This window comes from Ptychodera flava, chromosome 11 (assembly GCF_041260155.1).
Source record: "Ptychodera flava strain L36383 chromosome 11, AS_Pfla_20210202, whole genome shotgun sequence".
Taxonomy (NCBI): Eukaryota; Metazoa; Hemichordata; class Enteropneusta; family Ptychoderidae; genus Ptychodera; species Ptychodera flava.
The window spans coordinates 9,856,156-9,980,612 of record NC_091938.1 but is presented as its reverse complement, the minus strand read 5'-3'; the positions used below and the strand labels follow the sequence as shown (position 1 = coordinate 9,980,612).

General features: G+C 38.0%; 4 protein-coding genes across 4 annotated transcripts in view; all 4 read right to left on the bottom strand.

Moving 5' to 3' along the window:
- Positions 1 to 4,385: 4,385 nt before the first annotated feature.
- LOC139143485 (uncharacterized) lies at positions 4,386 to 59,646 on the bottom strand. Its single transcript, XM_070713843.1, has 10 exons — positions 59,459 to 59,646; positions 42,391 to 43,224; positions 41,715 to 42,050; positions 41,125 to 41,207; positions 40,514 to 40,645; positions 39,819 to 39,956; positions 37,162 to 37,448; positions 35,924 to 36,080; positions 35,118 to 35,263; positions 4,386 to 5,763 (listed from the first exon to the last, which is right to left on the bottom strand). The coding sequence occupies exons 1-10, from the start codon at positions 59,538 to 59,540 to the stop codon at positions 4,707 to 4,709; spliced, it is 3,252 nt and encodes a 1,083-aa protein (XP_070569944.1). The 5' UTR covers positions 59,541 to 59,646; the 3' UTR covers positions 4,386 to 4,706.
- Positions 59,647 to 60,142: 496 nt separating this feature from the next.
- Positions 60,143 to 74,277, bottom strand: LOC139144330 (uncharacterized). The gene is made up of 4 exons (XM_070715031.1): positions 73,796 to 74,277; positions 71,486 to 71,641; positions 61,338 to 62,095; positions 60,143 to 60,166 (listed from the first exon to the last, which is right to left on the bottom strand). The coding sequence occupies exons 1-4, from the start codon at positions 74,004 to 74,006 to the stop codon at positions 60,143 to 60,145; spliced, it is 1,149 nt and encodes a 382-aa protein (XP_070571132.1). The 5' UTR covers positions 74,007 to 74,277.
- Positions 74,278 to 108,366: 34,089 nt separating this feature from the next.
- Positions 108,367 to 118,853, bottom strand: LOC139143484 (uncharacterized). The gene is made up of 6 exons (XM_070713842.1): positions 118,726 to 118,853; positions 116,748 to 116,872; positions 116,004 to 116,266; positions 111,985 to 113,557; positions 111,384 to 111,521; positions 108,367 to 109,748 (listed from the first exon to the last, which is right to left on the bottom strand). Exons 1-6 carry the CDS (start codon positions 118,778 to 118,780, stop codon positions 109,701 to 109,703), a joined length of 2,202 nt encoding a protein of 733 aa, XP_070569943.1. The 5' UTR covers positions 118,781 to 118,853; the 3' UTR covers positions 108,367 to 109,700.
- Positions 118,854 to 119,547: 694 nt separating this feature from the next.
- The window catches only part of LOC139144329 (uncharacterized), a 5,462-nt gene continuing 552 nt past the window's right edge, over positions 119,548 to 124,457 (bottom strand). The window contains exons 2-5 of the mRNA XM_070715030.1: positions 124,096 to 124,175; positions 122,941 to 123,038; positions 120,397 to 120,475; positions 119,548 to 119,638 (exon numbers count right to left, since the gene is read on the bottom strand). Of these exons, the coding sequence (XP_070571131.1) occupies positions 119,548 to 119,638; positions 120,397 to 120,475; positions 122,941 to 123,038; positions 124,096 to 124,175 (348 nt within the window). The remainder of the gene's footprint in view (positions 119,639 to 120,396; positions 120,476 to 122,940; positions 123,039 to 124,095; positions 124,176 to 124,457) is intronic.

Below are 124,457 nucleotides of genomic sequence, written 5' to 3'. Positions count from 1 at the left end.
TATCGGGTTGATTTACTACGTTATCGGTAAATTTTTAAAACGTTATCGGGTTTGATACGTTATCGGTTAGTTACTACGTTATCGGTTGTAACAGCGCCTCGTGCCCCCAATATTTTGCAACAAAAATTGATGACCACCTTTAAGATGACAAACTTTTCATGAACTCCCCCCTTTGCTTGAGTAAAGCTGCATTTACAAACAACTATTAGAAGGCAAAATGTGGCTGATATAGTGCTTTGTCCTAAAATATCAAATCCCAACACATGGGATTCTATTTGGGAAACCATTAGCATTTATTCCGGAAAACAAGCTATGTATGTACTTTTAAATATGGTTGATGATTCATGTAAATGTTTTTTGCTTGATGTGGAAGGTAAAAAGTGCATGTGTATACAAAAAATGATTTTGGATTTCTTTGATAATGTTGATTCACTATACATGGTAGTCTATGAGAAAACTGTGAATTTTTTTTAATATAAAACTAGCAATAATCGTGCACCTACAGATACTAAAGAGGTTATTACCCAATATCACCTATTCCTGTGTCGTATCAGCATGAGTATTACTTGCGCTTCGTCAGACACGAGACGAAGTCGAGTGTGTGACGCAGCACAAATGACACGAATGCTCATGCGACACAAGGAACAGGCGATATTGGGTAATAACCGATTTATCATAGACCCGTGCCCATTATTTTACTAATAGTACAAAAAACCTCAAATTTTGAGGCTTTACTTTAGTACGCCTAGCGCATAAATATTAGAATATTAATGTGAACAGGCTTGAAGTCATTCATAAAGTATACGACAAAATCAACATCAACAACAAGTCCTCCATATCTCAATGAACCCCAAGAAGTAAGACACCGGGATTCAAAAATCGGCATACAGGAGGAACATTTTAAGGTGCAATATGCTATTACAATAGTAACCGATCAAAAACTTCAAATCTATCCTGATTTTGATCGCGCTCGATCGTCGTGCGGCACGGAGCTCGCGCGAAGACAGGCCGCCATTTTGTTTGTTTACCCTGAGAGTTGCCATGTCAACTGTCGTCGCGCTCGCGGCATCGCTGTCACGCCACGCGCTCACTTCCTGTTCGGGGGTAAACCATGCACAGTGCCGGCGCCGTGCGAATGGCAGAATGTTTGCAAGAGGTTGACCAAAAAATACGACACCTTTAAGGTAGAACGCACCTCGGGGACAAACATTCGGACTCTCAAACTTTTACAATTCTCTTCTGATATACCACATGTGGGGGTTTATTTTAAAGCTCTCGGTGACAGAAAAGTTTTCTATGGCTTAGTTTTCCGAAATTTGAATTTTTTTTTTCTCCATAGAGTTAACACTGGGATGGCGGCCATTTTGAATTTCTAATATCTGTAAATCTTGGGTAATTTGTTTCTCTAGTATCAAAATTTGCACGGTGACCCCCTATTGTTATTTTTGATTTTGAAAGAGAATGATTGAAAGATTCCTTGAGGAAAGTTAGAGCAAAAGTTTAAGTCTTTCATTTTCGAGGTCCATACTACCTTAACAGGAAAACCATGGAAAAACATTCCAAGACTCAACATGTTATTTCCGCTTTTGACAACCAGAAATACCTGTGTTCCTCGAAGCCATTCTTTAAATTTTTTTTACGTCGGCGACATCGCTTCGCAGGCCGGGAGCGGCAGCAATTATGTTTCTTTACGTTGTTTACGAACAAACTGCCAATGTAGTTCGGGAAAACTCCAAAACCGATGACGTTTATCTTGCATATCTCGACGTTTACCGTGAAATATCACCGCTGCTATTTTACGGTGAACGTCTCTAGGATGAAGCAATATGGGCATGGGTATATGATAATGGGTAATAAAGGGGCGATTGCAACTTGTGTGTGTACAAGAAATTTGATTTTGGAATTTCACTGAAAAAGTTCATCCACTATACATGGGAGTCTATGAAAAAACTATAAGTAATTATTTTCCAATGTAAAACTTGCTAATATTGTACATATACTGACGTTGGATAATTGACATAATTGTATTTGATTAGAATAGGGCGATTACAACTCGAGTGTACAAGAAATTTGATTTTTGGAATTTAACTGAAAGTGTTCATCCAATATACTTCGGAGTCTATGACAAAACTGTGAAAAATATTATACTTTGCTTGAAGTGGAAGGTAAAAAGTTCATGAGTATACAAAAATGACTTTTGGATTTCATTGATAATGTTGATTAAGTATACATGGGAGTCTATGACAAAACTATGATTTTTTTTTCAATGTAAACCTTGCTACACTTGTGCACATATAGATGTTCGATAATTAACGTAATTGTACTTGATTATAATAGGGCGGTTACAACTCCTATGTGTGCAACAAATTTGATTTTGGAATTAAAATGAAAATGTTCGTCTAATATACGAGGGACTCTATGACAAAACTGTGAATACTTTTTTTCAGTGCAAACCTTGTTATACATGTGCATATATAGATGTTGGATAACTGACATGATTATTGTACTTGGTTTGAATAAGGTGGGTGGTTACAAGTGCATATTTGTGTAAAGTAAATTTGATTTTTGAATTTCACCGAATAATTCTTTTTCAATACTTAATCTGTGCTTTTATAAGTGGTTGACAATGGGTACAAATATATTTGATTCAAGTAGGGTGTTTGAAAGTTAAGATGTTGATAAAAATTATGTAGGAATTTCACGTAAGAGTGTTATTTCACTTCTCATGGTAGTCTACAGGTAAATTATTAAATATTTTCCCTGACAAAACTTGCTATATCTCTAATATGTAAGTAATTGGAATTGTTTATTGCCCTCAGCGTGCTCGATTTACAAAAAGACAAGCCTGTATAGAGTTGCCAAGGCAAGATGTTCATGTGACAGATGAGTGTACTTTTAATCAGATTTACAGTTAAATGACTTCAGATAAAATAAATAAAAATGACTTCGGATACTGTCCTGTCCTGTTTCGTATTGTCAAAGCATAGGGTATTTTAAACTTATATTAAATTTGTGGCGGCAACTATAAAGTAAATATTATTTGCATATAAAACAATTCATCCAATCATATTTATCGATACAGCACTTTATGTACAATATACATGCCACAATTGATGTTTATAATTTTTTCAATAATTCATAATTTTCTCGAAACAAATTTCTTTTGTCCCTCCCATTTGGGCAAACGATATGTTTTCTTTAAACGGCCAACAACTATTGAATTTCAAAACTCCTCAAGCTCCCCCCAAGAAATCGAATGGTCAACCCCTCAAGTACTTTCATGAGGAAATTATTTCACCTTAGCTCATAACCATACTACATACTCCCAATACCTACCTCTCAATTGTCATAAAAATCGATCCACTTATACTTGAAAATGGAAGAAATCAATCTTTAGAGGATTATAATAAAAACTTATTAGACTGTTTCAGTGTAATATATTGTCCACTTATTTTAATATATAAATTTGAAGAGTACTTATTCATGCTTAGATACATCTAACATGTTTCGTCCCCTTGGTCACTACTTGTCTGACCAGCATTTGCGTAAGAACTCTCACATTCACTGTCAAATGCGGATGATTCTTCTGGGTTTTCTAGAGTCAAAGTCGACTCTGTGTCTTCTTGTTTCGATGAACGCAAGCAAAGTGGGACATGTTGGTTGCCATCAGCTCAACATCGATCTCTGACTGTTGAACTGTTGATGATTTCGATTCCCCGTTCTCCGTATGTGATACACCGTGTGTGTCTCCCTTCATCAAAGCAGTGTAAGATGTTGGATCAGCAGTAAAATTAGGACATTCATAATCACTATGGTCTCTGTCCGTTTGCATTTCTTGCGGTATCTCTCTAACCTTAGCACGAGGTGGTACCTTTTGTTTTAGATTTTTGGGCTTTGTGGTATTTTCGGTTTTTCTGGTGGTCTTACTTCAGGTATCTCAGGTACCTCATATATGTAATCCATAGCGTCTGTAGAAGATGGTGGCTTGCTATATCTCTAATATGTAAGTAATTGGAATTGGTTATTGCCCTCAGCGTGCTCGATTTACAAAAAGACAAGCCTGTATAGAGTTGCCAAGGCAAGATGTTCATGTGACAGATGAGTGTACTTTTCAGATTTACAGTTAAATGACTTCAGATAAAATAAATAAAAATGACTTCGGATACTGTCTTGTCCTGTTTCGTATTGTCAAATCATGGGGTATTTTAAACTTATATTAAATTTGTGGCGGCAACTAAAAGTAAATATTATTTGCATATAAAACAATTCATCCAATCATGTACATCGATACAGGACTTTATGTACAATATACATACCACAATTGATGTTTATAATTTTTTCAATAATTCATAATTTTCTCGAAACAATTTCTTTTGTCCCTCCAATTTGGGCAAACGATATGTTTCCTTAAATGGCCAACAACTATTTAATTTCAAAATTCCTCAAGCTCCCCCCAAGAAATCGAATGGTCAACCCCTCAAGTACTTTCATGAGGAAATTATTTCACCTTAGCTCATAACCATACTACATACTCCCAATACCTACCTCTCAATTGTCATAAAAATCGATCCACTTATACTTGAAAATGGAAGAAATCAATCTTTAGAGGATTATAATAAAAACTTATTAGACTGTTTCAGTGTAATATATTGTCCACTTATTTTAATATATAAATTTGAAGAGTACTTATTCATGCTTAGATACATCTAACATGTTTCGTCCCCTTGGTCACTACTTGTCTGACCAGCATTTGCGTAAGAACTCTCACATTCACTGTCAAATGCGGATGATTCTTCTGGGTTTTCTAGAGTCAAAGTCGACTCTGTGTCTTCTTGTTCCGATGAATGTAAGCAAAGTGGGACACGTTGGTTGCCATCAGCCTCAACATCGATCTCTGGCTGTTGAACTGTTGATGATTTCGATTCCCCGTTCTCCGTATGTGATACACCGTGTGTGTCTCCCTTCATCAAAGCAGTGTAAGATGTTGGATCAGCAGTAAAATTAAGACATTCATAATCATTATGGTCTCTGTCCGTTTGCATTTCTCGCGGTATCTCTTTAACCTTAGCACGAGGTGGTACCTTTTGTTTTAGATTTTTGGGCTTTGGTGGTATTTTCGGTTTTTCTGGTGGTCTTACTTCAGATATCTCAGGTACCTCATATATGTAATCCATAGCGTCTGTAGAAGATGGTGGCTTAAAGGGAATTTCGGGTAGTCTTTCAGTGGGAGGTTTCTTTGGACTTGATATCTCGGATGATCTGAGAGGATAAGAGCTGGGGCTCGGACCAATCATCGACCGATGTTTCACTTTGACGGATAAAGATGTTGATGATTCTACTCCGGAGTCATGGGGAAATTCCTGTTTGGAATTTTGATGTTCTTCTTTGGCAGACTTCGAACGTGAGCTGCGCAGGCGGAATACATTGGGCAAAACATTTCTCATTGAACGCTTCTTATTACCTCTTCTTGCACTTGGAGAAAAAGTCTCATCGATCTTGACTGGGGGCTCCATATCGATTGGTCGGCAATACACTTTTCCTGATTGCACATCTGTATACTTTGTTGAATGGACTATTCTACTCACGTCACCATACTGAAAACCATGGGCGATTTGCTGCCGTTTTGTTCCTCTCTCGAAATAATTATTTTGTTGTTCATCATCGTATTGAAGTCTTTTGCGTATTTGACTGTGGTAATGAGACCCCTTTCCTAGCAAGTGTGTCGGTTGTGTCTCCAATTCTTGCTTTAATGGTTGCAGAGACCTGTCGTGAGAAGTAACATTTCACTATGCCGTTCATCAAGTGATAGATATTTATAACAATATTTGGGTAAAAGTATGGTCATTAAGTGGTAAGATGAGGGCGGGGTTTCATCTTCTGTGTTTTTGAATGTTTAACGCCATATAGTCAGCATGCACATCCACGGATAAAGCATTGATTTACAAATCTAAATTGCAATACTGAACGTATCATCAATTGATTAACGGAAAGCAAACCAACTTGCATCTTGTTGCGATATGATTAATACGATTCATACTTTCGTACTGAACAGCCTCGGTAATTTTGTATCAACGTGAGCGCGGCGTAGCTGTGTAGCGGTTATTTGTTTTTAGTGTGCCTGAAATGAAGATAGATGTAAGCAACGAACGACTTAGCTGATCTGCACTTACATATTTTGACAAGCATAATTACCTTAAAGAGGCACCCACTGTAGGCGAGCGGCAGACTCACCTATTTTTCACACTTAATGTACCCACCTTACATATGGCCAGATCATACGTCATTTGAAAGCTTATTATCTCTACTTCAATAAAAATGACGATGTGGAGTTGTCAAGTAGGGCCATACCCCCTAATTTGCATAATTCACACGGGTATCCAATTTGTATAAATGCGATATAAAATTAGAAATGTCATTGTTAACTACTCTAAACATACTTTTAAACTATCGAGTGATATATCAAATGATAGGTATTTGCATGTAGAATACAACATGGATATTCAAAGAGATATTAGAATTCATTAAACTGAAAAATTTCCATATTTATTGTGAAATAATTTGTTTCCCCTTTTGAAAAACAATATTTTAAAATGTTAACACATGCAGCCACATCATACAGCCACATCATACGTCATTTAAAAGCTTATATCTGTACTTCATGAAATGGACAATATTGAGCTGACAAGTACGGCCATAGCCCCTAATTTGCATAGTTTATACGGGTACCCAATTTGCATAAATGCGATGTAAAATAAGAAATTTACTGTTACCTACTCTAAACATACTTTTAAAACTATCGAGTGATATATCAAATGAAAGGTATTTGCACGTAGAATGCAATTTTGATATCTAAAGAGATATTTAAATTATTTCACTAGGATATTTTCATATTTATATTGAAATTTTTTTTCAGCTTTTGAATAACAATATTTTAAAAAAATTAATACATACAGCCACATCATACAGCAACATCGTGCGTCATTTGAAAGTTTATTATCTCTACCTCAAGAAAATTGACAATATTGAGCTGTCAAGTACGGCCCTAGCTCCTAATTTGCATAATTCACAGTGGTACGCAAATTACAGAAATGTGACATAACATTAGGAATTTATTATCTACTCGAAGCATACTTTAAACTAACGAGTGATATATCAAATGAAAGGTATTTGCATATAGAATACAAAATAGATACCCAAAGAGATATTAAAATGATTTTATTGAATTTTTTTATAATAGTATCGAAAAATATATTTTCCCCTTTTTGAATAACGATATTTTAATAATTTTGACACATACAACTACATCATACAGCCACATTATACGTCACTTGAAAGCCTATTACCTCTGCTTCACGAAAATTGACGATATACAGCTGCCAAATAGAGCCGTAATTCTTTAATTTGCAAAATGCACACGGGTACCTAATTTGCATGAGTCCGATATAAAATTATAACAAAATCCATTGTTATGTACTCTTCACTTGCTTTTAACTATCGAGTGATATATTAAATGAAAGGTATTGGCATGTAGAATAGAACTATGAATTCCAAACATGTATCTAAAATATTCTTATTGAATATTTTTATTTAAATCGCGAATATCTTGACTTATTTTTAATATTCATAAAATTGTGCAGTAAATACGGATAATGCCCACACTATGCAAAATAAAAATAAAATACATACAAAATAAGAATAATTGAGCAACACACAGAACAAATATCGCTCTGACTGAGATTCAGAGACAGTGTATGATTTTCATTGGAACCCAACACGAGCTTAATAAATTCATATCAAACATAAAAAATGCATCCTACTCTGAAATTTTCGAAAGCTCTTCTCAAAAAATCAAATCTTTAGACCTCATTATCTGTGAAGGTCATCGATGTACAAATTAACATTCTCGACTTAAGAACACACACTCAAAACCTACAGATACCAGATTCCAGTTCATGCAATCAAACGGTAATATTACGATACATTAGAAAATTATGCCCCAACAATACGGTACAAAATACAAAATTTTTTCGAGATAAAAGTAATGAAGTAAAAATAAAAAGTAAAAGTAATTTTAGATCTTGTTTGATTATTACAAACTATAGAACAATCGGATGACATTTAATTGTCATTCGATTTTCATTTAATTACCTTCGTAACCTTGGAATCGCAAAAAGTAAAAGCGAACAAAAATATTTTCAGGTCCCCATAGGCAGATCAAAACTTTCAAGTGCTCCTCTACTATCCCTCAAAATTTCGATTACACCCCAAATTCCTCCGCCCTTGATCACTATTATTTGTGAACGTAGCCTAATCACATACATATGAAACAGAAATATAAGCGTTACACCCATGCCAAACAAAACCTACAACAGCTCGATCTCCGATTCATATGAGCATACATAACACAACCAGACCAAAACGGTAGACATTCTAGCTACCTTACTTGAACAAACTTAACTTCGTGAAACAACGTGGCCAAGAAGTGCACACGTTTCACCATTTTAAGCAACTGATGAAGACAACTCTATTAACGAAAGGTAGCATCAAAGGATCGCACTGTCTTTCCACTCCAGTGCGGGTTCAGGGCAGGATAACAGATTAGTGGTACGTCTCGCCATGGCAAATCAACACTTTACACAAAACAGCCAAACATAACATACACAAAATTCAAACAAATATAAGATATGAACTATGTGTGGAGTTGCTTTCTGTTATTACATGTCACCAGTTGTGTCTTCTGTCAAATTAATCCTCCATGCACAGGCAGCTATAACTGTGGCAACCCTTTTACTCATGACAAAACTGTTTAAGAAGAGGATGATGAATTTGTAGAATTACTAGATGTACGGGAAGGAAATGCATGACACTGTATCGCTATGAATGACTTGGATCATGAATCATGCCATAACTTTGACTACAGCTTACCCTCACACATTGTTTCGGCTACATAGTTACTTTTCAACAACTACAATAGTGTCGTTCATGGGTATCTTTCTTTAGTTTGGACTTAATAGTAATTCGTGATATTTTCCCAACACATCTTTAAGAAAAAATGTCGGCGTTCAAATCATAAACCATATATGTTAAAAATAAATATATATATATATATATATATAATATATATATATATATATATATATATATATATGCTGTTGCCTTGGTTACAATTCATATGCTGTGAATGGGTATATTATACTCCATACAAAGGCATTTATGGAGAAACGCTCTCTGACCTATAAAAACTAGACATCGGTATTGGATAATAATGCAGACAAGAAGAGCTATTCATATGTTTTGAAACATACATTAAACAAATAAAATATTCATTTCCAGACCTCATTTCAGCTGTTTGTTCTCAGTGTTCTATGCACTTTTTGCACATGATAATGCACGTGGTTGCATTGATACAGCTGTTAAAATTTTTAAAATACCGTTATTCAAAGGGGAAAATAACGTTTTTCACTACAAATATGAAAATATTTCAGTAAAACAACTTTGTATATCTCTTTGGATGTCAATTTTGTTTTTTACATGCAAATACTTTTCATTTGATATATCACTCGATAGTTTAGAAGTATGTTTAGAATAGTTAATGAATTTTCTAATTTTATATTGCATTTATGCAAATTGCTTACCTGTTTAAATTATGCAAATTTAGGGATACGGCCTTACTTGATAGTTCAACATTGTCAATTTTCTTGAATTAGAGATAATAAGCTTTAAAATGACGTATGATGTGGCTATATGATGAAATATTTATTATATTGTTATTCAAAAGGGGCAAATATTTTTTTCAATATAAATATGAAAATATTTCAGTGACACCAATTTAAATCTCTTTCGATATCCATTTCGTATTCTACATGCAAATACCTCTCGTTTGATATATCATTCGATAGTTTAAAGTATGTTTGGAGTAGTGAACAATGAATTTCTAATTTTATATTGCATTTATGCATTTGGATACCCTTGTAAATTATGCAAATTAGGGGCTATGGCCATACTTGACAGTTCAACATTGTCAATTTTCTTGTAGTAGAGATAATAAGCTTTCAAATGATGTATGATGTAGCTGTATGTTTTAGCTGTATGTGTTAAAATTTTTAAAATATTGTTATTCAAGAGAGGAAAATATTATTTTCAATATAAATAAGAAAATATTTCATTATAATCAATTTAAATATGTCTTTGGATATCAAAGTTGTATTCTAAATGCAAATACCTTTTATTTGATATATCACTCGATAGTTTAGAAGTATGTTTATAATAGTTAACAGTGAAATTTATAATTTTATATCACACTTATGCAAATTGGGTACCCATGTTAATTATGCAAATTAGGGGGCTATGGCCCTACTTGGCAGCTCAACATTGTCAATATTCTTAAAGTAGAGATAATAAGCTTTCAAATGACGTATGATATGGCCGTATGTAAGGTGTGTACATTAAACTCCTAAAATAAGGCCCTTGTTGTGGATTCGCAGCTCGCCTACTGGGCATAATTTTTAAAACACATTTTTTTCATGCCAACGGTCGATATTTGACGTGGCGACTGCGCGCGGATCGCGAGATATCGATAAAAACATGTCATTTCCCGAGCGTATTTTTCACATCCCGAAGTTTTACTGTCGTTTCGGATTTGACCCGAAATCCCCCGAAGGTTGGTTGTTGTGCTGATTGACGATATTTTTGGGAGTCTACAATAAGTTCGAACGACACATTCATTTACTTTCCACTGAAAAGACTTTATATACAGCATTATGCCTTTACCTCGGGTAAGTTTTTTAAAACTTCTCCATAGTTTTTTGTTTTCATTATTCTAAATCAGTTGTATTATATTTTTACACAATACCAAATAAACATCAGTTTTTACGTGTTAAATATTAGCCGCCTCCGATGACTACATTTGTCGTCTGCCACACAGTACGTGTGATTCGCCACACGCGTGGTATGCGTCTATGCATACCGCGTGGCGGCCGCTATGTATCAACTGTACGTAACTGTGCTAGTCACCTATGCGAATTCTGGTGGAATCAGCAAAAATTGTTTTTTTCTTTTTTTTCGGCAAGTTAAAGCGCAGTGGTCGTTGCGCTGCGCGTGCGCGATTTTTTTGTTGATAAACATAAATGTTTTGTAAACATTAGTCTTCTCAACTTCAATCGGAGTGAGATAGGAGCGGTCCCTCACTTTGTTAACGCTTTTGTAAGACTCAACATCATGCAATAGTAAAATATTAAAGGGCCATTATTTGTAACTTTTGACCATTTTTACCTCGGAAAATTCCGTGTTGGAGGGTCATATTTGTTGCAAAATTTTGTTTTACGAAGAAACAAACATGATTAGTGATGTTATAGCCACATAAAACTGCTAATTTTTGTTCAAACGTGTTGCTCTTCCGAGCTCGTTTGTTGACGTCTGGCATGCAGATATGGTGTCGCCGCGATCACGCGAGATGTACAAGTTCACGTTTATTGTGGGATCAAAACAACATTGCGTCGTGGATTGCCAGACATCTGGCTACGCAACGTGCTCGGACAACGGATTACGACGTAAGTACCGGGCATAAGTAATGAATATTTATTTGAAATTGCTGTAAATGGCTCGCGCAGGTGCAGAAGAATGCCTATACGTTGCAATCCGCGTGTCAACAGAGTTGGTATTTCTGTCCGGACAAAAATTGAAATTTTCGTTGTAAAATCGCATGTTATTTAGTTGTAGGGCACGTAATGTTTCCGAATAATATGCGATTCTCTGTTATTTGACAGGCTATTCAACATGAGCTAGTGATCGTTTCAATCAAAACTAACGGAAAAATCGCCAGAAGATACAGCTAATGGAACTTTAAGATCGGAAACAAACTTCAGTGGTGTATATCTATCTATAAACTCATGTAAGGTTACGAACATTGAGACACTACACTCGGCACATTATTGCACGGCTACACACAAGTGAACAAATGGGTTTGATCGCGCGTGGTCACGCTGGTTGTACACAATGCTATATACAGAACAGTAAAAATACATTACTAAAATGATCAACATTGTATGTATATATATATATATATATATATATATATATATATATATATATATATATATATATATATATATATATATATATATGTGTGTGTGTGTGTGTGTGTGTGTGTGTGTGTGTGTGTGTGTGTGTAGACCAGCAACAAGCACAATGCCTAACACAAAAATTACACTCAAGACCATGATCGGCAAGCCAGAGCAGGGCACGGGACACAGGAGATGCTGTTGCTTCGATAAGGGAGAAGGTCACCGCGTTGACGTACACGGATATAAGAGAATCCGGTCCCACAACGTACCGGCCCCGCGACGACTTGGCCCACGACCCACTGTTGATCACCGTTTCTTACCTCTTCTAGTAATACGTGGCAAGAAATAGTCAAATGACAGGACACAATAGACAAAACGAGCGGGTTTTCGCGGCATTTGGCAGGAAAATTGCACGGCTACACAATGCCGCAGTAGGGACGTATTGAGAGATGCTGTGCACGGTCATGGCAGCGATCCAACGGCAAGCTAGTGTCGGCCCACCGGTGCCACGTAAACTTCGTTGTTGTACCTCCTGATTGCCGGGTAGGTCTGAATCCTCTTTCAAATGAGATAACCCCCACATAACAAGAAGACTTATGAAAGGTCCTTCGCTTGACTTGATACCTGTACTCGGAATTCTCGTTTGCACCCCAACACGGTAAACTTCGTAGTGGAGTTGGATTCTCCAAAGCAGAGTGTAGCGCGCCATATACCCGGTTCTCTTGACACCGACGTTCATGCAGACCGCGGAACAGATGCTTCTTGCTGCAGTGGGCTTTGTTCTGCGAGCTGTAGATTTCTGCAGCTTATGTTTTTGTCAATTCTACTCCTGTTGGGCCTCTTGATAGAAAGTTCTCGTCCTTGCTAGCGATGTCGTAGACCAGAGCGCGCCCGGTCATTGATAGTCTGTTGGCATATACACGCGTACGGGTAAGTGTTCATGGCTCGAGCGAGCCCCATTCAACTGATTCAAGAAAATCATGATCAAATGTGATCTCAATCCAGCCTGTGATTACTGTTCAATATTCAGCAGATTAATTGACCTTTAATGGCTGTTAGGGCCTAGATTTGGTAAGTTGAGTATACTTGTGCTTACCATAATGAGGCGTACCCGAATAATACCCGGAAACACATACCCCTGGTGAACCTTGAGTAAACCTGAAATACACTTGAGACAGCACACTCCAGGTATACTTCAGGTCAACCTAAAACCATCCAGATTTGGCCACTCTAGGTTGTTCCAGGTACCAATTTTAGGTGTTTTTAGGGTTTATACCTAAAAGACGCCCACAAGAGCATACCAGAGGTACACTTCTGGTGCCCACACCAAAACCATCCAGAATTGGCCACTTTAGGTTTTTTAAGGTAGGATTTTAGGCGTCATTTGGGTGTACATACCAAAAAAGATACCCCTCAACAGCAGACCCAAGGTACAGGTTGAATTTACAACAACAGTATCAGACAATATGCCTCAAGCATTTACTTTTTGGGGCATTCTTAACTTCTATACATCTTACCAATGCATTACCAGTCCTTTATGCCAAAATTTAAATTGTAACTATTGCGTTTATTGTAAATTTGATCAATGTTCATTACTTGCTGCTACCAGTTCCTTTTCCAGATTTTCCCCAACAGCACGTGATTTTCAATAAGCTATGCCCACTATGAGCTGTTAAGGGTAAATTAAAAAGAAATTGAAATTAATGTGCTAAAAATAATGTGCTCTTCATTCATGCAAAACATATTGCTGTATAAGGAAGTGATGAGCTTACACGCTCTTGCATTTGCTGGAATGTTAAAGCTTCAACCATTAATAAACAAAATCTATCTTTCTATAATAATTAACTTAATAACAACTGAACTTGTACAATAATGTATTGACCACTTGAAAACCTTTTTGTAGCTTAAAAGAAGTACAATATTGAAAAAAACTATTCGAAAACAGGAAAAAAATGCATCAAATAAGGTAAATATGTATTTCAAATGCTTTAAAAGGGATGGGCAAGAAAGTGTGATTTATACCTCCCTTTGGCTGATTAACTATATAGAAGTAGTTTTGGCAAACCACAAAACTACAGGTCATGCCACAGGTCATGCGATTATGCTGAAAATCCAAGAAAACTGTTTCTGTTGGGCGCTTCATAGTTTCAGTGGGAGAAAAGCTCCAGACATGTAAATCAGCTGCTTGCTAACCCATCCTTTTAAAAAAAATCAATGTTTAATGCAATGTATATTGTTTCATTTGAATGACAGTATTGAAAGGTAAATACAATTACTATGACAAACAACGAGCAGAACAGATCTTTGTCGTATGAAATTGTGTAAATTAGCAGTACTTGTGTGAGGTAGGATGTTGTGGATTCTATGCTTCACATTAAAGAATTTTCGGTAAACCCTGTCAACTATTACATACTGAAACAATGACTGCAGATAAAAACCAACTATGCTTGATGCTTGTACTGAAAATTGTATAAATATAATTATTAGCAAGTAAATTGTGGTGTACATACATATTGCCCTAAAACTTAGTAAGAGGGGATGACCTCTCTGTCTTCTAAGAAAACTATTTGTATTCTGAAATAGCAAAGTTTCAAACTATTAAAACTATCACAGAATAGCACAGAAAGACACAAAAACCTAATCATTGCATTAAAAGCTATTATTATGCAAACTATAGTTAAACTGTTACTCTCCTTTAACCTTACCATATCACGCTGGCTCTGGTTTAAATATTGCTACACCAAAGGAATTCATAACACTATTTCCTCTCTGCTAAGCAAGAGTATGCCATGCATACACTCATCATACAAAGTTATTGCAGGTATGGTCAATAACCTTTGAGGAAGTTTCTTACCAACATGGGTATTTTTAAAGGAAACACTAAGCTGTACAACAATAGCAGTCACATATCTGAATGACACTATGTAATTTGCTATATAATTTGTACAGCTAGCTAAGAGACACACTGCCTGACTCAAAGCAAAATTCAGTTTCCATTTATGCTTTTATGTTGGTAACAAGACATTAAAATCACCTAGGATTTGATGTGTGAAACTGTTCAGGCTGTAATGACCTTACCCTACAGGATGACTGGCTTTGTGAAATTCTTGAACTGTCTAAAATTAATCTCCTTGATGTCCCTACCTATGCCTTGACGCACTTATCATGTTGCCAAGAGAATTATTAATATCCGCTTCTTTAACTTCTTTAGGCTGGCTGTGCATCTGCGTGAAAGCTGCAATGATAATATTTACGTATAAGAAAAATAAAGAACATCGTTACCTGAAATTTTTTTCAAAGGTTACTTATTAAATGGGATAAAGTGTACATATTATTGACATCTGTATGACCTTAAATCTTTGTACTTTTGCTGAAATAGATCTCTCAGTTTGGCAAACAAAAAATCTACAAAGACACAAAAATTGCTGTTGGACTTAATGAATCGTGTACTGAATTGATTGTAATTCCATTTTACCAAAGATTTTGAATACTGACAACCTCATACTACCAGAAGGTCGAGAGTGAGAGTCAAGTTGGGTCATAAAAATCTGTGTAAGGATTTTTTGCGAACTACAATGAAGCTCTCTCTCACATAGGATATGGCTTGCAGCAACTATGCCAACAATATCAAAAAAAAATCTGTAATACGACATTGCCATAAGTCTTTGGTACAATGTTATTAAATGACACAGAACACAACCTTGATATGGCCGCACATTCTTGTACATCTGGCCGTATGAGCTATGGTATACTTAAAAAGGGACTTTTTGTCCAAAAAGGACTCACAGTTGGAATTCAAATCAGAACTTGTTGACAACAGTTGCAATATAGCATTTTTGCTGAATGTTTAACCACTTTAAACTCCAAACAGAAATATGAAGAAATAGGGTCATGTGAAAAACATAAACATGTCTAATTATTACATACCTAAAATGGATGACAAGAATCAATGCCTTGTCTTTCATTTGATCCCTTGGCCTTTCACGTTGCGGGTAACCAATGCGTTATCGCAGTGTAAAACTGATGCAATTGGAACCTAACAAATGCTGTTGGTGACCGTTGTTTTGCTTTCGGAACTGCTCGAGTGAAGAATTTCGATGGGACATACACACAATCCCCAGGTGTCAGAGGGACACACTGCAAAGTTTTTAAAAATAGAGAAAATTAATACACCACATAGTAACATACCACTACCAGAATTTGACATATTATTATTCTATCGTGTCCACATTTGTATATTTGTGGAGTAATATGGTACCACGTCTTAAAGGGATCCCGGAGGGGTCAGCAAATGTGGTTTATACATAATTATCTCCTTTTGGGATGAATGACTAAGTAGATCTATTTTTGGTAGTTTACTGTAGTTTACTAAAATTGCGAGTGATTTAGAACTTCTTCCCCATCTGAATGTCACCCCAACCCCAATTTGGCAATGCTGCTTAAATTTTTTCCTCATTATTTTGACTCTTATTTTCTTTCACAGGTTTCGTTTTTGATTTTTTTTGTCACTGCTTCACTTTTTTCTGATTATTTTGACTTTCATTTTCCTTCACAGGTTTTGCTGTTGATTTTTTGTCGCATTGGAAGACCTCTGTGTCTCATGCCACTTTTTCCCATTGATGGCTTTCTCCAAATTACGCTTCAATTTTAAGAGATCTCCTTGTCACCTGCAATAAAGTCATTTTAGAGGAAATAGAAATCATGATAGATATACCAAGGAAAAAAAATATGTGACTCAAAATATTGGACAATGCTGAACCATCAAGGCCAAGAACAAGCTAAACTTTTGAAAACTACAGCAACGCTTTTACATGTATGCGCTAAGGGGAAAAATATACTTACAACTTTAATCTTGGACAAGACTTTGGTAGTACCTCTTGTCTGAAGGTCAAAAGGCTTCAATAGTGTCTCCGTCACTCCGAACCTCTTCATTTTAACAATCAACAGAGTATTATCTTCACAGAATTGTATGAGCTGAAATTCTAAATTAAAATCATGTTTTTATTGATATGTGATTGGTTAGTGACCATCACCTTCATAATCAGTATCACGAAAGGCTACAAGAAAATTATCAAGAAAACCGTCAGTATATCCATTGTTCAGTTTTATGGATTTTTAAAACGAAAAAGTCAAGATATCCTGCCATTTTACAGCCAAAGGTGGATTTCAACAGTCTTTTGAATCCGTACTATGGTGGATCTAAGTGCACCCTCTTACATCACATTGTTTGCCTCACAAAATTTTAGGGTAATTTCAATTTCAATTTATTTACCCAGGTACTGTTATACATGCTAGTACTAAGTTTTCATTATCCTCAAACACATCTTGATCTGTATATGTGTGACCGGGTAAATAATAGTGCAGCAGACATCAGTAAAGGTGAACGCCAACCTTTATTCGGTGAACATGACGTTACAAAAAAAACCCTGAACTACAATTGAAATAAATAAATCTCTCGCACATAGAACAAATATTTACCACTATCGGAAAGCTTACAAAAGAAAATACAGTTTTTTGAAAGGTTTCTTGAAAGTTCAACGTATACGAACAGTACATTGCAAATAGAATTTGACGGTGTGAACAAATACGGACGCCACAATGTCAAAATACGGACGCCACGATGTCAAGTACAAGTGACACGTCACCTTCGTCCTCACAATTTACCGACCGTGGAAAATATACAGGTGGAAATATTCTATGACAAAATTAGCGTCTTACCCCAAAAATAATTCATGCTGTACACCATGACAGTGTCAACAACAGTAGAGTAATAGACATATTCCAGTCTGTCATACCAACTCAACAAATCCAGCCCCGCAAAGACCAGGGATAGGTGATGCGACTCCACGACGGCAGCAAAGGTGTACTGCCGTAACGCTGTGTGGCAAGGTATTTATAGTGAAAGCTGTTGCATTGTGGGCGGAGCATCAGACGAGACATAACACGTGAAAAGACGTGATGATATCAAAAGTAATACACCCGTGGCCACTTTAGTGTTGATTAAGCCTGTCTGGTGCAAGCAGAAATTATGTTTGTATAAACGAAACAAAGTGGTGGTCGGTGTAGTAAATGTAAGGTTCACTATCGGCACCCCACTGTTAGGATTGAGATAACGTTCTACTAAAATGCCTCGCCTGCCCAATTCAAATCGATCACAACACTGCACTGTAGACAAGCTGTAAGTCTGCACTCCGACAATGAACATCAATAACAACGGTCGCGAATATCATAGGGGCAAATCCTTCAGTAAGGACGTGGGCAGCTTGATTTTTCAAAATATAAGAGATTGTGGTGGCAATTTGGCATCTAGCGAGGTACCACGAGGAGCTACAAAAAACAAGCAAGCGACCGTTTTAAGATAAGCGTGGAGGGAGCCAGAAAAGTTTGGAAGAGATATACATGTATCAGGACAGGTTCCCTTCAACCGGGATGAGAAAAGTGTCGTTCATGGTTACACACATGTGAATACATGTACATGTAAAACGCTACCCCGACTGTACTTTACTCTTACCTTTTCTCTCGTACCAAGTGAAATTGGAGTAAGTTTATTCACGGTTTGTAGGAAAGAAACATGGCTTAGTGCAAGTGAATGTTTATTTCGAAAGTTTTGCAGTCAAGACGGGCGATGTCTGTAATTTAATTGCTAACATTTTCAAAGTGGCATTTTCTCAATTCCCGCGTCTGAACAAAGTCTGAACACGACACTTACGATACACGCTATAGTATCGTTGGTATTCATTCACTGCAATATTGAAATCGGCACAAATGTGTGATGTTCTGTAACACTGACTGCATTTGAAACACATGAGTTTTACCTGAAACTAAATACTGATAGGGCAAATGCTGTGGTCAACATCATTTGTATACAGTGTATTTTATAATCACTCCGTAATTTCAGGCTAATCGGCGTGTCCATGGGGTTGATAGTAGGATTATTATCACCCTTCTGCAGACAGAATTTCTGTTTGCACCAGACAGGCTTGATCAACACTAAAGTGGCCACGGGTGTAACAATATCAGAAAGTTACAACTATAAGTTATCTAAGGTATTTCTGCTAGAATTATAATGGTATTTCTGAGCATTAAATTAATGTTTTGCAATCACGACACGTTTCACCGAAAGAGCGCCCTCAAGAGGTAAGTATAGGGCATGAGAGTTTTTTTTTTCTCACATATGCAAACATTTTAAGCCCCTCAACATAAATTAGTGCAGACATGTGTTGAATTCAGTTTGATCCGTAAAAAGCAGAAAAATATTTTGACTTGGTTGTGTGGATCTTAGTGAACCCGCTTATATCATATTGTTTGCCTCACAATGAGTGAATACATTGAAATAGGAATTACCCTAAATGATGCCATGGTGTGTTTAAAATGATTACATCACACCATGGATTTCCTCAAGTTCCACTCTTGTGCTTCCAAGAAACACATTTGTTATTTGATCCACGGGTAACTTTCAATGTAAGACATCCCATATACATGCAGTCAATGTTTTCTCAAGAAGAATGTAGTTGGAGAAATTTGTCTACTGTACACGAATACATGTTTTCAACTGGCTCTGATGTACATGTAGGGGCCTTATAGAGTGGCAAATATTGATTTCAACTGGCAGTGTTCTCCACAAATGAAAATTGAAGAGGCGTGTCTAATTGACATAATTTATAAACAATTCAAATACTACGTGCACACCATCACACACTCAGTGTTGTGCATTTTCGCTAAATTAATGACTGAAAACCAGCAAACCATCCTGAAAATTAGGTTCCCTTGTTATCTCAACTCTACAAAGTCATATTAGTGTTGCAGTTATTTACATCATGGAGGTAACTACCTCCATGTTTACATAATTGTGGATGTATTCTACTGTATACAGTATTATGCAGAAATGATGATGGACATCCAGTCTATGTAGTATGAATTCACTCGAGCTGAAGCAACGCCATACAACAGAACGTTTCTGGTGGCAAACGCACATGACCGAAAGCAAGACAAATAGAAACTCTTTGGTACAAGATCGTCAAGGCACAGGGCCCGAGGGGGTGGTCGGTTAACACAAATGCAAGACAAAAAATCAGTTATGTTAACCAGTCCCGACTGTGTTTGAACCATGGAGGTAGGAAGAGTCCTACCTCCATGGTTTGAACAAAGAAAGATATTGTTCAGAAAACACTGACAACTAATGTCTAAAAGGTTGGTCAGCGGAGTTCATAAAGTGGAAGGCAAGAAACGTCAGGTTGGCACCCTCTTATTAAAAAATCCAACGAAGAGAACACTGCACTGCAGATATCGAAAATCCTGGGCTACGTACATTGCAAATTCATACGATTTCAAATACTGTGAAAACGTGATGATACATGAAAAATTGAACATACCTTGTTCCTCGAAGTTTGTTGTCTGTGCTCTTTTACGTTTTGCAGACATCATGTACTCAGCTTCTGGTCAAAACTTGAAAATAACTGCACGAAGGCAATTCAAAGTCGCGTCTTTTTAACGCCGCGCCCAGTATAATGCTGGGTTTAACTTGGGCCGACCGTTGAAATGATAACGTCGAGATGTATCCTCATTGGGTGCACTTTGACCTTTTGTCCTCGTTCCATCATAGTAACAATAAGATTGTCGTCGCATCAAAGTCTTGCCGTAAAAACAGTACCGTAAAATCACACAAAATCCATCAGTTGTCGGTAATTTTAGTACATTTATAGAAAAATATTGAAGAATTTTGTGTATCTCTAAATATTTACCTGGGCGATCCATTTCCCAGCATGCTTTGTGGCGTTCGGCCATATTGTGTCTTGTTTGAAGTTGGATGTAGAAAATTTCGACTACATGGCAGGCACAAATAACGATAGCAACAACCGTGAGCGTACGCGCAAACGAGGTAACTACTTACCTACTTGAGCGACCCTTCGACGCCAATACTACCTTCAACCAGAAGAAGGTGGTCCTCAAGAGACGACGTCGAACAGAGTACAAGCGATATGACCGCGACCGATTGTAATTTCCAACACCACAGTCAAGTAGTTGAAGTTCAACGTTAGACAGCAAGTAGTAGTCAGGTCGATCCGAGATGTGATATTCAAAAAAACCAAAGTACAACTGCCAGTTCTCCCGACAATGTCGACGATTTGTCAGATGATGTCCCACAATTTTCCTTTTTTTGAAAGTGAAATCGAAAGTACGGACACGATAACAACGGAATGTACAGGTGAAACTGAAGACACTTCACTTGACGATTGAAGTTCAGACCTCGCTATCAAAAATGGGATAACTATTTCGACGACTACACTGCCGATTACGATGAACGTTATTCGGATTCCTGCCAATATAATTCAGATAATGCTGAACTTTCGAGCGAAAGCCAAGACACTGACAAAGGAGATAATCTGCTATATCCAGGTGAAATTCATCCTGTTGTCTTGTTGTGCAGATTCCAAAGTAGGAACAGAATATTTGCAAGCGTTTGGTTAGGATTCAACAAAACCAGATTGTGGCACGTTTCTGAAGCCGTTTGCTGTTTCATTTAAAGAAATGTATGACAAAGGTATGTCAGCTTGTTTTTTGAGTACAAGATCTTGGATTACATGCAAGGCTACACAAAGATAAACATTACTATCTGACATGTTGGCCATATGTTCATCCAAATTGTGTACACTGCTTCAAAAATCATGACTTAAACAAAAAAACATTGCCATAAAAAAATTTGAAAAGCTGTTCATTAAGTGGGTAATTTTTTTTGCTTTCCAGCCATATTATTTACACACATTAATTTTTGGAGGGCCAAATGAGTAATTATTGTTATAGCTGCTAGCGAATTTCTCTTTAGATTGGGCCATACATTTCAGTGTTCTCCCCAGGACCTTGTTGTAGATGATGGCTAATTTGCATACCAATAACTGACATTTTTATGGTAATGTATTTCTGTTGTTAATGAAAAATTTAAGAGTGGCAGCACCTACTCTATGGTTGATTGCTCTGTGGAGGACACAACATTCTGTTGTGCATTTCTTCGTGTTACTGTCAAAGGTTGGTAACATGTGATTTACAGAAAAGGGAGTTACATGTACAAGAAAAGTGATGGCAGTGAATTGTACTACTAATTGTAAGGATTATCCTGGAAAAAAAAATATAAGAAAATTAGTATGCACTGTGTGACTTTGCATGTATGCAAAATTTGAAAAACAAAAGGTAAAATGCCTCAAAAAAGTGATAAATAATACACTGGAAACTCACCTGGTTGCTTGGTGAGCAACGAATTTAATCACAGGACCCACATGTTGGTGATAACATGACAAAATGATAACTGCGTGTGGGAAACATACATTTTTTGTAAGCATATTGACTGCAGGGTAATCCTATAAAACCTATGGTACTTTTTATCAACAGGCTTGCTCTTGCAAGACCCAGTGAAGGAGGAGATTTTAACCGTCAAGCCATATTACTTAGTACTCTATTTGATGCTCTAGCTAGATGCATGTTTATGGAGTGTTATCAATTCAACGGTATGTTTAGATGCCCATATTGTTTGTCACCTGCTGTGAAACTGTTAAGACAAGTGCCCGTGGTCACACACGTGTCTACCCATTCAACATAGAAAATCCTGCAACTGGGCATGCCGAGGAAAGAACGCATGAGTCAACAATCAACTTTCATCGTCAAGCACATAACATGAGGAAAACTGGCAAGTCATCCGCAGTGATGGGTGTGATAAACATCAGTTGGTTTCTATTTGTCCCCAAATTTGATATCATAAATGGCATAGTATCTGATTACAGGCACTGTGTATGTTTAGGTATAATGAAAATGCTACTAACACTGTGGACTGATAAATCCCACAAAGAGTGAGGAGTCATGGTACATATGAAGCAAGCTACACATACTTAATAAAAATCTACTTAGTATAAAGCCGCCATACACAGTTCGTTGCCACTCTAAATTTGGAGGGTCGTTCGCGCAATCGCAGATTGTACGACCTCGTGAACTTTGATACGCGCATGCCTATTCAATCCCGATTACGTCACACAGATTACAGCGGGAATCAACTATTGAACTGTACTCACTCGGAAATGGACGGTGACCGGCCACAGTGCAGCCGGGCAAGTGGTAATAATGCTTTACCGATCACTTAGCGAAGATAAATAGGTTTTTTACACACCAATTTCAAGCTGATTTAGACCTCAAGTTTAGCTTTGCCGTACATTTTCCTCTGTGTTCATAACTGAGCGCCCATTCATTGGTGAATTCCCGGGGACAATTCATTGGTATTATCACTGTATGTACTAAATGGTGAAGTTTTGGAATGCGAATTAAGTTGAACTTGAAGGCAACGTGCAAAGTAACTGATTTTACTCCATGCCCAATGTGTCTAGGTCGGTTCTGAATGTGTGACATACACGTGTTTGACCAGTTACAGCAGTGTATCTGTATTAAAACATGTATCTCGAGCATGCTGAAGCTTCAACATATTATTACGATGTGTTATGTAGGTCATTTCCCCCACACTCATCATGACCTGAGTTCAATTAGTCTAGAACATTCTCAAGGTCACTGCCCTTGATGACCTCACAACCTTGAATTCAATTAGTCATGTTTGGAATGTTCTGGAAAGTTGATTAGTTGTGTAAGGGAGATAATTTTAGAACAGTAATTAGCATGTCAATAAAAGTTCTAGATTGTTCTTATATGCCTTTATAAAAGGGACGTGCTCAGCTTCCAGTCAGACTTTTGGGATCGTGTCTCTTGTGTGTTACTAAACTCCAGCAGTAGTCATTCTCAAGACTTTTCAAGACCTTCACTGCCAACGCTGGATTTATACTGTGGACTTTGTGCAGCTTCAAGCCTGCAAGCCAAAGGACTGTTCATTCATCCAACTGACTGTTACAACTCTGAGACTGGAGCTTTGCCGTCCCAGCTGAGATAAGTAGTCTGTACACTTTTAAAGCTTGTACTCTATCCCTGACTTAGCAATTAGTTTTATTTTCGTAATAAATTTTGTTTAAACGTTAACTGCTGAGTTCACCCTTTTGTTCGTTTTCTCTGCACGTAACAAAATTGGGGGCTCGTCCGGGAGACGAATATTTTGAGCCGTTTGACAACATTTTGACAGCCTTTTCAAAACTACTATATACTGTGAACTCAGCGAAATTTAATCATGGCGGAATTTAAGCCAGACGAATTTATGGATGACCTTGATCAGGACACATTTAATTCCCTCAGAAAAGACAACCTCATAGCACTGGCAAATTTCCTTAAAGTAGATGTCAAAAGATCTATGCGCAAGCGAGAAATTCAATTCAAGATTGCAAAACATTTAGTTAATTCTGGCCATTTTGAAGAGTCTGCCTTAAAAGATTATGAGCCTGAGTCTTCCTTCGAACTCAAAAAATTAGAATTAGAAATTCAGGCAGATTTGGAGCTTAAAAAATTGGCATTAGAAAAAGAAAAAATACAATGCAATTACAAATGAAAGAAAAAGAATTGCAAATGGAAGAAAGACAGAAAGAAAAAGAAAGGCAGGAAAGATTAGAAATGGAAGAAAGACAGAAAGAGAGGGAATTGGAAATGAAAGAAAAAGAATTGCAAATGGAAGAAAGACAAAGGGAGAAAGAAAGAGAGGAAAAAGAAAAGGAAAGAGAATTAGCTGAACACCGACTGCAGTTAGAAATGAGACGTTTAGAGCTTGGAAAGTCAGGAAAATTCTTCCCTTCAGACAATTTTGACATCACTAAGCATTTCAGGTTAGTTCCCCCTTTCCAAGAAAAGGATGTTGATAAATATTTTCTCCATTTAGAAAATTGCTCAGAGTCTGAATTGGCCTAAGGAGTCCTGGTCTATGCTTTTGCAGAGTGCTTTGGTGGGTAAAGCCAGAGAAATTTACATTCAGTTGTCAGTAGAGCAGGCTTCAGATTATGATTCTGTGAAGGAATTAATTCTCAAGGGCTATGAGTTGGTGCCTGAAGCTTACCGTCAGAAATTTAGGGATTGTGAGAAGGTGAAAGATCAAACTTACGTTGAATTTGCTCGAACAAAAGAACAACTGTTTGATCGTTGGTGTTCTTCGGAAAAGGTCAGTCAGAATTATGACAAATTACGACAACTTGTTTTGATTGAGGAATTTAAAAGGTGCATCCGGAGTGACATCAAGACGTTTATCAATGAACAAAAGGCAGATACATTAGAGGTTGCTGCACGTTTGGCCGATGATTATTCATTGACCCACAAATCTTCATTTCTCAGCAAACCATCCCAGTCCTTTTCTCTACAGAAACAATGCAGGTAAATTTAACTCCTCCTTTTCGTCCAAGAATTTTTCAAAGGACAGTAGAAAATCAAATGACAACAGTTCACAAAATTCAAGTAACACTCCCACATCATCAGATCCCAAGTCTCAATCTCCTTCTGACAAACAGTTCGGTACACTTTCTTGTAATTATTGTAAGAAAGACGGCCATTTAATGTCAGAGTGTTTCAAATTGAAAAGAAAACGTGAAGGTCAAAGTGGTCAAAGTGGATCTAAGCCCACCGGCTTTATTTCTTCATCAACTCAATTAGTGCAACACATTTTCTGAGGTTAAATCCCTCTCATCCCCAATTAATGAGGTCAAGGTCAATTCTTCTCAAGATAGCATTATGGGTATTTTCGAACCATTCATTCATGATGGTTTTATATCACTTTCTAGTGATTTCTCTTCCGCTACCCCTGTCAAAATTTTAAGAGATACCGGGGCGTCCCAGTCTCTTTTGTTGGCAGATACCCTGCCGTTTTCTGAAAAGTCATTTTCAGGTTCTAAAGTTCTTATTAAGGGGGTAGATTGTAATGACTACATTCCTGTTCCTCTCCATAATGTCTATTTGTCTTCGGACTTTGTTTCTGGACCTGTGACTTTAGGTATTAGGCCTTTTTTGCCTTTGAAGGGATTCACCTTCTTCTTGGAAACGACCTTGCTGGGGACAAGGTCATCACTAATCCACTTGTGACTGATAATCCTAGTTTAGATCAGGATCCAGAGCCATTGAACAAGAGATACCCGATTTATTTCCTTCATGTGCCATTACTCGAGCCATGTCAAAGAAAACTTCTGAGAATCAAATACTCTCAAAAATAATGTCACAGATGTTGACTTAAATGACACCTTTCTCAGTCAGGTGTTTGACACGGATCATTCCGTTATCCCTCGTGGATTTGAAACTTCCAGTAAAACTTCTGCTGACCAAAGTCAGACATTTTCTAGATCAAATCTCATTGCAGAACAACACAAAGACCCAGATATTTTGTCTTTGTTTGACAGGGTAGATGATGAAGGTAAAACTTCAGATAGCTCTGTTTCCTATTATACAAATCTGGTATTCTCATGCGTAAATGGAGACCTCCAGATGTCTTGGTTGATGACGATGGGCTATAAAACATCAAATTGTGGTTCCAAAGCCCTATCGTGCTGAAATATTGCGCCTGGCCCATGAAACGCCCTGGGCTGGTCATTTGGGAGTAAGGAAAACTTATCATCAAATTCTCAGTCACTTTTATTGGCCTAATCTCAGGCAGGATGTATCACATTTCTGTAAAACTTGTCACACATGTCAGATGGTAGGAAAGCCGAATCAGACCATTCCAAAGGCCCCTTTACAGCCAATTCCTGCATTTCAAGAACCATTTAGTAGGATTCTAATAGACTGTGTTGGGCCCTTACCAAAAACAAGATCAGGAAATGAGTACATGCTGACAATAATGTGTACATCAACTCGGTTCCCAGAAGCCATACCACTGAGAAATATAAAGACAAAGACTATAGTGAGAGCTTTAGTCAAATTTTTCACTTTATTTGGCCTCCCTAAATGTGTCCAGTCCGATCAAGGCTCCAACTTTATGTCTGGAATTTTTCAACAAGTAATGAATCAGCTAGGCATTAAACAGTATTGGTCATCTGCCTATCATCCAGAAAGTCAGGGTGCTCTTGAGCGATTTCATCAAACTTTGAAAAACATGATTAGGACCTACTGTTTTGACACAGAAAGGCAGTGGGATGAAGAGATTCATTTTCTGTTCTTTGCTGTTAGAGAGTCAATTCAAGAGTCTCCTGGTTTTAGCCCATTTGAGCTTGTATTTGGACATACAGTCCGTGGCCCACTTAAGCTCTTTAAAGAGAAATTCCTATCAGACGATGATGATTGTCTGAATATTTTGCAATATGTGTCAGATTTTCGTACAAAACTCTCTAAAGCATGTGAATTAGCCAGAGATAATCTTGAGTCATCTCAGCAGTCAATGAAAACCAAATATGATAAAAGCACTTCAAAACGGAAGTTTGAACCAGGTCAAAAGGTTCTTGTTCTACTTCCAATTCCTGGCAAACCACTCCATGCTCGTTACTTTGGGCCATATCTAATTGATAAGAAATTGAGTGATTTAAATTACATCATAATAACACCTGACAGGCGAAAACAAAAACAGCTATGTCACATAAATATGCTTAAGCCATATTTGGATAGGGATAATCCTACTATAACTCAGCCTGTCAGTGCAGTCAGTTCAAACCATTATGAAGATAGTGATACTGAAACTGACTTGAGTGAAAATACTCTAAACTCAAAGCTGGGCTCGGTCAAGCTTCAGAACTCAGAAATCCTGGAGAAGCTGGAGTCTACAAAGTTGGCACACCTCCAGCCAGAACAACAACAACAGGTGAAAGAACTGCTCCACGAATAAAACACCTGTTTCAAGATGTTCCAACGAGGACAAACGTCATCTATCACGACGTTGATGTTGGGGACAGTAAGCCTGTAAACAACTTCCATACAGACTGAATCCAACAAAAGCGAAATATCTCCAGGAAGAAGTCAAATACCTGCTGGACAATGACTTTATTGAACCCAGTAAAAGTAACTGGAGTTCGCCGTGCATACTTGTTCCCAAATCAGATCACAGTTATCGTATGTGCACGGACTTTAGGAAGGTCAACACTTTAACAAAGACAGACACTTTCCCAATCCCGAGGATTGATGACTGCATCGACCGAGTGGGAAAAGCCAAGTATGTGACGAAATTTGACCTACTGAAGGGATTTGGCAAGTCCCTTTGACGGATCGTGCTCGTGAAATATCCGCCTTTGTTACACCAGACGGATTGTTCCAGTACAAGGTGATGCCATTCGGAATGAAGAACTCTCCGGCAACGTTCCAACGGATGATCAACGACGTCATATCCGGGCTAGACGGGTGTGCAGCTTACGTTGACGACGTCGTCCTGTATAGTGACACCTGGGAGGAACACATCAAGCTCATGCGGAAGTTCTTTGAGAGACTGAGTAAAGCAATGTTGACTGTCAACCTTGCCAAATCTGAGTTTGGTTGGGCGAGGGTACTTACCTCGGACATACTGTAGGACAGGGTGAGGTAAACCTGTTGATGCCAAAATCAGTGCCATTTCAAGTTTTCCCATACCAAACTGCAAACGACAACTGATGCGCTTTCTCGGTATGGCTGGTTACTACAGAAAATTCTGTCCAAATTTCTCCACATTACTGAGCCTTTGACTAACTTACTTAAAAAGAAAGTAAAGTTTTTTTGGTCAGAGCAATGCCAACAGGCATTTGATACACTTAAAGCCATACTGCAAAGTGCTCCAGTGTTGTCTGCACCAGATTTCACTTTGCCATTCAAATTAGCTGTGGATGCTAGTGATACGGCTGCTGGTGCTGTTTTATTGCAAGAGGATAGTCATGGTGTAGATCATCCTGTTTGCTATTTTTCACGCAAATTTAACAAATCCCAGAGAAACTACTCTACAATTGAAAAAGAGTGTTTATCTTTGATATTAGCTTTACAGCATTTTGAAGTTTATGTTACTTCTTCAAATCAGCCAATAGTGGTTTATATTGATCACAACCCTCTTGTTTTTCTGCAGAAATTTAAAGGCAAAAATCAGAGATTGCTAAGATGGAGTTTAATGTTACAGGAGTTTAATCTTGACATTAGACATATCAAAGGCAGAGACAATTTAATTGCAGACTGTCTCTCTCGTATTTAGAGTTTATTGTTGTTCACTTTCAAGAAATTTTACTTTAGAGTAAAACAAATTTTGAGTACTTAAATCTTTTTCAAGATTACATTTGCAAAAGAAAGAATTTTCTTTGAAAAATTTTCTTTTTTTTGAAGAGGGGGTGTGTTATGTAGGTCATTTCCCCCACACTCATCATGACCTGAGTTCAATTAGTCTAGAACATTCTCAAGGTCACTGCCCTTGATGACCTCACAACCTTGAATTCAATTAGTCATGTTTGGAATGTTCTGGAAAGTTGATTAGTTGTGTAAGGGAGATAATTTTAGAACAGTAATTAGCATGTCAATAAAAGTTCTAGATTGTTCTTATATGCCTTTATAAAAGGGACGTGCTCAGCTTCCAGTCAGACTTTTGGGATCGTGTCTCTTGTGTGTTACTAAACTCCAGCAGTAGTCATTCTCAAGACTTTTCAAGACCTTCACTGCCAACGCTGGATTTATACTGTGGACTTTGTGCAGCTTCAAGCCTGCAAGCCAAAGGACTGTTCATTCATCCAACTGACTGTTACAACTCTGAGACTGGAGCTTTGCCGTCCCAGCTGAGATAAGTAGTCTGTACACTTTTAAAGCTTGTACTCTATCCCTGACTTAGCAATTAGTTTTATTTTCGTAATAAATTTTGTTTAAACGTTAACTGCTGAGTTCACCCTTTTGTTCGTTTTCTCTGCACGTAACAATGTGGTTTAACTACGGAACTCTTTTTCATGCCCTGGCCGAGAATAGATACTGGCCGAGAACAGGCGGAGGGAGTGTATAGGGACAGTGGAAAGTACGAAGTCAATGTCAGCCCCTACCCACGTACTACCCTAGTGTGGGGTATTTGGAAATAATCTTATTAAGTTTGTCAAATGCATCAACCACGGGAAAAACACTTTGAAACATTCAGTCGTTCATCAATTTCGCTGGCTTGACCAGGCTAAACGAATACAATTTGGAAGGGTAACCGATTTTCAAAAATGTCCCCCAACGTCCCCCGTCAACGTAGCTCAATGAAACTGCCATCCTTTGTTCATCTATATTTATCGATTGAATAACTCGAATGACATTGCTCACAAACACATATAAAGTACGCGAAAATGGGACTTTTTTTGAACCGCAGGTGCTTGACCTGTCACTGCCGATACTGAAAACATTGAGGTGACGATCGCACTACGTCAAACAGAAAGCTCGAAAAGTTGGCAAATTACTATTTACCATGCTCTCTTGCTGCCATGATGTTGTAGTGAGGTTAGTCACGAGGTTAACCATGACCGATTTTTTCCTAACTTGGCCTTGCATAGCGTTAAAACAAAGGCCGAAATTAGCCGGTGTCCCCAAAGCAAACACGAATTATTACCAAGAGTTTTTTCAGCATTATTGTTATTAGTTGAAGCCGTATATGTTTTACTCTACTCATCAGTTTCATCAGCTGACTTAACGAGGGCATCAGGTCTTTTGAAACATTGTTTATTCAAAATTGAAAGTCTGTACAATAAACTATACCAAACTTCCAATGTACGTATGCTTCTACACCTTGTTCAACGGGTAGTGTTTAGGATCCCTTTGGGCAATATCATGTTTTCCTATGACGATTGTAATGGGGAACTTAGAGATCTTTGTCATGGAACCCAGAGCTTTCAAGAACGAATAGTTACTGCTGTTTGCATTCAACAGCAAATCACTAGTTTTGAGAGATCATGAAGAAGTGGTTCTTCTGCAGAATTTTTTTATGAAAAACTTACCAGTGGGCGAAGAATCATAAAAAAAAACATGTGATATTGGAAATGATTGTCAGATTGTTTTGGCTATAGTTAAGGCACAAATATCACACTCTGAACGTTTGTGCATTGAAAGAAAACTGGGGCATGTGGAAAATGTCTTTAAAAGGGAAGTGTGATACATAGCAAAGAGTACAAGCCAGTAACGAGGAGAAATAGCTACATGTATACTGTACAGTTCATGAAACAGTCAGGGGAAGTGTCCTATGGCCAAGTAAGGTACTCTGCAAAATGTAACCTTGTGTGTCCTAAGGAATTATTGTGTACAGAAGCATGTTTTTGTCAGAAACCTGTATATATCGCCATGATAGACAAGTTCAAAGTCAGGCATGATCTAAAGGCATGTATAATACAAGATGATATCACAAATGCAACTTTGAAGCATATCATTCCTGTAGATAAAAATGAAAGACAACTTGTGTGCATAGACATTGGAAGTATAACCAAATGTTGCGTTTTTTTATTGCAAGAGAGCTGAATGTTTTTTGTTTGTCTGTTCCCCAACAGCGTAGAAAAGGATTAGGGGACTCAATTAATATGTGGACAGATTTCCTTTTTCCAAGCTTGCAAACACATTTTACAGAAATGTGAGTGAAATTTCACATTTTTTGTGCACTTGCTACAAATAAATCAATGCATTAGTGGGATGATATGGAAATGTAAAAGAATTTGTGAACACATAGCCATTTCATTACATGCAATAAAATGTTCAAGAGAATTGAATTTTGTCAATAATTGTGTGAATGTTTAATCTTAGCCATTATCAACATATAATGCTATCATTCAGTCTCTAATATGAATACTATCACAATTTCTATGATTTAAAAAAATATTCTTCGAAAATTATAAATTAAAAGTTGTGAGTAAATCTGAATGAAATCAAAAATATAAATATTTAGCTCACAATCGGTATAACAATGTGAGCTTATAGTATATGTCAGCAGCATTTGTCGTCTCGGGTGGAGGGACGGTGATGCATGTAATTGTATGTGTATGTGTGTCTATTTTTTTCTTTATTGCAACCCTTTTAAAGCAGGGAGCTCACTAAAAATAACAGGAGCAGCAAATTACGCAGGGAACTGGAAATGCAAGTAAAAATCATAGAACTAGCTGGAAAAAATATCAACCACACTACGCTGAAAAGGAAATAATAATGTATGCATGTATGTATGTGTGTGTGTGTGTGTGCTGGTGTATGTATGTACATATGTATGTATCTATGTATCTATCTGTATGTGTATTGTATGAACGTATGGAGATGTGGATTGATTGATGGATGGATGGATGTACATAACTTTCCACTGCTATAAAGTTAAAACCACTGCACATTTCAGCTTTGTATTTTGCGTGCAAATGCGGTCTTGGCTGTAGATGAGATTTTTTAGGGTTTCAAGACCACGGGTCCGAAAACCTCTAGTAATGGTTCTGTTTTTTATTATTATTGTTATTATTATAATTATTATTATTTTTCTTCTTCCATCCTCAAAATGCAACTGCCATGAGAAGACCGTTGTACCAAGAGACTTCAAATTTTGCACATGGGTAAAACTCCTCACAAGAAATTTTTTGATCATGTGACCATAAAAATGGTCACATAACCTGGCGGCCATTTTAATTTAAACTGTAAAATTAACTTCATTTTCATAAATATTGATAAATTTGGTTAAAGTCACTTTTTAGGCCATAGGGCTGTTCCTTCATGCAAAATATGAAGGTTATACTAAGACAATTTTGAGAAGAAGCTTTTCAAAGTATTATTTTTCTGATTTTTCTATGACCTTTGACCTTCCCTATAACTTTGCAGCTATGCTATGGCTTGGGATTATTCTGGCCAATGTAAGAACGCGAGAGGGCTAGTGTCTATTGAACAATGACCAGCAGCGGACTTAATTTCACACTAAAATTTGAGGGATGCCCCTTGACAAAATGTCACATGACCAACGACTTTCTTACCTCATTTATTATGCACATATCTAATTCTGGGCAAGCCAATAGAGCTAGAGGTCTGATTTTTGGTATAAAGGGATAACTATGGGATACAAATTTTTTGACAAAATATAACGCCACCTGGATGACCTTTGACCCCAAATATACATATATGTCTATGACTCAGTAACCACAAGGGCTACACCCTTCATATTTGGTATGATTTGAGACCTTATAATGCCACATCCCGTACCTTATTAATTATGTACATATCTAATTTGGGGCAAGCCAATAGAGCTGGAGATCTGATTTCTAGTATATAGGAATAACTGTTGGATACAATTTTTTTGACAAAATGTCTCATTACCTCAATGACCTTTGACCTCAAATATAAACATATTTGTCCATAACTCAGTAACCATTGGTGCTACACCCTTCATATTTGGTATGATGGGACACCTTATGACAGCACATCCTGTACCTCATTAATTATGCACATACCTAATTCTGGGTAAGCCAAAAGAGCTAGAGGTCTGATTTTTGGTATATAAGGATAACTATGGGATACAATTTTTTTTACAAAATATCATGTGACCTCGATGACCTTTGACCTCAAAGATACATATTTGTCCATAACTCGGTAACCTCAAGGGCTACACCCTTCATTTTTGGCATGATGGGAGACCTTATGGTGCCATATCCTGTGACTTATACAGTATTATGCATTTTGTGAAGACTGTTTATTTTCTAGGAATGAATTTTTTGTTTATGTTCTGCTTTCTTTATAATTTGTTCAATTATGACAAAATTACATTTAGGTTGAAATTTTTGACATTTTTTTGTCCAAAATTTCTCTGAAATTTTCTTTAGTCCAAATTGGTCGTGTTTTTGATTTGGTTATAATTGCCTCGAATTTCTCTGTCACACGCAGGTTTTTTTCGGGTGGCTATGATAATGCCTCAAAATTTTAGTTCAAAGCTGGTATGTTTAGGGCGGTTATGCTTATGCCTCAAAATTTCTTAGTTCAAAGCTGGTATGTTTAGGGCGGTTATGCTTATGCCTCAAAAAATTAGGGCGGTTATGCTTATGCCTCAAAATTTCTAAGTTCAAAGCTGGTATCTTTAGGGCGGTTATGCTTATGCCTCAAAAAATTAGGGCGGTTATGCTTATGCCTCAAAATTTCTAAGTTCAAAGCTGGTATCTTTAGGGCGGTTATGCTTATGCCTCAAAAAATTAGGGCGGTTATGCTTATGCCTCAAAATTCTAAGTTCAAAGCTGGTATGTTTAGGGCGGTTATGCTTATGCCTCAAAATTTCTCAGCAACAAGCTGGTATGTTCGGGGCGGTTATGATACAGCTTCAAAGCTTCTCAGTCTAAAGCAGGCGTCTTTTAGGTACGCCCAGATCATACCTTGCCATGGAGGTAGAAAGGGGTAGGACTGCTCACAAACCAACAACACACCAGTTTACACAGTGGTTTGTCTTAGGTTTGACAAGGGTGTGTTGTAATCTTTTTGGTGTTGTTCAGGTGCTGTATGGGTAGACCTTAGGCGTACCCCAGTGCCTCTGAATTTGGTAAGGGAGATCAGCCGCCATTTTAACAAGCGGCGATATCGTAAACATAATAATCAACAGGTAACCTCATGCGGCATTCTCGGATATGTTTTCAACAAGGGGGGGACCCCCTCAGGAGCATGTGCAGCGCGATGACCACTGCGCTTTAATATGACTCAGCTTTCTCCCATGGGGCATGACCGATCACCAACGCGAGTGGTACTGTGGGGTACAGCAGCGTAAGCGTAGACTCGTACCCCATAGTTACTTGACAATGGCCCAGTGCCGAACGTTCGATGTTCGGAAGTTGAATTTAGGTGGGCCACCGGAATTCAAACTTTTACTTTTTGAAGACATGTTTTTATCGACATCTCGCGATCCGCGCGCAGTCACCACGTCAATATCGACCGTTGGCATTAAAAATGTGCTTTAAATGTTACCCTGTGGGAGTGCCACTTTAATGCAAAATAATACATGACAGAAAAATGAGCGCCTTTAGTGGCCTGTATGCATGGTGGTTATCACGTACAAAGCTGGTGTATCCACATAACTTGCAAGTTTGACATAAAGAAGGTATTACTTTTGATATTTATAATCTTATTTTATGCTTATACTACTTCCTTGTTAAATTCTTTACACAGATTTTGATGCGTTAGCAGCAGAACATGAGTAAGAATGAGTGATCGTGTGCGTGTTACTGTTTCTATGTTTAAGCTGTTTTGTAACAACAGAGATATGTTTTTGAATGGTAAACAACTGCAACTTACTTGGCATCGAAACATCTGATTATCATGTCAAATGGTGGTCTTAAGCTACGCTCGCATAACCACATATACTTCATCAATTGGTATAACCAGTCGGGGCAACTCGTTGGTTGAAATTGATGATTTCGTTTCGTCAGTGACTCCTTGACCTAGGATAATTTAGCATTTACAATACATATAAAGCGCTCAGATTCATACTTCGAGATGACAAAACTTAAAAAGACATTCAACATTTTTAAAAATCTAGTTGGCTTTCGATTGTCAGTTATTGATTCTGGCAAATCCGTGCAGCAGTACTTCATGAAAATAATTTCTCCTAAAAATTCCGCATGGTTACTATGATAAAATTCACAAATGAACTTTGATTTCTGTACGAAATTTTGCGCGGCGTTTTGATCAGATGTCTAGGATAGTAACATGGCTCTTGTGAACGAATGGTTTAGCTCTTGTAGAGAAGCAACTGCTGACATGAATTATACTCATATGTACGCAATGACTCAAGCAAAATGTATACATTGGATTGAAAAAACTATGGACGCTATCTCGGTTAACATAATATTTGCAATGATACGCGAATAAGGGACACTGGTATTTAAACTAAAATCAATCCCATGTAAACATGGTATGTTACAGTTACTGATTGATTTTAATTGCCCTGTTCAGGCAGTTTTTTTAATTGATCTGCATCAGCATAAGTAAACGGCTTACATGTTTACATGTTTCAGAATCATATTTTCATGGGATTTGTGACCTGCGTGTAGTATATAAGTGACTCTTCAAAACAAACACAATTATGTAAAAGTACCTACCTGTTCGGCCGACTTGTTTGGGTACGGAAGGAAGCATTCTTCAGCGGAGTTGCTGTCAAAGGCCAAGGCATTGAAGGCTTCCCAACATACTTGGGCAAACATGAAAACATCACCCTTTTGGCTGAACATGCCGTAAAATATAACCTCAGGCGGTGCCCTAAAGATATAAGTTAATCAGCATAGTTGTCTAATAAACGTAGTAATCACCATCAACGACACCACTGCAACCACCATCATCGTGCTATCATCATCATTTCTTGCCCTAATCGAGTTTTAGCTTCTTAGTTAGGGTTTCGTGATCACGGGTCCGAAATCCTCTAGTAATCGTTGTGATTTTTATCATCATTAAGGTTTCAATAAGGTTTCGATAGAATAAAAAAAAATATCAGCTTTTTTCAAACGACCCCCTTACAAACTCATGAGGCGTTATGTTAAAATTTCCCCTTGTGACTCTTCTGGCTATGATTTGAAATTACCCCTCAAAGGGACAGTACAGAAATTGCAGGTGGATTGCAAATATTTTTGCACTAGCGCGTGTGTACAAGATTTTGATATTTGGATTGAATTGATTATCAGTTGTTGATGATGTTGATTCACTATACATGATAGTCTATGAGAAAACTATGTAATACTTTTTCACGACAAAATATCAATGAATTTATAGATATTTGATAATTGACATAAATGTACGTAATTGGAATAGGGTTGTTACAATTGATATGGAGACAAAAAATTGACTTTAAAATTTCACCAAAAAAGTTGAATGAACATTTTTGGTCATCCACTTTACATGGGAGTCTATGATGAAATTGTGAATAATTTTTTTTCAGATGAAAAACTTGCTTTACTTGTGCAGGTACAAATGTTGAATAATTAACATAATTGTACTTGATTAGAATATGATTGTTAAACGTGCATTTTATGTGTACAAGAAATCTGGTTTTGGAATTTCACTGAAAATGTTCATCCACTATAAATGGGAGTCTATGAGGAAACTGAATAATGTTTTTTTTTCAATATAAAAATAGGTAAATCTGTGTATTTATGTAGTTTCAATTATTAATATTAATGTACTTGATTAGACCAGGTTGGTAAGAAATGGATATGTTCTCCATAAATTGGATTTTGGAAGAAGACGCTTAGTTAAAATTTACTTTGGCGATAAGTTAAAACGTAAGCAATCATAAACAATACATTCCTTGTTTTAATGAGACATTCAAAAATTGAATGAGACTTACCACCGAAGAAGGTCTTGAGGCATCTCCTGAGTATGAATAGCGTCGTCTGATCCTTTGTCATATAAAAGCACTTCAGGACGAAATGCTCTACCCAATCGAGAAACTTTTGCTGCTCCTTCTCTGACCATGATGTATCGAGCCTTTAGACAAGCATGTATCCAACCTTGTCCATGAATGTAGGCCAAGGCTACAGCCGTGTCACGTAGGTACCCAAGCAGTTCATCCACACCGCAGTGTTTCTCAATGCACAATAGTAGAAGACCTTCCCCTCCATGGTTAACATATTCCTTTACCCAAAATAAAAAAAATCATGATCCCCAGTTCATGAAATGTTAACAACAAACTGACAGATATATTGCTAAGATATGGCCTGGGTGGAAACATCTTTTTGGAAGCTGTTGATCCCGGCTTTGATGGCTTGTAAAACTCCTTGACCGTGTTTGTGCAATCATCGTCAAGTTAAGTTATAGTTATGCGGTACATTTATATAAAGGCTGAGAACGTAAGAAATTTCACGTGACTCTCTACGTATTGGGTGAAAGTTCTATCTGTGAGTTTCTATCCGAGTTTATAATATTCTGTGACATACATGTCGGTGTCCATACACGTTTCCTGGCAGAGAAAAGAATGTTTACACTGTGGATTATGATTTTCGGGGTACACTCATTTCAGTTAAGGTAGCTAAATACCTTTTAGACACTTTCAGATTTTTATTTTTTTCTCAATTGAAACACGTCCCAAACCCCGATAAAGTATACATTTTCTGAAAGCCCTGATATAGAGCTATCCGACCAAGCACAGTACACGGTCATTATTTGCATAAGAGTCACGTGACAAGAGTTTTGCTGAACCTTCCAAAAACCGGTTTTTTCCCGCCTTATGCAAACACGCTGAAAGATTTCCGGTTGGAATTTCTTCATTGACAAGCCTTGACAATATCCTTCAAAACCGTGTCTGCGATTTTTTCCCGGAGGCTCCATTCAAATTATATGGCGTAATAATTAAAATTCCTTGAAAAGCACCTTCATCTAACACTTTTAAGAGCGCATTAAAAAAGACAAAGGCATATAAAGAAAATCCCAGACACGGTTTTGAAGGATATTGTCAAGGCTTGTCAATGAAGAAATTCCAACCGGAAATCTTGCAGCGTGTTCGCATAACCATAAGGCGGGAAAAACCAGTTTTTGGAAGGTTCAGCAAAACGCTTGTCACGTGACTCTTATGCAAATAATGACCGTGTACTGTGCTTGGTCGGATAGCTCTATATCAGGGCTTTCAGAAAATGTATGCTTTATTGGGGTTTGGGACGTGTTCAATTGAGAAAAAAATAAAAATCTGAAAGTGTCTAAAAGGTATGTAGCTACCTCAAGAAAAAGAGGTGTGACTCGATTCATTACACGTCTAAATGGGTCTTTACCAAAAGGCATCTTGTCTTAGCACAGAATGTGTAGGACAGCAAGATAGGTACATTAAGAGATATTATTCAGAGTGAGCATATTATATAGATAGAGGGAACAATGATGTCATCTTGAATCAATGTTTTGTAACGGTAACAGAATAAGACTTGTGACAAGGTTTGAAGGATAACGGTTCGGAACGCAGGATTGCTGGAATGCATCCAATGCGCTGGAATAAGATGGATAGACACATTTCACTATGAACTACCACAAACGCGTCAAGGATCCAATCCATGAACTGGTGCCATTAGAAACACTTCATGAACGAGTTTGTAATGTAAAACAGCCTTTCCTAAGTTTAGCACATATAACAAACTGTGTACTCATACTTTACCAAGTGGCTATGAAATAGGGGCTGTAAAAAGAACACAACTCTTCTTGGTATTTTATAGAAAAAGCCAGGCAGGTACACCTTAGTGAACGTAAAAAAATATCCATGATGTATTTCTGTGACCCCAAACACCTATAATGTGTCCTTTGATTTTAGGAGCATTGCAAATATTCCACAGAAGAGAAACTAGTTTGAATGTTTTAGGTTGCTACAGCTAACATTCTTTGTAAAAGAACATGTGGCATTTGGTGCCATACAATTACGACGCGCATTATTAAGTGATAATATGCACCTCATGATTAAAGCAAGGAATCTTGGCTATTAATTTATTCATACATTCATTCATTCATTCATTCATTCATTCATTCATTCATTCATTCATTCATTCATTGCTATTTATAGATTTTGAAATCAAAGTTTGGATGCCACAACCTAGTTTGAAGTTTTCCTCGTTCAACAGAAATGGAGAGACTTGTCACTGGGAATTTAATCCTTCCGTTGGACGAGTCAAAATAATGCAGATGTATAACTTTCCTAGTTGTTAGTTTTGTAAAAGTGTAATTATTGTGACAATTTAAAATTCGAAAATCTCAAATCAGAAGCTACCATCAGAAGTACAATCTGCTGTCTGGCATGTATTTTCTTTCATGGAAACGTACGTAAAAATCGATGAAAAGAGGGGAGATATTTCCCCCTAAAACATTAAGAGTGTGATATTCCCCTCGTGTCAATAGAAAGAAATTCAAATCTTAAAATCACCCTAATTATTGGAAGAGGTTATCGTAGCTGCAACATTCAAATTGAAGACAGATAATTCAACAATAATGTCCGCTGCAATACTTCTGGCAAAATATTTTGAATTTTACTACCTGGCATAGTATTCCCTCTTTGTCCTGGAATAAGTTAACGACTTGGCAAATATTGCTGTGCTTTGTGAGCAATTTTATTTCTTCGTTGTCGTCAGGATTTCTGTCGGATAACACTCGTTCATGGAAAAACCTTTTGTCCTAGAGATCGCCAATGAAGGTGGTAGCCGTCCGTCGATATATACCGTCGGTATATATATATATATATATATATATAGAGAGAGAGAGAGAGAGAGAGAGAGAGAGAGAGAGAGAGAGAGAGAGGAGAGAGAGGAGACAGACAGACAGACAGACAGACACAGGTTGAAAGTAAGGTGAGCAGTTAGGAGTATGTACTGTCTGCAGGGAGTTACGAAAGAATTAAGGGATCATAACATCTAGAATATTACATTGTTTCCTAGAAAGATGGAAAACGTATATCACAATATTCTTTGGCTAGAATTGTAATGTTTGGCAACGATTTTATGGTAATCGAAGGCAGAACGCCTACATTTGAATTATAGTAGTGCATAATTAATCGTATTCGACGATGTACATTCCATTTCTAATTGCGACCAAGAAAAGCGAAGTTATCAATGATAACGTTTTACAATAGGTTCTAAAATGATCTATAACTGCCTTATCAGCCAACGACGGAGATATTGCGGCAAATACTTTATATGTATGTGTTTTCGGTCTTTAATAGGGCTAAAACTCACAGTTGTTATACTTGGCTCATCAGGTCCTAAGATCTCCTCCCAATTCAACCAGTATGTCACATTATGCGTTCTGTCATACAATGATGCTTCATCAGAGCTTGTGTTTGGCTTTTGTAAATTCTCTGGAATTCCCTGCAGGAACAAATTATTATTTTTAATATTATAGAAAACCCCTTGATGTTATATTTTTCCAGAGATAATGATATCGAGTAAAATATTAAGATATACCACAGTGAGATGACACATCGTGAAAAGCATCCAAGAAATATTGTGTTAAGCGATCCCGAGGCCTCAACTACCAGATTCAATTATGGCGCATCGGTACATAACTGTGGTGACGGTGTAATCTAGCGTTCATGATGTCGTAATTCGATAAGTCCGCCGAGAAGTTGTACAAGATCACTTCGCAATGTTATAATCATTTAAAGGCTGTAGTATTTAAAAAATCACGCTACTATAATGCTGACAATATAAGACCTCGTACAATTACCAGCTATCAAATTACACAAGTGAACAAAAAATCGAAGATAAGCAAATGAACATCAATTTTTTCAACATTGAAAAACATGTATTATTTCGATACAAATATATTGTATAAACTCGATACAAACCCGACAGGGTTCCGACTGTTGTTCTGTATCCCTCATGGGAGGCTGACAGGCTATCATCAAAGGTTTCTGCTCGGTTGTGGCACCTGGGTGAAGGACATCACAGAACCTCACAGTTCACTCTGATAGACTCACTTTCTACAGCAAATTTCCCTCGTGCTTGCTTGTGTGAGAGTAACTCGATGCTCTGACATAAGCAAGTGATGTAATCTTTGACAATCAGAAAAGTTATTCATAAACGATGCTTAAAAATCTACACTGTTAAAAAACCCTCTGTGTCGGTTTCAAAGGGTTACTACCAAAGCCATTATTATTTGTCGAATTTCAACACCATCTTAGACCTCCGATATAATGGTACGTCCTATTCAAATAATGAGAGTTACGTCCTACAGAATTTAGTTTGGAGATCACTAGATGCATGGAACTTAAGTAACAGATATATTTACTTTTTAATTGAAGTAGTTAATATATATATATATATATATATATATATATATATATATATATATATATATAATAGATATATTAAATGTGCCCATGTCTGTGTCTGTGTCTGTGCCTGAGCAATGTGGTTTTGTCTATTTCATACTCACTCAAGGCAGAAATCCTGTCCGAAAACTCTTGTAAGCTGTCATATAGATCATTAACAGTAGTACGGCGTGCTGGTTCATGAATCACTCCCCCCATCATGGGCATGAAGACAATGTCTGGAATGCAAGGTGGTTGCTTTATCCTATATCCTTGTATGACTAGTTGTATTACATCTTCTGTTCGTATTCCGTAGAGCTCAGTGTATGGCTGGCAGCCATGCGTTAGAACTTCGTAGGATAGGCATGTGCACATCCATGAATCTGATCCGGTCGAGTAGGCATTCTTCATAAGAGATTCTGGTGCCGAATAGCGCATGGGGATCTGATCGTCTGGGGCCCCTAACACATGAACGTAAATTTAAAGAAGCTATACTCAACGATAATTATATTGCCAATGAATGTAATAAATTTAGTCTTGACGTTTTGTGTGAGAAGGAAAACATATGCAAAAATTACATGCTATGACCAATGACAGACTTTTACTGCATGCATTTATCATGTACATTACACTATGGTTTCATGACAAGACAAATCACATGTTCAAATCTATGTTTAACTTTTTGAGGCCCCGCTATGATCTTTGATTCAAGAGGAATATTATTTGGATGTGTTGGAATATGTTTTACCAACTACCTTTTTCTCTAGTATAAAAAATCATAACAACATAGCCGTACAATACCTTTAATCTCGTCTGACATAATATCTTCATAAATTGCAGATTCGTCTGGCTGAGTGGATTCTCGCCTTTGTCGTTTCGCAAGGCGGAAATTAAAATACTTCACCATATGTTTCTTGAGTGGATTCTGAACAAAGAAGTTATTCGCAACGATATCACGCAGTATAATGTTTCTTTTGTGACAGAAGATTACTGCTGAAAGCATGGGCAGAAGAAACAACTCGATGAGCTCTTTAACATCACGAAGTATTCCTGCTCGTGACTGCTTCAATAGATACTCAGACACAGTCTCTTTCCATTCCTCAGTAATAATGAGGCAAGGACTCGGTTGGCATTGGTATCCGAGGAGGTCGACAATATTAGAATGGTTTGTCGTTTGACGAAGAAACTGCACCTCTTGATTGAAGACAGTCTTTCTTTTTGTAGAAGTATTTGCATCGTTAGCGATATCTTCAAGAGATTTAGGTGTTTGCACAAGCAATTTAACATGTTTATAGTTTAAGGTACCTGACCATGTGCTGTACGTTGGGTTCGGAGTATGTACCTTTGGGATGCTGGGGGGTCCCATTGCAAAGCCATTTTGCGTGAAGATTTCGATGATGTGATTCTTGTCAGATTCTTGTGCAGAGTCTACAGCCAGCAACCCCTTCCCGTTCAACATCAGTCTTTTGGCAGTTTCAATTCTAACTGTAGGCGAGACATGTCTTAAGAGTGGCTGCATTGATTCTCTTAAGTAATCTTTACATTTGGAGAAGTTTGACACTACCTTGAAGGACCAAAGTGCATGGAGGCTTAAAGTGTTTTCTTCGTTGCTCTTTACCAAAGAAATGCAGAATGCTGGAAAACGCCAAGGATGGAAATTATTCATAAAACATGGTAGGAAAGCGTATTCAATGGGGATAGATTGATAAAGGTATTGAATCAGAGATATTTGCGCAATTGTGACTGTATTAGCTAATATTACCAATGTGTAGAAGAAACTGTCAGGGTTACATGTTTTTATTTACATATATGTTACTGGCAGAATTATAGCTCAGGACCATTTGAGAATGAATCTTCTGTTCTAAAGTGCATATTGCTAAAGGTTTAGCATGCATCATCGAGTCCAAAGTGTGACATATGCAACAGTAACTCAACATATAGAGATAAACTGCAGCATATCTGCGTACACTCGTTATTCGCCTGCGCCATTTGCGAATAGTATTAATGTGAAAGTACATTATACTATGGATTCATCAACCAATTTTTACATATATTTTCAGTTATCAAAATTCGAGAATGTTGGGAACTATTTAGCATTAAATATTAGGCTATTTTGGCTGGCAACACTTCGTAATATCCTTTATATGCGTATCAAAATATTAATCACACATGTCTCGTGTATGGATCGCTTGTTGTGCTACGTAATATTAAAACTCAGGTTATGTTATTTCTGCACGAAAGCTCTTTTACCATTATGAGGCACCGAATGTAAAATAATTAGTTTACACATTTAAAACATATAAGAACACAAATTTACACAAATACCTACATACATCATAGTTATAGCCTATGCACTCAAACACATATACGTACTTAACACGTACAACATACATACAATACACATACATACATACATACATACATACATACATACATACATGCATGCATGCATGCATGCATGCATGCATGCATGCATACATACATACATACATACATACATACATACATACATACATACATACATACATACATACATACATACATACCTGCATACATCATAGTTATAGTCTCTGCACTCACACACATATACATTCTTAACACGTAGAACATACATACAATACACATACATACATACATACATACATACATACATACATACATACATACATACATACATACATACATACATACATACATACATACATACATGCATGCATGCATGCATGCATGCATGCATGCATGCATGCATGCGTACGTACGTACGTACGTACGTACGTACGTACGTACGTACATACATACATACATACATACATACATACATACATACATACATACATACATACATACATACATACATACATACATACACACAGCTCAGCGTATGAGACAGACACTATCTTGAATGTATGTAATGTACTTGAATATACGTAAATATACTGAACGTATACCAAGCATATTGTCCAATGAAACTTGGTAGAGCCGATATGTGAAGTTGCCCTTATCTTCCTTTATAATATACAAAAATCCTCTTCCGGCAAAGAAATTCATAAACTGAGAAAGCTGCCATATAACTTATAAAAGTTGGCGGTTGCAATAGAATAAACTAATACTCTCCTCAAACCGAACCGATTTCAAAGGCCGTTTACAGCAAATATTGTTAACGAAACCATGAAACCTTGGAATGGCTAAAACAGAGAAATAAGCCATGGATATCATACTTTTCAAACACCGGAAAGCGGGCACCAATATCGACCCGAATCTATTACAAAGTCCATGAAAATTGACAGAAAACCTAAAGTTCGGATAATCGATTTAAATCCCTTAAAACAAACCAATCGTTGACAGATTAGTACAACATTTACTGTTAACATAACGAGCACTAGCAACGCTCAAAATATGCCCTGAAACAAAACTCGAATCCATATAAGCGTCAAGAAACCCCGGTCGATGCTGGGTCCTGTTAATTATAATAGGATACTGCACACCGGATCGCTCACTATAGAGTCAGTCAATAGTGGCTAACTCTCTCAATAACTAATCTGCCTTTTGCTCTTCGAGGACAAAGATGACTTTATCACACAACCAGCGGAGGGGATAGAAAACAAGAGAGCGACTAATGAAGGAACCCCATTTTTGGTTCCGAAACACCGTTAAGACGGATCACTCAACCAACAAACCGGTTTACCGGGGACCCAGATCACATGACGAGGGTCAATGCACTGTAGATTCACCGGTGTCTCGCACTGTATTTCACACAAAATAACTGCAATGATCCTTCCATACACCATATCGTAATATTGAACAAACTTGGTACAGCCGATGTGTGAAGTTGCTCTCATCTTCCTTTATGTGTGCGATTGTGTGTGTGTGTGTGCATATCCATACAGAGACTGATTTATGCATGTACGGGTAAATACTTTCGGTAATATGCTCTAAATGTGCAAACTAATTATTTTACATTCGGCTCCTCATAACCATTATCTATAAGGTTTTGCTGCTTGAATGGTCAAATCACTTCAGTCAAGGCAAAGGCGCTGGTATTTTACCCAAGGTTCAGCAGGTGTAACGCGCCGAGGAAAACTTAGCAACGATAGGACTTTTAATATGGCCGGTGTATGTTGAAGTTAATATGAGTGGTAGTCTCAACAAAATCCAAACCACCGGCGGAATTGTTTGATGAATTGCATTCAAAAGGGACATGAGGAAAGCCGGGTGTTTATTGACATTATTTGAGCTGCTATTCGTGAGATCCCAGTGAGAAGAGATATTTCATCGACACTTTTGAATGACAAGTCTCATTACCGGAAGGCTCCATTAGCTTTGATAGTACCTAACCCGAGTTGCTGCCAGTCATCTTGGGTGACAAACAGGAGACTTTTAATCCCCAAAGGTGTTAATGTTCCAGTGTTGCGTTTATCTCTTATCCAGCTGGTGCTATGATAGGAACGTCAGGGCTGTAACGACTCACTCAATACCACGGGCACACACATATGCTTGCACATGGAACTATGTTGACAGGAAAAAGTGAACTACCCACTTTTCAATGCAAGTAATCCAGTTTCTTCTTTAATGTAGGCTCTAAACTAAGTTTTAGAAATATGGTGAAACAAAATATCGTTCTTCGTTCATTTTCATTCAAGTTTCCTATTTTCGGACACTTCACTTCAGTAACGCGCATTGATCATATATGCAAATGTGATCAGAACAGCATGGAACGTTCTTTCCACGTGTCCAGCTTTTTCATGCACATGCAAACAACGTAACGTGTCCTTACTCCAAGAGCTGCGCGTATCCTGTGACATCTCCGATAAAAAGAACGAAATCAATGAATTGCTAGCCAGAAACCGTTTGTAACAGTATGGCCACTCTTACATATAAGAAAGGAGAAATGGTAGAGGCAGTTGACGAGGCCGGCCGGTGGACGGTAGCACGAGTAATTGACTGTGACACAGAGCAAGAAGACAATGGAAAAAATTTCAGTGACTTCCCAAGGGTGGAGTAAAAAAATCAATATGACTGTTTCTCCCAAAGTCAAAAGACAAAGTCCTACTCTTACGCAGAAAATCAAAGTTTTCAAGCGTAGACTTTCCCTTCCGCTTAACCACGGCCCCTCCACAAAACGCGATGTCGATCGACTTGAATATTGACACTATGATCGACCATGGATGGATTGACGTGGCGTTTCAAAAGTATGAAAATGATGAAAATCATCTCAATAAAAATAAGACTCAGTAACTTTTGGTCGCTTTACATTTGATCAAAAACCTACTAAACCCATTAGACAAGGCCCTACTCTTAAAAAGAAACCAAAGCTCTCAAGCGTCGACTTTCTCTTCCGCGTCTTCTCTTTAGCATTTGAGAGAAACAAACATCGGCTTTTTTCGGAAATGGTCGGCTATTCGTGGGCGTAACGTCAGTCCAATGGTAAGCTACACTCGATGTGAACGTCGGAATAATTCGGGCTGTAGTCGGGAAAGAAAGGTTGACCTCGAGAGCGATTCCCATTACAGTACACGTTCGCAGATCACGGTACTACAGGCTGATAGTAGATAGCAACAAGTTCGCCGCGTAAATTGCTAGACTACATATAGCCACATTGGCACTTCTGAAATATTATCTCCGGCTTGCAAGACAACACAAATATCAAAATATTATTATCAAACCAGAATTTCGGGGCTAGAGAGTGAAACATTGCTGAAAAGTAGCCGGCCAAAATACGGAAGTAGCCGGTCAATTTGGCCGGCATCCGGTTAAAAATGAACACGCTGATTCAAACAGAGAGGCTTTTTGACCAGATAAATAAGTGAGTGTTCATTGATAATTCAAAGACTGGATCCGTTGACACCAAAGTTTGCTGGTGACTTTCATCGCATTGCATGCACCTTTCCGCCATGCCACTCATTGAGTCTGAACTGAAATTGGAAGAGTACGTTTTAGTAAATCGTCCTGTTTCGCTGTGCTGATTTTTACTACCGTACTTTCTCTTATAGGGATATAAACATTCATACAAAGCAAAACATCTTCAGTTTGTCTCCTTTGATCGTACAGAGATATTGTGTGACAGGAAAACTTTAGTTCAAAGGGCAATGATCTTTGTGAACGTACCCTCAACCGCTTAAACAGCTTTTCGTATGCAAAATCAGCATACGTTAATTAACTGCTGGTATTGTTTAACCAGCATTTTATTGAAAGGGATTCTATAGTACCGTTGTTTTGGAAACTCTTCATGCAATTTTATGAACTAAATGATGACCTCAAAGTTACAGCAAGTGCTGGACGGCACTTTTAACGCTGGTTGGAAATCCTGAATGCCGGACAAGAGCCGTCATCAGTTAAGCACCAACTGGCGTGGGTCATGCTTAAAGTAGTTCCGGCAGTGCTAATGTTTTGTTTACACTAAAAGATTATCTGTTTGCATATGTTGACATACAGATTAATCCTCTGATAATCAACTCGGGTTAGTCGGGTACTTCTAAGTTAATGCACTGTTCCCCTAATGGTTATACTTGAACGAAGCGTGGGTGACTGCCAAAATCGATTTGGAGACACCGATTGCCGAGATCGGACAATTCGGGATGCTCGCACAGGTTTCTCAACGCTGATGCTTTCCGTATTGAAAGCTGATGTAAGTTCACTTCAATCGATTTAAGTTGCTTGAAAATCGGATTAAATTTGATAAAACTACGGCCATTCGAAGTTCTGCGAAGTGAGCGTGAGTAACGCAACGAGCCGCATAATTCAATCCCGACGTCTAAACTGAGGAAGGATCATTTTACGAGCATAATTACTCTGTAAGTGATTTATTATTCACAGAAACTATTCACGCTTTGTTGTTGTTGAGCTTTTCTTAACATTTGAAGGAACTCTGAACATCTTCGACAAGTGAATTTCACAGTTGAACTCGTACGTAGCGGATCATGTGTAACGTCTATATTGGTTATTGCCGAGCCATGTATTTCCGACTTTATTCCCACGAAATTTACTACGGAGATAGATGATACTGAATCGATACACAATAATTACTGACACTGTGATATCTGTTCATTCATCTACTTTCTATTGTTAAATATTGTTGCCGACTCCTGAACAACAATAAATATTTAAGCGGATTGTATATCTGTGGAAGAAAATAATTATTACGATTGGCAGAACTGTATTTATTTAGAACATTTTGAATCAGAATTTTATTATCCAAGACATCTCGGCACAGATGGAACAAAATACTGTGACTACGATGGAAGCGGTGTACCGGCGAAGGTACACAGAAGCTTAAGTCGTTGACATAGCTGCGGTCTCGACCGAAGACGTCAAAGCTCTCGTTAGGTTGTAAAAAAATAAACGGAGAAACTGTTATGGAAATGCGTCCCAAAGTTGCTGTTTTCAAAGACTGGCTTCGGACAATAACAAAGGAAACTTGTACCAGTCGAGCGTGACCCACGACCGTGACATAAATCTTGCCAGTTTACGTCAGCGTACAGAAACAATAGCGACGAAGAGTATGAGCTAGATTCGGTATCCAGTTACCGCAAATCACTCGCCTACGAAGATCAAGAACGATAAATGAGTAATTCAACCCGTGACCTCGGTCCGTGATAGAGGGACCATGATAGAGGGACCGTGCCGTGACCGAGCATCCGGGCAGAGCACATCGACAAGCGATAGTGCAATACCCGTGTTGGCCATGGCAAAGACAAATGTGATAGATCTGCTCATGCGACAACGCGGCGATATTTACTTCGCAATCCTTGCAATGGTGTAGCCAGCAAGTTCAAAACCAGTCAACCGTGCTATTCTCAAATCAACAGAGGAGTCTTCAACTTCACATTCAATGTTGCGGCCTCAGAAAACAACTCTTAACAGTGCCTTTTTTCAGCAGATGTCCGTTCACCACCGTGTTTCATTCGCGTACAATTTGGAAGTTTCAGTCATTCTAATTTTTATTACATTTGATCTTGTTACTTTAAATACCAATTTTGTTCACATGAACTTAAAATATTTAAGATTTCTGACGTAAAACGTCTTTGTTTGTGTCGTTTTTTTATTGTCTTAGTCGAGAGGAAATACAGTGGTATAGTGAACTCGGTATGCTGCATCAAATGTTTGCATATGAATGGTAGAAAGTTTTCCCTTAGCCAATCAGTGAGCTCACAGCTGATGAAAAGTTCATTGACAGCATATCAATGCGCACTATATAGAATATATATGCAATCAGGCAGTGTCGTGATTAGGCCAGGAAGAAAAAATAAATTGTTCATCGGAATCGCTGCTTTATGGAAATCCGGTCACGATATGCGACATGCGACCCTGCTACTTCAAAACTGCGACCTGCGTCCTGCGTGTTTGTCAAACTGCGAGCTGCGTAGGGTTAGTGTTAGCGTTTGGGTTAGGGTCAGGGTTAGGGTTAGGGTTAGGGTTAGTTAGAGTTAGGGAAGTCCGACCCCCAACCAGAAGACAAGTTTTCAGCCATGCCTCTCCCCAATGCCGCCGGCCAGGGCAACGTTGGGCCGCCAGGAGCTGACGCATCTCTGTGGCTGAGCGCCCACTGCAACCGTACCCCGAAGTCGGACCCCCGACAAGAAGACAGGTTTTGGGCCTTGCCTCTCCCCAACGCCCCCGGCCAGGGCAAAGTGTAACTATAGGGTTAGGTCGCAGATCACAGTTTAAAGACGCAGGCCGGGGACGCAGGTCGCAGGTTGTGACCCGGTACCTGCGTCACCGGCCTGCATCTGATCTGCGACCTAACCTTAGCTACCAGTACTTTTCCGAGCGAAACAATGATAAGTACAGGCAAAATACACCGTATCCTGAGGGAAATACCGACTGAACATAACAGAGTGCCATCCAAGGCCATGGGGTTCTGTCATATTCATTCATATCACTTAAAGTGTCAGTGTCATTAGGTCAGTCCCTACACACGTCTTGGTAAACCTCTACCCGCAACGCAACCGCATTTGCCACGATGTCCACGATCCAACTCACACGACTGAATTGGTGATTGCCCTTTCTTAGTTTGCTTCAGCACAGCTAGCCCGTGAACATAACCGAAATAAGCAAGGGTGACAATCAAATAATAGAAAATTAAATTGCCTTTGGTCACGTCCTTCAAGTTTTCTGTGCATAATCTGTGAAATTACAAATTAGCTCAAAGGATGCCGTGAAATGCATTGAGCCTACTATATCTTGCATAATCAATATCCGTTGTAAGTTTCCTACTAGTAAAGTTTAGGCATGTTATTCCAGTCTTATGACCATATTGGCAATTAGCTAAAGTAATCAAAGTGAGTTGACACTATGGCCAATAAGTATACATTAGGGAGACATTGCAGTTGGAAAGAAAATCAAATACTCAATGCAGTCACTATTATAGAAAGACCAAAGTACATGTATGTGCATAGAATGATCACGTTGGCTTGAGTTAAATTGAGAATGCCCTAATTATGATATACATAGCAAGTTTCGTCAACTTTGATCTAGCCTATGTAGATATAGATCCATTATTAGGAAAGTTTGTTAAGATGCAAATTAGCAATTAGCTGATGTAAAAATGTTAATGACATGCAATAATATTTAAACTTAGTATCATCAGTGTCCATCACAAGTAATGTCAACTGTGGTCGAGTCAATCCAGATACGTATCCGTTATTAGAAAAGTAACTATAATATGCAAATTAGTAATTAGTTTAACTCAGATAAAAGAAAACTTTCATGATTGTTTTATCAGTGTATCTCAAATATACATAGCAAAGTTCGTCCACTTTGATCATGCTAATCCAGATATATAGCCCTAATTTTGACAGTTCGTTTTACGTAAATTAATGATTAACTGAAGTGTTAGTGCTAAATGATTTTTACTATTGCTTTAAGCTAGTATCATCAATGTACATAGCATGTTTCGCCAACTTTGATCACGTTAATCCTGGTAGGTATCCTTAATTAGGAAAGCTCATTTAATATACAAATTAGGAATTGGCTGAAGTAAGATGCTTAATGACTTTCAACAGTGTTGTATCATTAGATCTTCCATGCACATGGCAAGTTTCGTCAACTTTGGTCAAGTCAATCAAGATATATATCCCTAATTACGATAATTCATTAAATTTTCAAATTAGGAATTGGCTCAAGTAAATATGCCTAATGACTTTCAGTAACGTTAAATCCTAGTATCTTCAATATACATACCAAGTTTAATCATTCTCGATCAGGTAAATTCAGATATATATCCCTTGTTAGGAAAGTGCAAATTAGAGATTAACTTTCATGTCACACCTTTACGTCTTTCATAGCGGATAAATCCTTTTGTTATCAATGTTTGTAGCAAGTCTCATCCAATTCTGTGCAGTCTTTTGTAATGTATGTCTGGTTGAGAAACTCTTGAATATAGCCTACTTACGCAAATTCATTAAATATGCAAATTATAATTAATCAAGCTAAACCCGCCAAACATTAAGCAAAGTTATGCTATACGGTAACACAAGTATGTGCAAAGTCACATCAAATTTGTTTGAGTACTTTTGAGATATGGCCTAATCACAAAATTCATTAAAATATGCTAATGAGCAATAATTTAGAAGCCATACCCACCAAAATCTTATAGTATCTAGACCTTATCAAGAAAAAGCTATATACCACATTACATGACATTGGACCTAACAATTCGTAAGCTATGAGTGAAACAAAATCCGTCTACGGACGGATGTACACACACAAAGACATTGCGGTGACATATAACACCTTTGACGCTTTGCACCTCAGTTGTCAAAAAATGCTAAAGTACTTTACTTTCATGACCGTTGGTCAAACCCGGAATTCGAATGGACCACGGTACAAACAAACCCACGTGTGTAAACGCGCATAGACGAAAGTGCATTTCCATACTGTTATGTAGGTCATTTACCCCACACTCATCATGACCTGAGTTCAATTAGTCTAGAACATTCTCAAGGTCACTGCCCTTGATGACCTAACAACCTTGAATTCAATTAGTCATGTTTGGAATGTTCTGGAAAGTTGATTAGTTGTGTAAGGGAGATAATTTTAGAACAGTAATTAGCATGTCAATAAAAGTTCTAGATTGTTCTTATATGCCTTTATAAAAGGGACGTGCACAGCTTCCAGTCAGACTTTTGGGATCGTGTCTCTTGTGTGTTACTAAACTCCAGCAGTAGTCATTCTCAAGACCTTCACTGCCAACGCTGGATTTACTCTGTGGACTTTGTGCAACTTCAAGCCTGCAAGCCAAAGGACTGTTCATTCATCCGACGGACTGTTACAACTCTGAGACTGGAGCTTTGCCGTCCCAGCTGAGATAAGTAGTCTGTACACTTTTAAAGCTTGTACTCTGTCCCTAACTTAACAATTAGTTTTATTTTCGTAATAAATTTTGTTTAAACGTTAACTGCTGAGTTCACCCTTTTGTTCGTTTTCTCTGCACGTAACAAATTGGGGGCTCGTCCGGGATACGAATATTTTGAGCCGTTTGACAACATTTTGACAGCCTTTTCAAAACTACTGTATACTGTGAACTCAGCGAAATTTAATTATGGCGGAATTTAAACCAGAGGAAATGGATGACCTTGATCAGGACACATTTAATTCCCTCAGAAAAGACAACCTCATAGCACTGGCAAATTTCCTTAAAGTAGATGTCAAAAGATCTATGCGCAAGCGAGAAATTCAGTTCAAGATTGCAAAACATTTAGTTAATTCTGGCCATTTTGAAGAGTCTGCCTTAAAAGATTATGAGCCTGAGTCTTCCTTCGAACTCAAAAAATTAGAATTAGAAATACAGGCAGATTTGGAGCTTAAGAATGAATAGAAATTGGAATTAGAAAAGGAAAATTGCAAATGGAAGAAAGGGAAAGGCAGGAAAAAATACAAATGAAAGACAAAGAATTACAAATGGAAGAAAGACAGAGAGAAAAGGAGAGAGAATTGGAAGAACATCGACTACAGTTAGAAATGAGACGTTTAGAGCTTGGACAGTCAGGAAAATTCTTCCCTTCAGACAAGTTTGACATCACTAAGCATTTCAGTTAGTTCCCCCTTTCCAAGAAAAGGATGTTGATAAATATTTCCTCCATTTTGAGAAAATTGCTCAGAGTCTGAATTGGCCTAAGGAGTCCTGGTCTATGCTTTTGCAGAGTGCTTTGGTGGGTAAAGCCAGAGAAATTTACATTCAGTTGTCAGTAGAGCAGGCTTCAAATTATGATTCTGTGAAGGAATTAATTCTCAAGGGCTATGAGTTGGTGCCTGAAGCTTACCGTCAGAAATTTAGGGATTGTGAGAAGGTGAAGGATCAAACTTACGTTGAATTTGCTCGAACAAAAGAACAACTGTTTGATCGTTGGTGTTCTTCGGAAAAGGTCAGTCAGAATTATGACAAATTACGACAGCTTGTTTTGATTGAGGAATTCAAAAGGTGCATTCGGAGTGACATCAAGACGTTTATCAATGAACAAAAGGCAGATACATTAGAGGTTGCTGCACGTTTGGCCGATGATTATTCATTGACCCACAAATCTTCATTTCTCAGCAAACCATCCCAGTCCTTTTCCTACAGAAACAATGCAGGTAAATTTAACTCCTCCTTTTCATCCAAGAATTTCTCAAAGGACAGTAGAAAATCAAATGACAACAGTTCACAAAATTCAAGTAACACTCCCACATCATCAGATCCCAAGTCTCAATCTCCTTCTGACAAACAGTTCGGTACACTTTCTTGTAATTATTGTAAGAAAGACGGCCATTTAATGTCAGATTGTTTCAAATTGAAAAGAAAACGTGAAGGTCAAAGTAGTCAAAGTGGATCTAAGCCCACCGGCTTTATTTCTTCATCAACTCAATTAGAGTCTAATAATGTGTGCAACACATTTTCTGAGGTTAAACCCCTCTTATCCCCAATTAATGAGGTCAAGGTCAATTCTTCTCAAGATAGCATTATGGGTATTTTCGAACCATTTATTCATGATGGTTTTATATCACTTTCTAGTGATTTCTCTTCCGCTACCCCTGTCAAAATTTTAAGAGATACCGGGGCGTCCCAGTCTCTTTTGTTGGCAGATACCCTGCCGTTTTCTGAAAAGTCATTTTCAGGTTCTAAAGTTCTTATTAAAGGGGTAGATTGCAATGACTACATTCCTGTTCCTCTCCATAATGTGTATTTGTCTTCGGACTTTGTTTCTGGACCTGTGACTTTAGGTATTAGGCCTTTTTTGCCTTTTGAAGGGATTCACCTTCTTCTTGGAAACGACCTTGCCAGGGACAAGGTCATTACTAATCCACTTGTGACTGATAATCCTAGTTTAGATCAGGATCCGGAGCCAATTGAACAAGAGATACCCGATTTATTTCCTTCGTGTGCAATTACTCGAGCCATTACTCGAGCCATGTCAAAGAAAACTTCCGAGAATCAAAATACTCTCAAAATAATGTCACAGATGTTGACTTAATGACACCTTTCTCAGTCAGGTGTTTGACACGGATCATTCCGTTATCCCTCGTGGATTTGAAACTTCCAGTAAAACTTCTGCTGACCAAAGTCAGACATTTTCTAGATCAAATCTCATTGCAGAACAACACAAAGACCCAGATATTTTGTCTTTGTTTGACAGGGTAGATGATGAAGGTAAAACTTCAGATAGCTCTGTTTCCTATTATACAAAATCTGGTATTCTCATGCGTAAATGGAGACCTCCAGACGTTTTGGTTGATGACGATTGGGCTATAAAACATCAAATTGTGGTTCCAAAGCCCTATCGTGCTGAAATATTGCGCCTGGCCCATGAAACCCCCTGGGCTGGTCACTTAGGGGTCAGGAAAACTTATCACAAAATTCTCAGTCACTTTTATTGGCCTAATCTCAGGCAGGATGTAGCACATTTCTGTAAAACTTGTCACACATGTCAAGTGGTAGGAAAGCCAAATCAGACCATTCCAAAGGCCCCTTTACAGCCAATTCCTGCATTTCAAGAACCATTTAGTAGGATACTAATAGACTGTGTTGGGCCCCTACCAAAAACAAGATCAGGAAATGAGTACATGTTGACAATTATGTGTACATCAACTCGGTTCCCAGAAGCCATACCACTGAGAAATATAAAGACAAAGACTATAGTGAAAGCTTTAGTCAAATTTTTCACTTTATTTGGCCTCCCTAAATGTGTCCAGTCCGATCAAGGCTCCAACTTTATGTCTGGTATTTTTCAACAAGTAATGGATCAGCTAGGCATTAAACAGTATAGGTCATCCGCCTATCATCCAGAAAGTCAGGGTGCTCTTGAGCGATTTCATCAAACTTTGAAAAACATGATTAGGACCTACTGTTTTGACACAGAGAAGCAGTGGGATGAAGGAATTCATTTTCTGCTCTTTGCTGTTAGAGAGTCAATTCAAGAGTCTCTTGGTTTTAGCCCATTTGAGCTTGTATTTGGACATACAGTCCGTGGCCCACTTAAGCTCGTTAAAGAGAAATTCCTATCAGACGATGATGATTGTCTGAATATTTTGCAATATGTGTCAGATTTTTGTACAAAACTCTCTAAAGCATGTGAATTAGCCAGAGAAAATCTTGAGTCATCTCAGCAGTCAATGAAAACCAAATATGATAAAAGCACCTCAAAACGGAAGTTTGAACCAGGTCAAAAAGTTCTTGTTCTACTTCCAATTCCTGGCAAACCACTCCATGCTCGTTACTTTGGGCCATACCTAATTGATAAGAAATTGAGTGATTTAAATTACATCATAATAACACCTGACAGGCGAAAACAAAAACAGCTATGTCACATAAATATGCTTAAGCCATATTTGGATAGGGATAATCCTACTATAACTCAGCCTGTCAGTGCAGTCAGTTCAAACCATTATGAAGATAGTGATACTGAACTGACTTGAGTGATAATACTCTAAACTCAAAGCTGGGCTCGGTCAAGCTTCAGAACTCAGAAATCCTGGAGAAGCTGGAGTCTACAAAGTTGGCACACCTCCAGCCAGAACAACAACAACAGGTGAAAGAACTGCTCCATGAATATAAACACCTGTTTCAAGATGTTCCAACGAGGACAAACGTCATCTATCACGACGTTGATGTTGGGGACAGTAAGCCTGTAAAACAACATCCATACAGACTGAATCCAACAAAAGCGAAATATCTCCAGGAAGAAGTCAAATACCTGCTGGACAATGACTTTATTGAACCCAGTAAAAGTAACTGGAGTTCGCCGTGCATACTTGTTCCAAATCAGATCACAGTTATCGTATGTGCACGGACTTTAGGAAGGTCAACACTTTAACAAAGACAGACACTTTCCCAATCCCGAGGATTGATGACTGCATCGACCGAGTGGGAAAAGCCAAGTATGTGACGAAATTTGACCTACTGAAGGGATTTTGGCAAGTCCCTTTGACGGATCGTGCTCGTGAAATATCCGCCTTTGTTACACCAGACGGATTGTTCCAGTACAAGGTGATGCCATTCGGAATGAAGAACTCTCCGGCAACGTTCCAACGGATGATCAACGACGTCATATCCGGGCTAGACGGATGTGCAGCTTACATTGACGACGTCGTCCTGTATAGTGACACCTGGGAGGAACACATCAAGCTCATGCGGAAGTTCTTTGAGAGACTGAGTAAAGCAATGTTGACTGTCAACCTTGCCAAATCTGAGTTTGGTTGGGCGAGGGTAACTTACCTCGGACATACTGTAGGACAGGGTGAGGTAAAACCTGTTGATGCCAAAATCAGTGCCATTTCAAGTTTTCCCATACCAAACTGCAACGACAACTGATGCGCTTTCTCGGTATGGCTGGTTACTACAGAAAATTCTGTCCAAATTTCTCCACAATTACTGAGCCTTTGACTAACTTACTTAAAAAGAAAGTAAAGTTTGTTTGGTCAGAGCAATGCCAACAGGCATTTGATACACTTAAAGCCATACTGCAAAGTGCTCCAGTGTTGTCTGCACCAGATTTCACTTTGCCATTCAAATTAGCTGTGGATGCTAGTGATACGGCTGCTGGTGCTGTTTTATTGCAAGAGGATAGTCATGGTGTAGATCATCCTGTTTGCTATTTTTCACGCAAATTTAACAAATCCCAGAGAAACTACTCTACAATTGAAAAAGAGTGTTTATCTTTGATATTAGCTTTACAGCATTTTGAAGTTTATGTTACTTCTTCAAATCAGCCAATACTGTTTATATTGATCACAACCCTCTTGTTTTTCTGCAGAAATTTAAAGGCAAAAATCAGAGATTGCTAAGATGGAGTTTAATGTTACAGGAGTTTAATCTTGACATTAGACATATCAAAGGCAGAGACAATTTAATTGCAGACTGTCTTTCTCGTATTTAGAGTTTATTGTTGTTCACTTTCAAGAAATTTTACTTTAGAGTAAAACAAAATTTGAGTACTTAAATCCTTTTCAAGATTACATTTGTAAAAGAAAGATTTTTCTTTGAAAAATTTTCTTTTTTTGAAGAGGGGGTGTGTTATGTAGGTCATTTACCCCACACTCATCATGACCTGAGTTCAATTAGTCTAGAACATTCTCAAGGTCACTGCCCTTGATGACCTAACAACCTTGAATTCAATTAGTCATGTTTGGAATGTTCTGGAAAGTTGATTAGTTGTGTAAGGGAGATAATTTTAGAACAGTAATTAGCATGTCAATAAAAGTTCTAGATTGTTCTTATATGCCTTTATAAAGGGACGTGCACAGCTTCCAGTCAGACTTTTGGGATCGTGTCTCTTGTGTGTTACTAAACTCCAGCAGTAGTCATTCTCAAGACCTTCACTGCCAACGCTGGATTTACTCTGTGGACTTTGTGCAACTTCAAGCCTGCAAGCCAAAGGACTGTTCATTCATCCGACGGACTGTTACAACTCTGAGACTGGAGCTTTGCCGTCCCAGCTGAGATAAGTAGTCTGTACACTTTAAAGCTTGTACTCTGTCCCTAACTTAACAATTAGTTTTATTTTCGTAATAAATTTTGTTTAAACGTTAACTGCTGAGTTCACCCTTTTGTTCGTTTTCTCTGCACGTAACAATACGCGTTATTGCAAATGCGGGTTTGTTTGTACCGTGATCGCGTGATCTCTTGGGCGTACTGAGTCTGTAGAACGCATCGCGTCCTTTTTATTCTGGAGTAGAACCATAAGGGTATCTTCAATACACACAGACAGTTCTATTTAATGTTAGGTCAAACCAGATATACAGTCAAGTCTTGTATAGTGATCACACAACAGACAAAGAAAATGGCCGCTTCATGAAGTTGACATTTCTGTAGAGGGGATGTGCCATCACGTTCGGTGCAGGTGCCAGGTGCAAATGATTAATTTCGGAAACGATAGCAGTAATTATATAATCCATTATCACAAATCACTGAAAATTATAATGACACTTGCATTATTTTTCTGAAAAACTGTGACTGATCCATTAAAATTTGTAACAGTAGACCCATGCAAATTAATTTTATTTATGCAAGTAACACAACCCAAAACACTAAATTTTAGTCACTTTCAAATAGAATCTATATGCTGGAATTAATACTAATCCAATAGATTGTCTTTTGAGGTTTCGCGCCAACAGACAGACAAACATCGGTATAACAATTTAATAGCTCACTTGTTGACACACGTTAGCTAAAATGTCGAATGCATATGCAAATGCCATTTTTGTGTATCAGAAAGGCTAAAGGGCTGTCGATTACACCAAAATAATCATGATGTAAACATATTTTCAGAAAGCTAGCAGTCACAGCAGCTATGTTGAAATCCACCTCCTGCATTGAGATAGCTCCAAATAAAGATTTTCGCAGGTAGAACAGGTAAAGCTTGTAAAATGTACAAACTTACTCTTATAAATATCTCACCTTCATCTACACTTGATTGAATGAGTTGCAACATTAACTGTGAAACGTGAAAAACGAATACCTGGCTGGTTTCTTCCTTCATACGATGCAGGAGCCTTTGAAAGATCCGTAGCAGGCTTGAATTATCGCTACTGTTTATCTGTGTACATTGACATGGAAAACGTTAAGACACAAATCAATTAGGTATTATAAATATAAAATGCGACGCCATATGACCATTGAAGTTTATTCATTGGCAAGGGGGAGAGGAAAGCCAAAAATTTGTGAGCGAGGCTTGCCGAGACTTAATTGTAGGGTTCCTCTCGCCCGCGCAGATAAATAAAATGCTTATGGTCAGAGCAGAGTCTATTATTTCCATTATGTTATCAACAAAACCCTAGAAAGCCGTCAAACTTGACGAAAGTTTCCCACGTGAAAGACAACGGGCCCAGAACTTGTATTGCAAATGTGGAAGTGACGTGCTGCGCAGTATGGCATATGCAAGCTCAGTGCAATATGCGATACACTGTTGTCGTGCACGCTGTAAAATCTTGCAAATTCGGGGATTCTTTTTGGAAAACGCGTCTAAACTTGGAATTGTTGCTTGATTTAAAAGTCAAGAAAAACAAGTTCAGCTCAATCCGAACATTTGACTTTTCCACTTTATACACCACAATTCCCCACGATAAACTTAAAATAAGATTGTCATCTCTTGTGAAACAAGCTTTCCTGCATAAAAATGGCAGTAGAAGGTACCAATACATTACCATCAAACATAGGACAGGTTATTTCAGTAACAACATGGATGCCAAGCACAAATACACAGATGAAGAAATTATTAAAATGCTTAATTTCTTAATCAACAACATATTTGTTAAGTTTGGCGGTATGACATTTCAACAATCTATCGGCATACCAATGGGTACAAATTGTGCACCCCTTCTTGCAGACTTATTTCTGTATTCATATGAAGCAGAGTTCCTACAGTCTCTCTACAAAGCAGGGTCTAAAAAACTTGCAAGGCGTTTTAACAACACGCACAGATATATCGATGATCTGATTAGTCTAGACAATCCAGACATATCAAATTACTTACATCATATTTACCCTGATGAGTTGGATATCAAAGAAACAACAGAGGGTAGGAACTCTGCTTCATATCTTGATCTGTTCCTACAAGTGGGTACTAATGGGCTACACACTAAGCTGTATGACAAAAGGGATGATTTCGATTTTGAAATCATAAATTATCCCCACTTGTCAAGTAATATTCCATCTGCACCTGCTTATGGTGTGTACGTGTCTCAACTTCTCAGGTATTGTAGGGCTTGTGATTCCTACACTGATTTTCAACTGAGACACAGCTCATTGGCATCAAAATTACTGAGACAAGGATACACAACAAAAAGACTCGTTAGGACTTTCAAAAAGTTCTACGGTCAATATGACGACATTGTGGCCAAATATGACACCTCGGTCACACAAATGATTAACGACAGCATTCCCGGCTTTGACTTATTACAGTGATTCATATCCTGTATCTTTTCATACAATATTTAGACAATTTTGGGACCAATCCTGACGGGTGTAGCATGCTAGCAGGGTACGCTTACCCATTCCGGACACCTGGTACCACCACTAATTATCAGTGGTTCAGGATGGTCCTACTTAAATTTGTAAATCACAATTGTCCCATTATTACCTTGAATGGAAATGATTATTGGACCAGTTCAATGTCATATTTTTGCCCACAAGTACTCTATTTTATTTTGTGATTGGTTATGATCTTTGTACAAATCACAAGAAGTTACTTTTTAGCTGTAAAGATACGATAATTACTGTACATTATTTGTTAATATCGCATAACGAAAATTTCGTTCCAATGAAACACCTCACTTACCAGATGTGCAATATATTTGAACGCAAGTAACTGTTCGAACTTCGAAAATTTGTTAAGTTTCCTCGACAGACAGGCAACCACTTCAGACACGTTCTCATATTCAACTTTTGACGTAGCTTGAATGGACCTGACAACCTCCGAAAACTTGCTTATTCCATGTCGATTGAATGGAAATACACTGTCAAGTTTCCTCTTCTTTATCTTACCAATAAATTCCTTTGCATTTCGCATTATATGTTTAGAATAGTCGTACGCTAGCTCTTCAGCAACACTTTTATATACTTGTATACCAGGTAAGCACTTTTCGACTGTAGTCACGTCAACGTCAAGACCTCCTCCAATAGAAGTTCCACTTGTACAATAGGCTAATACAATATTGCACAAGACATCACAATAAGCTAACACTCGCATAGAGCTATACATACTCTTGATATTGATTGACGATCGGAGAACTTCTTCCGACGTAATCGCGTCTTCGAGGCGTGGAACATTAAGGGAAAGATAGCTATGTAAAGTTCTTAGGACTATTAATTGAAACTTCTTTGTGAACATTGTCGACATCTTTGACAGAGAAAAAATATCGCCATTAGATTCTGCCATTGGAATTACATTCGATATTAGGTAGTGTTCCACGGTGGTAACCCTCTGCGAGTCTTGATGTCTTTCATCGTGAAGTCTGCTGAATAAATCTTGCACATATTGTATGCCTTGACTCTGGTCAAAATGTTTATCTAACCCCAGCTCACGATACTCCTTCCCTGTAAATGGAAAAGTATACACACACACACATATAATTATACAATCATATATTTAATCATATATATAATCGTGTATATATATATATATATATATATATATATATATATATATATATATATATATATATATATATATTTGTGTGTGTTTGTGTCAACATATTTATCTGGCCAGGTGTTACTAGCATTGAATAAATTTATAGTTAGAATTTCCTTTTTCGTTGTGTAAGCATGCATTTTCATGCGTTCAGTGATATCAAACCCCTTTATATTACACTCCATGGGATTTGTCATTAATACCCTCTTTTGTACGACGTATAAAGGAAAGTCCCCGAGTTTGAAGTTTGACACGGCAACTCACATAGACTTGATATTTGTCTTACATAAGTAAGTACCCCCTCTTTACACATTTTTATCGGCTTATGACCTAGCCATCCATCATCAAAACATGCATCAAAGCGTTATTTGAGATGGAGAATTAACCGCCATATTGGTGACCCCGACGTGAGGGGTGCTGTCATACGGTGTGTGACATGGAGATGGTTGCACCCGGCAAACTTTTGATGGAAGTTTGTTTGTCAACGATTAGGAGCTTGTTTTGGCAACTCAGCGACCAAACCATAGGGAGGACTGTGTGTCTATGCGAGACGGACATTTGCATCGATCAGCTGATTGCGTAGTGTACAGAAAGGGAACAGAGACAGCAAGAGTCAGTGATTTGTTTATGTACCACCGTTGAACACTACCAGAAAACTTATTGGAAGTTGCACATCTTGAAATAACTTTGATAATGTGATGACAACTTCATAATTTCGAGCTTTGTTTAAGCTGCCAATTTCGAACAGTTTAAAAGGAGCAAGTGTATTGTTACTATTTTAAGAATATAAACGCAGCTACCTCAAATATGTTCAGTATTGACACTTTAGTTGTGCACAGTGCTTATTTTAGTGTATTTACAGTGCGCAAAAGTAAAGTTTACAACACATCTGTGGACCTAAACAAGAACAATATCTGTGTGACACAGTCTGCAATATTCTAGTTTTGCTGCTTGTACTGTGAGAATGTTTACCAACAAACAAGGTTTACAAGGTTTTGAGTGATTGTATCAGTGATCACATTTCAGGGCAGAGTGTAGTTATATTTTAGCAACACTTTTGTAACACAGTACTCATGCAAAACAGATATTCAGTGTGATGCTCCATTTATTGAACATACAAAGTGCGTGATAATATCAGTGCGTAATTTTTCTTTTTGTGTACTCACATAGTATTATATTGTTTTAAGAGTACAGTACATGTTTACATCTGTGTATCTTGAGATGTTGTACAGTGTTTGCTACTAGTATTTTATTATGTTGGTACACGCAGCAAAATCAGAATATTGTAGACTGTGTCACAAAGATGTTGTTTTTGTTCAAGTTCACAGTTGTGTTGTGAACTTTCCTTTTTTATGGAACGATATCCCTATCGTTCACCCATAAAATCTAAAACTGTAACACCAACATAATGCTGTTCAAGTAACTCGACCAACATAACAGTCAGTTTTACTTGTTTCACGCATAATGTTTAACAGTGTTCTCATGCGATGGCACAATAAGGTCATGCAATAGCACACCAATCTATCAGGTTGTCATCTCACTCTGACAGGATATCGCTGACGTGTCGCTGCTTCTCCTGTAGTCTGGTCACACAAAGTTGTCTCAATGCCTGCAACAGGGCACTGTGTTACACTTGACTCTCCACCTACATAGGGGTCAGAACACGACTGTATCTGGGCTAAGTTTGAATCTGGTGACGTGCACACTACATTCAGATCAAACTGTGATGTTTCCTGCCGAGTTTCACTACTGCACTGAAGGGTGCACTCCCCTATCCCTGGCAGTGTTATCGCAAAGCTGTCTTCTACTTCTGGCTTTTCCATCGTTTCATTTTGTGACTGATCTACTAAGCTGTCCTGCCCTGCTTCAGTGAAGTGTCCTGCACCAAACTGCACTTGACTGTCTGGATTTGTCTTCACCGCTACTAATGGTACATTTTCGGTAACTTCAATCTCACCTTGATGTCCTTCCATATCATCTACTGCTGGACAAAAGTGGGATCTCTCATCCATTGACTGAATCTCATTCAATGGTGTGTGGTTAAAGATGTGAGTTTGAATCATTCCATCATCATCTGAACAATCAGAACTATAGTTTTCTTCAGCTTCATCTGCTTTGTTGCATGATCGGTCCCCAGCTTTGCATTTCCTGTCAATCTTTTCTTCAAAACAGTCTGGATTGGGTGTCAAGAACATGCAAGGTTTAAGCATATGCTTCTATGCAGAACACTCTGTTTTTCAGTCTCCGCTGACTGAATTGCATAGACTGGCATATCTGATTTCTTACTGATGACAACATAGGGGACAGGTTCTCATTATTGTTCAGTTTGTGCTTACCAACAACTGGGCGCTTATCTTGAACAAGAATTGTACCTCCTGGATGAATGATATCTTCCTTCCCTTTCTTGTCATATATCTGTTTCTGTTCATGTCTTGAAACATCTGCTGTCTTTGTGGCTTCCTCGTAGACAAACAGGAGTCTATCACGCAGGCCTAAAATGTACTCTGAATACTCAACTTCCTCTTTGCTGTCCTCCAGATTGACTCCAAAGGCAAGGTCCACTGGTATAGGTGGATGTCGCATGAACATAATTTAGAATGGGGATGTCTCTGTCGACTCATGCCTGGTACAATTATATGCATGTGTCATGGCACTTACATACTCCTTCCAGAGTTCTTACATGTCCAGCAGCATCTTGTTCAATCTCTCAGTCATGCCATTAATCTATCCATTGTAACTTGAAGTACGGCTTTTAGTGGTACCTGCAAGTCTTCACAACTCTTTGATGATTTGACTCTCGAAATTCGAACCCTCGTCTGCATGGATCCTAGTAGGGAAACCATAGTGTAAAATGAACTCTTTCCATAACTCTTTAGCAACAGTGGTTTCCTTCTGGTCTCTTGTGGGGTATGCTTGTTCATATCTCGTAAAAGGGTTCATCACAAGTAGTATATTGTCTACTCCACCCGTGAAAGACTCTAATGTGAGGTAGTCAATGCAGACTAGCTCAAGTGGTTTTGGTATGCGAATGCTGACCAAAGGTACACGGGTTGAAATTGTGGGGGACTTCCTCAAAACACATTGCTTGCATGTCTTACATCAAGACTTAACACAACTCTGCATTCTCGGCCAGTTGAAGCGTAGACGTGCTAAATCTACTGTATTATCAAATCCTAGATGGCCATTGTTGTTATGCATGGCTTGTAGAGCATCATCAATCAAACTCTGTGGGAACACTAATTATTTGTCTCCATTTGTTGCTGATCCAAGTAACACCTGTACAACAGTCCCTCTCTTATCTGCAGTCTATCCTACTGTTTTTGCAAAAGGTTGATATTTTTGCATTCACAAGCTCTCTCCCGTCGAGTTGGCTTCCTACAACATCTGAGGAAATGCAAAGCCTTAATTACCAACAACAGCATCTTCCCGCTGCAACACTTCCTTATCATTGGCACTAATGTCAGGCAAAGCCAGAGATCCCTTGTCTTCAGAATGTGTTTTCTGATTTCTCTTTTTACAAGTATCATTTTGGTGTTCCTTTCCTTTCATTACAACACTGGCGACTCTGACAGCATCTTGTACTATTTTAGGGGCATTCTGGACAAGGCACTGCATTTGTGTTGCTCTTACCATGTCTGTACTGCATCTCAAAATTGAAGGCTGATAATTCCGACATTCTTCGCTGTTGCATTGCGTCCAGTTTAGAAGTAGACATCACGTACTTTTGGGTTGTTGATGTTGAGAACGGTAAACTGATTGCCATAGAGGTAATCCCTGAACTTCTCAGTCGCTGCCCATTTCAGAATCAAGAATTCAAGCTTATGAGCTTGATATCTAGTCTCAACTGGGTTCAATCCTCTGCTCGCATATGGTATCATACATAGCTTGCCTCGGGTCTGTGCTAGCGCTGCACCAAGTCCATCTATGGATGCATCTGTTTTGAGCACAAAAGGTAGACTGAAGTCAGGGTAACCAAGGACAGGTGTTGTCAACTTTGTCTTCAGTAGATTGAAAGCTTACTCACACTCTTCAGTCCATATGAACGGTGGGCTCACACTTCTTAGAGTTCTTTCAATTTTATTCCACCGGTCTCCCGTCGTCAGTCTGTGCAGAGGAGCAGCCATGGCAGCAAAACCTTTAATGAAACGTCTGTAATATCAAGAAAATCCAAGGAACCGGAACACTGCCTTTGGGTTTGTCGGTCGCTTCAAATCTCTTACCTTGCGGATTTTCTCTGAATCAGTTTCAATACCATCCTTGCTCGAAATATGCTCAGGTATCCGACTCGTTCTCTCAGCAAATGGCACTTGTAGGGCTTCAACTTGAGGCCATGTTTTCCAGATGATCGAATACCATCTCTAGTCTCCCAAGATGTTTCTCAAAAGTCTTTGAGAAAACAATAATATCATCCAAATATATCATCCAAATAAATCAGTACACTTTCAAAATTCTAATCACCGAAAGAGCACATCATAAGCCTTTGAAAAGTCGCTGGTGTGTTCACAATCCGAATGGCATACGATTACACTCATACAGGCCCATTGGCGTGGTGAAGGAAGTCTTTTGCGATCTTTCTCTGCCACCTCAACCCGCCGATAGCCTGAGGTCATGTGTCTAGTAAACACCTATTGCCTGGTCATGAGGGGTATAGGGACCCGAGGGGCTGTGTGTTACCAGAAACACATCGCTATGCCCCGAGGCTGTAGGCTGGGGGTATAGCAATGTGTTTCTGGTAACACACAGCCACGAGGGGTAATAGACGAGTGCTATAGCCCGAATAAAGACCAGGCTATAGGTGTTTTATAACACACCACATGCTCATGTTGTATTGTTATATAGTTTTTAATGTGTTTTGATATTTTGCACCGCAACAATCCATTGTGACAAGTTTACTGGGCGATGTTTCCACAGCGCTTTCAGTTGTACGTGGTACCACTTTCTTTCAAAAAATATTCTAAGCATACCTAGTGACATCCTTAGTTGCACCTTAATCTTTTCCGTCGATGAGCTATTTAAGTTCCTACGCTGTTGGAATGTTGGAAAATGTTGGAAAATCTGTTTTAGAGAATGTGTCGTCACCTATCCCGGACGCACATCACGTTCTAGTCACCCGCCATTGCTGCAAAGCTGCAGACGACACTACGGTCACGTGACCGGGCACTTTTCAAATTTGGTTAAAGCTATTTCCCTAGGGAAATAACTTTTCAAAAAATATCCTCTGACGTCACTTTTGTCGATTTGGACTAGACGTATCTATTTTAGACGTATCTATTTTCTCATCACGTGACGTATTCTGGCGAATTGAGACACAGAATGAGCATGTGGTGTGTTATAATAATGACTAGAGCTTTGCATTCCCCAACGCATCAAGGGCCTACTCAATCCTTGTTAAAGGGAATAAGTCTCGTACAGTGCAAGAACAGCTGAAAATAGCTAACACAATTCTCATACAACCATTCTTTTTGCGCACAGCTACGATAGGAGATGCATAAGGTGACTGGCTGGGCTGTATAACACCTGCTTCTGCCATCTGTTCAATAGTCTGCTGGACTTCTTGATAGTTTGCAGTGATTATTACAACGTGTGGAGCGGTCTCAGTCAGAAAAATGTAACAACTTAGCCGGCTATTGAACCACTCTTTTTGGGAGTGGAGATTTAGCCGAGCGGTTCTCTCTGTGGCCTCTTCGCTAGGCGACTGATGCCGTATGTTGTGGGTTCGAACCCGATTGAAAACTAGCCGTATCTTATGATGGGGCAATCGTAAAGGCCTGTCATCTATCAATGGAATCTCGTGATGGATCGTCAATGTCCGTCCACAGTACATGGAATGCTGTGAAAAGACATATTTGTTTCAGTAGAGTAATCATTGAACCTGCTTCAGTTTTCCCTTACTCTAAATCGTAGCTTGTGAGAGATCTACCTGAGGGTAGTCTGGCTTCTCTACATATGAATGTTGGTGGCAGCATCTAACATGGTCATGCATACTTGGAGACTGGCGTCTTTTCCTACTGACTGGTCCCCTATCTACACCAATTTTGCATCTTACTGGTCTGCTTCTGTTAGAAGGAGATGATTTGACTGTCTCCACTGCTGGTTAATAATCCATCTGCAGTGTCTTAATAAACACCTCCCCAAGTACTGTGTTGGGTCTGATGACCACCGGTTTGGTGGATATGTAACAAAGTCGGACTGTGATATAGCCACTCTGGACATTTGACAGTGTTCTTCCCACTATAATTCCACTGGGCAGGTCTTGTGGGCCCTCGTCGAAAGTGATGTAATCTCCACCATTTGGTCACCTTGACACACAACACCTCCCGTCCAGGCCAACTGTACGTGGTTGTCGACCCTTGAACTTTGCTTATCCAACTCGACCACTTTTACCACCAAAGTCATTCCGCCCGATCTTGGCAAAGCACCATACCACGTTTCAGATTTCTTCTTTGTCTTCATTAGGTAGCTGTTACCATAAATTTCTCTTTCTTCATCACTACATGCCGCTATTAAATTAGTTCCTATAAGTAAGAGTACATCATTTCTGTAGTTATCCACAGGCACTACAAGTGCAGGCACCCCCTGGTATGTATGTCCTAAAAAGGAGATTGCTTATCGAACAATACCAATGTGGAGGACAATGCCATCACCTGGTTCTTCAATTTCAATATCACTAGCTTCAAACTCTTGGCTACACAGCTCTGGATGCGGATGCACAAAAGTCTCAGTAGCAGTGGTAACCATGGATCTGGTATCAACAAGTGCAACACAGGTTACACCATTTACCTGAACACTTTTTAGTCATATTTGTTCGACATCAAGTACGCCTACTGAAGTTCTCAAATCTTGACTAAAGACCTGCTTCTTTGAGAAAGCACTTTCATGCCACACAGTGTAAAGCGCCAATGAAAATTTTCTATATCATTTTTCTAGAACTTAGGTGATTGCGTTCAACTCACATCAGAATTTGTACTAAAAATAGCATTCAGGACCCGTTAAACAATATATTATACTTAGTAGGGGTTATCGTGATAAGTGGAATGGTATTTCTGATCAATCACCGACCATGCTTGATTCAGGCGTCAAATTTAAAATCCATTGTTATCAGTGTGTGCATATTGACACTCACATCCATTTACTCATCAAGCTGGCAAAAGCTCTCGCGGAAATTTGTTTTGGGAAAAAGCTGTCATGGAAGAGAAGCAACATCAGGAAACGTAGCATCATGTGGTTCAACCTTTAATCCCTTTTCAGTGAAAACGTGGAAACTAACATTGGCAAGACATTTCTTCAAATTCTTAACAAAAATTTTCCAAAAGGATCCAAATTTCACAAGATCTTCAATAGAAAAATAATTTAAGTGAGTTTTAGCTGCATAAAGAATATTAATATGGCCAGTATAATTCAATAGTGCTAATAAAGGAGCATTCATCTTTAATGAGGATGGGATGGGGTCCGGTGGAACTTAAGTTACACATGAGATGCAAATAGCGACCCCTTCCTCTAAATTAAATTTCTGAAGTTTAAATCCCCCAAATTCATCAATTGTAAATCCAAACAAAAATATTTCGTCTGATTTGATTCATTAACTCTTTGCACCCTAAGGCTCTGGGGTTAAAATGAGTGCCCCTTCAAAAGTGTTAGCAAGACAAGCAGCGATTCTCCCAAAATTCCATGCACGAAAAACGGTGACTCTCCTCAGATGTCACAGTTCGTATCCTAATTGACATATAATATCTCATTTGACCTTTGAACCTTCAAAGAATCCTTGTTGAACTATACAAAAATCACTTGGGTCAGATTCAATATCATATTTGTTGTTCAAATCTACACTTTAAAACACCCTATATTCATCGTGTACATTTATATCAATTGTAAGACATTTGTAGAATCGCAGATTTATCTAGTTTTGTATGGTTAAAAATTATTCATAGTTTCCTCATAGACAACAATGGATAGAGAATCAACAATTTAGTGAAATTCAGAAATCAACTTTCTTGCACACACATGCACTTGTAACCACCCTAGTATAATCATCTACATTAATATCAATAATTGAGTATCTATAAACAGATTTAGCTGGTTTTATATTTGAAAAGCATGCTATAATGTATAGGGAATCAACATTCCATTAAAATTCCATCAATCAAATTTCTTGTTTAAATGTGTGTAATTACAGAGTCTAAAAATCTTTGCAAACACTTCATATAACACCGTATTTTCAAAAATTTGAGCCATTTTTACAGTATTCAAACTGTTATAATATCATGAAGACGGCATGACTCTTATTTCTCGAGGTCAACTTGAAAATTTTATTTTTGTGAACACAAGTGGTCTTTTATGCTTGTTATCACCCGTTAAGACAGAATATAGCAGGGTTCTTATTCTTTTTTATTTTCGTTTTGATAAAATATGTTATTTTTGCAATTGCAATAACTAAGTACACACCTTTGTAAAGTTTGAAACCCCCCGATCACTGACTGTAAAATTTGACAACCCGCCGCTAAAAATCGTTTTGCAGGAGTCAACCTCAATGATTTCCACTAACGCCCTCCTTCCCGTAATAATAAAACGGGGAATGCTCCCAAACAGAGTAATCATCGGAAGCCAGTGTAAAGATCGACCAGTTTTTGTAACTGTCGGGCCGAGTCGATATGCCCGTCAAAATGTGACTGTCAAGCCAAAGGGTTTCGCTTACAAGGCGAAAGTGTTAACAGGAGGCAATGAGAAGAAGGTTTAAATTGGCCTCACTGATAAAGCCTTCAAGACGCACATGCAATCGTTCCCTGAGTGAAAGTATGTGAACAGCACTGAACTATAAAAGTTTTTTGTCCTGTTAAAAACAAGGGCCAGGAAAAGTTACATGTCAGAGTAAAGTGACTGTATGATTAAAACACAGGAGCTCTTACCTGTTCGAGTAGCTCAGATGTTGTATGGCAATTGAGAGAATGCGTTTATGTGTATTTATAGTGAGGCCGTAAAGGCGCTACAAGTGTTGGAATGTGAATAAAGACAATGGGAGCAGCTAGGTGTGAATGTTTAGGCCGTCAGGTGTCAATGTGTTTAATTTGGAAATCCACAAGGATTCCAGCTTTTTTTCGAAGCCATCCATTTTGTTGACATATATATATATATATATATATATATATATATATATATATATATATATATATATATATATTTGTATATATTTATGTATATATATATATATATATATATATATATATATATATATATATATATATATATATGTTTATATTTATATAATCTGTGTGTGTAAACATAATATGTAAGAAACAAACCTATGTCATCGAGAAGATCCTTACGAATGTGTAGACCCGAGGCTTGTTCAACCAAACGTCTTACACATAGGAATGACAGTTTATCATCTCCACCATACAATTCTTTACGGTGTTGTATTTCATCATCAACATCCTTAAGGTATTTTTTCGCATGATCTACAAAGAGAAATATATATACAGTGAAGTCATTTCTCAAACTGCATCCATGGAATAAGATAAACATGTCGTCATGTTGAAATTTTTAGGATGATATTCATCTACTCACTTAGTTGATCATTTATATCCGTAGGGATCCTTTTCGTACTTGTTAGGCTGCTGAGAAAGACTGAAATGTTGACTACAAGCGTTATGTACTCTGCTATTTAGAAATGAGTGAATTTCCAAACATTTATTACCTAATTTCTTTTATAACACGCAACATGCTCATTCCGTGTCGCGATTCTCCAGAATATGTCACGTGACGAGAAAATAGATACGTCTAGTCCCTACCAAATCGACAAAAGTGACGTCAGAGGTATTTTTTGAAAGGCTATTTCCCTAGGGAAATATTTCTGATCAAATTTGGAAAAGTGCCCGGTCACGTGACCGTAGTGTCGTCTTTAGCTTTGCAACAATTGCGGGTGACTAGAACATGACATGCGTCCTGGATAGGTGACGACACATTTTCTAAAACAGATTTTTCATTATTTCCAACATTCCAACAGCGTAAGAACTTGAATAGCTCATCGATGGAAAACATAAAGGTGCAACTAAGGATGTCACTAGGTATGCTTAGAATATTTTTTGAAAGAAAGTGGTGCCACGTACAACTGAAAGCGCTGTGGAAACATCGCCCAGTAAACTTGTCACAATGGATTGTTGCGGTGCAAAATATCAAAACACATTAAAAACTATATAACAATACAACATGAGCATGTGGTGTGTTATAAAACACCTATAGCCTGGTCTTTATTCGGGCTATAGCGCTCGTCTATTACCCCTCGTGGCCGTGTGTTACCAGAAACACATTGCTATACCCCTCAGCCTACGTTCTCGGGGAATAGCGATGTGTTTCTGGTAACACACGGTCCCTCGGGGTAATAGACGGTCGCTATAGCCCTCTTGACCAGGCAATAGGTGTTTAATATACGCTCTAAATTATTTCATTTAACCAAGGGTAACTGCCAAACGAATACTCTTTCATCTTGTGTGTAAAATGGTTCACAGAGAAGAAAAAAACAAATATGGGCACATGGCAAAATGCTTGATATACAACAATATATACAGATATGCTAGCATATGTGTATATATTGTTGTATACCAAGCATTTTTATCAAGCGCTGATTCTGTACATGTGTCAAATACGTTAAGTATACACGTACGTATACAAATAAAATGCATAAGAAAAGTGCGCACTTAGTCTGCAAAGATCTGCATTACATTTACTCTTGATCTGCATAGATATACGCTACGCATATCAACGTATTGCAATGTTCCATATACAAAGACATACGTTACGCATACAATTAATATTGTGTTTCGTACACGTCAATGTAGTAAATATACTGAACGTATATAAATCATATTTGTCCAGTGGACGTTCAAGGAAAAATGCGTTTTTCCTTTTAAAACCAGATTTCACCTCTGCATGGTTATATCATGATTAAGTCCTTGATCATAGCTATTGCTTTCGCCGCCAATACTTGCTTAAATATCGAATACACAAGCTACTGAACAAATCATATGGAACCTCAGGGGAACATAGTGTTTGTCAGATTGCATGAGACGGAGAACTCCAAAAGCTCTTATTCTTAATGTGATACTTAAAACCTATATCTAGCATGATGAAATATGTTTCTTTTCGGGTCATAAAACAACTTATTTGACTGTAAAAGGACGCCAACCTAGAAAAATTCTTCTAGATTGGCTTCCCCTTTAACTCAATCACTGAATTTGACCCTTAAGTAATCTGCTATGAATGACCTATTAGCTATATTATTCTTATATATTATGCAAAATTATTGCATACGGCTCAGTCTCCTAGATACTGTTAGTATGTACACAATGTAGCTCCGTCAGAATGAGTAACATGAGGACATTTGGTACGTAATTCGTAGACTGGAGCCCTAAGACGGTCGAATAGGCAGGTTTATATCTTTGTCAGAAACCGCAGAAAACATGCTAGACATAAGTTTCTAGTGTTATGCAAAGCTATGTAGAGAATCTGGACGAAAGAGAGGGGAGAAGATTTGAACTATTTATCAATCAACTTTAACTTTCGCAATATATCCACAATGGTTTAAAGTTATTTACAGTTTAACAAATGCTTACCTTCTTTTGAAGTGACGTCATTTTCCTTTCCCTTCTTTTGTTTCTTCAAAAAGCGTTTTATTTGCATCTCTGATACTCTTATCATTTTATCCACTTCGTTTTCACACTCCTTTAAATTTTTTGTCAAATCCACACACACCAAATCGGAAAACAACGTCGGTATGGCGGCAGACTTTGTTAATTTTACGCACACAAATCGGTCAAAATCCATCTTACGCTTGTAAACTATGAGGTCACGCAATTCTTTATCTGGAAACTCACTGTTGAAATTTTCCGTTATGGCCAGCAGCGTCACAGGGTGCACTCTCACGGCATCTTTGATTAATTGTTTTCTTGAACGACCGGGCAGGCTGTCGCGTCGACTGAAATAATATTCAATTTTTCGCCTTTCAAGGCGTTTAACTATGTTGTCATCAACTAGCCGTTCATCTTTTTCAGAGTAAAAGACGTGGACACCAATATTCCCCCATTTATTGTATACATACGAGTCTGTAAGCAAGGCATTTACGATAAATGTTAGTGATACTTCGGACGGGGAAACAAATTGCCATGTTTCTGTTCATTAAAATTTCATTCAGCAAAGTTAAAAATAGTTTTTTTGCATAGTCAAGTAATTTGTTTACGAGATGAACCAAGGGGGAACAAAAGCGTGGATACTGATTATTACTTTATCGTACAGGGATGTTTGACTTACATACTAAAAGTACCAAAGCAAAAGACATAGAAACACATGGTATGCAAGTTAACGCTTAACAAAGCTTATGCATATGTTAAGAACAACAACTAATTATAGCACGTTCAAGCTGAATTCACAAAGCATTATAACTGTTTCAGTTATTTCATAAACCGAAAGATGCAACACTACAGCTGATACAGCTCCAATAACCCTAACAAATTCAATATATTCAATATTATTAGCCCAACTTTATCTTGATAGCTACATTTCAAGAGAATTGGAAGTTGAGTCCATAGCTATTTTTCGCTACTTCTTGAATCGATAATTAATATTATTCCTAAGTTACATCGCGTAAATGTGAAATTTAATGTTTCGGTATTGGGCAAAACATTACACAGTAATGCAAAACAAAATTAATTTCTGGCTTAAAGTTGGATATATCTTGAAACTTAATATGCTTATTTGAGATAATGATGTTTGTGTCAGCATGTCTGATCAAGTGAGAACTGCTGAATGGTCAGACCTCACTATATGGAAGTTTAATACAGTTTTGGATATATACTGTATGCGCGGTAGGATTATTGTTGTTGAACGACAATGGTCGCATTTGGAAGGCTCGTTGACCATAGAAGAAACATGCAACTTGAGTCTAGAATTGCCATCTCTGGTTTGGGTGTGGACTTTTTTCATAGAGGAATAATGTAAATCAAAGCAAGCTATTGATGATAAATAGTGTTTTGTACAGTAAAATAAGTATTGAAGGGATAGTCTCAGATCCAAATGGAATGAGATGGAATAATCATACTTGTTGGGGAATATCTGTCTCACACTCGCCGTAACTCTCCTCCGGTTTGTATGAGACAGATATCCCCAACTCGTGTGAGAAATGTAGCCTATTGGTCAGAGGGATTCAATAAATCTCACCATGAAATTCAACACGTAGAGTGGATCGGGGCATCTACAAACTGTCTATGGTTAGAACGATCCAGGTTAATTCACTTACCTCCACCTCGTTTGTAAACATGACATGAACATTGTTAATAAAACTAAAGTGGTTAGGACTCTGCATCATAATTTGATCTATATTTTGAAACTCGACACACACGATGTACACTAGGCTGTAGGACAAAAGGTTTCTATACCACCAGCTAAGGCCGGTTGTGTTTACGTTTCACAATATCTGATACACTGTTAGTAGAGATTGTAACTCAAATGAAGACTTTTAAAGTAGCCAGGGAGATAGGTATTCTCAAAAAGTACATTTGTAAGATTAGATTATTCAAGAAGGTCCACAGTGGAGAAGGTTAAGTGATGTCAAAAAGTGACCTGTCTTTATCTCAAATGTGAGCGAGAGCATTCCTGACTTTAATCAACATTACCTGCGGTTTTAAGAATTTCACCAGCACTTTTGGTCAATCTTGACGGCTGTTACATGATCGCATTGTAGGCTTACCACTTAAGCTATGGCCCTTTTGCTGTAATCATTTCACATTTGTTTCTTGGACACAGATTTGAGTGACAATAATAAATAATGAAAATGCAGATATAGGTATATACAGGAGACTTTTATTGAGTTTCTGCTCTCGCCAGGGAAATAACATGCCAAAGTGTAGCTTTTGAAATAATTCAGAAATGTATGAATGTGTAGATTTAGAGCAGGAAATGGGTTACTGAGATTCATCGATCTGCAGAAATGTGTATGAACATCTGTAGCATCAACAAGTTCGTTTAGAGTTTACTAGTATTTTGCGGTTATGACTTTCTTAGGTGCGGACATGATTTTCCTATCTCTTGTTGGACTTGTCATGGGTGACTGTGCCCACAAAGTGAAAGAACGCCTAAGGAGTAGTCCATGAAGGGAGCGCCGTTGAAACTCAAGACGTGGTAATTTTTGGTAAACTTTTACATCCTCCTATGAAGGCTAACCCTTTTTATGATCCAAGTACATTAAAAAGCCCGACGCCTTGGTCACACTGCAACATTGAACATATTACGAAGAAGATTGATCGGATAAGATTTTTGTTTTGCTACTCCAAGAAGTCTTTGATGTGTTAATTATCAGTGAAACGTTTCTCAGTGACTTGCATCCTGACACGGACTTTCTGATCGATGGCTATGACCTCCGCGGAAAAGATATAGCAACATGTGTAGAGGGTTGGCTTCTTGAATTTGTTGTGTCCAAGACTCTGTCCAAATTTAACATAAGAGATATATTGAGTCTAATTCGGTGTGTTCTCGGTCTTGACATGAGAGAGCACGCTCGATCAGTTATTGAAACTTTTTACCTTAAAAACAAAGAACTTGTCGTCTCAGAAGATTTCGATTTCAACTTAGTATCTCCGAAAGGCAGCAAGATTTTAATTTTAGCTTATTATCTCAGAATGGTAACAATCACTACAGAAAGTTTCTTACACGGGTTATCAACGTGAATATTCAAACTTAAAGTAAATCAATTTACATGAAACAATTATCTGTAAGGTCTCTTCTCACATCCTCTTGGGCGTTACAATTGATTTCACTTAAGTCTGAATATTCACGTTGATAACCTGTGTAAGAAACTTTCTGTCGCAATTGGTATCCTTCGCAATATCTACTTTCATTTACCACTACGGGTGCACGTTTGGTTGTGTGCAATTTTCTGTTCTTTTCTCTGACTGATTATTGCTGCATGTCGGAAATATACTTCAAAACAAATGTTCACCGTATAAGAGTAATTTTAGGGATTGACATCTGTGTTCTTCCCTCACGAACTCTCCTTATGACCTTAAACTGGTTGCCGATTTGCCAACGTATTGTCTATTTCACTGCGTTATTGGATTTAAAATCATTGAATGACCTTGCACACCCTCATTTGACTTTCGTTTTTCATCAAACTTCATCGAACATCCGTGATGCCAGTCATGTTATTTTCATCTTCCAAAATTTAAGACTGCCACAGGTTACAATCTTCTCTTTCAGTGCTGCGAGTACATTGAATACACCCCCCCCCCCCGTCGACTCAACTTTGACCACGTTTAAAGTAAAGTTGCGTTATTATTTCACGATGCGATCAAAGCATTAATTTGTATGATGCAATAAAAATGTTACTCCATCTTATTTGAAAATTTGCTCAGTATGTACAGGTATTTGCTATATATGATTAAAAAATTATTATAATGGTTCATGTATACCTCCTAAAAATGTCTAACCAAACCTTAAGTATTGCAACAACATCTCTCTCTCTCTCTCTCTCTCTCTCTCTCTCTCTCTCTCTCTCTCTCTCTCTCTCTCTCTCTCTCTCTCTCTCTCTCTCTCTCTCTCTCTCAATATAATGGCTCTTCCTTGTTGCAATTATTAGGGAGTCAACATAGATATGCAAGTCAAGTAGCTTCAAAATGTACTACGAGGAAGCTAGTTCTGATATTTTGAAAGCATTTGTCATATTGTGAAGCAATATATGATATCATCCAAATGCATAAGCTTACCGTCAGATGAATGTCCACTGGATGATGACGAGGTTCCTTCATATGTCAGGCATTCTCTGCTAATGGAAGTACCACTACTTGAACTTGTAGGTGGATACAAAGAAGATTCACTTCGCCGCAGTTTGTGTGAGCCACATAGGCTCTTCGAAGAAGAACACGTAATTTTATAACATTTAATCAAACAAAGTCAGCATGAAATTTTTGCTGTTTCGGGTTATCTAATTTTTATGAATATCACAATATGTGTATCCCTATATCTAACGAAAACTATCAATAGCTTACCAGCCGTAATAATGTGAAATTGTAATCATGAACAACCATCGTAATTTAATAACCAATGCAATATCAGGATGAATATAAGGTATTAGTACACCGACCAAGATTTATCAATATATTAAGCAATTTACAAATAAGTCATGTCACCTTTAACCTAAAGCGATGCAAAAACATACATTTTGCAGGCTTATATTTTCCGCCAATATACATAGTCATTTGAATCAGGTTGTCTTAAATCATGTCAATGTTGTGTGTGTCCAAGAGAAACTGTCATCATGGTAACCATGGCGTTATGTCATTGGTGATCATACAGCAAAAATGTGACATTCGACCATCGAATACCTTATTTTACTATTGGGTACTTTATTTTAGTAACATGACCGATAAGGTAAAAACACAGGGAAAGTACGAAATCACATAATTGTCACTGTATTTGACACTCTTTGACTCAACACGACCGTTAGTCCATATACACTACCTAATGCATGTTGGCCTTATGAGGGGATTAATCCTTTGCTGTTCTTGACTCCGATTTCCGTTTATTTTTTAATGTTGAGGCGTGTACTATGATGTTTATTTACGCACACATAAATGATTAGCGTCAGCCTACTATTGCGAATATCCTCTTGACTAGGATTTTAAATTTTTCCAACCTTTCTTTCTTTTACGTCATGAGCAGTATATCGCGAGAAATTGACAGACTGATTTAACCTCTGGCAAGGTCAAAAATGAGTGAGAGAATATTTAATACACGACATAAAGGAGGATAAAGAAAAGATCTATACGATAAGCTTTGTTCTATACTTAATACTCGATACTAGTGATACATAGAAAGATCCAATTCAAACAGAATTACCTTATCGGTCGATGATAGATCATTGGCACACGATTCCCACCTCCTCATCATGGCGACGTTTCCTCTTGGTTTTTAATTCCGAATTGGTGCTAAAATTGTTCCTGTGAATGAAATCATTATATGTCATTTGCGTATCAAGATTTCAGACTTCAAAATTAAGTTATCAAAGATTCATATTGTCTTGATGGTCGCCTCGTGTCTGACACAATGACACAAACAACAACAAAAATGAACAGGCAATATTTGTTATGACCTCTAAACAATGCCATTGACGCCTTTTTAAGTTATTTTGTATAGACATGCATTGTAGTTAAATAATTGGTAAAATCCATCTACATTAACGTATTATTAACAATATTAAGGACAATGAAATTTTGCGCGCGCGCGCTAAATATGTCGTACGAAACTCATGTTACATTTCCAGATGTCCCTACTACTATGTGCAGTATATTCTACGCCTGCATACATGTATATCTGCGCATTCACTGTTGAACGGTTTCAAAGGTCACATTCTCGGCCCGTTTGATACCCCAATCACGAATGTTAGAGATATAACAATAAATTTATTTCGAAAATACCGCAAAGGATGCACACCTGGCTCTCTTAATCTCGTCGGTGCTGCGCTGCAATGTCCTTATGTATTCTTTGAGATTTTTCGTAATAACTTAATAGAATTCAGCTGGGGGACGTATCTCAAACTATTTCAATTCGTCTCGTTCTACACGCGATAGGTGTATTTTGAAGCTCATGAAGTGAATACATTTTTCGCTGGCTTATTTGAGCATATCGAAAATTAATTTCAAGGTTTAAAAACATCAGTTAGTATGTTTCTCTACCACCATTTTTTGCACTGTGACCCCCGATGTGTATTCCTGGTTTCTATTTGGACTGTTTTAAATTCTTGTACGGACATTGAGCAAAGGTTTGAGTCTTCCAACTCCCTTAATAAGAAAAGGCAGTAAAGATACAGGACCCTTGCAAATGCAACAATTATCCACACATCAACACATCGTTCATATTTGGGTGTTTGCGTTTTATGTATGATATTGTGTATAATAAAATATTGTCAATGACACTGTCCTCCCATTTTACAGAGATACTAAGTACTAGTACACACATGACATTGCATTCTTACAGGTTGATTACTAAGAAAATTCCATTGCAAGTCCAAATTAATCTTATACCCCAGCAATATGAAATGCTCCATCTCATAATGACTTTGACACATCTGACAGAAAACAACCCTAGGATCAAGATTATCATGTTTTACAGCAATCCAACAAATACTTTAGGAAAAAATGATTTTTTGACAAAAAATGGGAAAAATTGCCCCAAAAATACAAATATGAAAATTTCACAACAGTTTGAACAAATCTGACAAAGGCAAACCCTAGGATCATTACATACAAGTTTTCAAGGCAAGAGGATGAGCGCTTTCAGAAAAGAAGATTTTTGGACAAAAAATGGGAAAATCGCCCAAAAAATACAACTTTCAAAATTTCACCACAATTTGAAGAAATGTAACTTAAGTCACTATAAAGAGCCTGCATACCAAGTTTCAACCAAATCTGGCCAGTGGTTACAGGGTTTTAGCAATTTGCAGGATTTTTCCTTTTTTTTCCCTCATTTGCATCTTTTTGACTTTGACATGTTCATTTCAACAAATTCACATCTCCACCCCTGGGTGCACCTGTCCACCAAATTCTAAGATGGTAGGTGCTGCGGTTTTGGAGGTTTTATTGTGGACGGACATACCTCCGCATATACTAACTGACATACATACATACATACAGACAGACAGACAGACAGACAGACAGACAGACATGCATACATTTATTTTTACAGCTTTTAACCTCCAACAGCCGACCAACTTGTCAATATCAGCTTGTTCAACTTGATACTACTGCATATAAAAAATGAGAGTTAATTACATTCTAATTAAAGTAAACAAGACTTGCTTATCAAGATTTACATCATAAAAAACAGCATATCTGTCAGGTTATAAAGAATCTTCAATTGGCATTTTTATCAGTATTTTCATCCAATTCACCAAGCACATTTTAACTTTCAAATTAACATTGCAAGTAGTTCTGTTGAATAAGTTGAGGCTGTAGGTACTCAGAGAAAGCACACTGAAGAGACAAATGTTTGCAACTTAAGAAGTTCAAGGTCATCAAAGAATTATAAGGAATCATGTAACACTTTCACTGCACTGTTTACACAAATTGCATAATTGCTATAAATAGCACATGAGGAATCTTACAGCCCAGCTTTACCATAAAAACCCTATCACTTTGACCACTGTTTTAATTGACCACTCTATTGTTTTCCTCAAAAAGTAATTTTATTTTATCCTTACCAAGTCAACCATAAATGGAAACTGGAACTTTCTCTATCTCTATTTATTTGACCACCTATCATGACAAACCATTATGAGCAATTTCTTTTAGATAACATACAGAGCACAATATATGATGTATCAGAATATGTCAAAGTTGGGATTCAGGAATGTTGCCTTTACATGCTTTAATCCTCCAAGATGGTAAGCATTTCACTATGAACTGTTGAAAAAGTTGAACTTTCTAATAATTCTACACTAAAATTATTTTAGCTTTGTTGATTTCCTAATTAATTCAATTATCTAAAATCATATTAATTATTTTTTTCTGGGTGAATTGATAGGGTTTATACAGTACAAGAGTTACATACAATGTAAGTCAAATTCAGTTAAAACATCAATTACCGTCTAACATTGCATCATTCCTATAAATAGCACCTCAGCCTGGAACAGTACAATCATAATCTGCTCATTCACACAGGCAGTACTTGACTTTGAATGAATGACCTACTACATTTCACCTATGTACCAAATTTGAAAGCATGACAAAAAGTACCACAAAATTTGCAAATTTCAGCATGAGTTCACAGAGTCATCTTCAGGTCACTCCTAGCAACCTGCACACCCAATTAGAAAGTAATGGCATACACAGTTTCAATGAAGATTTTTTAACCAAAAATGGCAAAAATTGCCCAAAAATACAAATATGCAAATTTTGCCACAATTTTGATGAATTCTCTGTTGAGTTATCACAAGGCACCTGCACGCCAAATTTAGAGCTAAAAGACATTGCTTCCAGAGGAAACAATTTTTTACTGAAATGGCAAAAAAAATAGAGAAAAAATTCATTAAAAATAGAAAGCAGCCAATATTGACACCAAATCTATAAGCTTAAATGAGTAGGGCCCAAGGTACCTAAAAGCCAAATATGACAATGATCAGAAGAGTAGTTCCTGAGTTACTGATTTTTGACCATTTTCACCCTTTTTCTACCTCATTTGCATATCCATGAGACTAACAAGTTCATTTTAACAACGGCATATGTAGACCATATATGGCATAACTACACCAAAATCAGCTTTATACGTGCAGCAGTCTCAGAGTTTTTGCGTTGGACGGACAGACATCCATACATCCATCCATCCATACATACATACATACATACATACATACATACATACATACATACATACATACATACATACATACATACATACAGACAGACAGACAGACATCTCACATACAGACTTTTTTCAACCATATAACCGATTGCCATATATGTATGGCAAGTGGGAGGTAATAAATGTATATCTTGCTTGGCTGTTTTTTGTAAATTGTTGCTTAGCCATATATATATATATATATATATATATATATATATATATATATATATATATATATATATATATATATATATATATATATATATATATAATAATTATTCAATTTATATTTCACCTTTTGTTTTACCTTTGTTTCATACAGGGGGATCACCCTGTTTTCGAAAGTTGGAATGTGGGGTTACCCTGTTTTCTAAAGTTGGAATGGGGGATTCAGCCACTTTTTGACGTCGGCAAAAAATAATCTATCCCCCAGGCCGAAGAAACTGACCAGTCCCTAATACAACGGTTGTGTTTACGAGAATTAGAAATGATCAGACACTCAAAAACACCAGTAAATCAGCGACGCTCAACCGACAGAGTATATGAGATTCATTGAAGATGGCATGGAGGTCGCAAGAGATCTCTTTCTACCTCCATGCCATGTACAATGAATCTCATATATTCTATCGGCTGAGTGTCGCTGATTGACTGGTGAATCGGAATGTCTGATCATTTCTAATTCTCGTAAACACACCCAAGCACCATGCTCTGTGTACCGCCATTCTCCTTGCGTCGAATGCCCCAAGGAAAGCCCAAGACCAAGAATTGCTGTCTTGTTACCCAAATTTGCCTTCATCCATCATAGTGCATGGGTTTATTGCACCAAAAGTTCCGAATTAAATTTTTGTCTTTATTCTCTTAACTCTGTAGACCGCGAAATTTAGGTTGCACAGCTGACTGCAGTGACCTGCAGTGAACGAGCACTGTGTGGTCGACGCCTAGTGCATGTCCTTTCTTCTACGAGCAGCCCAGATCAGTGGTGATCTCTCCTGATAGCAATACAACGATCATTGTTGTGGCTAGCTTACTAGATCAAAATAAACCGGAAAGTTCAAATGCACTTGAATAGCACAAGCGCCAGCACTATGCGTGTATTAGCTTTCGTCTTGCCAGGGTCTAGCCGCGTACAATACGTAAACAGGGCAGAGTTCAATCATGCTTTCTGAGCACAAGCATCACTAGGTATTACACTTAATCCAAGACGAGTCTGTATGTAAAAGTTTCCCATCGAGTCTGTGTATAAAACTTCCCAGCTAGCTGTATGTAAAATTTTCCCATCGAGTCTGTGTATAAAACTTCCCAGCGTGCTGTGTCTTCAGAACGAGTTTGTATGTAAAATTTTCCCATCGAGTCTTTGTATAAAACTTTTCAGCTATAGCTCTCTTCAGAACGAGTCTGTATGTAAAATTTTCCCACCGAGTCTGTATATAAAACTTCCCAGCTATAGCTGTGCCCTCAGAACGAGACTGTATGTAAAATTTTGCTGTGTGTAGTTGTATCATCAGAACGAGGCCGATATATATAAACTTTTTGCAGCTGTGCTGAGCTGAGTAAGTTTCTTACATATAGAACCTCGTTCTGATACAGCGGTACTTCATCAGAACGAGGCTGTATATATAAGATTTTGCAGCGCTGTCAGATACTGTAAACGTCAGCAGCTGCCTCGAAAACGAGGCTTAATGTAAAATCTTCGAGCTGTATCAAAGTCCGATGTATGTATGTATGTATGTATGTATGTATGTATGTATGTATGTATGTATGTATGTATGTATGTATGTATGTATGTATGTATGTATGTATGTATGTATGTATGTATGTATGTGTGTAAGTGTGTATGTATGTATGTATGTATTCTACATGTATGTATGTATATATATATATATATATATATATATATATATATATATATATATATATATATATATATATAAAATTCCTCTCTTTATATACATTTTCCATCTTTTATATCTCTTAAAAAAGCTTGATTGTGTAAATTAATTTATTTACATTTGGCGCCTGGTACAGCTTCATCAGAACGAGGCTGTATATATAAGATTTTGCAGCGCTGTCGGATACTATAAACATCAGCAGCTGCCTCGAAAACGATGTAAAATCGATTTCTTCGAGCTGTATCAAAGTGTGATGTATGTATGTATGTATGTATGTATGTATGTGTGTATGTATGTATGTATGTATGTATGTATGTATGGACGGACCCAAACACATACAACCTTGTGTCAAAGATGATGGATAAATTGTGATACGGTGTGATGTTTTAGGAAACCATTATAGCTACAATGCGGGATAAAATCCCTCCCTTAGATGTAACATTTTCCAGTGCAGAAAACAAGCAATGAAAACCCTGCGACCAATAAAACCTGACCAAACACAACAAAATAGGTCTCAAGAATGCTTGGTGGGTTAAGATACGACTCAATATTTTTGCTACATCCATTTGTGTGCCATAGTTGATATTAGGTGGTCATTTTGGCTTTCAATAAAATATTTACATTTAATATAACGAAAGAAACTTATCCTTCAGCCTTGAACCCTTAATGTATTAGTCTCTAGGATGCAATTTCAGCTAAGATATACCTTGATATATGTTGTGGAAACAAGCTTAGCAGCCATCTTGGATTGTAAGCATCAATTTCAGATTTCCATCGTTGATTTTATAGCAAATATAACAAAGACACCAAAATCAGTGGCATAGTGTATTGAGATATGACTCCTTAAACACTGAAACAGGTATTTGGATTTTTATGGAAATGTTTATGCAAATTAAGGGTTGTACATGTCAGCCAATGAAAGATATGAATTCCTTGACCCAATATACCTGGCAAGGAGACCAAAATGACTCCAACAGCTTCTCATTGAGCTGAGATATGATATTTTATTTTTTTGGCTGTCGTTTTGGCAGCCATCTTGGCTTTTTATGCAAATTAAGGGTTGTACATATATGGCAATGAAAGATATGAGTTCTTTAACCCCATTTACCTGGCAAAAGAGGCCACAATGACTCCAACAGCTTCTCATGGAGCTGAGATATGGCATTTTACCTGTTTTGGAGGTGATTTTGGCAGCCATCTTGGATTTATATGCAAATGAAGAGTTACACATGTGGGCAATGAAAGAAATGAATTCCTTGGCCCTCTTTACCTTGCAAATGACACCAAAGTCACTTTGATAACATTTTATAGAGCTGAGATATTACCATTTACATGTTTTGGCTGCCATCTTGGCGGTCATCTTCAATATATTAAAATGCCAAAGGGTGCCATGGTGGCATCATGCAGATCCTGATTCAGTAGGCTTTGAAGATACAGAAACCACCGAGAACCATTGTTGGGCCGACATTTTTGGGTTCGACCAAAAATCAGGGTTTCGGCACCAGACTATGGTTTAGCGCTTGGCTAGCTTGTAGCTAGTGAACCTTATAAAGGGTTTCACATCATTAACGTTTACCCTCTGTAAATGATCACGTCAGGTCATGATTAAATGATTCTTAGGCCGAGCAGATCGTATAATTTTAGGATAAAAAAAATATCAATGCCTTCAAAATACATTTGCCTCCTGTTCACACGATAACATAGAAACTGAATGATCAAACAAGTACTTCAAACGCCAGCGCAAAAGATAATGTTGTGCACAAAGCGACGTTGCTAAACTAGCCACCCTCTTCAATGACTCCAACACGGATGTGGCGGTATTCCTACTCAGAGTATGGTTATGAAGCGTTAGCTTACCGTGTTGTAACGAGGGATAATCTCATTTCGCGAATGAATGTGCTTCAATTTCCTCTTTCAAGCATTGGCATCTCCCATGAAGACCCATGTCCAACTAACTGTCTCCTCTCCCTTAAGTCTACATTAAAATTGATCCTTTGGTCAATTGATAATTTTTCAGTCCAGAAACAACGCACAATGGCCAAGGATGCCAACTTTATCGGACAATGGCATTAATTGTTATATTGAGATGTATTTCAGATTCATAATATCCACGTGCGTGATTATAAAAGTCTTATGCAAGTGATTATGATTGCCAGAAAAAGAATTAAAATGTAAAGTTGCTTTTAAATGGGAAATGGTCATTAATTATTTAAGTTTAATTATAATAATTTATTAATTATTTCATTGGTTTGCGTTGACCTGTTCGCATAAGACGAACGAGACATATTGTCTAAATCGAGATGTTATCAACACTGTTAGGCGTAACCATAAGGTAGGCGTATTATGAGTCAATTACGAAGAAATTAACTCTGCAAAAGTAGAAACATTGTCAAGCAGGTGGTCAGGCTAAAACACCCCACCACATATATCCACTCACAGCCTGCTTCTCTAGGACATGTCACTTGCTGAGAGATATAAGGCTTTTCGCATTGACAAATTTTTGAACTCACAAACATACACACATGCATCGTTAATAAAAAAAATATTTTCTCAACACTCCAAACTTTATTGCGATGGAACTGTGTAAAAAAATTACAACTCGGATTGCTGGTATGTAGCCCAGTATAGCAGACGTTGTGTGTGTGGATCGGGTAGTGTTGTTTTGACTACTTCTGACCTCCTGCTAGACAATGTTTCAATTTTAATTTTGCAGAGCTGATCGACTTTATGATCGACTCATATTACCGCCTAGCTGATAATTGCACTTGGCAGAGTAGGCAATATTTTCATTTAGACAATCAAACTAGTCAAAATCACGAAAAAGTAGCCAAACCTCAAACAAATTGCCACACAAATCATTCATACGGTTTTGTCCTCGCGGGATACTGCATATTAACATACTAAAAGTTGACAAAAATCGGAAGGTACAAAATTTGATTTTTTTCGAGTTATTTATCATGAAATTTATGAGTAAAAGGTTGAAGTATTGGCCGGCCATTGATAGTGAAGGATTTTTTTGCCCTTTGCGCCGGATATTGTGGTTTTTAAGATGCTAACACCGACTGAGAAATAGCAGTAGGCTAACATTTTGTTGTCATCGTGTCATTCTTCAATTTTTTTGTCCTTTAAATCATAAATTGTTACCATAGCAACCGGCCTATCACAAGAAATTTGCTTCGAAAATGAATGAAAACGAAAGATAAACCAGCATCATAAATTTTTATGTGATCTGTTCTCTGTCATATATGCTGGACGACTTATAACTTCTAAAACATGAAGAAAAATGAAAGGATATAAAATTTCCCTTTTCAAGATTATGTAATATTTGATATTAGGGCAAAAGCTTGCATTACTGGAACGTAGGACTTCTTTGACTAGATGTGTCCTCTTTATTGCGGTAGCACACTGAAGTATTGTACAAGATCAACAATTGTTGTCATCATGTAGTTACTTTTCAGTGCATGTAATTTAAATCATACGTCGTTACCATAGCAACCAGTCTTTAGGTGAAATTTGCCGTAAATTCAAAACAAAACTGAAACCAGTTTTACACTGACCACATTTCTAACACATAGTCAAGAGAAATAACTTTGGATGTCATAAATATCAGTCCCTTTTAATCTTTTCATACAGAATGAATTGATGATAACCAATTTGGTATCAGGAATAGCACTTAGTAAAGATATGATAACTGTTCTTGAATAGATAAGTAAATAACAGCAATTATTACATGCCTCGATTTGAGTGCAAATCAGTGCATTGATTTGAATAGGAACATCCGGGGAGTTAGCGGGCCGGTGAACGATGTACTGACCGGTTTCCATGGTTACCCGGTCCAGTGAAGCCCTTCGACGTTTTCGACGTCAAAGTAGACGCTTAATGCTAGATGTAAAATATCCATGCGCGCACTGCTATTTTGACTTTCGTTAAAATCTGTTTGATGCTGGTCGATAATGGTAAAATTGTTTGAAAATGCCCTGCATGTAACTAAATGTCATATAGCATTAACTGTGAAGAGGCATGTAATAAAAATATTATTGCCTGAATACATGGGTTTATGTGCCCTCGCAGCAGGAGACAATTTGCCCTCTTGGCGTCGGGCAAATTGTCACCTGCTCTCGGGTACATAAAACAATGTATCCAGGCAATCCTTCAATATCTTCTTCGTCTACATCTACAGTGTGGAGTTGGGGAGAGTTCAGACAGCTTATACCCCTACAACCTGCATACATCAGTCTGAGAACACTCCAGCCCATGTTTTCTACTCATGCAGGAGGCAGTGTGACAATCAGATTACACTTCTATTGAACTAAATTCGGTATTTTTTTTGCGCAGGCGGTTTTTGAGTATAAGATTAACCGAAGCCATATTCCCATATTTCAATCGCAGATTTGAATGGCATCGAAGAGGAGTGACGTTGTGTCGGAATGAAGCCTGCCAACAGAGTGTGACTGAGATTGCCCGGCGTAGCCAGCAGCCTTGCACACGAGGAGGCCTAAATTTACCGGCTCAAGTCACGTGACTGACCGCGGAGTACCATGACAGACTCAGCAGGCTCTGTGACGGCAACCCTCATTGGCGTAGCAACACACGATCCGAGGCGTGCTATCTAAGAACCCGTGAACGACGTTAGGAGGCTAGCCGTTAAATAGCAAGTATGGATGGAAATAAAAGCAAAATGATCCGCGAAACATCTAAGAGGGGTGACGTTGTGTGGGAGTGAAGCCTGCCAACACAGTGAGTTTGTCAGTGTTGCAGCTGGTATGAGCTTAGATAAGAAGCAAAAACGGACGTCAAAATACCATATACTGGAAGGCTGAAAAACGGTGTGTTACACACACCGAGGCAAATGTTTGAATATGGAATCTCATGGTGGTTTCCGCCTGGGATTAGATCACGTGTATTTAAATTTTTGCCTCGCTCTGGAAGGCAGCAAATGAGATAACCAAAGGTAACTGTGACAGGTAAGTAGGAGGATGAGGCAGAAAGTCATTAAGCATTTTCACTTCAGCCAATTCCAAATTTGCGTACTTCATTAACTTTCCTAATTAGGGATATTTATAGATCCACCAAAGTTGACCAAACTTGCTATGTACATTAGAGTAACTATAATACAACATTGTTGAAAGTCATTAAACCTTTTTCTTCAGACAATTCCTGATTTGCATATTTAAAATGGATTTCCTAATTAAGGATATATCTTAATTGACTTGACCAATAAGTTGACGAGATTTGTACGTGCATTGAAGATATTTCGATACAACATTAGTAGAAGTCAGGAACTTACAGGACCGTGGGCGCACAATAGAACGATTATTCATGACGCACACGTGATTTTTCGAAGTCACGTGTGGACGACGGTTAATGGAGGGTAAACACTATCTGTTACAGATTAAGAGGGATTTAGAGCATTCAATTATCACCTTCTGTTCAAATTTAATAGAAACCTGAACAAGGGATTTGTCTCCACGGGTAAAATACACTGAATGCGATCGTTTTACGGCCGTAGTAATATCCAACGTCTGCCTAACTGCAGTCAGTGTAAACGTCGACTAAAATTAAAACTTCGTCGTATACTACAGCATGATGAGAGTCTTATGTGTAACCAATATAGTTGTTATAAGGAATGAATCAATAGCAACCTTTTCGCCTTCTATTTGACAACATAAACAGTGCTGGCAGCATCCGACAACTGCCGCAAATTCTCAAACAATGCCAAGGGCACGCAACGCCGACCATAACGAAGTGATGCGTGACGGTCAGGATTTTGACCCCGGGATGACGTACACTATAGGAAAAAATTGCGAGACTTGAGCGAGAAAGTGACGCTTTCTCGCAATACGCCATATTCGAGATGCATGAAAACGAAAGAAATTGTGGGTTGTTTGTTGTGCGGGGGCGCTGTTTGTTGACAACTGGTAGGGCTAGAATTTCAAGATGGCTGCTGGCAGGACTGATGTGAACTGTCGTCTGTAGGATTGAGACACAGCCACGAGTAAATATTTTTCAGGTTATTAAACATTTAGTACTGTTACTCTCCAGAAGGTGCCTCATTTCTTTTGCAATGCCCCTGGTTGTAATTCGGCCACTGTCAAGCTAGAAAAGCTACAAGTACCCGTGGATGGAAAATGTTACTTTCCACTCATTCCCAACCGAAAGAAAATGTACACGCCTGCGACTACAATACAATAGTTCGGATGTTGCGGAGGGAACCAAGTTGGTGTCCAAAAAAGTTTTCCAGAGTGTGTTCTCGGCGTTTCCAAGGTGAAAAAGGCCCTACATCTGAACATTCGGTTCCAACCTTATTCGAATACAACAGGGTGAGTCTATGTCGAAGAGGACAGCACCAAAGATAGGAAACGTGTGGTATATAACCTTGATGCCATGCTTCACTAGAAAAACCAGCTAAACGGTTTGAACAGCATGCACGGAATGATGGGTGTGTAATGCGGGATTCTGAGCAGTATGATGGGATTTGTGGCGAACTAGAAATTACAGAAGAAATTCCAAAGCAAGTTTTCCAGACAGATGTCATGTCAGTAATATTTACTTCAACTGCCTCAGACTGAACTCACTGTAATTAATACTACTGGTCATTGGATGTGCGCCAAAAGTAACTTGTATTTTGTCCATTTATGTGTATTACATGCACAGTTATTAATTTTCAGTAAAATAATGTTTGAAATACAGTTTTAAAACACTCTTAATCAAATCAATGTTCTTCAGATCTGTAGTTGTGCAGTTTCCATTTAATATAAATAGAAACCGGTATATTTGATGTTGATTAAAACATGCATCTGTGTAAGTAACCTGCCAGCCTGTTTAAGTTGTAGTGAGTACTTTTATTATTAGCGATCATATTTTCCACAAAATATTGTAGAGTAATTTATAACTCTATTACTCAAAATTTCTAGTTCATTATTTAACTTCTGTTCATAATCTTTTTGTTGACAGATTTTACATCCATAGTATCCATTCATGTACCATATGATCATCAGTATGTGGCTATGGAAGATGATGTAAATTGTGATGATCCAGTCCCGACCAATGCTTCTGTACAAACTGATTTGACTGTTGAAGACAACTAGAAAATGAAATTCATACGTTGAACTCAAAATATAAAGACAAAGATACTTTGCGAAGGGAACTTTTTCTTGATAAAGCTCTGGAGACTGACAAATCTGTAGCATTGTACACTGGTGTTCCCACTCTTTCATTACTGTATACGTTGTTTAATTTGATACTTTCTTTTTCTCCCAAACTTAAATATTGGAGTGGTTGTCAATCAGCAAGGAAACCACTACAAGCAAAGCAAAAACAATCATAAACCAGGGCCACAAAGAAAATTTAAAAAGTTTGAAGAATTTATCATGACTCTGATGAAATTAAAATTGGGATTACTGTCATCTGTTCTTAGTGATATATTTGGCGGTTTCTCAAAGTCGTGTATCTCAAATATTTATTACCTGGATAACTGCCCTTGCAAAAGTTATGATACACATCATAAAATGGCCTTCACGTCAAATAATAAATAAGCACATGCCCTTTACATGCCTTTGTCATTTAAAAGATTTTTCCCCCGTACGAGAGCTATCATTGATTGCACAGAAATATTCATTCAAAAACAAAGAAGTCCTACAGCTCAGATAACAACATACAGCTCATATAAACATAATAATACATACAAACTCCTTGTTTCAGTAACTTCAAATGGTACATTTTTTTTTGTTTCTCATCTTTGGGGAGGGAATGTTTCTGACAGATATATTACTAAAGAAAGTGGTTTTCTAGATCTCATTGAAGAGGGGGATGATATTATGGCTGACAGAGGATTCACCATCAGAGATCTTTTGACTGAGAAAAGGGCAACTTTGAAAATCTCACCGTTTACAAGAAAATGTAAGACTGCTAAAGGGAAACGGTTAAATTCAGATGAAGTAATTATCTGTAACATAGAAAGGTTTATTCTACAGGTAGATTTGTGTGAATGATGCAAAATTGATCAACCTCATGTATTAAGTGATTTTGTTTTCAGAAATAAAGCTGATTAGAAGAAACATAAGTTAACAGTTTTTATAGTGGCATGTAACTTCCGAGAGATAGAAGAGTGAATGAATAGGTGTATGGAACAGTAAAATGTCTGATTTACTCATTTCTTTCCTGCTAAATTTCTTTAGTTACTGAGTGATCTCTTTTCATAAATAATTACTCATTCAAGTAACTTTGGGACAATGAATGTATTATAGAACCTAGTAAATTTGGTTTTCATAGAACCCACAGATCTTTGTCATATAAAATTCTTTCAACACTTATGTTTTTATTTGTGAAAAGCACAAAATCACAGAATGGTAAACCAGTAACACCCAACTGACCTTAAATTTGATAGTACCATTTTGAAGTTTTCTTTAATTTCACTCTATTCCCATCCAGGTACACATGGTATGATTTATCCTGTGCTGCTTCATTTGAAATTTATCTTTACGTTTAAAACAACATGTAATTTCGAGCGACCACTCAACCTTACCACTACAGGTACATTTAACTTTACCATCAGGGCTTGCTCCAACAGATGGAAGATCAGATGAATGATAAACCCTGAACTGGATATTTTAGTACCCCTGTGCCCTTTACCCCATAACTATTCATAATACAAGTGTTTAGCTACTGATTCATGTTCTACACCAAATCTGATTGCATCTGATGATTGACAATTGGAAGCTTTTGTGAGAATTTTAGAAATTAAATAATGATTTTTGCCTCTCCCTGTATAATTACAACAGTCATACAAATTACTTGCAGTTAAATAGGCTTGTCTGTAATCAAACCAATCCTGGACATCTTTTTGACCAATGGTAACGTCATTTACAATGATATATGTTTGCTGTCAATATTGTCGTTCAAATACTCAATGAAATTTAACTCAAAAGACTTTTTAAAATCACAGACAAAGTCTAAAATTGTTTTGGGTTTTTCATCCAGGTCAACATCATTTGCAGTATCAAGGGTCTGTAGAAGAAGGGAATTTGTACCAACACAAGCATTATACATAACAGATCTGATTTCTTCTGGTGTTAATAAGGGATTACTAATTGCAGAGTTATATGTGTCCATAAGCGGCTCAGGTTGTAGTGGTGAAGCTCTATTGTTCCTGATGTCAATCTCATCAATAAGCAATGGAACTGACTCCCTCTTAGGTTTGTCCCACGTACATGGTGTGTCAGTTGCTACTTGAGTATGACGATCCCTATGACGATCTTCATAACTGCTCAAGCTGGATAGAAGTGTGACACAGTGCTTACATGTACCATCATCCCTGAAAAATAAAACAATATACTGTCACTTTTAATACATACCTCAGAACACATGACTATACATTGAGAGATCTTCTAGGATTTCAACTTATTAGATTAATCAAATTATAATTTCAAAATTACATACATTAGTTATGATATTAAGCATAATTTACAGATGACTAAAATGCCAATACTATTTTGTGCTGTATGAAGTTGTAGTTTGCACGGTCCCAACAAAGATCTAGGGGGTGGGTGTAGGGGGACTTGGCTATGAGGCAAAACAAATGTGTCCACTGTAGGTGTAGGTCTTCTTACTTCCATCGTGTCCATAGATACAATGTATCTGTGGCTCATGAATATGCAATTGACCAACCCGAACAGCTGGGCGCAAAAAGCGTGCTATTGTTTACATTATCGAAATAAATTTTTGACTCAAATCTTCGCCCGGATTTCCTTTTTTAAATCCCTTTCTGTAAATTTTTACCACCGTAGTAATCGTGTCAGTACATTTATAGGCTTCGGTAGGCCTACTGTCAAATCATTTAATGAATAACTGAAATAAAGAACTGAGTACTTACGCGACGCAATAACATCTACAAGAATGCAGTCGACCATCAGCTAACTTGTGTCCGTTGTCCTTACGATAATTTAGGAGTCGTTCTTCGGACCAGTTACAAAAGTAGATATGAACTTATTCGTATCAAATCGACATCTGGCAGAAACTTAAGGTTTTCATTCCAATTTTTGATGGATCGGATGTCGACTAGTACAACTTTGTCACCGTGGATATCAACTGTACGGCGTTTCTTCCGCCCTACTTCAGAGTCGTCCGGTTTCGATTCATTTTGGAGATCGAGATCGACAGCATTTTCAGCTAGCTTTAAAAGAACGGCCTTGGTTGCACCTTTCCTGGAAATACCTCTGGCTTTCAGAAATTGCACAAGTTCCGTAAATTTTAGCGTAGCCAAATCACCGCGGACAATTTTTCGCGCCGCCATTGTGTCGTCTGGCACATACAGTGGACGACGCGACTTTCTTGTTTACATTGTTGATCATTTTAGTCCTACCAAACAGCACCCCCGCACAACAAACAACCCACAATTTCTTTCGTTTTCATGGATCTCGAATATGGCGTATTGGTGAGAATCTCTTGTCATTCTCACTGCTACTGTTGAGAATTCAAAGATTCTCACCGGTGAGTAATAAGATATGTTTTCCTCGGTGAGATAATAAATTCTCACCGGCGAGAATGGAAATTCTCACCAAGCACTGTGAGAATGTGATTGTTCACTGGTGAGAATTAACCAGATTGATTCACACCTGAAAAGCAAGTCTTGCTGATTCTCACAAATGAATGGTGAGTCTCACCGTAAAAATGACCATTCTCACCGTGCTTGGTGAGAATTTTCATTCTCACCGGTGAGAATGTATTATCTCACTTAAGAGTTGATTTCTCACTGATCACCGGTGAGAATTCAAAAATTCTCACCATTAGCAGTGAGAATGACAAAAGATTCTCACCAATGGCGAGAAAGCGTCACTTTCTCGCCCTAGTCTCGCAATTTTTCCCTATAGTGGTAATTGAGGTGGAATGTACATTCAGTAACGTACACTTTGACTGCATACGATACGATAGGCCTACAGGAATTTGAACAATGCATTAATTTTGTAACAAACAGAACTTTTTCCCTAGACATATTTTGAAACTGAGACTATTGGAATATACTGGTACAGGTACGTCAAATCCTAGCGTTGATATTTTACCACACCGTGGCGCAGTTCGCCGCAATCGCAAGTAATCTTGTTCTGATACATCGCCGTCAAACTCTCGAATGACGTTTGTCTGCCTATGCAGTTTTTGCATTTTTCTCTTATCTGGTGACGAAAATATCGAAGCCTGATGACCTTTCGACACTGTTGTAAATAAAAAGACAGATGCTTATTGCCCGCTTTTCGTCAATCACTTGTAACACTTGTCAGGGATCGACTGGCTGTGACAGACGCAAATGACTAGAAAAGCAGTACTGCACTACTGGATTTCAACGATGTGCCAATAGTAACAATAGTGCTTGTGGTCTCAAATATACGGTAACTAGAAACCTATTTGCCATTTACTTTTGGGTTAAGGAAATACTACACTAAAACAAAATTCAAAATAGAGTGATGTCAAATGGATTTTCTAGGGCAAAGACGCGATTGGCGAAACGATCACTGACTTGCCGAAAATGATCTTTCGAACTCTGTGAAGGCATGAGTATAGCCATGGAGCTACCATGGTATAGCCCTTCGTACGATGCTGTGTGTTCCCGGAGTTCTACACAGCCCTGCACATAATAATTTTGTATTTTTCTCAATTGATTTACTAGTTTGATGCAATAGTATGACATGCATTGTGCGGTCACAACCAAAGTGAAAAACTGACATACTCCCATCAGTATGGTTCTTATCCCAAAGGTTCAGAGAAACCTGTCTCCATTTCATTATATTACATTCATTTTACAATGTTTTCTCATTTTCGTTGTGTTAGTACAAAAGTTTGCTGACACCATGGGTGAAGATAATGTAAGTCTTGAAATGACCATTGGTATCAAGTTTGATAAATGGTACAAAGAAGTTGGCAATCTATAGACGCAAGTTGAATGTTTGAATCGTTTCTGGAACATGTCCTGTGTCACTATTTAGGGTAGCCACAGCTCACATGTTTATCTGTGTTTTGATAAGGCTACACAGGTGTAATTTGTTGTCTTAGACCAATAGACCGTGAGAAAATTGGACGTCAATGGAAAAGCCGAATGCCCAATAGCATCACTTTATTAGCAATGTCCTGCATAATTTCAAGTCATGGTACGAGAATACAGCGAAGTAGCAATTACATAGTGTTTTTTAATTTTCTAGGCTTTACGTTTCTGTCATGCTATACATCTATTACGTTTATCTCGTAAGGACATGTTAGACTTGCTGACACATCTTGCAATGAAACATGTGCCATCTAAACGCTGATGAATGGCGAGCATGGAGCATAAAAGACTAATTGTGGAGCCATAATTTATAATTTTCCGATAACCGGACAACTTTTCCTGAATGTTTATTCTGCTAAATGAACGACAACTGGAGTAAACTGAGGCGATTCCAACCCAATGTGAAAAGGTGATCTACATTTTACTGCCACTGACGTTTTCTACACACAAAACACAGGCAATGTATCAAATGTCATGATTTTTTTTTAATTCAAAAGGCGTGATACTGATAGCGTTATCGGACTGACTTTTTTGACGTGTTGATTTCACCATGGATGTGTAAGACTGAGATATTCATTTCTTGAACAAAAGGCTCAGTGACGGCAACCCTCAATTGGCGTAGCAACACATGATCCGAGGCGTGCTATCTAAGAACCCATGAACGACGTACGGAGGCTAGCCTAGCAAGTATGGATGAAATAAAAGCAACATGATCCGCGAAATATCAAAAAGGGGTGACGTTGTGTGGGAGTGAAGCCTGCTAACAACGTGAGTTTGTCAGGCGTTAATTCCAGCCTGGCACATGAGGAGGGCCTGGATTTACCGGCTCAAGTCACATGACTGACCGCTTGGTACCAAGACAGACTCAGTATGGATGGAAATAAAAGCAACATGATCCACGTAAACTATGCAAGTAGCAAATGCGAGTATATGTGGACTTCATAATATTAATGTTTCGGGTCCATAATGTACACAAGAAGTGTTCGCAAGTTCAATGTTCATGTCCCCATCTGCTATCTGGTTGAACAGGAAGAGTACTGATCTAAGATAGAAAGGCTGAACACGGTCAAAGAAGCAGTTACCCAACCATTTAAAACCAAGCAAGAGCCAGTCTTCTTTCCGGACGGGACAAAGACGGAAGGCATACCTGATGTCGACCTTTGTCGTTAATGTTACTTTGCCATACTTCCACATTATTGCGACGGTATCGTCGACTCTTGTCCTGCATAGGAGTGAGTGTAGTCTTCTTTAGGCTGCGTTCACAAAAATACGGTTAGGGGGCCTGGAGGAATTATTCAAGGGGGATTCGAAAATTTGGGGGTAGTAGAAGGGGAACTTGAAAATTGTGCTCTACCTGTAGGGGGAACTTGAAAATTTTTTGGTTCCCTTTTATGTTTTACATTTTCCAATTCAAAGTTTTTGTAGGTAATTCAATGAAAATGACTACCATTTTTATGTCATCGAATTGTTGTAATGTTAGTAATAATTTAACAAAATCTTGAGCCATTTTTCTGACATCTCATGACTTTTATCTCGAAAAAATCTAAATATGTGTGATTTGTCGTGAAAGGCCAAACGAGCCTAGTTACACAGGGCAGGAGCTGTAAATGTTGATGATTTTTGGAATATTTCTATGCAATATATCAACTACAGTCTTGCTGTCTCCTACAGCATGCTCAAACACACAATATTCAGTTTGTCGACAAAGCCTGTATTTTCGAGATAAATATGTATTAGGTGACAATTTAATTAGAGTTCAGACTGACAGTCAGTGATAAAAATGCATGGTACACATACACAGGCTGTGATAGCAAGCTGAATACTGGACAGTTCACCATGCTAGGGAGTAGAACAAGAACTCAGTTGTATAAACTGAACAAAAATATTTTCAAAATTATCCATGTGTCACTGCTACTGCATACCTGAGCAGTGCAGAGATAGCTCTGACTCTGATGTACACGGTAGTTGAAGAAGAGTTTGGTCAAATGACGATCATAACATTGAAACATACAGGCCAGAGAGCAACATATGGAAGACCAGGAGACTTGAAAAGTTATCGCGAATTTTCGAATTCTGGCATATGAGAATAATCAAATATTAAAGAAAAAAGACGGAGTCACCATGCTTGATTTTCTATATTTTCACATTCTTTTCTTAAAATAATACAAAATAAAACTTTGAACAGTGAGGACTAAATGAAAACATATGTGACTTAATGGAATTATTTATTTTTTAACAAAATTTGCCATTATTAAACCCAAAATTTCAGAGATTAAAACATTTATTTGATGGAATTTTTTAGCCATCCAGTATTGTCAATTTTGAGTAGCATCTAATTCATATATGTCTTGTACTTTTGAAACAAATTTTTGGTAGGTCACTGCGCTCATTTTTTTACAATATGGCAATTAGCCAGAATTCACAATTTGCCTTCTCTCTCATGGTCGTCCTTTTGTGTGCTCTTCGGCAGCAAAATTGACCTGGCCAGAGTTGAATGAACTCAAGTTGGCTTAGACTGATAAATCCAAAAGTTCATTGATGCCTTTAAGATGAATCAATTCAAGAACTTGTCATAGGAATATGACTTTACAAAGTGCTAATAGCAGGCAGTGTTGAACACCTGTGAGCGGAACGCCGCAATACGTGATTTTTTTCTGCAAACACATCCTTTATAAATATATGGGCTTGTGATAGGTGGGGGGACTTGAAAAATTTTGATCATATAGAGGGGGCATTTGAATTTTTTTTAGGGTATTGAGGGGGATCTGGAAAAAAGATTTTAATCGCGATTCCTCCAGCCCCCGCCAATCGTTATTTGTGAACGAAGCCTTACGGATTGGGAAGTTACGCTGTCTGAACTAGGTTAGGATAAGTCCATCATGATACGATTTCCCCCATACTTTTTCGGTCGAAGGCCGAGAGCTAGAGTTAACGACGAAGTTCGAAAGTGGTCGGCTGGTAAAAGGTCATATTGTGCGGCCAAGTGAGACTTTTTTTCAGATTGCTTTGGTGATGATATCTGGATTGCTGAGTGCCGGTCGTGCATTTGATGTGAAACGTGAGTGATGATGACGGTTGAATACCAAGTTTGCGCCATAACTGATATTTTGTAAGACAGATGAAACGAATGGCTTGTCGGGGTGGTGGTGTAGTTCTGCTGCAAATCAAGTCAAGTCGTGAATTTTCAAAAAATAAAATAATTTGTAATAGTTTCTCTTGTGTCTCTCCTATTTCATACAAATTAAAATCTAATTGGAATTGGGTAGTCCAGCCACGGTTTTCTTGCCACTGCACCTGTTACCTTTGAGTCTGCGCAGTGATTCCGGGGGAACTCCCCTGTATATCATTCACCCCACTCACGCGATTCACATGAAAACAGAATTCTACACAAATCATCGCGTTCACCCCACTCAAACATTCATTCAGAAATCACAGACTTGAACCAAGTCTATTCCCTTGGTTGAACTTCCGACATTCCCGGTGCTTGCTGTTGGTGCAACGTTGTTTAAATCCTCGTTCGCGATCCCAGGGTCCGGGAGGGGCAATGAATAATGAATGCAAACCAATGTCGACATTGTGTTGCAGCCGGTATGAGCTTAGATAAGAAGCAAAAACGGACGTCAAAATACCATATACTGGAAGGTTGAAAAACGGTGTGTTTACACACACCGAGGCAAATGTTTGAATATGGAATCTCATGGTGGTTTCCGCCTGGGATTAGATCACGTGTATTTAAATTTTTGCCTCGCTCTGGAAGGCAGCAAATGAGATACCCAAAGGTAACTGTGACAGGTAAGTAGGAGGATTAGGCAGAAAGTCATTAAGCATTTTCACTTCAGCCAATTCCAAATTTGCATACTTCATTAACGTACCTAGTTAGGGATATTTATAGATCCACCAAAGTTGACCAAACTTGCTATGTACATTAGAGTAACTATGATACAACATTATTGAAAGTTATTAAACCTTTTTCTCCAGACAATTCCTGATTTGCATATTTAATGACTGTCCTAATGAAGGATATATCTTGATTGACTTGACCAAAAGGTTGATGAGATTTGGTACGTGCATTGAAGATACTTCGATACAACATTAGTAGAAGTCATTAACCATTTTATTTCAGCCCATTTTTAATTTGCATATTTAATGAATTGTCCAAATTAGGGATATAAACCGGGATTTACTCGATCAAAGTTGGCAAAATATGCTAAGTTCATTGATAATACTAGGTTAATACAATTTTGAAAGTCCTTTTGCATTTTCATGTCAGCTAATTTATAATTTGCATATCTAATGAGCTTTCACGGCTGGCATATATAGCTCGACGAACTTAACCAAAGGCAATTACACTTGCTATGTAAAGTGGTGATAAAACGAGCGCAGTCAAAGAAATTTAGTATTTTTATTTCAGATAATATAATTATATACTTGTATACTTAACGACCTTTTCATTTATCTGTAGTGAATATTGTTCATGATGTTGATCATAACACTTTCTATAAAGTTGCAAACATGAGGCAAAGTTTTCATTTACTAAAAAACTGCAATGTATGATGAAACACGTGAGCGTTTTCAGTTCATATCATTAGTTCATATCATTTACGTCATTGATTCATCTAGTTATGGCTATTTGCGTCAATATTCACCATTTTGCACACCGAGATGGTGTATTGATTAGACCATGAGATGTATTTTCAAAATTATATATGGTGAAATTTTAACTTATAACTTATTAGCTAACGTCTTTCTGGGGTCAAAATTGGTAAGTCGATGATGTTATAAAGGTATTCTTTGCATCATTTTCACGGTCTTTGAAGGCGAGGCCAAGGGACTAGCAGAATAGTGACATGTGGCATCAATAGTAGTAATGTTCTTGACGATGCATTAGAGCGTGAAAATTACTTGCCCTCAAACTGGTTAACCCAGGACTATGCCTTGTCTGCTGGATGAGTTGTCATTCACCCGAAAGGAAAGATAGCCATTCACAATGTAACCCGGTCTGGTTACAACAGGGAAACGCCGTTATCAAAATAAGATATTTGTGTACACGGAATCTGACCACCACTATTCAATAGTCAGCCATCTTGAAAATCACATCACACATGCCAAACTCTTCGAAGACGTTCAGATGATAAGCTGCTCAGGCCTATGGCCATCGCGCAGAACATTCAAATTCAATCTACTTTTCCTCCTGCACCTTTAAATATTTTCTCTGTGTCGGTTAATGAGGGATAACCTGAAGGGGGTCACATAGATTCGATCACTCACCTATTCCTCCGCAAACGTCATGATATGGTGATTGCTTCCTTGCAAGCCACACTGTCAGACTAAATACTCCCGCAAGTGCACCGTCTGAGGATTGTATCCCTTTTGATACCAAACTGCGAATGGCTCTACATCAAAAGACTGCCGTCAGTGTACAAAAGTGTACGAAAGGTATGTTACTGTACACGAACTTAGGGAAAACCAAGGGGCTCTGTCGGGACTAACCCATCACATGACAGCATACGTTATCGGTCATGTTATTTACGTGCTCAAGGTACCAATTGTATTGTTGAAAAATGAGGGCGAGGCCACTTGTACAATTAGCTACAATTCTTTAACTGGAGTGGGATCCGGGGACGTGGTAACCGGCACTTAATCCTTAAAAGTGGGGAGCCAGGTAAAAAAAACCACACCCGTTTTGCGTTTATATGCGGTTTGCGTTTACTTTTCACCGCAGATAATATGTAAAGATTTAATGGTTGGCCTCAGTCAATTGCCCTCTCTTTTTTATTATTTACACCTACATTTAAAACTAAGCACAACTAACACTGGACTAAGCCCTTTTTTCGCGTTGCGAGACCTTACCTACGTGTATATTTCGAGGTTGTAGGCGCTCTTATACCTTAAACTTTCCCTCTTTTGAAATTAAAATCAACGAAAAAAGTAAGTTGTAGAAGTAGCAAGCCTGACAGTTATATAGTTTTAATTTAATGTTTTGATTTTAAGAAAAAAGTGGTTTACAAACTTGCAGCGCTCTTAAAAGTACCAATTCCGTTGTTACCATCAATCTTCTCTTGTCAGTTCAGGACGGTGTTATGATTCAGTCTAAAACATCCCTGGAATTTTGGCATGTACGGGTCGTTTGACTCACCTGCTTTTCATTTCAAGCGTACCGACATGACCTAGGGGGTAGTTGACGCAAATAAGACATCAGCCTGCGCGAACTCGGGGAACTAGGTGACGTAGTTGCACCTGCCCTGCTCGGAGGGAGATAAAATAAGAACCAGAACAAAACAATGACACGCAAAGTCGACAGTTACACGTGCACGGGCATGTGAGGTAGGAAAGTCGAAACGCACAAAAAAGCTAATAAAAATTTAGGCAGAATGTCTTGGTGAACGGAGAGGCAAAGGAAAGGCTGGCGCTTCTAAAGCTGCGCCAAACCATGTATGACAGTGCAGAAATGCCGGCGGCAAGCTTCTGAACTATTGAACGGAGGAAATTGAAAAGTATCTGTATATAGATTTGATTGCAATCACTAGTCCAATGACCCATTGTTTTAATGAATATATGCTGGTATATCGCTTGCCGCATGTCACGTTGCCACCCCTATCCTGAAAGAGAGCCCGACGAAGGCTTGCATTGTGCCCGAGCCGTGAGTTCCAAGTGTGTCAAGGAATGACCCCCAGGTATAAGAAAGGCAGGGTCATCGTCCTTAGCGCCCATACGCGTTTTTTAACTTCGATTATAATATGCTTGGCTGGAATCCGGCAATCTGATTGGCTGGAGCCGGGGTTTATATTCTCAACAAGAAGACCTGCGCGCCGCGTAACATTTTTGAGCTCGCGCAAATTTCGAACGCCAACTTGAGAGCTCAACGCGCCATTTATCGAACAAGTCTATGGCTTCACATTGATTTTGATTGTTAAATTTTAGTCTAGTGCAGCATGACGAACCAACATATGAAGAGTTTATCTAAGCAGCGGAGGCTATGTAACAACAACATAATTTTTTAAAGTTTTATGAGCTTTTTTGGAGTAAAATTCTTCAAGTTCGATGTCTAATCGCGATATCGATGCGTTGCGTAACCGTATTTTATGAATTCAACTGTGCACGCGCGCGCGTTCTGAAACGTTCTTTTTTCGAGTTTGTATGAGGCTGGGCGCTCCGCGATTCTGAACTCTCGTTCAAACTTCGGCCCTAAACAACGAAATTGTTCACTTGTTTTTAACTTTAGCATATTATAATGAGGTTATAAACGGTGCGCTCGGGTATTTGGTTGCGGATATAAGACCTCTGGGGTGAAAATTAGCATATTTGGGTGAAATAATCACCTCGCTCGGTGATTATTTCCCGCCAAATATGCTAATTTTCACCCAGAGGTCTTATATCCGCAACCAAATACCCTCGCTTGCCGTTTATAACCTCTAAGTAAAATAGAGTGAAAATTGACAGGGCAGTTTCCGTGTTCGATTGCAAATAAGGGACTGAACAAAAAGTGCAGGGGGAGGACCGATGTTTATCAAAATGACGATATGCGAAAATTATGACCCTTCAAATGAGTTTGCAGAAACATTATTCGATGAATAATATATCACATTTCACAATAAATAAGCTATCAAGTACAAATGGCCATTCAAAATGAAAAGGAACAATTGCTTTAATGTTTAAGTCTATCCAAAGATTTGCTTTTAAGTGTACAGAGATCCCTGTAATTGCTAGTCAAGAAACTTATTACAACCTTTAGGTCAATATTAACCACTTTATACATGTAAATGCACAAATATAGCAAGTTGTATTTTTGAAAAAATGTTCATTGTTCTCTTATTGACTACTATGTACATCAAAATTTAGGTGAAATTCAAAAAATCAAACTTTTTGTACAGATAAACACTTATAACCACCCTATTCTTGTCAGGTACATTTATGTCAATCATCAAAGTCTATAATGCACAGATATTGCTTGTTTGTAATTTGATAAAAAATGTTAATAGCCATCTCATAGACTACCATTTATACTCAATCAACATTTTCGATGAAATCCAAAAATCAATTTTCTTGTACACACCAGCACTATTTACCTCCTACTTTAAGCAAAGTGCGTTTGCATACATTATCAAACATACATAAAAGTACAGATAAAGCTTTTTTGTTGGGGAGGGTAATAGGTCGCCCAATATTATTATTTGATATTTTTGTCGAAGCACCATATCGGCCACACCTTGGCTTCTTATAGTAGCAAAAAATATGGTAACCCTCTCGCAAAGGTATACTTGAAGTTTCATGACCCTTTAAAAAATATGCTTGCGTAAAATATGGCGACACGACAACCCTTCCGCCTCTGTATTTGATTTTGTGATGTATTTAATACTATGTGTAATGTTACCAATATACGTCACATTAGTCGAAACTGTATAGTAATTGTCTCAGTTTCCCTCATAAAACTTGCTGTAATTTTGATGCATGCTGGTTGTTTTTCACGATTTATTTGACAAAAGGTCAATGAATCCTCATATGCGAAAGGTTTGACTCAACTTTCCTCATAAAACTTGCTGTATTTTTTTTATGCATTTCGGTTGTTTTTCTACGATTTGTTTGACAAAACGGTCAATGAATCCTCGTATGCAAAAGGTTTGACTGAGCATCCACTTATGATATGGCCTCATACGAAGTTAGCGAAAGACTTTCGTATCCTGAGGGTGCTTGGAAGATTATTTTTTCCCCACTCCACTCACAATATTTTTTCAACTGTGCCAATTCTGGCATCTTTTTCACTTCCCTCTCAGATGAGTAGTTTTTTCACTTGCATATGCGAGCCCAAAAGTAAATTTCCCTCTTCTTTTTGTTTAGACGTTTTCCATCGCATGACATGACAAAAGTGATAGCGTAAAGAACTGTACAGCAGCACAAGTTGATATGGAACGAAAGGCATCTAGGAAGCTGGCCGGTTGGAATGAAAATAGAAGCTGTTCTACTAATGGCAAGATAACAGATGGGGAAAAAGGAAGTCAAAGTGGACTTAATCTGTAAATCACTTCCAGCAGTGTTACTTATCAAGTTCGTAATAGGTAGTAGGCTAAAATCATGTTGCAAAAGCCCAAGAAGGATTTATTTCCAAAGGCAGCTTCTTGGAATCATTTTGTTTCAAAAATCTTACAAGCCTCTCGCCTGATACCAAATGGTCCACCCCTTAGTTTGTGCTTGTGGCGTTTTGTGCATTGCTGTAAAGGGAAAGCAGATCGTTCATATTTTAGAATACCGGATCATGCTCAAATCAGACGTACGTCAAGAACGATGTCGTATTTGAAGACTGTCTTTTAAATATGTTGGCGTAACTCGAATCTGAAGAACGTAGCCACATTTTGGTACCTACTAGTTGCCCAAAAGTTGTGACCCTCCGCCAAAGGCATGCGTAAAATTTCATGACCCTTCAAAAATGCCTTCGCGAAAAATTCCAACCTACCCATAAACACACCTGCCTCCTTCCCTGTAATTTCTCTCCAGTCCCTTAGCCTATACGCATATTTTGTAAAGCCAGTATTATCATTGCTGAAGAATGGATTCCGAATTAAAGTCCAGAGAAGGATTAATTTGTCAACAATAACAATAGCAATAACATGTGTATGGGCTTTCTTGACAAGCACAATACTCGAAATATAATGCCATAGGGAGTTGGAGAAAGAGCATTTGATACGCAGAACAAGAAACTATAAGTATGACTAAAAGTTACAGCAAAATGTTACTTTAAAGTCCTTGCTTGTAATATATCAAAGTCAGCAGATCTATCAAGGTTGTCCACAAATTTCAAACTTTTGAGTTGGGAAGAGGTGGGAGGTGAGGGAAACGTTTTAGAAAGGGGCATCAGTGGGGGGATTTTAGAAAGGGGCATCGAGGAAAGTAATTTTTGCATGATTGACCACCCTAAATTTCCTTCCGCCCCCCATAAAACTGAAGGCTCCCTAAGAATCACTTTCGACGGTCACGAGAAACTGATTATTACGCCTTCGAGTTACTATACGAAGCACTTCGTAAAAAAAACCATTGGTAAACGAAATGAAAACTGAAGGAATTTTTATTAAAAGGACCATAAAGTAACCCTGTCTTCCACAATTTCTAAATGCTCAAGAATAAAGCAACTCGGGCCCTCATTCCGTAAGTTGATCAGCAAACATAACAAGTTCACTATCATATTTATCAGCGGAAATTCAGAGCACATTATATATGCCCATGTTGCGCGTATGTTCGGATGCTAATTTATCCTTATCTATTTTAACAGTGTTCTGAAAGGATCGTATTCTCAGAGCTGTGATAAATTGTCGGCTGTATATTTTATCGATCATATGGTCGGGCGTTTTTTGTGATCGCGGGGTATCTTTGATATACGAAGTCAATACAGCTGGTGAAGGGTGGACAGCCACTGTGACGTAGCAAGTATATTGTATTTCTACCGAGGTTGTCCACCATTTACCTAACCACAAGCGACTGTGCTGTATCTGATGCGGAAACTGGCTCTTGGAGTATCAAAATCAGCATAGGTTTCGCCTGATTTCAAAGTCATTCTGCTTTTTCTGAAGTTTGCGGAAGTAGGCGTAGCATAGCGCCCTCCTTAGTTCAGTTACTTGATTTGAGTGGGTACCATTATATGCATGTCCAGAGATACTGTGTTATGAATTGAGTCAGGCTGGATGACTTATTTAGAAGTCTCGGCGACTAATGGATATAAGTTAAGGCCATTATGATGGTTTAAGGATCAAAATGACAGAGCTGATGCAGTACATAAGTACCTATGCCCGCATAAAACAACGAGTGAATATTGTTCGAGGGCGAAAAATAAAAGTTGGCAGAGTCTGTTGCACTGATGGCCAATCAAATTGAGAGCACCTCATGAAAAGACGAACCAACAATTTATTTTAATGAACGGGGCAACTTAAAGAGACAAAGTAAAAATATACGCACTTGTTGGTTTCAAAAGTTGAGTATTAACTAATGAACCTGAAAGTATAAAGACTGCGCAAAAATGAGGTGGGAAAGTTGTTCACCTTGACAGGACTGGATGGTAAGTAATTTCTCATTATCAAAAAACAAATTTATTCTTTGAAAATATACTTAGTTGATTGGGAATAAACGTAACGTCAAGAGATGCGATTTATAGAACGTTTCGCGAAAAGGATGATTCAAATTATCGAAGCAACATGAACACATGCCTTTCTTTTCAGCATGGTGATTCCATTAACGAGATACTCTAGGACTACATTTACGAGAAATTATCTTCAGGGTATTCGGGGAGGGGAGCAGATCATTCAGGGTCCAAAAATTATGCTGTGAGAGGTTTGTAGTTTTGGTCTTAACTGTAGTAGTCAAGCAATGAAGTGAATTTATCTATTACATAATGTACACTTCAAAACATTTGTCCACTGATATATGTTCAAAGAGATTTGTTATGATCGTATTGCATTATTGCAGCACCATCTGTGAATTTTACGATCGAAGTGGCCATCATCGATATTTCCACTACCGTCTAAAACTGTCAGCTCTTCAATATATAATAACAAGAATAATATCAAAATAATAAAAAACATTAAACAATAAATTTCGATTCCATATTGCAGAAGCAAGACGGCTTTTGTCTTAATTGTAGTTCAAGTATATAAGTGCGCCCATATAGTTTTCCAGAAAGACGCGCAATCAGTAATATAAACAATATAATAGCAAGACTTTATTAACGAAAATAACACGTATAAGCCATGGTAAAATGCGTAAACAGAAACACAAAAACATAATAAGACTAGTATACTGACAGTGTACACACGATTTATCAATATTTATTTATTTTTTGCTCAATTTTGCACATGGACCATTTTGGTACAAATAAAACTGACACAATAGTTTTTCAACGGCAAAGTGTTCTGATTACATTTTGTCTGTATGAGTTTCTTCTTAAATAGTTGCCATACCCAGAGAATTTAGAGCAGTATATTTTCGCGTTCTTTCAGTCAGATAAATCATCTGAAGATTCGGTGTAAAACGGCAAGCCGATATTATTTGGTGTTTGGGAACATTGATTAACTATCACTGTGCGTCGTAACGTAGTGGATAATCAGTTCTGGCTTCTTGGTTGAGTCAGACACATTACGAACACATGAAACTGAAGGATATTGCTAAGTCTTGTCAATGCATAAACTTTAACCGGAAACCGTGCAGTGTGATCGCTAAAGGGAGGTAAAAATGATTTTTGGAAGGTTCAGCAAAACGCTTGTCACATGAATATTATGCAAATAATGACTATGTACTGTGTACTAACGGATTTTTTAAATATCAGGATTTTCAGAAAATATATATTTCATTGGGGTTTGAGACTTCTGTAACCGAGAAAAACATAAAAATCTGAAAGTGTCTAAGGTATCTAGCTACTTTAAGAACGGACCTAAATTCATTTGTCAAAAATAACACTCCATATTGTGCGTTGTTTATACAAAGGTGATGCTTAGGAAGAACTTATTCTTGTTTTGGAACAAAATTGGTGATAAAGTTGTCAAAACTCATCTCTATCTTTCTATGGTGTTATACTATGATCTAATACAGTACTAGAAAGAACTTGAAAATACAGCCGAAGTTTGTGCAAGTGATATGTTAATAGGACATTCAAAAAACAAAAATAACCTCTTATGTATTGCGACAACCATATACTGACATGAAAAATACATTTGTTGCACCACATGTCTTTGTGTATCGATTCGACATTTTCCTTCTCGAAAATACTACTTTTGTTATAATGTTGTAAAAAACAAAGAACTTAATATAAAGACGATGCCAGTGCAGGGCCAGGACAGCAGCGAGTAAGTCTGTATTTTCGTTGTGTATGGTTAAACCTTATTTGTATCTGTACTGTGATTGCATGTTGTGTGATTTGATGTGTCCGTAATTTCATGGGGACATTTGCACCGTCTTTAGCATCATCGTAGCACAGAATATGGCGATGCCTTGCAATATATGTACGTTGAACTCTGTCATCCCTACTGGAAAAAAAGAAGTCAAATTCTCTGAGCCCCTCGTACAAAAACTTGTGTTATTTTATCACCGGTAAATGATGATGTCTTCCGTCTGTTTGCGCTGTTATGACATCGTTCAGAACAGCGTGTGCTTTGATTACAGACTCGAGCACAAACTCAGATATGTCCAGCCTACGCATAGCTTGTACTGGGCCTTCAGTAGATTTTCCTCTCTTCTTTAGTCGCAAGTGTACGTCTGTTCCGATTCTTCGTACTCCATTGTATCCTACATTATACAGAGGGAAAGGAATGTCATATCATCTTCGTGAAATTGTTTTAATTAGAAACATGAAGATCGTTCACGATATCTAAAGCTTCATGTATTGTTTGATTAGATGTCTTGTTCAACTATTCTTTCCCAAGTCGGTTCTAAATCAGATGCTGGTAATACCATTTCTATTGAAGAAGCCAGGAATATTTTATTGACAAATATACTTTCGTCATGGCATTAGGAAATCAATGCAAAACGTTTATTCCGCTTTAGAAAGTTCATGGCTGCTTTGATAAAGATTCTCTGTTTTTGATTGGCATATATAACAGGAATGTAATATTTGGCAAATGGAACTACAATGTATTGTTTGCTTGATGCCACCCTTTCAACATACAGTGTATCTAACATTTTCTCACCCCGAGATGCGTATGAGGAATGTATACGATTTCAATACGAACTGTATGGTGTATATAAATATATATGCACTCAGTCTGGTATTCATCAATGAAAATAGACATTAACATAGATAAATGAATGCATACATACATACATACATACATACATACATACATACATACATACATACATACATACATAGTGTACATTCAAAGTATACATACATACATACATACATACATACATACATACATAGTATACACTCATGGTATACATTCATAGTATACATACATACATACATACATACATACATACATACATACATACATACATACATACATACATACATACATACATACATACATACATAGTATACATTCATAGTATACATTCATAGTATACATATACAGACAGACATACATACATACATACATTCATAGTATATATATACAGACAGACAGACAGACAGACAGACAGACAGACAGACAGACATACAGACATACATACATACATAGTATACAATTTAATCAATTTTCCACACCTCATCAGTAATATTCCACTCTCACCAGCTTATGGGGTATACATTTCCCAGCTTATTCGATATGGAAGAGCATGCCGTTCATATGGCGATTTTGTAGAGGTACATGGCCATCTCTCTTACAAACTGTTAAATCAAGGTTACACCAAAGCAAGACCTGTCTCTACATTCAAATGCTTTTTTGGCAGGTATCGCAAGCTGGTAGATAAATACAATATCTCTCTTCGACAAATGATCACTGATGGCATCGATGACATAGGGCCTTAGTTAGTGACCACTACCTATCTGACTTATAGATTGATATATGGCGGGTGCCACGTCTGGGACAGAATGCGCTTACTATTTTCGAAACACCTGACATCACTTCTTGGTCTTTTGGCCAGAGGTCCATATATCTTTCTTTCATGAATTTGACTTTGTTTGTGTACCGTCTATTTACTGTCAGTTCTGTGCTGTTTTGTGTCTATGTTTACAACTATTTCTTACGAATTCTGACCTAGTGTAACTGGATTATGGATTTGTATGATTGCGATATTATTATACATTCATAGTATACATTCATAGTATACATACATACATACATACATACATACATACATACATACATACATACATACATACATACAGACAGACAGACAGACAGACAGACAGACAGACAGACAGACAGACAGACAGACAGACAGACAGACAGACAGTGAAAGCCGCCGCAAACTAACCTCTTTGGAATCAGATGATGAAGAATAAGAGTACATCTGTGGCTTCCTAGCAACAATAAGAAACAAGTGTTCCGATGCTGAGTCTATGAGTGTCCTCACTGCATTCAAAGTAGCTCCCAGCACAATCTGGTGATTTACCTTGTAGAGAGATCAAACATCGGGAAATCCAAACTTTGAAAATATTCCTGAAGGATGACTGTGATTGTTTTCGGCAAAAAGATTACGATTTACAGATAAGGCACTACCTTTACAGATGGCCGGTGACCATATAGCAGATACTTGAAAGGGAATTCGGGGAGAAAATTTGTTTCCTAAAGTTTTAAGAAGTATTAGGGAATATCAAAAGTATTAAAAAAATCTGTCAGTACGAAGCATTGTTCTTTGGTTGTTTTATATAGAAGGGATGAAGATTGCACGTGTATCTTGGATTATTGTACTAAGAAATCAATGACTTCTGTTACCGAGTCTTTTGTCAAAGTTTTAAGGAAACGACATGTCGACAGTATTACAATGGCATGTTCATGCATGTACACATGCACGTAACCGACTTATCTGACATTGCACGGCCCATTTGAAGTACTCTGCCACACGTTCTTATTACCTCCATTATTGCGTCCCCCTTTCGTAGTTTGCTGTCACTGCTCGGGCTTCGGGGTGCGATGTGCTTCACTCTGACCAATGATGGTGCCGCCATTAAATTAACAAGTGGCGTCTCGAACAGAACGTCGTCTCCGGTGGTAACCGGGACACTCTGCCTCAGGGTGATGCCCCATCGATTGTTCTTCGGACCAAGCATTCTGATCACGTGAACATGTATGATTGTACATCCATCAAGGAGATCGAACAGACCGTACATTCGCATCAGTGAGCCTTCGGAGCATGCCCAGAGGGAAGTTCTCCTGTTGTGGTGGCTGGATCTGCGGCGCGACGAGTCTCTGAAAGCAACCCACGGCTCTCGAGTGTCAACCGTAACTCCCACACCAGGTTGTTTAACTGAACGGCATGATTGGAAAGTCGCGTGCCTATCTTCATGTGTACCCTCACTTGTTCTTTTGTCACCAAATTTGGACTTTCGATCGACGCCAGTGGTGTAGGTATCTGAAGACCTGCGAATTCTTGCAAACAGGATGTCGGCAATGCTGCGTTTGACGTCATCGAATAACGGTCGAAGAATGCCCCTGGTTTCCCTGCCGCCGCCATCAGACGTCTGCTGGCCTTCCCCAAGTTCATCTTCTGACTCCGACGGAATGGCGCTCTCTAGGAGTGGTACGTTAGGTTTAGCAAATTTGAAAGCTTGTTCTTTATTCAGTTTCGGTATCTTGTCGGGAAGGCTCATTCTTCTCCTGAGGACAGCCGGTTTTCTAGGTAGCTCAATCTCTGCTGGATTGGGGGCGACTGGAGTAGAATACCTTCGGCTTTTCTCGCTTTGCTTCTGTTCCGAAGCCCCGTTTTCGTGTTGTTTAGCGGCGTGCTTCTGTGCGTCTGCCCTCCGTAAGTACGAAGTTTTCGTCCGATTCATCAGAGTATTTTCGGATAATGAACACGGTGCCAGTGAGTCTCGATTGGTACTTTTCGATTTTTCTTGCACTAACTTGTAAGTACTGAGCCTTGTCTTCGGAACAGACAAGTCTCGACGGGAAATACATAAACTTCTCCCGACGTCACTATAGTAACCTCCATCTTGCGGTGACAACCGTGGCTCTATCTTTTCCGCCACACCAGTTCTGGACCGGACGCCATATTCACCTTTGTTAACGGCAGATTGCTTCCCACTTGTCAGTGATCGCCTTGGTCCTTGATGGTTTGCAGGCATACGCTCATCCCTGACGTCATCCATCTGTCCAGCCTTTGTAAGATACATGTCCTGCGGCTTACTGCGTACGATAGTATTGTCGCTTAAAGATTTGTCGAGTTCTTCCCCAGCGAAACTTTCATTTACACCTGTTAGTGACCCAGCTTCGATACACTCCTTAACGGATTGCTCGTGTCCAAGTTGACCGAAGAGAGGCTCTAAGCCCCTGTTGTCAACCGTTATCTGCGACGAGAAAGACACGACTGGGTCTGAAAGTCGATGGTACGACTTCTTTTTGCAAGAGAGATCATCAGCTACCACGCCAAACTTGGCATCTGTACAGTCAACACCACATGCGCCCTCAAGTTGTTTGTCAGATAACCTAAAAGTGGGAGATATCGAAAACAGTATGATGAGAGATATAAGTCAAGGGGAAAGGAAAGAGAGGGAAAGAAAGGGGAGAGAGGGGAAACAGAAGGGGATGAAAGAGAGATCGGACAGGAATTTTGAAAAACGGTTCGAATTACATTATATGTTTTCATATATATATATATATATATATATATATATATATATATATATATATATATATATATAGTCACGTTTTCATATGTATTTAGCAAGTTTAAATATCTATTTTGATTTCAATCTGTGCAAACAGGAAGTTACATTCTACGTGTATTAAGTATTAAAACATATTTTACACTGCAGATATGAACAGCTTTATCCTTTCCGTAAATGTTCTTGCACATCTGCTCCATGTCATTGTCACGTGATCGGCTGATAAAGAGAAGGTGCAAGGAAGTTTCGTATTAAAGTGATGATGCCAAAAGGACAAAAAAGTCGACTTTACGATAAAATATTGCCGGCTTACAGTTCGTTTCCATTGGCTACAGCGTTTTTAGTTGACCTGTTGCTGTCGATTCGGAATTGGACGCCCTTTAATACATGTACAATCGTACGCTGAGTATTGTGTTTGTAAGGTATAAGAAGTACTGGTTTACTTCGAACAAAATGGAATTAATCATATGAGAAGTTAAAATTAGGAAATTAAAGAAACATCTTCTAATTATCTCTTGCGTGAGATATACAACCGTACCAACGTTCAGGGTTCCGGGTACGTTGCCTTCGTGCCTCCGTGGCTGATGCAGAGGGATTAATTATTTATAAGTGCACATGGGTAGATTTGGATTGCATTGCAAATAACAGCAACGCCTGCGCAGTTAGCCGTTCTCCGATCCATGGTACAATGTCGTAGATACCGTTTCATTTAGCTGGTATTCACAAATATTGCCGCCGAGGTCCAGTACGTATAGCACTTGAAAAACGCCAACATGTCTAAGTTAATTGGGTTTCAAGAAACCCCAGAAGCCATAATTAGATAATTGCGGTAACGAACCGTCGCTAGGACAACAGACCGTTATTTTCATCTTCATATTTCATAAGCGTAAACTAATGAGATGGATGTTAAATCAAGTATTTTACTTCTCTGTATAAGTCATCTTTAATGAGAGTGATTTTATTCCGATTTCTGAAGCTTCCTGTACGCACAATCAAAACATAATCTACCAAAAAGGTAAATGACAATTCGGTTTTGATGGCTGAAGTTCTTCAAATGTATATTTGAGGTAAAAATTTCGCTGCTTTGGTTTAGTCTGAACTTCAAAAGTAAGGAAAGGGCTTGACAAGAATCATTCTTAACATATTTAAAACAAACAATTGTTGACTCCATAAGGTGGGCGACTAGGCAACAGTAAAGCCATAACACGATTGGAACTAATTTGGGATAATTGGATCGTTATATTTTTCAAATTTCTCAAAAGTTTTAGGTGCCCTATAGCTGAATGTTGCGATATTACAAATTACTCATAGAAGTGTGTAACTTAAAAAGAAAAGCATATGAACTTACATTTACAGATTATATCGACGTTACTTTACCATCCAATTATCCCAAATTAGTTCCAATCGTGTTATATTGTCATTTGTTTATTATTGCATAATTCTGTAGGTAACATTGAACAGATGCGATATATGATAAGAATATTGTCTTGCCATAAGGTACATACCATAGAAATACATCGTAACTATATTGATTTTGTGCAGTTCACATTGTTGCGTGAAAAATTTTGGCCACCATTGAAAGACATCGAAAGCCTACTGAGGCGAGAGCAGTGTTATTTTCTTTCGGTATAGATTTCTCAAACCTTCCTTTACAAAATAATGACTCTCTCGTAAATGAAGAATCAAATGCTTTCCAGCTGACGACCCAGCAAAGTATATGCACTATGACATAGTGTAGTTGAGGTACTGTGAACAACTACTGAGTTTTGAATTTGGGTTTTTCAATAAAGAAAGAGATAGTTTTGATTTAATCTTGCAATATGGCTAGAAGATACATCTTTTTTGAGTGAATTTTTGTAATTGACTTTTGCACAGTATTTTAAGTTTAAAGAGAAAATTACAATAATACATTGGCGTTTTCTTGCCGCTTACATTCCTATTATAGGCACTGACTGACGCGACACTATCTGTGGGCAGTCTTCTACTGAAGTGAACATATTCCGAATACAAAGCAAATAGGGCTGTTTGTTTTCAATTGTTAATTAATCAACATAATTGGCCTTTACCATGAAATGTTCCTTTGTATCGTAATGTGGTAAGGATAGAAATGGCTGAAAAGTCGTGTGGTAAGGAGAACAAATGGCTTTTGACCTTACTATGAGTCGTACTTCGCGAAAAAACACGTTCTAACGAGGTTGATATAGCTCATACTTTTGGTCGAAAACGTAGTTTTGAACCTTAAAAAGATCAGTGGTCGATAAACTCACCCTTGTTCGTCGAGGCTGTTCACATTCAATTTTGAAGACTTGTCGAGGCTTTCACATACGGGAGGGTTGTTGAAAGGGTTACGACGACCAGTCGTATTCGGACTGGGCTGTGCGGATTCAGCAGCCCGTGCTTCTCGGCGCGAATCGTGGGACGCGGAATTGCAATCCGTTTTCCCGGGGGCGTAGTTAGTGTCTTCGTCCTTTTCCACTTCCTTTCGCTCTATCAACCCATCATTAACCCCAGGGGAAATCATTTTGCAGCCCTGTAGAGATGTAATAAGATATTGTTTGCAAGGCTGATACCTTCATGAAAAGTAGCGTGTTTGCTCGAGCACGTGTGCACCACCAGCTCACTCATCGAGCTGAATCTGATGCACTTCCATACAACTACCGTGTTACAACTGAATGAACATGTGTTCATCGAATGGTCGACGTGGCCGGTACTAGCCAAACAAAAATATGATAAAGTCAACACTCTATCAAATACCCATCAGATATCAACAATTCCTCCATAAATGGTTTGAGCAATAGCTTGCACTTTGGTCGCGACTATTGAATCAGTCATGTGACCGTTGTGCCGCTGTAAGGACGCCGGTCTGGAAAACTTTACTTTTGAGTACATGTTTAGAAATTTCTTACCAACAATCGTTTAATTACAATGACAATCCTACTCATGTATTGTATTCAGAAATGGTTGAAACATCATCAACTGCGAAAGTATTCCAATGACACATATTATCGTACCTTATATAACCTGGAACTCTCGGTCGAGGCCCGCCGTCGCAAGCGAAATGAGTAAAATTGACTATCAGCGCCCCAGTTCATCTGGATTTTGTACGGAGAGTCACTGTCGTTCAGAACCCTCGAGGCTGTCAAAAAAAAACAAAACAAAGCAAAGTGTGCATCAAAGAGTACAATTTGCACATTACTATACTTAACGTACATAAGATTGCACTTTGAAATTTAAAAAAATATGTCATCAGTGACTGACTAAAGGAAAAAATACTAAATAGCTCACTGGGTAAAGGCTATACCCTTATACACTTTACTTCACCAATTTGTACTCAGTGACTCATTTAGACACGGTAACTGTTTGTTCTCTCCAGGAAACTAATAGAAACGCACATTTCTTCAAAATATGTCATTTATTAACTCAAAATAGATTAACTGAACACCGCGAAAATCGGTATAATATTATATAAACTCACTCGACAACTACCACTCCAGAAAACGTGCATAAGCCTCACCTTTGACCTAATGTCATAAGGTCTTGTAGGTGTATCCGGTGAATGAAGATGGTGAACCCTTGAGCTATTTTTACGAAGCATGTGTGATGATTTGTGTGAAAATTACATCAGGGTTAGCAGATACGGCCACATTTGAGCGTATCGCTCCGAACCGAAGTTAAAATGTACTGTACATCAACTTACACATAATAGCAAAATAGAGTTCGCGATAAGGCTGCATTCACAAATACTGGGGAAAGGGGCCGGGAGAATTCGGGAGGTGAATTTGAAATTTCTAGAGGTAGTAATTTAAATGTTCGCACCGAGTATAGGGGGATTTGATATTTTTGTTTCCTATTTTGGTTACAGTTTTGTAGGTAATTCAACAAAAATCGAATAACACTGGAATGTCATCCATAATTAAACAAATACCGCAATCATTAAAAACAATCTAAAAAGAATAAAAATCAATAATTGCGATTTCAACCCGCTCACTAGTATTTGTGAATGCAACCTAACCCTAGCAATATCAGTAGCTGCTTCTTATTTTCCTATACAGACGCTTACCATCCTTAGTTCTTTAAAGAAAACATGCCTTCCCACTTGAAACATCCACTATCCGTCGTGCAGACCTCCTCCCATGCTATCAACGGCATGGAAAATAAACCCTTGCATTGAGTAGACTCTGAACAGTTTCTTTCGTACGCCTGTCTTGCGGAATGGGGCATAGGAATTAACTCTTGTGTGATACAGGTCTTGAGATGCTATCATATGAGCGGGTATGCTAAAAAACATTATTGCTCGTCCAGTACAGATCTGAGCTAATAGATAATGTTCGTGTTTATGACAAATGCTAACTCCAGGAGGGCAGATTTAAAACTTCGAAAGTATTTTAAGAATCTACTTGCACCCCGTGACAGGTTATCATATCAGGCGGTTGACACAACTGCCTGTTTATATATAAAGTCAGAAATTACGTGGCAGTGTAAGTGCATGTATGTACACCAGAAGCCTAAATATAGGTCAGTATATCGTTCACCGGCCCGCTAACTCCCCGGATGTTCCTATTCAAGTCAATGCACTGATTTGCACTTACATCGAGGCATGTAATAAAATGAGACTTCGGAATCTTTTACTAAGAGTACATTCAGCAGTTTGGACACACAAGAGCTTACCAGAACCCGTTTACAGACACATCCCGTAATGTCTACGAATTTCATATTATGAGATTTCTATATATTTATGGCCGTGTCGATTCTTTTCAAATGTTACAAATGATCCTTGCTGTAGAGGGTACTGACAAAAATGTTTCCCGTGTATATTGATCAGTTATGTCGATCGATCGATCGATAGAAGGCGCTCTGACGACTTATTACAGTCCTCGCATGGAAATATACAAACTGTTCTACGGTTCGTTAAAATACGATGAAGATCACCATAAAAACAAATCATTTTACTGATCGAGAAGAACACAATACAAACTGACAAATACTCACTTTTGTGCTTTGAGGAAACTTCATGGAGACAGAATTCAGATGAACCATCTTTCATGTTGTACCTTTTGAAAACCAGCTTGATCAAGTCTGATACAGTGGATCTCAGCGATAGGTAACAAGTTTTGTAAGTAGCCTGCAATAGATGACAAATTAATGCAGTTCGGGGAAAGTTGTATTGCCAACGACATTTAACCCTTTCACCACTATGGATTTTCCCAAATCCATTGTTTTCTATGGTAAAGTTGGACCTGTACACAGGGAATTGGGGGTGAAAGGGTTAAACAAGCAAATTCAAGCTATTTTTCTATACATAAATTTGATGTAAACGAAGACTCGTAGGCAGACTTCGTAAACTCAAATGAACCTTAGAACCTCCATGGAAGAATAGGAAAATTATGAATTTCACTTGTGCTTTGCGGAGATGGCATTCATATTGACGTACAGTATATCATATCATATCAAATGATGTTATGTGAGGTTGCTCCATGCAATAGTAAATTATGTAATGTCGTATCATTTCATTTCTTATCATATCATTGATCATGATCCGATCAGATCACATTCATCATATCACATCACATCACATCACATCACATCACATCACTTCACTTCACTTCATATAACATCACATAACATTTTCTATCTTAATTTCTCGTATGCCAAAATACTAGCAAACATTGCTTCAACTTATCTCATATATCCCAAGAAAAGTTGTCAAATGGTATTCAATCATGGCACAAAATTGTATAAATATCGTGGATGACATTTCCAAATGATAATCTTAGAATATTACATTAAATCAAGTTACATTAGTGTCGTATCTCATATAGAAAATACATGGAAATTTACCTCGGGGGCTAAAATACCACCGTAAACCTTGATGTGTATACCTGTTCGCATTTGGAGACATAACCTGAAAGAGATATGGCGTTTTATTGTTGAAGTATTTGTGTTCTTGGGCTTAGGTACATATAATATAAACATGGAAATGTTTAAAATAGTTTATAGGACAGCTGGACACATAGGGAATGGGACGTCGAAATAGATCCAAGGACTTGCAAAGAAGACAAACAAGACTGAATAGAATGTAAAGAGGGAGATTGTTTGACAGAGAGAAATGTGGTAATAGACAGACCTACAGAGACAAGCAGACATAGAGACAGACAATATAGTACACATGCAAACAAAAAGACTGAAATGAAAAACATTTAGATGTTAACACTGTCCGACAGTCCGGGGTCTGAGGCTGAGTCTGAAAAAGACAATGGAAGAGAGAGAGAGAGAGAGAGAGAGAGAGAGAGAGAGAGGGAGAGAGAGAGAGAGAGAGAGAGAGAGAGAGAGAGAGAGAGAGAGACAGAGAGAGGGAGACAGAGAGACAGACAGACAGATAGACACACACACACACACAGACAGAGACAGACAGATAGACACACAGAGACAGAGAGAAACAGAGACAGAGAGGCATACTGTTACAAGACCTCAAATTGAAAAATATTTTAATGAAAGAGTACCGGCGATGCCCTGAAAAATTCTCAAGTGACATGACACTTACATGGAATTTCGGGTATATGGACTGTTTACACAGGCCTCGAATCATGTCTGTTGTATTCGATGTAATCTAAAATTGCAACAATACGTACTGTCGGTATAACTTTTTCGTCACACTCGTACCTTTTTTGTGGTCCAGATTGACGAGACAGCACCACCAATGGGCATGCGTCGTCGCTCAGCGCTATTGAAGGACAGGTGCCTATAAACAATATGATATACATATTAGCTCCTGATACTCGCATGTGGTTTTAGTAAAAAGTTCACCACGCTTTTTAAGTTTAAAAAAGCAAATATATCATTTATCTTCTTTGTCTGTAAGTAAGGTCTCCTCTTCTGGTACAGTCACAAATCAGTTGCTTCTACCAAAAGTAAAGTTTTTCAAAGAATACAGCAAGGCAATAAGTGTCTCACGTGCGTGCCCTAAATCGTTTGATATGAAGGGAACAGAAGTACGTGCAACTTAAATCCCCCTTTCCAACCTTTGTACCATCATCATAAAAAATCCACATTTAAGGTAGCAAGCGCCTAGAAATTGAAAGCTTTATACCCAAAACTTTATTTGACGAAACTTTCAACTGCTACTGTATATAAAATATGTGTGCTATACTATACATTATAGTATACTCTAACCAAATCAAAAATAAACATCATGGGTCGCCGTGCAAATTTCGGTCCTAGAAAAATAAATCGCCCATCGTTTACCGATTTTTGAAATTCAAAATGGCCAACATCCCAGTGATTCTGTACTTTACTTGACATGTGTTAACTCTATAGAAAAAAAGATGTTTCTTTTCATTTTCAGAAAACTAAAAAGACGATGAAAAAACTCTTTACTCAAGAAGAGTTTAAAACTGAACCCCCGTTACACTTGGTAGATAAAGGTATCGTCAAATTTGAGAGTGAGTTGATCTATCTCCTGATGCGCATTGTATCTTAAATGCAATCGGCCAAGATCCGTTTCATGTTGACTAGTCGTGTTCTGCTGAACGGTCATGTTGTAGCTGCTGCAGACAAGTCCCTCATTTACGATAAGATTCTTAGAACAATTACGTTAGACCATTCTGCTGCTTAGGATCCCCTTAGCTTTGAACTGTCAACATTAGTTACAAGTAAAGATACACTCATGCCATGATATTGTTCGACGGGAAGAAATCAGAGGTGTCGGAGATGTGTCCAACCTTTTCAACTGTCTCACTATCGAAGTATCCAAATTAATGTTTGGTGAAATAGTGTTTTGTCTTTACCGGAGAAATCTCCAGTAACGATGATTCTGATATCGTTTTCCTTGACACAGTTTAATTTCCTGAATAAAGTCAACTGCTGCATTGTTTTGTGCAATTTTGAGTATGTAAATGTAAATTATTGCTATATATTAGCATCTAAGCTATAATTGCTATCGTCATTCGAATGCTTTATGATGAAGTTTTAGGCAATAATACGTATTACTTTGGTAGGTATTACCTATAGGTGGACGGACATTTCTGCCTTTCTATATTGTCTCAATACATAATTCGGAGTAGACAAAGTTAGCATGTTTTTAATTAGAAAGTCCGAACATAATTTTTTTCTTTTTCAGCATTCTAAAGTTTTAGCTCCTTGAAATTTATGTTTCATTTTAACTACTCCTGAGATCTAACGGTCAGTTTCTTATCAGTAAAACATGAAAAACTGCGACACTGACATTTTCATACAAGCACTAGCATACTGTAACAAACTTGCGGCGATAATATTCGTCTCGAAGTTTTACAATAATTGGTCCATGACAATTATATAAATATTATCATGCTCAAATTAAACGTTGAAAAGTTTATAAATCTCACAAATGTCTCATGGCCAACCACAGATCTTCTCACGGGTTGTTAAAAATGAAAAACATCAGAGTATTGCATAAATTGCAACCAATATTTAGCTAAAAAGGGCCCGCCGTAAGACGTTTTGAAGAGTGAAAAAAGCTTTTCAAAATAGTAAGCTTGCCACGCAAAACCCGAAATTAGAATTCGTCTCAATTAACAAAACACCATAAAACCCCAAAACAACAAAATGCAAAATAAACATGTCATCAGCAGTCTCAAAATGTCACGTCAACTAGAACGGATTGATCACGATGTTGACTTGTTCAATGATGAAGGTTAGATCTGATATTTACAAAGAGAGAATTTTAAAAGAGCTTGTAATCGTGAACGCCCCCTTTTCGGCTCATGACAAAAAGCTGAGTCAGAAGGGTAAAACGCAATGTGCGTGCGTGTGGGAGGTGGGCGTTGGTGTGTGCCTGCGCCTGCGCCCTATGTGTGTCTCTGGCTGCTTGGGTCACTGTGTGTCCGTGTGTGTTGCAAGAGGACGGTGTGGGTGTAAGATTCAGCGAAGCTACTCAGTGATACCACGCAGACACAATAACGCTAATGAGCGAATGCTCATGGTTTCTTTAGGGTAAAGAAGTGTGTTTATACCTTTTGATAATAACAGCTACATTAAGAACAGTTCCCTTCATTTTCAAAACTTGAACTTGTGAACACGATTACATACAGTAAGAGTAATATTATATCTTCCGTAGACAGCTTAAATTTTGACATAGCGTGACGCATGTCATTGAATATTTTTGATTTATAAATGAATCAGGTTATTTTTGTAACAAGGGATAAACAATCAGACAATTGTATCGCTTACCCATTGATCGATATTCTGCACCAATGGTCAGAAAATATAGGTTCTCATCCACTGGTCCTCTGTGATATTTATTCAGCGTTTTGTCGATCAGTTCTTTACTGTCAAGGTAAAAAAGCATATCGGCATTGTCTTGACTGTCAGGGGAACAACTCGTATTCGTATTGAATCCCCCCTGTGGGACACCCGTCACTGTTGTTGCGCTAACCTTTGGAGTCTGGTTGTCCCGGAACCTTTAAAATATTTCTCTGAATTCTGACAGTTACTGTAGTACCTTACTGTTAGTATACCTGCTATATCGTTCCCTACACTGTCACGTGCTTTGAGTTTGTAGACGAAAGTTTAAGCATTGTGTAGATCCGTCAAAAGGGCAAATGAATAAATGTGAAAATCCAAAGCTACTTAAACACTACATTTATTAAAACTACCTTACGCTGGCCGAAGGGATAGATTCGACGGCAGAGCTGTAAAACCGAAGTAGGCCCTGCATGACATCACTGTTACTACATGTTGTTCTATGATTAAAACACCAAATAGCCAATCGCTAACGGTTCAAATCTCAAGACATAAGTCGCAAAAATCTTCGATATTTATGTCTCAAAATTCGTTTACTTAGACAAATTTAAGGTAATGACTCTTTCTTACAATTGAGAATTCTTCCTCGATTCAAACGTGCTACTATCAAGTAATGACCATTAAATGGCCACATGAACATCTACTAGCTTATTGGTCAGCTGAAAACTGTGTGACTTTTACCGAGTGTTTCCTCATTTGGTTAATTTGTACTCAGGCTTGAATTTATGTTATTCTACATTTACTTATCACAAATCGTAGGGCTACTGGATTTATGACATACTCGATAGGCCACCTTGGTCCCATAAATACAAAAGATCTGAACACTTTGTTTTTTGTAGTGCGGTGTGTAATACTCTCTCTCTCTCTCTCTCTCTCTCTCTCTCTCTCTCTCTCTCTCCTCTCTCTCTCTCTCTCCTCTCTCTCTCTCTCTCTCTCTCTCTCTCTCTCTCTCTCTCAAATGTCGATATACAATACGTACAGTACCACATAGTTTACAACCATAGTGTGTAGCATTGATCCAAAATAATAATTCTGTGAACTAGCCAAGACAAACACTTGAAGTTCACGAGTGGTTGGCCTAACCTTGTTGTTGTTTCATGAATAACGAACGTTTTATATTTGCATCCTCTCTCCAATACATGGACGTCCATTTTAATGCATCCCTGAAATGCACAAGAAATAATACAAATACATATAGTCTTCACGATATCAATCACGTGAGCTGTGTCGTTCATTGGACATAGTATTACGGTCTTAGCTTTCGTTCAGTAAAACAGACAAAATTGATTGTTATATCGCTAAGAATTGTAAAGGACGGGATCTTCATTCCAAAGTTTTGTACATATCGGGCGGATTTGTAGTTTGTGAGTGCCATCGATGCAAAGATTTGCAAATTAACACGCATATCAAGTGTAACAGTTAAAAAAAGCATATACTTAGCAGAA

Excerpts from the sequence above, each read along its gene's own strand:
- LOC139143485 (XM_070713843.1), bottom strand. The coding sequence starts at position 59,540 with ATGAAGGAAGAAACCAGCCAGGTATTCGTTTTTCACGTTTCACAGTTA. Across the intron at positions 42,051-42,390 it reads TATGTCAGACGAGATTAAAG|GGGCCCCAGACGATCAGATC; the intron begins GTATTGTACGGC and ends TTCATGTGTTAG. Across the intron at positions 37,449-39,818 it reads AAGAGGGAATACTATGCCAG|GAATATGTTAACCATGGAGG; the intron begins GTAGTAAAATTC and ends TTTTGGGTAAAG.
- LOC139144330 (XM_070715031.1), bottom strand. The coding sequence starts at position 74,006 with ATGGATTTTGACCGATTTGTGTGCGTAAAATTAACAAAGTCTGCCGCC. Across the intron at positions 62,096-71,485 it reads GGATCTTCTCGATGACATAG|GGAAGGAGTATCGTGAGCTG; the intron begins GTTTGTTTCTTA and ends TTCCATTTACAG. Across the intron at positions 60,167-61,337 it reads TCAAATATATTGCACATCTG|GAAAGCTTGTTTCACAAGAG; the intron begins GTAAGTGAGGTG and ends ATTTTTATGCAG.
- LOC139143484 (XM_070713842.1), bottom strand. The coding sequence starts at position 118,780 with ATGAAAGATGGTTCATCTGAATTCTGTCTCCATGAAGTTTCCTCAAAG. Across the intron at positions 116,267-116,747 it reads AGAGTTCCAGGTTATATAAG|GGCTGCAAAATGATTTCCCC; the intron begins GTACGATAATAT and ends ACATCTCTACAG. Across the intron at positions 113,558-116,003 it reads AACAGCCTCGACGAACAAGG|GTTATCTGACAAACAACTTG; the intron begins GTGAGTTTATCG and ends TCCCACTTTTAG.